The 118,008-nt window shown below is 32.8% G+C and overlaps 11 protein-coding genes, 2 long non-coding RNA genes and 1 pseudogene across 16 annotated transcripts; 11 read left to right on the top strand and 3 right to left on the bottom strand.

Annotated features, from left to right (window-relative positions):
* The first annotated feature begins 10,793 nt into the window (after nt 1-10,793).
* LOC108451859 (uncharacterized) lies at nt 10,794-12,235 on the top strand. Its single transcript, XM_017749551.2, has one exon. The coding sequence runs from the start codon at nt 10,971-10,973 to the stop codon at nt 11,985-11,987; it is 1,017 nt and encodes a 338-aa protein (XP_017605040.1). The 5' UTR covers nt 10,794-10,970; the 3' UTR covers nt 11,988-12,235.
* An 11,001-nt stretch (nt 12,236-23,236) lies between these two features.
* On the top strand, nt 23,237-24,093 carry LOC128292876 (uncharacterized). Its single transcript, XR_008282840.1, has 2 exons — nt 23,237-23,287; nt 23,913-24,093. It is a non-coding gene; the product is annotated as an uncharacterized LOC128292876 (long non-coding RNA).
* A 9,874-nt stretch (nt 24,094-33,967) lies between these two features.
* Nucleotides 33,968-36,538, top strand: LOC128292639 (uncharacterized). The gene is made up of 3 exons (XR_008282607.1): nt 33,968-34,087; nt 34,559-34,645; nt 36,269-36,538. It is a non-coding gene; the product is annotated as an uncharacterized LOC128292639 (long non-coding RNA).
* Nucleotides 36,539-42,788: 6,250 nt separating this feature from the next.
* On the top strand, nt 42,789-45,713 carry LOC108449977 (plant UBX domain-containing protein 4-like). Its single transcript, XM_017747381.2, has 4 exons — nt 42,789-43,178; nt 44,283-44,565; nt 44,860-44,955; nt 45,152-45,713. Exons 1-4 carry the CDS (start codon nt 43,030-43,032, stop codon nt 45,533-45,535), a joined length of 912 nt encoding a protein of 303 aa, XP_017602870.1. The 5' UTR covers nt 42,789-43,029; the 3' UTR covers nt 45,536-45,713.
* A 6,842-nt stretch (nt 45,714-52,555) lies between these two features.
* Nucleotides 52,556-56,864, top strand: LOC108452283 (homeobox protein SBH1-like). Its single transcript, XM_017750059.2, has 4 exons — nt 52,556-53,584; nt 53,946-54,189; nt 55,956-56,203; nt 56,503-56,864. The coding sequence occupies exons 1-4, from the start codon at nt 53,216-53,218 to the stop codon at nt 56,704-56,706; spliced, it is 1,065 nt and encodes a 354-aa protein (XP_017605548.1). The 5' UTR covers nt 52,556-53,215; the 3' UTR covers nt 56,707-56,864.
* A 1,982-nt stretch (nt 56,865-58,846) lies between these two features.
* LOC108450104 (uncharacterized) lies at nt 58,847-62,311 on the top strand. 3 transcript variants are annotated; one of them, XM_017747570.2, is made up of 9 exons: nt 58,847-59,089; nt 59,408-59,606; nt 59,708-59,769; nt 60,167-60,293; nt 60,722-60,870; nt 61,041-61,148; nt 61,244-61,363; nt 61,524-61,697; nt 61,940-62,311. In XM_017747570.2, exons 2-9 carry the CDS (start codon nt 59,501-59,503, stop codon nt 62,039-62,041), a joined length of 948 nt encoding a protein of 315 aa, XP_017603059.1. In that variant the 5' UTR covers nt 58,847-59,089; nt 59,408-59,500; the 3' UTR covers nt 62,042-62,311. The 3 variants fall into 3 exon arrangements, with proteins under 3 accessions (XP_017603059.1, XP_017603060.1, XP_017603058.1); XM_017747571.2 differs by having other exon boundaries at nt 58,849-59,066; nt 59,408-59,585; XM_017747569.2 differs by having other exon boundaries at nt 58,849-59,066.
* Nucleotides 62,312-62,806: 495 nt separating this feature from the next.
* Nucleotides 62,807-65,989, top strand: LOC108450112 (chromatin remodeling protein EBS-like). The gene is made up of 5 exons (XM_017747590.2): nt 62,807-63,263; nt 63,655-63,997; nt 64,100-64,168; nt 64,262-64,397; nt 65,726-65,989. Exons 1-5 carry the CDS (start codon nt 63,164-63,166, stop codon nt 65,750-65,752), a joined length of 675 nt encoding a protein of 224 aa, XP_017603079.1. The 5' UTR covers nt 62,807-63,163; the 3' UTR covers nt 65,753-65,989.
* A 1,728-nt stretch (nt 65,990-67,717) lies between these two features.
* LOC108450160 (O-fucosyltransferase 15-like) lies at nt 67,718-71,813 on the bottom strand. 2 transcript variants are annotated; one of them, XM_017747665.2, is made up of 10 exons: nt 71,082-71,813; nt 70,588-70,677; nt 70,367-70,466; nt 70,209-70,270; nt 70,008-70,096; nt 69,631-69,751; nt 69,387-69,530; nt 68,895-69,226; nt 68,511-68,751; nt 67,718-68,154 (listed from the first exon to the last, which is right to left on the bottom strand). In XM_017747665.2, the coding sequence occupies exons 1-10, from the start codon at nt 71,511-71,513 to the stop codon at nt 67,846-67,848; spliced, it is 1,920 nt and encodes a 639-aa protein (XP_017603154.1). In that variant the 5' UTR covers nt 71,514-71,813; the 3' UTR covers nt 67,718-67,845. The 2 variants fall into 2 exon arrangements, with proteins under 2 accessions (XP_017603154.1, XP_017603156.1); XM_017747667.2 differs by having other exon boundaries at nt 70,367-70,481; nt 71,082-71,113.
* A 5,041-nt stretch (nt 71,814-76,854) lies between these two features.
* Nucleotides 76,855-81,924, top strand: LOC108453844 (calcium permeable stress-gated cation channel 1-like). Its single transcript, XM_017752183.2, has 12 exons — nt 76,855-77,602; nt 77,884-78,213; nt 78,486-78,638; nt 78,726-78,861; nt 78,992-79,093; nt 79,225-79,344; nt 79,450-79,530; nt 79,691-80,031; nt 80,118-80,363; nt 80,464-80,788; nt 80,883-81,116; nt 81,294-81,924. Exons 2-12 carry the CDS (start codon nt 77,900-77,902, stop codon nt 81,552-81,554), a joined length of 2,313 nt encoding a protein of 770 aa, XP_017607672.1. The 5' UTR covers nt 76,855-77,602; nt 77,884-77,899; the 3' UTR covers nt 81,555-81,924.
* Nucleotides 81,925-81,945: 21 nt separating this feature from the next.
* On the bottom strand, nt 81,946-83,140 carry LOC108450988 (peroxidase 29-like; annotated as a pseudogene).
* A 19,335-nt stretch (nt 83,141-102,475) lies between these two features.
* LOC108452738 (cytochrome b561 and DOMON domain-containing protein At3g25290-like) lies at nt 102,476-103,837 on the bottom strand. Its single transcript, XM_053027424.1, has 2 exons — nt 103,086-103,837; nt 102,476-103,011 (listed from the first exon to the last, which is right to left on the bottom strand). The coding sequence occupies exons 1-2, from the start codon at nt 103,362-103,364 to the stop codon at nt 102,718-102,720; spliced, it is 573 nt and encodes a 190-aa protein (XP_052883384.1). The 5' UTR covers nt 103,365-103,837; the 3' UTR covers nt 102,476-102,717.
* Nucleotides 103,838-107,841: 4,004 nt separating this feature from the next.
* Nucleotides 107,842-108,644, top strand: LOC108452581 (stigma-specific STIG1-like protein 1). Its single transcript, XM_017750376.2, has one exon. The coding sequence runs from the start codon at nt 107,914-107,916 to the stop codon at nt 108,355-108,357; it is 444 nt and encodes a 147-aa protein (XP_017605865.2). The 5' UTR covers nt 107,842-107,913; the 3' UTR covers nt 108,358-108,644.
* Nucleotides 108,645-110,827: 2,183 nt separating this feature from the next.
* On the top strand, nt 110,828-111,647 carry LOC108452688 (stigma-specific STIG1-like protein 1). Its single transcript, XM_017750486.2, has one exon. The coding sequence runs from the start codon at nt 110,908-110,910 to the stop codon at nt 111,349-111,351; it is 444 nt and encodes a 147-aa protein (XP_017605975.1). The 5' UTR covers nt 110,828-110,907; the 3' UTR covers nt 111,352-111,647.
* Nucleotides 111,648-112,549: 902 nt separating this feature from the next.
* LOC108450989 (stigma-specific STIG1-like protein 1) lies at nt 112,550-113,321 on the top strand. The gene has a single exon (XM_017748739.2). The coding sequence runs from the start codon at nt 112,761-112,763 to the stop codon at nt 113,157-113,159; it is 399 nt and encodes a 132-aa protein (XP_017604228.1). The 5' UTR covers nt 112,550-112,760; the 3' UTR covers nt 113,160-113,321.
* The last annotated feature ends 4,687 nt before the right edge of the window (nt 113,322-118,008 follow it).

Below are 118,008 nucleotides of genomic sequence, written 5' to 3'. Positions count from 1 at the left end.
CAACTTGGTGCTCAAGCTCAGAGTTATTTTACTACTAATTTCAATTCAATAATAGAAAGTTAAGCAAACCAAAATAATCTGTTTTTTGCTTGTGGTTGTGGGGTCTTCAGGTATCTGACTGACATTATTTGGAAACGAGTATCTTTGCCTTTAGTGCCCTTATTTGCCTCTAATTGTCTTGTTGTGCAGGATCCATCGGATTGGTGGGGAAATCAGCCAAAATCCCACCAATAGTCTCTCATCAACTGGAACTGCCTCATTTGGCAACACTCTTGTACCATCAACTTTAACCTTAATCAATAATCCTCTGTTACTTTTAGCCAGGTTTGCCAAAAATCATACTACAAGACAACAATGCTAATACAAAATATATACTTAGACACATGCATGCATCCTCTAATTGAACCACCTAATAACATATACGCCAGCAGGGTACAATCAAATATGGGTTTTCTTCCTTTGCCAAAAAGAATCAATGAATTTATATACATATTAATCCCCCGACCTAATTCCACTAAAATTAAAGGCTTTTTTGCCCATTACTTACGATTTGGTAATGACGATATTATATATATTCTGTTTTGTTGCACTTTCCAAGTGTCACTATCTTTTAACTTTTGGACTCTATTCCTGCAGTGCGTGCCAATATGGGAATAAATCCAAAAGGAAGCTAATAATTAGGGTTTTTTACTTAAATAATATAAAAAATAAAATTAATAATTAAAATAGTATGTCCATAAGATTATTTATCAAAATGGTATAGTTTTTATTGGTGCTGCATGTCAGATTGGCATCATCGGACTGTAATAGGCGGCACTAGACTGAAATGTAATGGTCTAAACTATTTAGGGACATGTGATGAAATTTTTCTATTTTAGTATGGCTGTTGAAAAGGAAGGGAAAGGTTAGAGTCCCAAACATTAAATAGGATTAATTGCCTTTTAAGCCTTCCTTTTTTATTATTTTCTTTTTATTCTCTTTCACCTCACTATAATATGTTTAAACAAACCCTTAACCCATTTTTGTAGTTAAATAAGCCCTTAACTTATGGTTTTATTCATAAAAGCCTTATATTTTAATATTAAAGTAAATATATATATTTTGAATTTCAAGCTCTTATCTTAATTTTTGTTGATGCAATAAAATTATATACAACTTTAACATCAACATAAAACTAAAAAGTAATAAAAATTTCGAAAGAGTAGTTAAGAATATCATGTATATAAGCACTCTCAAGAAATTTAAAATTTTATTTTTATTTAATAAATTATTCTCATCAAATTCACATCAACATAAGATGTGAATTAGTTTATATTTTTTAAATAGCTTTACTTTGGGTAAAATATATTTAATTTAATATTAAAATAAAGGGTTTATGAGAAAAAACCATAAATCAAGGGCTTATTTTACTACAAAAATAGATTAAGAGTTTGTTTAAACACAATATAGTGTGTTGAAGAGAAATAAAAAGAAAATAATAAATAAAGATGGCTTAAAAGGAAATTGACCTTATTTAAAATTTTGTGCAGCCACTCTGTTAGGCGGCACCCTTTCCCTCTCTTTTCAGCAGCCATATTAAAATAGAAAAATTTCACACAAGTCCCTAAATACTTTAGACTATTACATTTTAGTTCAGTGTCGCCTATTGCAGTCCGGTGACGCCACTCTGACAGGCAGCAACAATAAAAACTATACAATTTTGGTAAATAATCTTATAGACATACTATTTTAGTTATTAATTTTATTTTTTGTATTATTTAGGTGAAAAACCCTAATAATTAGAAATAAAAAGAGTGGTCCTCTATGGCCCTAAATAAGAGCTACCATTGTTTCAGTACAGGTCAAATGGTAAGAGTGGCAAGAGATTTAATGAATTCATATGGGGCACAGACTCCTTTTAAAAATAATATTTGCTTAGGTTTTCGGTTGAGTTTGAAATGCACCTATGTTGTATACTAAATTTCATTACCCCCAAGAGATAAGATTGAAATCAAATCATATGAAACGAAGCATTAAAATAATAGGAATAGTTGGTGAGCATTAAAACCCCATAAACAAGGCATATGACATTAGAGAATGATAAACCAAGGAGACAGCTTGGAAGGAAGGAATAGAAACTGTAGAATGTACCTTTGCCTGTCTGTCATTGTTGGTTGTGAAGCTTTCAAGTAGTAAGACATGACTGTGGGAGTATGTGCAATTTTAGTTGCACTACTCGTGAGAAAAAGAAAAAGAGTGAAGCCCAAGGTATCGTGCTAGGAGCCTAATGTATATAGTATAATAATATAAGCCCCTTGGCTCTTTCCTCCCATGTCCTTGCCAAATACAATGGAGCTTCTTGAGGCTACTAGATAAGTATTTTTATAAATAAAAAATTGTTAAATTTTGTTGATAAATGAATAAAGAATATAATACTATCAATTTTGCTTAAAAAGCGAAAGATTATTAAACTCAAATTATACTCTCGATCTTTTTAATCGATGTAATCGATTGAGCATTAATTTAATTGGTATTAATATTGGTGCCAATAAATATGAGTTATGGGTAGTTTAAAATCAAATTGATAACTATTGTAAGTTAGATTATGTAACATTTTAAAATAATAATTTTGATTACTTTCACAATTTAAAATTGTGTGAAATCTCATCGCGAGAATATATAAAGCTCAATTTTAATATGGTCTAATATGAAATGAACTTATAATCATGGATTCAACTCGATCATTAGATTATAGATTATAAGTTTATAATCCCAACTCATTCTCATTTTTTGCAGAACAAATTTATTAATTCTTTGATTTCAATTAGTAAAAATAGACTTTGAACTAAAAAATAAATTGTAGAAGCTAAACTAAAAAAAAGTTTCCTGAACCATTATAATAATCGGTTTCATTGATATTCTTATATAGTAAGTGTTATCACACATATAATCATATTCAATTCTAAGGAATTATTTGGTCTTAAAAGAAATTTTCTATAAATTTGTACACGAGGTTATTTATTGGTTTTATCTGGTCATTAATAACTTTATTTTTAGATGATAGTAGATAGAAACAATGCTGGTAAAGAATTCTATTAAAAAATGTTAAAAAGCCTTAAAAGATTAGATTCAAAATTAGAAATTTTACAACTTTAAATTCAATGTTTTTATTTGCCCATTTACTCTTCCACAAAAGTAATATTTGATGAGGTGAATTATTTTTTCTAAACTTTTTATTCTAAAACTGCTTCATAATTTAAAAACTTCAATTATTAAAATCGAAATAGGCAAAGCGTAGAGATAGCAGAAGCAGGAGGTTCATTTCATCTCCCCGTCGACACGCGATTGATTTTAAAAAGAAAAAAAAAAAAGGGGTAATTAAGGCGTCAATAAAATATCATTATCGATTCAAAATTCAAACAATGGTCCCCATATCTGATAAAATCTGGAACATTTCTGCCCAATGAAAAAGATAAAAATAAACAAATAAGACACCAAAGAATAATACAGTTTCAGTCAGTCATTAATATTTCTTATGTCATCTACTACGTGAAAGAAAAAGAGAGAGTTCATTTTGGGGTTTACAAGTAGGTATGATGAAAGCACGTGTCTGCTTCTGTGAGCATTTTCATGGCTGCCTTTTGGAACCATGAACGATCCTTATTAATGGCGGTTTTGGCATTTTCAATATATCCCCATATTCCGAATTTTGGATTTTAATCTTCTCCAGGCAGGCTCCAGAGGAATCAACCAAGATTAGCCTAAAAGCCTGGAAAATGACTCTTCGTTTTGTTTTCACTCTTAAGTCATAACACTTTATTTTTTTTTTTTTAACGAAGAATTGGCGATAGATAAAAAGAGATAATCTTGGGGAACATGTCAGTTCCTTTCGATTTTTTTTTTAATGGAACCATCAAAAAACAATAAACAAATAGAGGAACAGTGTTTGCAGATGGACCATCCATCTTCTTCTTCCTTGTCTGTATTATACCTCAATAGATTCCAGAAATCGCAAAAAAGTCAAAACGAATTTAGTTTAAAACGTCTGAGAGATGTTCATATTTTATCGATTTACTTTTGCTAAATTCTGCTTTCAATATTCAAACGTCTGGGATGTGGTGAGAATTTAGTTTCCCCAAATAGTTTAGTTCACAATAGAAAATGAAAACGGGGGGTCTTATTACGACTTATCTGGTGCTAGGCCACGTTCTGGGTTCCTTTTAGCCAGCCATGTCTGAGACTCAAAGCTGCGCCTACCCGGTGAACTGTATACTCTGACTCACTCGAGATTCACACACACACGTCCTTTCAAAATCTTAACACCATTATTAATCATAGCTTACACAGATCTGCAGCCTTGCCTTGGGCAATCCCATCTTGTCTTCTTGTCCTCTTCCTATAAATGCATCCCATAACTCCAATTTTCTTTTTTCTTTTTTGTTACAAAAATTAGTCCAAGCCGCTAACATTAAAAATAAAGGTAAGCCATAGGTGACCAAATTATGTCCACATTACTATTTTTGTCCTTTAATTTAGGTATTAACATTTAAATTTATTTTTATTTTAATAGTTTATTGTTAAATTATTAATGATTTTTTAAATTGATATAATAACACGTTTAATCCTAAATATTTATATATTTTATCAATTTAATTATAATTTTAAATAATTTAATAAATTTAATATTTACATTTACAAATTATATTAATTTGATCATTAAACTCTCTACTAAAAACTTTTAAATTTTAAAATAGAGTCATTTATATTTATTAATTGTTTTATTTATAGTTAAACTTATCCAATTTAATACATAACTTTTTTGAAATTAAATTTCATATTTATCAATAAACTTTTCATGTCAAAGTGCGTTCTTCTTTTTTCATTGTTAAAAATATTATATTTTTCATTTACATAATACATATTCTTAAATTTACTTTTTGGGATATTTTGACAGATATCCCTAAAGGCTACAATCACTTACAAGTTTATTTTTCATCATCTCTTTTTCTGTGCGTGCAAATTTCATTATATTTATCTTGTATGTTTGAATTTGAATTTTGATATATTGTTTTTCAAACAAAAAGTAATTTACTATTTCATATAATTAATAAATATAATTGGTACTATGTTTTAATAAAGTGTTTGTTTGTTGAACCTAGAAATCAAAATTTAAAAGGTTGATAATATTGAACTTTCCTTTTAATTTATTTGTTTATTTGTTTATGACATGAAAGTATTATAAAGCTCTGAAGCTCATGGTAAAACCACCCATAAAGCATACCATAATTTTTTAACTTTGTTTATCTATTTTGGTCTACATATTTTAGAAGTAAAATGTTGAAATATTGTATTTTGTTGAGTGAAAATTGCTTTATTTTTGTACTACCTAGCTCCTTTATTATTGGTCTTTTTTTGTGTTATTTTCTCCATATTATGATATTTTCTTCAACGTATATAAAAATAGTCGTCAAGTTGATTCTTGAAATTGGAAATTAAATCCAGAGTTAAAAAAATATAGTTTTACAAAACTTAATTGTTCAATTAACAATTATATAAAAAATTTATGAACATATAATTTTTCATAAAAAAAAATGAAAGAATTAATTAAATTTCCTTTTGTTACATTGATAATGTTTTTTTTTTTTATAAATTGATTATGAGATTATTATGTATGTTTTATTTATTTTTAATTATTTACGGAAAAGTAAAACATTTCATAGATATGTAATACATCTGTTCTAAAAACTGAAAGCTTTGGTTAAGAAGTTTGAGGATTAATTTGATAGAATTTGTAAATGTGGAGCGTTAAATTTATTAAATTATTTAGAATTAATATCAAATTGATAGAAAATGTAAATATTAATGACTAAGTATGTGATTATACCAATTAGAAAAAGACTTTTTCATGTGATTATACCAATTAGAAAAAGACTTTTTCGTTGTCAATTTAACTGTGGGTATATAAATTAAAATTTTTAAAGTTGAGTTACCAAAATAGAAATATAGACATAATTAAGTGATCATTTATGTAATTTACCTAGAAATAATCTTACAATATGTTGTCGCTCTTAATTGGAAAGAAATTATCATCATTTCAACCAACAATTTATTGATTATAAATGCATTGTTGGTCACAATGGCAATTTAAATTTTATGTTGGTGAGGAAGAGGTCAATATCGAAGAATTCGTCTTTTCTTTTTGGTGGGTGAAATCCATGATAGTCCCATACCAATTTGGTACTGGATGCTATTATCATCTTAAATTGGTACAATTTTAAGTTCCTTGCCTAAAATTTTGCTACTTTTCTTTTTCTTTTTCTTTTTTTTAATTTATAATTTCGTTCTATTTCAAATTTTTTAATTTGATCAATTGAGTTTTAACTCAATTGATATTAATATAAGTGTCAATGCAGGAGAATGTGAGTTTGAGTGCTTTGAAGCGTATTATTTTCTTATTTATAAGTTGGAGAAGCATTTTGTAAAAAAAAAGAAGAAGATATGATTAAAACTTATAATGAGATTGTTCAAAAAACTTTTTCAACTAATACTGATTGATATATAAAATTATAAAATTGATATTTTAAATTAAATTTTTATAATTACAAATAGAATTGAACTATAATTTATTTAAAAATATATTTGAGATATATTTATAATTTATAATTACAAATATATTTTAAATATATTTAATAGAGTAATTGAGATATGTTTGTATACAAATAATTTATTAATAAAATATAAATATACATAATTTAAAAATATTAATAAACCCAAAACTATATATCAATACACATTTATAACAATAAAAACCTTTAGTGCACCAACAAAATACTGGTTACTTACCTCGGGAAATCCAAATAGATGAAGTTGCTCGAATCCTTTGACGAGGTAAACCTAAAATAACTCAGAAGGGATTGTCGAATGTCGATGAAGTAAATATATAAAGAAACTGCCCTTCACTCATCGCTAATTTATGTCATTTGGCAAAAAATGGAAAAAAGGAAATACCATTTTCAAAAATATTGTGTAGGATCAACAATCATTTAAATCCATGAAATAAAAGCACATAAAAACAGCACATGTCACATTCTTGATACGTCAAAATTAAACATTTAAAATCCCATAACCCTTTTTAAATTAATCTCTTTCTTTTTTGTGTACAGCGGTGGACCATTTGATGCTAACAATGGATCATATGTAAATGCGCAAACTAATCAATTTGATGCACATTTCTCATTTGTCATTGCAATGCACCAGGCATTGCACCTTTTTGGTAGGGCGCTGCTCTGCTGTCCTCAAGCTACCCAATTTTACTGGTGCTGACACTTGATACATGGAAACCATGCCAATGAAAATTGCAAATGTCAGGTGAATATTATGAACAACTCTGAAATTATAAATACCTTTAATCAATGAACTGAAAAAAAAGAAAGAAAAACGTTTTATTCTGATTAATTGCATCCATAATCTTATGCCTTGTTATGCTAATGTTCTTGAAAATTGAACTTTCAAAATTCTATATGATAGTTTGATATTGATAATTAAGGATATTTATTGTCTCAAGTGTGGCTTGAATTTAAATTGTGTTAATCACGTTTATTATTAGAGTTTTGTCCTATTATTATAAATCATCAAAAGAAAAAAAATGACTAGTTTCTAATGTTCCAACATTTGTGATTATACATTGCTTATACACTGTTTTTTTTTTAGGCTAAGTAAATCTAAAACAAGATAAAAGTGTCATAAACTTTTATCATTTTGTTTAAAAATATAAATTAATAATTATAAATTAGATCAAAGGGTAATTTGTCATTTTATTAAAAAATTTATTTATTTTTACTATTAAAAATTAGTCTTTTACATTAATATAAAGTACATGTGACATATCACATCTTATTGATCTATCAATTATGTTAATTTTAACAATAAAAAAATTAAAATTATCAATAAAAATCGATTTATTATTTAATTTAACATATAAAATTTATTTAATTATTTTTGAATAAACTCTAAATATTAGAGCGTTGGTTATACTTTTACGGCTAAAACAATGGTAGAAGGCAGTTGCAATCAAAAAAAAAAGGGGCCATTTAGGAGTAGATACGCGTCCCAATTTCAACAAATGAAATAATGGGTAATTTTTCACTAGGCTTGCACATGGCTCATCATTTTGGTGACAGACAAAAACCATCAGCTCAAAAAAAACCTCAACCATTCTCTTATTTTTCTCATTCTTTCACACCTTTTAGATTCCTAGTCTCGACACTATTTCACCATCCCACCATTATCCTTACAACGCAACCACTTACCCCTTCCCCTTGGGGTCCCAGTTTAAGTTGTCATTTTAGTTAAGTCCCCTCAATTATGAATTTGTGATGTTTCAACCCTTCCATTTTTCTTTTTCTTTCTTTAATACCCATTTGACTTATGTTCATCACATGCTTCAGATTCATTGGTTTACTGTTTTTTCTTTTTCCCCTGTGGGATCTGCTAAACATCAACATTCTTTTTATCCAGTAAAGTATTTTGTTCATCATTTTATATTACGTTGTTTGGGCTTTCTCCAACTCCTTTGTTACATTACTTTTTCTTTATTATATACACTTTCATCCAAAAAAAGGGCTGGAAACTTTAGTTCTAAGTTTTGACATTCTTGTAAAAAGGAACAAGAAAAGAAAGGAAAAAAAAGAAGCTTTTTTTTTAATTCAAAAGTGTTGTTGAATTTTAATCCCTGAAAAAAATGAATATTTTAGTAACAGGTTTCTTTTTTTATTGCTTGTTAGCTATCCATGTTAGAGTCATTTTATGTTGATTGCTGAAGGGGCTCTGATTTCTTTTAATAATAATAATAGCAGCGATTAGGTTGGCGGTGACGGGTGCACACACATTAGTTCGGGATTACGCCGTTACGGTATCAAATGAACAGTAGCGGGACAAGAATCCTTTGGTTATGATTTAGTTCGTCTCCTAATTCATAGAATTTTTCATATTTTGAGAGTAATTAACTTTTTATGTTGAGGAAGAAGATCGTTAAATTTAGCTTTACTACTTTTCTTCGTATACACATACATATATATATATATATATCCCCACATCACATGCCGTCATGCAACGGCATCACTTTCACATTGGGACTGCCCTTATTGCACTTAAGGTCAACCCACTTGCATATGTTTCATATATATTCAACTTCTATATCATTTTTCATTTTCATTTTTTTCCTAGGAAATAATCATCAAGCATCTAGCATATCAACTTCCTAGCTTCAAGGATCAAACGGTCATGATATTCTATAATACTAATTTCAAATTTATGGAGCAATATTTATAAAACATTGGATGCCACAATGATGATGACAAAATGTATACCAAAATATGTGTAGCATATGTAAAGGTGATCATAAATTCCATTACCAATGATAAAATGTAATTTACCTTGTTAACGATTATTTGATGAGATGAGGGTTAAATTCTCATATTGGGTATTAAATAATTTTAAAATTGTGATCAATATTTATCTTTTAATAAATTTATAAAATACAAATGATTAATTATTAATTTCGTTCTAATAAATACATTAAAAAAAAATTTGCCTTCGATACTAATATTATTGAGACTTTATTGTTGTTATCAACATAGCGACAATAATAATAAAGAATAATTATTCACTTAGATAAAGTAAAGAAAAGGTGTAAATGGCAGCCATGTTACTTAAATTATTATTATTAATCCATTATTATTAAAGATATGAAAAATGCTGGAGAATCTAATGTACAGTTTTTTTCAGCTTTTAGATTCTAATAGCGAAAATTGCCTTTCATAATTAAAACCCATTAGTAAAATTATATTCAACTAAAACGCAGTGTTTATACTTTAGAAAGCGATGTAATAATTAGTTTTGGGTACAATTATTTGTAATTATATAATTGTAGTATAATTTATTATAATTTATTTATAAAAAATTAATTTTATTAAAAATATTCATAGAAAGTGTTGTGAAAAATATTGAAAACTTTATAAAACCTTTTTATTATAAATTTTATATATTATAAATTTTATATCATTTTTCACTTTATTTACATATTATAAAAGAGTTATAACATAGCATAGTTCTTTTTCCAATATAAGTTTATATATATTTTTTATGATTAAAATTGTAAACTATTTGTACTATAGACTCAAATATTATATGATAAATGCTGATTATGCAAATACAAAAAGTTTTCTTGCATCATATTGTGAGATATGATATCATTTAAGGGAATTGAGGTAAACACAAACACGAGAGATGACTCAGGAACTCTTTAGTTTGAAACATTCAAAAATTCAAAATGTAGTTGAGAGAATATTTATTGTTATAAAAAAGTATTTTTCGTATTAATAATATCACCTTAATGTAGCATAAAAAATAATGGTGGATCATACTAGCATGTTACATATTCTATGGCTTCATTCATAAGTGGATTTGAATGATTCATACTTCAAGAGTACATTGAAGAAAAATATATTAATATCCAATAATTATGAACTCAGTCAATGACTAACATTTAATAAAATGAATTTATATTAAATATCAAGAAACACTAGAACAATTAGACTAATTTTATATAATGTTTATTTTTCCTGTTATTTTTATTATTAATCGTATTATTAACTAATTTTTGGACTAACATGATTTTATTTTAATTTTATAACTTATTCTTTTGTGATGCTAATAAAATTTTTATTATAATTTAATAATAATGTAATTAAAAATAATTACAAATATTTCTAGTACTCAAATAAATGGACCCAAAATTTGTAATTCCTAAGATCCCCTATTTTTCTCTATCATTTGTTTAATACTTTCTCATTCCTTTTTTTTGGTTCCCTCTTTGTAGTCATTCGCTAAAAAACAAAACGCTCATCTTTCCTTTCATCTTAAAAAAACATAATAAATTCTCACCTTTTTTTTTTTCTTCTCAAAGTTTCTTTTTCTTATTCCAAAGAGAAATGGAGAGCCAAAGAACTGTTAGCAAAGAACCCAAAAATCTATCGCCATGTAGCAGTGGAAGAAGAAGCAGTACGAGCAGCCATTCAAGTTCACCCGAATTCGAGTTTTGGATGGTTCGAAACCCGTCTTTTCCTCAACCCGATCTCACCTCCGCCGATGAACTCTTCGTTAACGGCGTTCTCCGTCCTCTCCATCTATTTGCCAGCAGACAACCCGAAGATAACCCACTAACCGAGCAGAATCCACCCGCCGCGTCAGAACCATCTGTACCCGACCCAGAACCCGAAGCCGGTCCTCGTGTAACATCCCAGTCGCTGCCTGTTTTATCAGCTTCGAAGCGGTGGAGGGATATTTTCAAAAAGGAAAAGGGCAAAAACGGAAGCAAAAATCAACAAGACAAGGATAAAGAGAAAGAGAAAGAGAAGAAGAAAGAAAAGAAAAATCAGAGTCAAAGCGGAGGGAGTCCAGCTGAGTTGAATATAAACATATGGCCCTTTTCAAGGAGCAGATCCGCAGGTACGAGCGGGACCAGACCCAGGATGACCGCCGGGACCCGAAAAGTAAGTAGCGCTCCATGTTCCCGCAGCAACTCAGCGGGTGAATCCAAGTCTAGGAAATGGCCGAGCAGTCCCAGCAGGGCAGGGGTTCATTTGGGTCGAAGCAGCCCGGTTTGGCAGGTTCGTCGTGGAGGTTCAGCTGTTAAGAGCTCCGATGTTATGGCCCGGACCGCTGAAAAAGGTAGCAGTAGAAAAGAAGTTACCGAAACTCGTCGCGGTAAAATTGGTAACAGTGGCAACAACAATAGTAACAAAGCCAAGGTCTTGAATTTGAATGTGCCAATGTGTATTGGGTATAAGCATCATTTGAATTGTAGAATCGACAATAACAGTGCCACGGTTGCCGGCATTAGCACCGACCCGAACGGCGGCAGGAATGGTAGAACCAACGGCCCTAACGTCGGAAGCGGTAGTAACTTTTTTAACTTCCGGAATCTTTTCACTAAGAAAGTTTATTAAGCGTGTAAACCTTTTTTAAGTTGGATTTTAATTTTTTTTATAGTAATTTTCTTGTTTATCCTTTTGTTATTAATGTCCATTGAATCCATATGTAAACATAAAATTAGTTCTCTCGAGTCTTAATTTTACATGTCATTTGCTAAATAGTAGTGGTATTATCGGTTAGAGATGTCGAAAATTTTCTACTTAAAAAAGATTATTTTGTATACATCACATATATCTTGGAAATTGTGGGCTCGTTTTTGAAACTGCTCTGACTTCATACTTATTTCCTATACCAAATATTTAATCAATTTATTTATTAATTACTAGCTTTGTCACATCAGCTACGAAAGAGGAAATACTTAAAAAGAAAATTTATTTTTAAATTAATTATATTCTTTTGATGAAAGCGATGGTAGTTTTTAGAAGATAATAATAGATTTTTTTACTTTGTTTTTTTTTTTCTGCCCTTTTTAATTACAACTATAATTACGACCATTCAAATTTTATTTAGAGTAAAATTAGCAGTGTGGAGCAGTGAAAATTTCAGCTTTAGTCTTTTTTTTTTTTATAATATTAAAATATAAAATTTGGCAGTATTACTGGCATCAACTACTAGCTTTGCAGTTTGGTTGATCATATCTACTATTATTTGTGGCTATTTATTATGTGAGGCGTAGAAAGTAGACGAATCTTGTTTCTCCATTAACTCTTAGGGAAAACTCCCCAGGCCCAGCGTTGTCGTTTCACATTATCACACATTCCAGATTCATGGTATTCCTTCTAAATGAAATTCACATCATATCATTGTCCCGCTGAAGTTGAAGTAAAAGGTGTTTTTCAATCATCTATTGTCTTGATTTAATTTGTTAATGAGGAACCAGCCAAGCATCACTACCACCAACATTATCTAAAATTACCATTACAATTTATATTTGTTAAAAACCTAAAATAAAATATGATATAAAACTTAATAAATTAAGATACGTAAAAGTGTATCTGAATCGATTAATTTTTGGATTTTTTAGTTTTGTAATTTTTATCTCCTATGTTAGCACACAAGTAATTCGAAGAAGTGATTCTTTTTTAAATATGAAATATTAGAAAAGTTACGTATGTGTAAATTGGGGACCTTAATATTAATATATAACTTTTGCACATTAATCTTAATTTTAATTAATTTATCATCAATTAAAATTAGTTACTGAAATATTTACATATATTTGATCCGTACTTTATTTAATAATTAAAATTCAATAAACCTTAACCAAAATAAATCTTTTAATTTAATTAATCATTTATTATAATAAAGAATAACATGTAATTTCAATATATATGGAAAGATGGAAGTTTTCTATCTTTTCATTAGAACCTAACATTTCTAAACAATAGGTAAATCTCATCTAATATTTTATTTTTCTAATCCATTAAAACCTAACTCGAGATATTATTTTAAAAAATATTAAACACCTTACATCTCAGTCCAATAAAAGTTGATTGATAAATACTGTATTTTTTGTTTTATTAAAATGAGGAAATTGGGAAAGGGTAACGCTCCAAATACAAATGTCGGGCCATATCGGCTTAATCTGTTTAGAATTTTCAGAAACTGAACATGCCCATTTAGTCTAACAGTGTAGAGCCCCATTTTCATAACAAAAGGCATGGTTATGGATGGAGATGTTGAGTGGGGTTAAGCTCAAATCAGGTCTAAGTATTATATTTATATATTTCATGTTTTTTTAGGCCCGTTTTAATTTGAAACACGAGTCTAATATTTGGGCTAAACACTAGGTATTTTACCAATAAAGGCCCATTTCCAACTTTTTTTACGGAAATGGGCTAATTTTTTAATTATTTACCGGAATAGGCCGAAATGGGAAAATCGCATCCACGTCGTGCAAGTCGTAGAGTGTTGTTAAGAAAGCGCCTCCTGAAGCGCTTTATCCACATCATCAAAAAACGCTTCCCTGAGGACGTGATTTGTGCTGATGTGGACAAAGCGCTTCCTTAGGGACGCACTTTGCCCGTGTTTTTCATCTGTTGGGATTAGGGTTAGGGTGGGTTAGAGTTTTTATGGTTTAGGGTTAGGGTTTTTTAGGATTTATGGTTTTTGTAAGGGTTTAGTTAATTGAATTAAGGTCTAAGATTAATTAATTAAATTAAATATTAATTAAAAATAATTAAATTCGAGTTTAGGGTTAAGTAATTAAATTTGTGTTTAGGGTTTTGGGAAAAAATATATGCAATATAAATTATGTATTAGTGTATTTAAAATAAATTTTTGGTTTTTTTTCTTCAGTAGTATCTGGAAAAAAAATTTTAAGAAGAAGTTTCTGAAGAAATAGTATCCAAAACACTTTAACCAGGATGCACTGTCAGTAAAATTACTGAAAAATGCTCCCACTTGGACTTTTTTTTCTACAGTGGTATCTAAGAAAATAATTTTGAGAAGACGTTTCTGAAAAAATAGTGTAAAAAATGCTTTAAGCAGGATGCAGTGTCAGCAAAAGTACTGAAAAAAGCTCTCACGTGGACGCTCTTTTGATACAGTGGTATCTGAAAAAATAATTGTGAGATTACCTTTCTAAACAAATAGTGTCAAAAACGCTTCATGGTATGCATTTTCAGCAAAATTTCTGAAAAAAGCTCTCACGTGACCGCTCTTTTTCTACAATAGTTCCTATTTGACCTTAGACTATAAATGAGCCAAATTTCATTCTCAGGATGCATAAGTTACAGCAAGAGAAACTGAGGTTAAAATAGAATAAAAACTGAAGATAAGTAAACGTATTAGTGCTGTTATTTACTATGATGGTGAGGTCCCTTACACTGAGAACGGTGTTATTTTTTTATTAGAGAACACAGTGCGATCGGTTTTTAACCAGAACATAGATTTGACAGAACTTCGAAAAAAAATTATGCGTAAAATCTTTGGAATAACGCCAATAAATGTTTTGTCTATTAAGTATCGATTTTGTGCTTCAGTTGATCCCGTGAGATATGACTCGTTCTGTAACATTCCGAAATAGGGCCTAAACGGAACAGTGGTTGCGAAACCACAAATTCAGGGTAGAAAAAAAAAATTTATTATTATTTTGAGGTTCATGGTATGATTACATGATTGTGCGAAAATTTCGTGATAAAATTCTATGCATAAAGTGCTTAAATTGAGGTTAGGGACTAAATCGAATAATTTGCAAAACTTGTATTCTAGAAGTTTTAGTATGAAATTATTTTGGAATATTAATTAGGAGATCTTAAATAGTAATTTGACCAATTTTAAGTTCATGGACAAAATTAGGACATGGAAGGAATTTTGAAAAGTTTAGTAAGGAGGGCATTTTGGTCATTTGGTTATTAACATTAATAAAAGGTAAAAGATGATAAAATTGTATCATCTTCTTCAAGTTACCAGCAGAACCTTACCTCTCTCCATAGCTGGGGTTTCTTCAACTTTCAAGCTTCATAGTAAGTGATTCCAAGCCCGCTTTTAATGATCTTTACGTTTTTGAAGTCCGTAGCTCGATAAAGCTTATGCTAGCAATAATTTAAGTTAGGAATCAAATTGGAAAAATACCCATAGGTGAAATTTGTGTATTTTGATGTTTTATGATGGAATATGAGGTTTTAAATTATGTTAGACAACTTGTGCTACTTGGTTTTAAGTGAAAACGAGTAAAAGGCTTAATCCAGTAAAAATACCTAATAGTCATAAGTACATGTTAGTGTGTGAATTTGATGTTGCCATAGAAGGGAAAAATGATCAGCATGTCATAAAACATAAGAAAATAGGATGAAGTTTAATTTACGAGCCTTGGGGCAAAAGTGCAAATATGTGAAAGTTTAGGGCAAAATGTAATTTTTCCAAAGTTTGAGTAAAGGGTTGTTTTGATAAATGTTGATATTAAATAAGCTAAATTTGCTATTATAGATCAAGAAGAGCGAAATTCGAGAGTAGATCGGGAAAAGAAAAGTAAAGGACTAAATTGTAAAGTTTAGTCACATTTTGTATCGAGGTAAGTTTACAGTAAATAAATGCAATATTCTTTTATTTTACATTATTATTGTCAATTTCAGCATTTATATATTTATGTTATGAAAATATTTAAAGTCGAATTTAAGGTGAAGTGACAGAGGAAAAGTGTTAGAAAGCCCGGTTGAACCCTAGGAATGTTAGGACATTAGGGTTGTGAGATGTAACGAAATGAGCCATGTAAGCCCATATTAGAAATATGGCTTTGGAGACAGGATTGAGCCATGTAAGTCCATATTATATATGGCATTGGAGACAGAATAATTCATGTAAGTCCATGTCAAAGACATGGCATTGGCAGGATAATATTGATAGACAGGAACGACCCTAGTATCCTTAGTATTCCGAGTGGTTCAACGGGTCAGGATACGAATTAAATTACAGTGAATTAACAGCAAGGGAAAAGTAGATTATATTTATGAAAAAGGAAAGGTCAGGTAAGAAAGAAGGTAAGGGAATAAAGAAGAAGATAGAAATTGAGAAGTAAAGAAATTTATGATGTTAGATGATATTATGCATAATTATCCATTATGTTGAATGTTGTGATTTATTTGCTTGTAAGCTTACTAAGCCTAGCGCTTAATCTCTTTATTTTCTTCTTCTTATAGTACTTATCTAGCCACTCGGGATCGAAGGAAACGTCGGAGGCCGATCACACTATCAAAGAAATAACTCGGTATAATTAGATGTTTTGTTTTGTGTATGGCATGTATAGAAACTTAGCTACTTTTGGTATAATATGAGCAATGAATGATGTGTAAATACTTGCTAGTGATTAGCTAATAAAATAGCCGATGATATACATATTTATTAATATGTATGATTGATTGATGATTATCACATGAAAATTATGAAAAATGTGAAAGTAACCTAAAAACAGATTCAAGTAACAGAAATGACGTAACTTTGAAAAATCACTAAAAATTGTAGAAACATAGTTTGAAGATGAATAATATATGAAATTAAAGCTTATTATGTATATTTTCTTATGGAATAAGCAAAACAGGTAAAGGTATTATATTTTATGAGATATCTGAGTTTTAGTGAAACAGGGTCAGAGTGATTTCTGGATCCCCTATTTCAACTTTGGAAATTCACCATAAATTGTAAAAAACTAATTAGAAGGTGTAATTTATATGGTTAGAATCCTTATTGAATCTAGTTTTATAGAAACAAATGGTTTAGTCATATGAATTTTGTACAGGAAGAAACATGGCTCGTAGTAAGAAGAGGTCAGTGTAGTTGAGTTTTGAAATAGGGGAAACTTTAACTAATAAACTGTACTAATTGGCCAAGTCAAAATTCTAGAAAAAATTAGTAGATAGATATATGAGTCTAGTTTCAGGAAAATTTACGGATCTTAATTTCGAGTTTCGAAACTCAAGATATGAATTTTAGGCGACTACAACGCAGAATGGCAGCACATTCCGAAAAGCTTAAATAAATAATTTAAACCTATTTAAGTGATAGATTAAGTTTAGTAATGCCTCGTGCTCGATTCTGGAAACAGTCTCGGGTAAGGAGTGTTACATTTATTGGTATCAGAGCAGGTTTAGTCGATTCTCGGAACAGTTAGTGTGAGAAAAAGTCTAGCTATACATGCCATACTTGTATTTTGATAGTGTGACGACTCCTGACGATTTTTTTTAAATATTTTGTTTTATAGTAATGGATCCCGGGCGAGCCGGTGATGATGATGTAGAAAGTAATGCGCCTGCTTCCACAGAAGGGGCAGCGCCATCTGAGAATAGGCCAGTAATAGTTGATCAGGGAGGAGTGACTCGAGAAGCTCTCTTCCGAGCTTTGAATGATTTGTTTGCCGAGTTCGTTCGTACGAATCCGGCAGTTAGACCTCCACCCCCTCATGATTCTCAGGCTACCCATGTAGCTCAAGCTTCCCCAGTCACAGGTACAGTGGTAAGAGAAAAACCACCAGTTGATAGAATCAGGAAACAAGGGCGAAGAGTTCGAGCAACAAAAGATGATGATGCGAAAGAAGAGAGAATTTTGGTTAGAAAATACTATCGAGTCTTTGACGAATTATCTTGTACACCCGAGGAATGTATGAAATGTGTAGTATCACTTCAGAGACTCACCTACTATTGGTGGAAGACACTTGTATCGGTTGTACCGAAAGAGGGTCACTTGGGATTTCTTTCAGAAGAATTTCGTAAAAGTACATCATCGAGGTTTATTGACCGTAAGAGAAAGGAATTCTGGAATTGAAACAAGGCAATATGACGGTGACTGATTATGAGCGTGAATTTGTCGTGCTCAAGAATATGCTCAAGAATGTGTGTCCACAGAGGCTATCCTGTAAAAGATTTGAGGATGGGTTAAATGATGATATTCGATCGTCGGTGGGTGTCCTAGAAATAAAAGAGTTCGTTATTTTAGTTGAGAGAGCCTGTAAGCGCGAGGAGCTATTAAAAAGGAAAGGCAAAGTTGAGACAGAGACACAAGATACAAAGAAGAGCAGATGAGCGAGATCATTTCGGGCTACATCCAAGAGGCCCAGAGAGTTTTCTACCAGATCTAGCTTTTCGACAGGCAATCTAGTCGAATAGAGGTAGCAGATTTAAGGATCCGAAGGCTCGGACCACCTCGACTACGAGTGTAGGTAATGTCGAGACGAGGTAGATCGTGGTGTCCACGATGTGGTAGACTTCATTATGGTCCTTGTCGGGCAAAGAAAATGTTTGCTATAAATGTGGTGCTCCAGATCATTTTGTACGAGAATGTCCAAGTGGCTAGCCGAGAGGTAACACGAGTGCTAGATCCTAAATGCTCCTACTAGAGGCGATCACCGAGGCAACCGGAGTAGGAGCAAGTAATGAGGTACCTTTAGAGATTCGGCTGTGAGACCGGATGTTAGAGCCCCTGCAATGACTTATGCTATTCGTGCACGCGAAGAGGCATCCTCCCCCGATGTGATTACGGGTACATTTTCTCTACATGATATTAATGTCATTGCTCTGATTGATCCGGGTTCGACTCATTCTTATGTTTGTATGAAATTGATGCCTAGTATAAGTATGCCTATAGAATCTACAGAATTTGTGATTAAAGTATCGAATCCATTAGGCAAGCATGTATTAGTAGATAAAGTATGTAGAAATTGTCCTTTAATGATTAGAGGCTACTGTTTTCCGGCTGATCTCATGCTATTACCATTTGATGAGTTTGATGTGATTCTTGGTATGGATTGGTTGACTACACATGATGTGATAGTGAATTGTGGAAAGAAATTCATTGAGTTGAAGTGTGAAAATGGTGAAATTCTTCGAGTTAATTCAGAAGAGTCAGATAGTTTATTTCCCATAATTTCTGTTATGTCTGCTCAGAAATGTTTGAGAAAAGGGTATGAAGCTTATCTTGCTTTTGTGTTAAACACTAAAGATCCAGAATTGAAAATTGAATCAGTGCCTGTGGTATGTGAGTTTCCCGATGTGTTTCCGGAAGAACTACCAGGTTTGCCTCCTGTTAGGGAAGTTGAGTTTGGTATTGAGTTGATTCCAGGTACCACGCCCATTTCTATTGCTCCTTATAGAATGGCTCCATTGGAATTGAAAGAATTGAAAGCTCAGTTGCAGGAATTAACAGATAAAGGCTTGGTAAGACCCAGTAGTTCACCATGGGTGCAGTGTTATTTGTGAAAAGAAAGACGGATCGATGAGATTATGCATAGATTATCGGCAACTTAACAAGGTAACGATAAAGAACAAGTATCCATTGCCTAGAATTGATGATTTGTTTGATCAATTGAAGGGAGCTACTGTGTTTTCAAGATAGATTTGAGATCCGGATACTATCGATTTGCGAGTTAAAGAGTCGATGTCTCAAGATCGCTTCCGGACTAGGTATGGTCATTATGAGTTCCTTGTGATGCCATTTGGCTTGACTAATGCTCCTGTCATTTTCATGGACTTAATGAACCGAATTTTTAGACCATACTTAGATAAGTTTGTAGTTGTGTTCATTGATGATATTTTGATTTATTCTCATGATGAGACCGAGCATCTTGAGCATTTGAGAACAGCTTTTACAAATTCGAGAGATAATCGGTTGTATGCCAAGTTCAAAGAAAAGTGAGTTCGTTACGAAGTTGGTTTTCTTGGACATATTGTCTCGTGAAGGTATTAAGGTTGATACTGAGTAAGATTTCAGCCATTGTTGATTGGAAGCCTCCTAGAAATGTATCGGGTTAGAAGTTTTCTTGGTCTTCTGGATATTATAGACGATTTGTAGAGGATTTTCCATGATAGCTACCCGCTGACGAGACCGCTACGGAAGGATGTTAAGTTTGAATGGATGAGAAGTGCCAACAAAGTTTTGATAAGTTAAAGGCATTGTTGACTAAGCTCCTATCTTAGTACAAATTGAACCGAGTAAAGAATTTGTGATTTACTGATGATGCATCCTTGAATGGGCTCGGTTGTGTACTCATGCAGAAGGAAAGGTAATTGCTTATGCCTCTAGACAATTGAAGCCACATGAGAAAAATTATCCGACGATGATTTAGAGCTAGTTGCTATTGTATTTGCATTGAAGATTTGGAGACATTATTTGTATGGTGAAAGGTGCCGGATATTTACCGATCATAAAAGCTTGAAATACTTGATGACTCAAAAAGATTTGAATTTGAGGCAAAGAAGATGGTTGGAATTGCTTAAAGATTATGAGTTAGTGATTGATTATCACCCAGGTAAGGCAAATGTAGTTGCTGACGCTTTAAGTGAAACTTTTATTTACATTATGAGCTTTGAATACCAATTTAGCCATGTCGATGATGGTTCTATTTTAGCTGAATTTAGAGCTAAACCGTATTTCTTGAAGAGATTTGTGAAGCTCGAAAGATGATAATGAGTTACAAGCTAAAAGAGTTCAATGTGAGTTAGGCATAGAATCGATTTGGATTGGTTCGATGGTTGTTTGATGTTTAGAGACGTAATTTGTGTACCAAAGAATGATAAGCTTATTCGAAGATTTTACAGAAGCACATAGCGCTCTTTATCTATTCATCCAGGCAGTACAAAAATGTATAATGATTTGAAGAAATTGTATTGGTGGGTAGGAATGAAAAGAGATATTTCAGAGTTTGTTTCTAGATGCTTGATTTGTCAACAGGTAAAGGCCGAACATCAGGTACCCTCAGGATTATTGCAACCTGTGCTAGTTCCGGAATGGAAATGGGACAGAGTTACTATGGATTTTGTGACAGGATTGCCGTTAACACCGAAAAAGAAAGATGCAATATGGGTTGTGATTGATAAGCTAACTAAGTCACTCATTTTATCCCAATCCGTATGGATTATTCACTTGACAAGTTGGCCGAGTTATACATTTCGTAGATAGTTAGACTACATGGAGTGCCATTATCGATCATTTCGAGATGAGATCCAAGATTTACTTCACGGTTCTGGAAGAAGTTACAAGAGGCTTTAGGTACGAAGTTGAGTTTTAGTACGGCTTTTCACCCTCAGACCGATGGTCAGTCAGAGAGAGTTATTCAAGTACTTGAAGATATGCTTAGATGTTGTGTATTAGAATTTCAAGGTAGTTGGGAAAAATACTTACCATTGGTAGCGTTTGCCTACAATAATAGTTATCAATCAAGTTTGAAGATGGCACCTTATGAAGCTTTGTTTGGACGTAAATGCCGTACACCTTTATATTGGACAGAGCTTAAAGAAAGCCAGATTTACGGGGTTGATCTAGTTAAAGAAACGGAAGAAAAAGTGAAAGTTATCAGAAATTGTTTAAAAGCGACTTGACGATGCGTAAGTCGATGCGATTTAAAAAGAAAAGAGATCGAATATCAAGTTGGTGACAAAGTTTTTTGAAAGTATCCCGTGGAAGAAAGTTCTCGATTTGGCAAGAAAGGCAAACTAAGTCCACGTTTTATTGGACCGCTTGAAGTGATTGAGAGAGTCGGACCATTAGCATATCGGTTAGCTTTGCCGATTGAGTTAGAGAAGATTCATAATGTATTTCATGTGTCTATGCTACGTCGTTATCGTTCAGATCCGTCACATGTGATTTCTCGACAGAGGTTGAGATTCACCGGACATGACTTACGGTGAAGAACCGATAAAGATTCTAGCTCGAGAGGTAAAGCAATTAAGGAACAAAAGTATTGTACTTGTGAAAGTACTATGGAATAGACATGGGGTAGACGAGGCTACATGGGAACCCAAGAGGCTATGCGAAAACAGTACCCATATCTCTTCACGGTAAGATTTTGGGACGAAAATCCCTAAAGGGGAGAAATGTAACATTCCGAAATAGGGCCTAAACGGAACAGTGGTTGCGAAACCACAAATTCAGGGTAGAAAAAAAAAATTTATTATTATTTTGAGGTTCATGGTATGATTACATGATTGTGCGAAAATTTCGTGATAAAATTCTATGCATAAAGTGCTTAAATTGAGGTTAGGGACTAAATCGAATAATTTGCAAAACTTGTATTCTAGAAGTTTTTAGTATGAAATTATTTTGGAATATTAATTAGGAGATCTTAAATGGTAATTTGACCAATTTTAAGTTCATGGACAAAATTAGGACATGGAAGGAATTTTTGAAAAGTTTAGTAAGGAGGGGCATTTTGGTCATTTGGTTATTAACATTAATAAAAAGGTAAAAAGATGATAAAATTGTATCATCTTCTTCAAGTTACCAGCAGAACCTTACCTCTCTCCATAGCTGGGGTTTCTTCAACTTTCAAGCTTCATAGTAAGTGATTCCAAGCCCCGTTTTTAATGATCTTTACGTTTTTGAAGTCCCGGTAGCTCGATAAAGCTTATGCTAGCAATAATTTAAGTTAGGAATCAAATTCGGAAAAATACCCATAGGTGAAATTTGTGTATTTTGATGTTTTATGATGGAATATGAGGTTTTAAATTATGTTAGACAACTTGTGCTACTTGGTTTTAAGTGAAAACGAGTAAAAGGCTTAATCGGTAAAAATACCTAATAGTCATAAGTACATGTTAGTGTGTGAATTTGATGTTGCCATAGAAGGAAAAATGATCAGCATGTCATAAAACATAAGAAAATAGGATGAAGTTTAATTTACGAGCCTTGGGGCAAAAGTGCAAATATGTGAAAGTTTAGGGCAAAATGTAATTTTTCCAAAGTTTGAGTAAAGGGTTGTTTTGATAAATGTTGATATTAAATAAGCTAAATTTGCTATTATAGATCAAGAAGAGCGAAATTCGAGAGTAGATCGGGAAAAGAAAAGTAAAGGACTAAATTGTAAAGTTTAGTCACATTTTGTATCGAGGTAAGTTTACAGTAAATAAATGCAATATTCTTTTATTTTACATTATTATTGTCAATTTCAGCATTTATATATTTATGTTATGAAAATATTTAAAGTCGAATTTAAGGTGAAGTGACAGAGGAAAAGTGTTAGAAAGCCGGTTGAACCCTAGGAATGTTAGGACATTAGGGTTGTGAGATGTAACGAAATGAGCCATGTAAGCCCATATTAGAAATATGGCTTTGGAGATAGGATTGAGCCATGTAAGTCCATATTATATATGGCATTGGAGACAGGAATAATTCATGTAAGTCCATGTCAAAGACATGGCATTGGCAGGATAATATTGATAGACAGGAACGACCCTAGTATCCTTAGTATTCCGAGTGGTTCAACGGGTCAGGATACGAATTAAATTACAGTGAATTAACAGCAAGGGAAAAGTAGATTATATTTATGAAAAAGGAAAGGTCAGGTAAGAAAGAAGGTAAGGGAATAAAGAAGAAGATAGAAATTGAGAAGTAAAGAAATTTATGATGTTAGATGATATTATGCATAATTATCCATTATGTTGAATGTTGTGATTTATTTGCTTGTAAGCTTACTAAGCCTAGCGCTTAATCTCTTTATTTTCTTCTTCTTATAGTACTTATCTAGCCACTCGGGGATCGAAGGAAACGTCGGAGGCCGATCACACTATCAAAGAAATAACTCGGTATAATTAGATGTTTTGTTTTGTGTATGGCATGTATAGAAACTTAGCTACTTTTGGTATAATATGAGCAATGAATGATGTGTAAATACTTGCTAGTGATTAGCTAATAAAATAGCCGATGATATACATATTTATTAATATGTATGATTGATTGATGATTATCACATGAAAATTATGAAAAATGTGAAAGTAACCTAAAAACAGATTCAAGTAACAGAAATGACGTAACTTTGAAAAATCACTAAAAATTGTAGAAACATAGTTTGAAGATGAATAATATATGAAATTAAAGCTTATTATGTATATTTTCTTATGGAATAAGCAAAACAGGTAAAGGTATTATATTTTATGAGATATCTGAGTTTTAGTGAAACAGGGTCAGAGTGATTTCTGGATCCCCTGTTTCAACTTTGGAAATTCACCATAAATTGTAAAAAACTAATTAGAAGGTGTAATTTATATGGTTAGAATCCTTATTGAATCTAGTTTTTATAGAAACAAATGGTTTAGTCATATGAATTTTGTACAGGAAGAAACATGGCTCGTAGTAAGAAGAGGTCAGTGTAGTTGAGTTTTGAAATAGGGGAAACTTTAACTAATAAACTGTACTAATTGGCCAAGTCAAAAATTCTAGAAAAAAATTAGTAGATAGATATATGAGTCTAGTTTCAGGAAAATTTACGGATCTTAATTTCGAGTTTCGAAACTCAAGATATGAATTTTTAGGCGACTACAACGCAGAATGGCAGCACATTCCGAAAAGCTTAAATAAATAATTTAAACCTATTTAAGTGATAGATTAAGTTTAGTAATGCCTCGTGCTCGATTCTGGAAACAGTCTCGGGTAAGGAGTGTTACATTTATTGGTATCAGAGCAGGTTTAGTCGATTCTCGGAACAGTTAGTGTGAGAAAAAGTCTAGCTATACATGCCATACTTGTATTTTGATAGTGTGACGACTCCTGACGATTTTTTTTAAATATTTTGTTTTATAGTAATGGATCCCGGGCGAGCCGGTGATGATGATGTAGAAAGTAATGCGCCTGCTTCCACAGAAGGGGCAGCGCCATCTGAGAATAGGCCAGTAATAGTTGATCAGGGAGGAGTGACTCGAAGCTCTCTTCGAGCTTTGAATGATTTGTTTGCCGAGTTCGTTCGTACGAATCCGGCAGTTAGACCTCCACCCCCTCATGATTCTCAGGCTACCCATGTAGCTCAAGCTTCCCCAGTCACAGGTACAGTGGTAAGAGAAAAACCACCAGTTGATAGAATCAGGAAACAAGGCGTAAGAGTTCGAGCAACAAAAGATGATGATGCAGAAAGAGCAGAATTTTGGTTAGAAAATACTATCAGAGTCTTTGACGAATTATCTTGTACACCCGAGGAATGTATGAAATGTGTAGTATCACTTCTTAGAGACTCAGCCTACTATTGGTGGAAGACACTTGTATCAGTTGTACCGAAAGAGAGGGTCACTTGGGATTTCTTTCAGAAGAATTTCGTAAAAAGTACATCGATCGAGGTTTATTGACCGTAAGAGAAAGGAATTCCTGGAATTGAAACAAGGCAATATGACGGTGACTGATTATGAGCGTGAATTTGTCAGGCTCAGTAAATATGCTCAAGAATGTGTGTCCACAGAGGCTATCCTGTGTAAAAGATTTGAGGATGGGTTAAATGATGATATTCGACTGTCAGTGGGTGTCCTAGAAATAAAAGAGTTCGTTATTTTAGTTGAGAGAGCCTGTAAGGCAGAGGAGCTATTAAAAAGGAAAGGCAAAGTTGAGACAGAGACACAAGATACAAAGAAGAGACAGATGAGCAGATCATTTCAGGCTACATCCAAGAGGCCCAGAGAGTTTTCTACCAGATCTAGCTTTTCGACAGGGCAATCTAGTCAGAATAGAGGTAGCAGATTTAAGGATCCGAAGGCTCAGACCACCTCGACTACGAGTGTAGGTAATGTCAGACAGGGTAGATCAGAGTGTCCACGATGTGGTAGACTTCATTATGGTCCTTGTCGGGCAAAGCGAAAATGTTTGCTATAAATGTGGTGCTCAGATCATTTTGTACGAGAATGTCCGAAGTGGCTAGCCGAGAGGTAACACAGAGTGCTAGATCCGGAAATGCTCCTACTAGAGGCGATCACCGAGGCAACCGGAGTAGGAGCAAATAATGAGGTACCTTTAGAGATTAATTTGTGAGACCGGATGTTAGAGCCCCTGCAATGACTTATGCTATTCGGCACGCCAAGAGGCATCCTCCCCGATGTGATTACGGTACATTTCTCTACATGATATTAATGTCATTGCTCGATTGATCCGGTTCGACTCATTCTTATGTTTGTATGAAATTGATGCCTAGTATAAGTATGCCTATAGAATCTACTGAATTTGTGATTAAAGTATCGAATCCATTAGGCAAGCATGTATTAGTAGATAAAGTATGTAGAAATTGTCCTTTAATGATTAGAGGCTCTTGTTTTCCGGTGATCTCATGCTATTACCATTTGATGAGTTTGATGTGATTCTTGGTATGGATTGGTTGACTACACATGATGTGATAGTGAATTGTGGAAAGAAATTCATTGAGTTGAAGTGTGAAAATGGTGAAATTCTTGGGTTAATTCGGAAGAGTCGATAGTTTATTTCCATAATTTCGTTATGTCCGCTCGTAAATGTTTGAGAAAAGGGTATGAAGCTTATCTTGCTTTTGTGTTAAACACTAAAGATCCGAATTGAAAATTGAATCGCTCGTGGTATGTGAGTTTCCGATGTGTTTAGGAAGAACTACTGTGTTTGCCTCTGTTAGGGAAGTTGAGTTTGGTATTGAGTTGATTCCGTGTACCACGCCCATTTCTATTGCTCCTTATAGAATGGCTCCATTGGAATTGAAAGAATTGAAAGCTCGATTCAGAGTGAATTAACAGATAAAGGCTTGGTAAGACCCAGAGTTCACCATGGGTGCACCAGTGTTATTTGTGAAAAGAAAGACGGATCGATGAGATTATGCATAGATTATCGGCAACTTAACAAGGTAACAGAAAGAACAAGTATCCATTGCCTAGAATTGATGATTTGTTTGATCAATTGAAGGAGCTCTGTGTTTTCAAGATAGATTTGAGATCCGGATACTATCGATTATGAGTTAAAGAGTCGATGTCCTCAAGACCGCTTTCCGGACTAGGTATGGTCATTATGAGTTCCTTGTGATGCCATTTGGCTTGACTAATGCTCCTGTCATTTTCATGGACTTAATGAACCGAATTTTAGACCATACTTAGATAAGTTTGTAGTTGTGTTCATTGATGATATTTTGATTTATTCTCATGATGAGATCGAGCATCTTGAGCATTTGAGAACAGCTTTACAAATTCGAGAGATAATCGGTTGTATGCCAAGTTCAAGAAAAGTGAGTTTCGTTACGAGAAGTTGGTTTTCTTGGACATATTGTCTCGTGAAGGTATTAAGGTTGATCTGAGTAAGATTTCAGCCATTGTTGATTGGAAGCCTCCTAGAAATGTATCGAAGTTAGAAGTTTTCTTGGTCTTTTGGATATTATAGACGATTTGTAGAGGATTTTCCATGATAGCTACCCGCTGACGAGACCGCTACGGAAGGATGTTAAGTTTGAATGGACTGAGAAGTGCCAACAAAGTTTTGATAAGTTAAAGGCATTGTTGACTAAGCTCCTATCTTAGTACAAATGAACCGAGTAAAGAATTTGTGATTTCTGATGATGCATCCTTGAATGGGCTCGGTTGTGTACTCATGCAGAAGGAAAGGTAATTGCTTATGCCTCTAGACAATTGAAGCCACATGAGAAAAATTATCCGACGATGATTTAGAGCTAGTCTGCTATTGTATTTGCATTGAAGATTTGGAGACATTATTTGTATGGTGAAAGGTGCCGGATATTTACCGATCATAAAAGCTTGAAATACTTGATGACTCAAAAAGATTTGAATTTGAGGCAAAGAAGATGGTTGGAATTGCTTAAAGATTATGAGTTAGTGATTGATTATCACCCGTAAGGCAAATGTAGTTCTTTCGACGCTTTAAGCGAAACTTTTATTTACATTGCGAGCTTTGAATACCAATTTAGCCATGTCGATGATGGTTCTATTTTAGCTGAATTTAGAGCTAAACCGTATTTCTTGAAGAGATTTGTGAAGCTCGAAAGATGATAATGAGTTACAAGCTAAAAGAGTTCAATGTGAGTTAGGCATAGAATCGATTTCGGATTGGTTCGATGGTTGTTTGATGTTTAGAGACGAATTTGTGTACCAAAGAATGATAAGCTTATTCGAAGATTTTACAGGAAGCACATAGCGCTTCTTTATCTATTCATCCAGCAAAGTACAAAAATGTATAATGATTTGAAGAAATTGTATTGGTGGGTAGGAATGAAAAGAGATATTTCGAGTTTGTTTCTAGATGCTTGATTTGTCAACGGTAAAGGCCGAACATCGGTACCCTCGGGATTATTGCAACTGTGCTAGTTCCGAATGGAAATGGGACAGAGTTACTATGGATTTTGTGATGGATTGCCGTTAACACCTGAAAAAGAAAGATGCAATATGGGTTGTGATTGATAAGCTAACTAAGTCACTCATTTTATCCCAATCCGTATGGATTATTCACTTGACAAGTTGGCCGAGTTATACATTTCGTAGATAGTTAGACTACATGGAGTGCCATTATCGATCATTTAGCATGAGATCCAAGATTTACTTCACGGTTCGGAAGAAGTTACAAGAGGCTTTAGGTACGAAGTTGAGTTTTAGTACTTTTCACCCTCGAATCGATGGTCGGTCGAGAGAGTTATTCAAGTACTTGAAGATATGCTTAGATGTTGTGTATTAGAATTTCAAGGTAGTTGGGAAAAATACTTACCATTGGTAGCGTTTGCCTACAATAATAGTTATCAATCAAGTTTGAAGATGGCACCTTATGAAGCTTTGTTTGGACGTAAATGCCGTACACCTTTATATTGGATAGAGCTTAAAGAAAGCCAGATTTACGGGGTTGATCTAGTTAAAGAAACGGAAGAAAAAGTGAAAGTTATCAGAAATTGTTTAAAAGCAGCTTCAGACAGGCAGAAGTCGTATGCAGATTTAAAAAGAAAAGAGATCGAATATCAAGTTGGTGACAAAGTTTTTTTGAAAGTATCCCCGTGGAAGAAAGTTCTCAGATTTGGCAAGAAAGGCAAACTAAGTCCACGTTTTATTGGACCGTTTGAAGTGATTGAGAGAGTCGGACCATTAGCATATCGGTTAGCTTTGCCGATTGAGTTAGAGAAGATTCATAATGTATTTCATGTGTCTATGCTACGTCGTTATCGTTCAGATCTGTCACATGTGATTTCTCAGACAGAGGTTGAGATTCAGCCAGACATGACTTACGGTGAAGAACCGATAAAGATTCTAGCTCGAGAGGTAAAGCAATTAAGGAACAAAAGTATTGTACTTGTGAAAGTACTATGGAATAGACATGGGGTAGACGAGGCTACATGGGAACCCGAAGAGGCTATGCGAAAACAGTACCCATATCTCTTCACAGGTAAGATTTTCGGGACGAAAATCCCTAAAGGGGGGGAGAAATGTAACATTCCGAAATAGGGCCTAAACGGAACAGTGGTTGCGAAACCACAAATTCAGGGTAGAAAAAAAATTTATTATTATTTTGAGGTTCATGGTATGATTACATGATTGTGCGAAAATTTCGTGATAAAATTCTATGCATAAAGTGCTTAAATTGAGGTTAGGGACTAAATCGAATAATTTGCAAAACTTGTATTCTAGAAGTTTTAGTATGAAATTATTTTGGAATATTAATTAGGAGATCTTAAATGGTAATTTGACCAATTTTAAGTTCATGGACAAAATTAGGACATGGAAGGAATTTTGAAAAGTTTAGTAAGGAGGGCATTTTGGTCATTTGGTTATTAACATTAATAAAAGGTAAAAGATGATAAAATTGTATCATCTTCTTCAAGTTACCAGCAGAACCTTACCTCTCTCCATAGCTGGGGTTTCTTCAACTTTCAAGCTTCATAGTAAGTGATTCCAAGCCCGCTTTTAATGATCTTTACGTTTTTGAAGTCCCTAGAGCTCGATAAAGCTTATGCTAGCAATAATTTAAGTTAGGAATCAAATTCGAAAAATACCCATAGGTGAAATTTGTGTATTTTGATGTTTTATGATGGAATATGAGGTTTTAAATTATGTTAGACAACTTGTGCTACTTGGTTTTAAGTGAAAACGAGTAAAAGGCTTAATCGGTAAAAATACCTAATAGTCATAAGTACATGTTAGTGTGTGAATTTGATGTTGCCATAGAAGGAAAAATGATCAGCATGTCATAAAACATAAGAAAATAGGATGAAGTTTAATTTACGAGCCTTGGGGCAAAAGTGCAAATATGTGAAAGTTTAGGGCAAAATGTAATTTTTCCAAAGTTTGAGTAAAGGGTTGTTTTGATAAATGTTGATATTAAATAAGCTAAATTTGCTATTATAGATCAAGAAGAGCGAAATTGAGAGTAGATCGGGAAAAGAAAAAGTAAAGGACTAAATTGTAAAGTTTAGTCACATTTTGTATCGAGGTAAGTTTACAAGAAATAAATGCAATATTCTTTTATTTTACATTATTATTGTCAATTTCAGCATTTATATATTTATGTTATGAAAATATTTAAAGTCGAATTTAAGGTGAAGTGACAGAGGAAAAGTGTTAGAAAGCCGGTTGAACCCTAGGAATGTTAGGACATTAGGGTTGACAGATGTAATGAAATGAGCCATGTAAGCCCATATTAGAAATATGGCTTTGGAGACAGGATTGAGCCATGTAAGTCCATATTATATATGGCATTGGAGATGTGGATTGAGCCATGTAAGTCCATATTATATATGGCATTGGAGACAGGAATAATTCATGTAAGTCCATGTCAAAGACATGGCATTGGCAGGATAATATTGATAGACAGGAACGACCCTAGTATCCTTAGTATTCCGAGTGGTTCAACGGGTCAGGATACGAGTTAAATTACAGTGAATTAACAGCAAGGGAAAAGTAGATTATATTTATGAAAAAGGAAAGGTCAGGTAAGAAAGAAGGTAAGGGAATAAAGAAGAAGATAGAAATTGAGAAGTAAAGAAATTTATGATGTTAGATGATATTATGCATAATTATCCATTATGTTGAATGTTGTGATTTATTTGCTTGTAAGCTTACTAAGCCTAGCGCTTAATCTCTTTATTTTCTTCTTCTTATAGTACTTATCTAGCCACTCGGGGATCGAAGGAAACGTCGGAGGCCGATCACACTATCAAAGAAATAACTCGGTATAATTAGATGTTTTGTTTTGTGTATGGCATATATAGAAACTTAGCTACTTTTGGTATAATATGAGCAATGAATGATGTGTAAATACTTGCTAGTGATTAGCTAATAAAATAGCCGATGATATACATATTTATTAATATGTATGATTGATTGATGATTATCACATGAAAATTATGAAAAATGTGAAAGTAACCTAAAAACAGATTCAAGTAACAGAAATGACGTAACTTTGAAAAATCACTAAAATTGTAGAAACATAGTTTGAAGATGAATAATATATGAAATTAAAGCTTATTATGTATATTTTCTTATGGAATAAGCAAAACAGGTAAAGGTATTATATTTTATGAGATATCTGAGTTTTAGTGAAACAGGGTCAGAGTGATTTCTGGATCCCCTGTTTCAACTTTGAAATTCACCATAAATTGTAAAAACTAATTAGAAGGTGTAATTTATGTGGTTAGAATCCTTACTGAATCTAGTTTTATAGAAACAAACGGTTTAGTCATATAAATTTTGTACAGGAAGAAACATGGCTCGTAGTAAGAAGAGGTCAGTGTAGTTGAGTTTTGAAATAGGGGAAACTTTAACTAATAAACTGTACTAATTGGCCAAGTCAAAAATTCTAGAAAAAAATTAGTAGATAGATATATGAGTCTAGTTTCAGGAAAAATTTACGGATCTTAATTTCGAGTTTCGAAACTCAAGATATGAATTTTTAGGCGACTATGACGCAGAATGGCAGCACATTCCGAAAAGCTTAAATAAATAATTTAAACCTATTTAAGTGATAGATTAAGTTTAGTAATGCCTCGTGCTCGATTCTGGAAACAGTCTCGGGTAAGGAGTGTTACACGTTCGACATCAAAGGTCCTTGTAGCTTGGAGCCAATGGTGGAGACTCATCTTCCTAGTGGATTACCCTACCTCGAGTTATATGTGCAATTTGCATCGCCAAATAATGCATTTGCGACTTCAACATCTACTGCTATTCAAGAGGAATACATGACCTCTACCCGAGACTCTGCTAGTGGGTGGTAAAACACGGAAGCGTCTGTGTTTTATAACAATATGGAATACACACCCCTGGCCGAGACTCCGTTAGTGCATGAGACATGCACCTCAGTGGGTCGACGTTTGATACTGAAAATATATACTGGGGAACGACATCAACTACTAGTGGGATGCAATCAACATCTGATTGGGGACATTATGAAAAGTCCACAAGAAGGTACTATTTACTCTCAACGACGTCCACCGGCGAGGGAACTTCGTTCGTTCCAAATGATGGTGGGTCGGATGATGAGTCTGATGTGGATCCTCCTCGAAAGCTCGGGCCCGATGGTGAAGAAGTTGCATTATTTTCTGAACCAGAGCCTACTCCAACCATACCTGAAGATGTTGAAGGTGGTTCAGACAAAGAAGAAGAAGATCCACGATTTAGGGCGTACTCGCCTCCAGCTCACATGCATAATGTCGATCTATCTCAAGATGATGCGTTGGAGTTTCCAGATCTACCACACAGAAGGCGTGATCGTACAAGTTCATCATTGGATTCGGGTGAATTGGAAGTTGGTAAGGTGTTTTCCAATAAATATAGTTTTCTTGGTGCATTGAAACAACATAGCATCATGGACGGGGTTAACTACAACATGGTTAAATTCAAAACCGATAAGTGTGAGGCCAAGTGTGCAGTGCAAGACAACACATATTCATGAAAAATTATTGCCTCGTTGAGGAAAAAGACAGGCTTGTGGGAGATTAAAAAATACAAAGGTCCACATACATGTGTTGGCGGTACAGTTTCACTAAACTTCTAGGGTTTCTGAATAATATTGTTATTACGTAATGTTGCATTATTTAACGTACTTTGTTTACAGGTGTTTCAAAAGATCATTCAAAGATGGATTCAGATATGTTAGCTGACTTAATACTACAGACGGTGAAGACAGATCCCAGGACTTTAGTGCCAATCTTAATTGCCAATATTCGTAGCCAATTGAGGTACACACCCTCTTACCGCAAGGCTTGGATAGCTAAGCAAAAGGCATTGGAAAAGATGCATAGTGGATGGGATGTTTCATATAATGAAGAGTGGGAGTGGTGTTAGGTGCTGGAGAGATATGTCCCAGGTTGCATAACAGACCTTGAAACAGCACCTGCGTATTACAACGACTGATTGTTCTACGGATGCCAAGTGTTCAAGCGTCTGTTCTGGAGCTTTAAGCAATGTTGAGACGCATTTCTATACTGCAAGGTGTTGGTACAAATTGACGGTACATTTATTTATGGTATGTAACAGCCCGATTTTGGGCCTAGTCGGAATAGTAGTTTCGGGACCACTATTCCGAGGCCAGAGAAAATTATTTTAGTATTATTTTGTGTTATAATATAATTTTATAAGTGCATATAAATTTTGGTAAGTTAATTTTAGCGATCTCTAGTCCAATTTCGAAAAAGGACTAAATCGCGTAAAAGGTAAAAGTTGAGTTTTAATACCTAAAGGTGTTAAATTGCCTTGTATCTTAAATTGGGGGTCTTTAAAGTGAAATTAGGCCATTTAAAGAGTGATGGCCGGCCATGAGATAAGGAATGAAATGGTCAAACATGTTAGGTAAGTGTTGGGTGACTTATTTGACAAATAAGTAATAAAATAAAAAAAAAGAAAATATCATCTTTTCTTCATCTTCTCTCCACCGAAAAAATGGCAGCAAAGAAAGGGTTTAGAAGCTAGAAACTTTCAGAAAAGAAACTCCATTTATAGTAAGTGATTTTAATGCTTTTTCTTGATGATTTTTACATTTTTGGAACCCCTAAAGCATGAGCTTTCATATGAGGGGTCTATTTTGCAAAAATGATGAAGAGTCTAGGGTTTTTCCATGAGATTAAATGTGTTGTTTGCTGTGTTTTTATGGAAGATTATGAGTCCTAGTTGTCTAATAAACAACTTTTGTGAAAGAAATTGCATGAAAACACCTTAAAAAGGGGCTAGATTGCTAAGTTGTAAAATGAGTTGTAAATGTGTGAAATAGTTGAAATTATGAGTTGCTATAGTTATGAAAATGGTTCATCTAGACTTAAGGAGTAAATAAATGTGATAAAAATTATTTTACGAGCCTAGGGGTAATTTGGTAATTTTGCAAAATATAGGGCAAAATTGTAAAATTGCTCAAGTGTGTCAATGGACTAATTTGATTAGTACATTGTTTTAATAAGTTGAATGTGATATTTTAGATGATGAAAATCGAGATTTGGACCTAGAACGGAAAGAAATCGATTAAGGGATAATTACGTCTTTTTTTTCACCTTTGTGGTATCGAGGTAAGTTCATGTGTAAATAATGTAGCATAATTGTTATTTTTAAGTTATTGATGTTAAATATATGATATGCTGATTTTTATCATGAAATATATGCTTTGTGGTTATTTTCGAATAAAATACAAGTTATGTGTATTATCTGTTAAATATAAAGTGCTACCGAGTATTGGTTTCGGTATTTTACGGAAGATGGCAAAGATATGTGTTCGAGGAAAATCCCGTTTGAACCTTAGGAATAGATTAGGATACAAGTGACATGTCACTAGGATAGTTGAGCATCCGAACTCGTTGAGTTGAGTCCGAGTTCACTTATGGATGCGAATGTTCGAACTCGTTGAGTTGAGTCCGAGTTCGTGAGATGTAACTAGGCATCCGAGCTCGTTGAGTTGAGTCCGAGTTCACTTATTGATGCAAACGCCCGAGCTCGTTGAGTTGAGTCCGAGTTCACTTATGGGCGGGTTACATGGTAGCTTGGCTACATATGTGGCACTTATGTGCAAACTTTTCATGTATCCGAATTATATTCCGATGTGTTCAACGGGTAAAATTCTACTCAAATGGAGGAATACTCGAGATGAAAGGGACGTATTGGTAAATGTTGTGAAATGGATACTTTGAACAGGTATGTACTTAACCCTCGGGTTGAAAACTCGACATAACAACAATATGGTAAGCTGGTAAATGAAAATGTAATATGAATGTCTCGGTGATGATTATACAAACGATGTTGTATTAATTTTGTGAACAATGATCATGAATGAGTAATTTAGCCTTGACAGATTTGAGTTACTGCAATAGTGTAACTTTGAAAATACACTAAAAATATTGGAAAATGAGTTAGAGGCAGAATAAAATATGGGATTAAAGCTTAATGAGTCTATTTTCACATGAAAGAAACAGGGGAAGAAAAAGAATTCCATATTGTGTGATATTTGAATTATTGTGAAACAGGGTCTGAATAAATTCGAGATCCCCTATTCTGAATTTATAAATTCACCAAAAATTGTACAAAAATTATTAAGAGTCATACCTTACATTCATGGATTCCTTATTGAGTCTATTTTTAGGGGAAATAAACGGGATGGTCGTGGGAATTTTGTAAAGGGAGAAATTCAGTTTGTAGTGCACAGGGGTCAGAGTGGTCATACCCTGAAATAGGGGAGACTTTAACTAATAAACTGTACTAATTGGACCAACCAAAAATTCTAGAAAAAAAATTATTAAGTAGACATATAAGTCTAGTTTCTAGAGAAATAGACGAGAACATTATTCGAGTCTTGTACTATGAGATAATTGAACTTTAGTACAGAAGGGTCGAAACTGTCAGACAGTGAATCATGGGTAAATTTGAGGAATAAACTGTACTATTTGGCTTAACCAAAAATTTTGTAAATTTTATGGAAGAAAGTAAAATAAGTCTAGTTTCAGGAAAAATTAACGGAACTTAATTCGAAGTTTTGTAGCTCCAGATATAAATAATTTAGTGACCGTTGCTCAGAAAGACAGCTTGTAGTGAATTTGAAAATATGTTGTAAACATTGATAAAACAAGTTAATGAGTTGCTTATTGTTTTCATATGAACTTACTAAGTGAAAGCTTACCCCCCTTCTTTCCCATGTTTTCTAGAGTTTCCAGGCTAGCTCGGGTTGGAGGCCGTCAGAGATATTATCACACTGTCAAGCTAACGCTATTGGTGTAGTGATTTCAAGTACTTTGAGCCTATGACATGTATAGGAGTTTAAATATTAGAGTATGTGATATGGCTTTAACCATATGTGTTGGCCTATTTTGATTATGGGATTGTAAATCTAATTTAATTATGCATGCATGTGCTATGGTATTATGTGATGAGTTTATAATGATTATAGTATGAATGTGGTAAAGATGTGAGTAAAATCTAGGATATCTATTGCATGTGAAATTGCCATAATCATGACATGTTAGGAATGTTTAAGTACCTAATTTTGCCATGTTGTATGTTATTGTATAAGTATGCGTATATCTATTGTGAGTGTGACAAAATGGCTTGGGAAATAGCCTTGTATTTGTCCAGGTTTTGGACACGGGTTTGGGACACGGGCGTGTGCTCTATACCCACACGGGCGTATGAAGCCTTGATGCAAGAGATTTTCTAAGTTTTTCATGAGTTCTCGGTTGGGTCCCGAACCACTCCGGATGTATGTTTTGGGCCTCGTAAGCCCGTATATGGGACAGATTGTATGTGAAAATAAAAGTTTTTAATTATTTGAGATTTCATGGCCCTGTTTAGTATGGAAGTGTTAGTAAAAATCAGGTAGCACCTCGAACCCCGTCCCGGCGTCGGATGCGGGCGAGGGGTGTTACATGGTAGATATACCTATCGATTATTGCTAGTTGTGGCACAAGATGACAATGGGAGAATCCTTTCAATTACACTTGTAATAACACCGGGAGAGTCAGCTGATGACTGAGAATTCTTTCTTTCTAGGTTAAGGAGACATGTCTTCCCCCAACCTGATATCTGCATTATATCGGATCGGGGCACCAGAATACTAGCCTCAATTGAGCGTCAGGGTAGCCTATGTCATCGCACACACCATCGGTATTGCTTAAGGGACGTTGCGTCAAACTATTACGGGCAATTTCGATCTACAAGTGAACAACGATAAGTGACCAACATGGGTATTTTATCTTTACTAAAATAATTTCTGTTGTAATATTCAATTTATTCTGAATGGAAGAGTGGTATCTAATTTTTGCTATAATCTTATATTCACAGGGTATGAGATCAATAAGGACCGTTTTAATGAGATGTTGGCGGTTTGAGATCACTAAATCCGACAAGTACGTTTGAAAATTTAATAAATTAATAATTATGAGTCAAGTGTGAATTTAGAAGAATTTTGAATTAGTGAATTTTGTGTTTAAAAAAAAAAAGAGAGAGAAAAGAATTTAATAAGTAAATTGGGTCTAAAACGAGGTATCAAGACCTCAAATGCATAATTCGAGCCATAAATATTTTTTAAAAAATATTTATGGAGTGTAAATAAGTTAGTATTAAAGTTTCGTTAGAAAATTTTAACGTTTGGATAGTCAATTAATTAAGAATGACTAAATTGAAAAAGGTACAAAACTTGATAAAATGATTAAATAGCTCAAGTGTTAAATGAGGGAGGACTTAAAAGGCAAATTAGCCAAAAGGGAATGGATGAGGCGGCATAAGTAAGAAAAAAATCTGGAATCAGGTGAGCTAAGGGTAAAATGGTAAATGTTACAAAATTAAACAAATAAATTGAAATTAAAAGAGATTTCTAGGCCATTCTTTTCATAATTTCGGCCAGACAGCCATGGGAGAGAGCTTTTAAGCTGGTTTTGCACAATTTCACTGCATGTGAGTCTATTTCTTGCCCTTTTCTTATATTTTTTGTATTTTTAAGACTTTTGCAATTAGGTCCAATCATCTAATTCATTAGTTTTTGATTTGGTGGATGAAATTGGAAGTTCCCCTGGCTGAGTAAGGGCAGTTTATGATGAATTATTATGAAATTGAAGTTCTAATTTCATATTAAGGTTGTTTTATATTAAGTCATTTTGATAGAAAATGGTATTTAGGACCTAATTGTGAAAAAAATTGTGAATTAGATGTTGGTGTTGAAATTCAGAATATAAAAGGTTGTGAAATAGTTTATAATGATGAAATAAAGTGTTAATTGAGAAAAATTAGTTCAATTTATGGGTGAATTGAGTAGGGACTAAATTGTAAAATTGTAAATTTTGGGGTAAAAGTGCAATTTCGAAATTTGAACAGCATAAATTGTGAAGTGAAATAGAAATCAAATAAATGCTAATGAGTAGAAATAATTTATATTATAGATCAAGAGAAACGAGATTCAAGTCGTGATCGAGGGAAAAATAAAGTTTACGAGGAATAGGCTCGATTGCTAATATTTTATGTCGAGGTAAGTTCATATGATTTTTAATAATGCAATGTGTAATTTAATGTTTGAAATGAAAATTTCAGAACGATATGATATATTATTTCATATAAAATGTCATTAAACTGTGATAATTGTAAAATGATATTTGAATAAAAGTACAAATTAAATGGAACAACGGACTTGAGTACTTTCATTCAGTGGCTAAGACGAATTGACGGAAAAGACCATGGTTGGACCATGGCAGCATGTGAAATGTGATTTCCGTATAAGACCATAGTTGGGCTATGGCTTCGGAGAAATGTGATATGTGCTTCCGTATAAGACCATATCCGGGATATGGCATCGGTGTGATATGTGCTACTGTATAAGACCATATCTGAGATATGGCATCAGTGTGATATGTGATCCGTGTAAGACCATGGCTGGGCTATGGCCTCGGTATGTGATATGTGACTATGTGCAAGACCATAGTTTTACTATGGCATTGTGATAATGAGGTACTCAATTCCGTAATCGTTCCCTAATTTGATTATGAACGAAAATGTAAAATAGCCTGAAAAGATTAAGAATTGGTGAATACTATGAAAATGACACGACTTGGAATAAGTTCTTGATACTTGATGACATTGAGATTATGGATCTATGCTTATGAAGCATAATTATGTGTTCTTACCATGATGGATGAAATGATATTGTATGAATTTAGTGAATAATAGTGGTGAATGAATAAATATGGCCTTGGCAGTTTTGGGTTACTGCAGTAGTGTATCTTTTGAAATTCACCATAAATTGTGGAAATTGAGTTAAGGGCTGAATAAAATATGAGATTAAAGCCTGATGAGTCTAGTTTCATATAGAGGAAACGGTACATGCAATTGGATTTTATGTTATGAGATATTTAAATTGTTGTGAGACAGAGTCTGAATGACTTCGAGATCCCCTGTTCTAATTTTAGAAAATCATTAGAAATTTTACAAAAATAATTATGAGTTTTAACTTATATATTTAAAATCCTTATCGAGTCTATTTTCAAAAGGAATAGACGGGAACATCATCCAAGTCCCGAATTATGAGATAAATAATTTTAAGTGAAGAGAGGTCAGAACTGTTGGACAGTAAAACAGGGGAAACTTTAATGAATAAACTGTACTAAATGGCTAAACCAAAAATTCTTGAAATTTTATGGCAGAAAGGTATATGAACCTAGTTTCAAGGAAAATTAATGGAACTTAATTTGGAGTTTCGTAGCTCCAGAAATAAATTATTTAGTAAATGTATCTCGATAAAACAGCTTAAGCTGAGTATGTATAATTGTACAATTGTGGTGTTTTATCTTAAAAGCATGTTGGTAATTGCTTATTAATTTCATATGGACTTACTAAGCATTTATGCTTACCCCCTTCTTTTCATTCCTTGTAGTTTTGACAAGCCAGCTCGGAAATCGGAACGGTCGGAGGCTCGCTCACACTATCTGTGTATCATCTTGGCATAACGGCTTATATATTTTAAGTATGGCATGTATAGCATTATAATCATTTTGTATATATGGTCTTATGATATGGATATTGAGTGGTATGGAAATGCTTGGTAATGATTAGCCATTGGAATGGCTAATCATGATCATAATTGGTGTTATGTATGCTAAATTGCTAGCTAATCCATGGAAACCATGAAATAGGCAAAATTTACCCTAAAATAGATTCAGACAGCAGCAGTGATGTGAGTTTGAAAAATCATTAAAAATAGTAGAGATACAATTAGGTGATGAATAAAATATGGAATTGAAGAATTATTAGTCTATTTTCATATGGATAGAACAAAACAGGTATATGAGTTATATTTTATGAGAAGTTTAAATTTTTGTGAAATAGAGCCAGAGCGATTTCTGGATCCCCTGTTCTGACTTTGGAAATTCACCATAAATTGTACAAAGATAATTAGAAGTCATGCTTTATATGTACAGATTTCTTATTGAGTTTAGTTTTATTAGAAACAAATGAAATAGTCATTGAAACTCTGTACAGGGAGATATCTGATTCATAATACACAGAGGTCAGAGCAGTCAAACCCTGAAATAGGGGATACTTTAACTAATAAACTGTACTAATTGGCCCAACCAAAAATTCTAGAAAAAAATTAGTAGATAGATATATGAGTCTAGTTTAAGGAAAAATTTACGGAATTTGATTTCGAGTTTCGGAACTCGAGATATGAATTTTTAAGCAACTATGACGCAGTTGGACAGCTTATTCGAATTTGTTTAAGTGCTCAAATAAGTTTAGTAATGCCTCGTGCTCGACTCGCATGACGGTCTCGGGTAAGGGGGCGTTACAATACAATTATATTTTAAATCTATGTAATAATTGTAAAATCTAATTTAAAATTTACCTCGTTATAAGTGAGAATGTATATGGGTGGTCCATTCGAGGACGTAAAAATGGAAAGCGACACCGTGCCCATAATTGCAGTAGTGATAGGCAACCTCCTATTTTGGCTTTGTTCGGTCGTGTCGCCCCGCACATCTCCCGGTACAATGTTGCTAACACGACAGACCCCCAACTAAGTTCACCAGCTGCTCTAAAATTAACGAGTTTCAGCAGCCATCTTAGATGTACGCGGTATCGTGACAAGTCCGGCATTAGATAACCTCCGATCATCTCAAGAATGTATGCCCGAGCATATCGTATTCTTTTTAGTTCAGTCGAATCATTATCCAGCTCCGAAAATGTATCTCATAACCAACCCACCTCGATCCGACCTCCGTTAATATTGTCTGGAATAGCACCCAAAAGCTCGTAACATACGGCGCCCCAAGCAGCAGAATAAGCAGACCCAGTGACCGCGTACCCATCCACCGGCAATTCTAGTTGCAACTCTACGTCTTCCAAAGTGATAGTACACTCTCCGCATGGAAGATGGAAAGTGTGTGTCTCGGGTCTCCACCTCTCTATCAATGCACTGATTAGTTTCAAGTCCAACTTGCACCCCCGGCCTATCGTGGCCACGTGCCAAAAACCCACGTCCCGCAGGTAACCCTCTATCAACAGCGATGGAGGACCAGACATATTACGAATATAGCATTGGAACACCCGATCTACAGACTGTTATAAAAAATTATAAAATTAAAATTGCTTAAATGAAAAAAAATATTAAATTGTATTGAAAAATTAATTAAAATTGCATAAATTTTAAAAAAATATTAAATACTATTGAAATATTAAAATTATCACTTACCATTGTCATTTGATCGACGGAGATGTGTTTATTATCGAGACGAATTAATTCCCTTTCCATTACAAAAATTTAATTTAAAATACAACTAATTCAAAAAAAAAATTTAAATAGAGCTTTTTTACAAAAATTAAAGAGAGCTTTGAGAAAATTTGAGAGAATATGAGGGAATTTTTGGAAGAATTTGAGAGAATTTGGATAGGGGGACTTTTTTGTGTAAAAGATCAAGGGGAGGGGGGTTTTATAGTTTTTTTTTACCGTTGGGAGCCCAACGGTCAAATTTTTGACCGTTTGAAAAACACGGGCAAAGCGCGTATTTGAGGAAGCGCTTTGTCCACATCAACACAAATCGCGTCCTCAGGGAAGCGTTTTCTGCTGATGTGGACAAAGGGCTTCCTTAGGGACGCATTTTGCTAGCAAATACCCTGACTTCGCGCTGACGTGGATGTGATTTTCCTGTTTTCGGCCTGTTCCGGTAAATAATTAAGAAATCGGCCCATTTCTGTAAAAAAAGTTAAAAATGGGCCTTTATTGGTAAAATACCTTAAACACCTCTATATTTATAAATGATTAATCTAAATTTATTTTTAAATCAGTCCATGTTATTTTTAAATTTTCTTTAAAAATATGTTTATGTTTATTTAATTTTATATATTTTTATTTATTATAGTTTAACATTTATTCATCTTAATTTATTTTAATGTTTACATTATAATAATATTATATATTACTATAGATTTAATTTTTATATGTAATAAATTATATAATATATAAAAACAACTAATATAAAACATTAAAAACTTGAAAGATAAGTCTGATTAAATTTAGACTTTCAATGTTAAGCCTAAACTTAACCCATATTTTAATCAAATCTAATATTTTTTACATTTTTCAGCTCTAATAGTTTTAGTCAAAGATTTTTAAATTTCAGACCGGTAATGGATTGCCGGATCATTAACTTAGTTATGGTTCAAATGAGTTAGTTTTGGCTTTGGTTCAAGGGTAGAAAATAGAATCTAGCCGCCGACAAGCATATAATTTTCGGCTCAAGGAAAGCACATGAGAAGATCCGGTTTGAGCCGTAGGGAATCAAATTCCCAAGTGTGAATTCAAAGGTCAAGCCAAGCCAATCTTTAAGCCAAGCGAGCCATAGAAACATAATTTCCTCCTCTCTATTTTATCTGTCGTCTCTCTCGGAACTTGCTTCTCTATCAGATAAAGCGAAATCTGACAAAATCGATGGCCTCACGTGACAAGAAACCTGCGAAGCCGTCGAGCAGCCGCGCCGGTGGAATACGCACGCTCTCGGATCTGAACCGGCCCTCTGGACCCGATTCCGACAGCGATTCCGATGATCCCCAGGAGTACTACACTGGAGGCGAGAAAAGGTCATCTCTTTTCTCGTTTATTTTCTTTCCATTTTTCTTCAATTTATTTGTCGCCTTTTCTTGTTGTTATTATTAGCATGAATCATCCAATTGTTTGATTGATTGTTGAGTAAATTTAATGGTTGAAAGAAGAATTTGATTTATTCATGAGTTGTTAAAGTTTCAAGCTTGGTTGATTTCTATGGATTTTGAGAATGAATTTGGACGAGAACTTTAGAACTTACTTGGGGTTTATACTATCACCTGCTACTTTGGGAAATTTTTTTGGGGGACTTTATGATTTGAGTGGTGTTGGAGACTAGAGTTAGTACTTGCAAGGTATTAACACTGCTTTCACCTAAATTAAGTGCTTGAGAAGCCTATCTTGGTTTGATGATGTGATAAACTAAAACCCCAGTTTCTCACAATAGCAGATCATGTTCACGTCATTTGTTGAATACGAATTATGAGGGCAAGTCCAACGGATTTACATTACCTTTAGATTGGAGATATAATCGTCTAGAATTAGGGATCTTAGTAACTGGAAAAGATCCTCTCTCTTTTTCTTGATGATGCTAGTTTTGAGCTGATGTGCATGGAGGGCAAGTTGAATAAGTTGTCATCTTTATTTGGATTTTGAAATTTTGGCGTATTCAGTGTACTTCTTGTGTTGTTTGAATAAACACATGCTACCTAATTTGATGTATTAATAATAATTTGAATAAAATTTTAACCTCGTTGAGTACTTGTCTGCTTGATTGGAAAAAAAATAAAATTGATTCTTAGATGATACAAATAAGTCTTCCTTCAGAAGTTTATGTTGTTTGCTGCACATTAGGTGATGTGTAATTATTATTTGCATTTTATAGTATTGGAATGTTTATATGCAATAGTGCTGGATTTTAGATGTATCTCCTGTTTAAGTACCGAGTTTCTATGTTTTGACTTGCATATCTTATGTGAGGTCCTGGAACAAGTTATCAACACAATCATCATTCTTTTTATCATTGATGAAGCCATTCCTTTATTTATGTTAATTTTTTCAGATAGAATTCCCAACCTAGCTATTCAATATATTATGATGGCATGCTTAAGGATGATCAACTTTAACTCTGTTAATTGCAGTGGCATGCTTGTTCAAGATCCTTCAAAGAAAAATGATGTAGATGAAATTTTCAATCAAGCTAGGCAACTGGGAGCTGTAGAAGGTCCTCTCGAGCATCCTCGTCCATCAAGTTCAACAAGTTTTACTGGAACCGGTAGATTACTCTCAGGGGAAACTGTTCCTTCTGCACCTCAGCAGCCTGATTCCATTATTCACAACATAGTTTTCTGGACCAACGGTTTCACCGTGGATGATGGCCCTCTGAGGAGGTTGGATGATCCTGAAAATGCAGCATTTTTAGAGGTAATGAAAATTAGGATTCAATACCTCTTTTAAGAAATAGAATTATAGAAAATGAATAAAGTGACAGCTGTTATTGGATGTGGGCGATTTCTGTTCATCTTTTGGAGTGAATACTCAGTTGCATGACTACGGTTACTGAGTTCGGTCTTCTGCATTCTTGTCTTTTCCATTTTGTGTATTGTACAAAGAGGTGTCCCATTCTATATGTTTTCAATTCTTTTATGGGTGGATTAATTTTTATGTTTCAGAATGCCATTTCTTGTTTATTAACAACTTGGTTGAATCTCGAATCAGAGCATCAGAAAGTCTGAGTGTCCTAAAGAGCTTGAGCCTGCTGATAGAAGGTCTTCTGTCCATGTCAATCTGATAAAGAGGGACGAGAAATGCCCTGTGAGTCTCTCTCTCCTTGTTAGCATTATTTTTGCCTGGAAGGTTGAACTAGTCGAATTTAGAAAGTGATGCTGATTGAAAGGGCCTTATTCAAAAGTGCTTCTGTCTTCTTTTAACAAGCATAAAATTTCAACTTGGTTGATTCTTGATTTGAAGTCCTTTTCGAGATATAACTCCTATGTTTGTCTTCTTGCAGGAACCAGAGAAGAAACGCCAAGTAGCATTTCAAGGTGTAGGAAGAACTCTCGGTAGCAGCAGTACTTCGGCAGCTCCTGAACCAACTACCGGTTCCAGTCCTCTCAACACAGCTCCGAACCCTTCACCTGGCTTGGTTGTAAATGAAAGTTTACCATCGACCTCAGTTCAACTTAGGTTGGCTGATGGGACTCGCATGGTAACCCGCTTCAATCTCCACCACACGGTTGATGACATCCGTTCCTTCATCAATGCATCTAGACCTGGGGGTGCAACAAACTATCAGTTGCAGATAATGGGTTTCCCTCCTAAACTTCTTACTGATCCAACCCAAACCATAGAGCAGGCAGGCCTTGCCAATTCTGTGGTAATCCAGAAGTTCTAGGCCCTCGACTGTGTCGAAAGTGTCGTATCTGCTTATCTCTACAAGTGCTTATTGTACCAAGTGAAAAAGATTCCAAATACTTGAAACGATTATGAACCACTACTATATACTGGAAGCAGGTTTTTGATGGTTCTTTCTAGTTAAATGGTATGGAATTGTTTGAATTTTTTTTCTTGAACCAGATAATCATCGTAGAAGTGGTCAGTTTTTCTCCCTACAGAGGATTATTGGTATATCCGTACATATATTATATACACATGCCAAAATTGCTGCCGTAAGCGTTTCATTCTTAAGCTCACCATTTCCTTGCAAGTCTGGTGACAAAGGGAAGGGTTGGCCAGGGATGGAGACTTCCATCTCACCCTTTCACAAGTTATACAGTTCCTTTTTTATCTCCATCGATGGTGGTGTATAGATTGGACGGGAAAAAGCAATATGTCGGCCAGAAGCAAGGGAAAAAGCATTAAGGGATATAAATTAGGATCCCTTAATGCTTTGCGAATCTCTCCACCAAAAAATCTGATACATTTGATCATTAAGTTTTGGTGCCTTTATACCGTAATTGCAAGGTGAAATGATGAGTATAAATTAGGATATATGAGTCCGTCATGAAAACAGAATGAAGAACCACTAATGGAACGATGTGCTAGCCAGCCTAGGTGCTTATAGAAAACAAGCCGACGACATTTAGATTATAGACCTTATAATTTATTTTTGATCTAAATCAAGATGTTCATTACAGGTAGCAGTGACTAATTTTCTTGCTACTAAAAATTCTTTGAAGAGGTAAATGACTAGAAATGAAATGTGTTTGATTTTCATAGATAGAGATTTATGATACAAAAAAATGATGAAGTGAACAATTACCACACCTCATGGTTATAATTTTAGGTATTATTATATTTATATAATACAAAAACATAATATAAAACAAAGGATAGAAACATAATTAGATACAAAAGTAAGCAGATCCCCCAATGAATTTATGGGATGATTGCACAACCGTTGAACGGATAAGTAGTTTCCAGAAATGGGTATGGTCAAGGTCCTTAATCTAGATACACAAAATGACCCTACAACAATAATTTTAAATCATGATGATCATGTTTATGGCCATCAACCAACCGATTACACTTTTTGATAAAAAGCTTCTTTAATCCAGGATTCTTTTCTCTCCTCGTAACTGTATATATTACCTAATTATTTACGACATTTTATTTTTATCGTTCAATTTTAGGATGATTTATTTAAGATTTAAATTTTTATGGCAGTTAATTTTACATATTATATTATATTTTTACTTTCATTTTAATCATAATTTTTAGGTTTTTTTATTTTAGTTACCAAAAAATATTTTTATTAATTAGGGTAAAAGAAATTAAGGATTAAAGTGAACAATAAGTAAAAATCAAAATAATACATAAAAATTTTGTTAAATTATACTTATTTATCCCATTATCAAAAATTCTAAATTTAAGTTTTGAAATATATTTTTTAAATATTAAGATTCAAGTTATAGTAGTAAATCGATTGGCATTATTATTGAATAAAAAATTTCAACAATTTACTTTGATGTTTTGAAATAATTTTAAAAATCATCAATAAAAACTATTGTCTTTAATAGTTGTCCACAAAACCTAATTATTATTATATGATCTTAAATCTTTTATGCTAAGCTAAAATAAAGAAAAATCCTTGCAATGAATTAAATTAATTAAATTTATCTTCTGTTCTAAACAAAAATCACTTCTTTAACCAAAGAAGAACAAGCAATTAATTTAATTAATTGCAAATACTTTTTCCTTTTTCTTTTAGCTCTTAGCATGGAAGATTTGAGATTATATAATCAACAGAAATTTAAGTTTGGTGGACGATTATTAAATATAAATTATTTGAGTTGATTAGTTAAGGATGAGTTAGAAACATAAATTTTAAATTTTAAATTTTAGAAGGAGATTAAATCAATTAATTTTAATATTATTGTAACAAATTGATTAGCATTACCAATGGATAAATTTTTTAAACAATTTATTCAATTTATTTTGATGTTTTGAAATTTAAAATTTCAATATTAAAAAATTAGAATTTTGATAATGGATAAACAAGTAAAATTTGACAAATTTTGTATGTTATTTTAGTTTTTATTGCCTTTTCACTTTAATCCTCTATTTTTTACCCCAATTAATACTTTAAAAAATATTTTGTGAGCGACTAAAATGAAAGTGTAAACACAATGTGGCGTGTATAGTTAACTGCCGTTAAAAATTTAATGCTTGAGTAACTAAAATTAACCTAAAAGTTGAGTAACCAAAATGCAAATATTTCATTTTAAGTGGCTAAAATGAAAGTAACCTAAAAATTGGATGACCAACTAGATAATTTATCCTTAAATTTATAGATTATAAGTAACGTGGTAAAATCGTCAGTGAACTTATAAGTTTGTACTGCACTACTGGACTTTTGGTACTTGACATGTGACATGGTTGGATAATGTATAATTATATATTGATATAGGAAGATGATGATCGCCATTACAATCATACATCTATACAAAAATATGGAAAATAAAATTTAATAAATTAAATTATTATATTTTAACTTAATAAAATAATAAAATAGATAAAATTATCGATTACCATATTTAATATAATGAGTATATTAACGAAATTTAAAATTTATTACTTTTAATAAAAAAATGTGTTTCAGTAAATAAAAGAAATCGAGATTGGTATCAATCAAATAATGAGATAATGTTTGTACTTGAAACAAATTTGATATATTAATTATAATAGTTTTATATTGAAAGTAAGATTTAGTTTTTTTTTTTATATTAATATTGTATGATCCAAGAAGCATAAAAAAAATTATGCTACCTCCAACAATTCACAACAATTAAATTATAACTATACAATAAGAACCTATACAAAACAAAAAAGTACAACAGATTACAGCAACCAAAACTAGAAGCCTAACTTAAACATTTCTCAAACTCTATTTGCAAATATAATGGGTTATTGATAGGGTTTGAATTAGTGGGGCATCTACCACTAAGACGTAGATGCACAACATTTTTAACTTTCTTTAACAAAACTTCAATAGAATTAGAAGCATTCCTAAATAGCCTACTATTCCTTTCACACCAAATAAAGTACATAATTGCGTTTCATGCCTGCTTGAACAGGCAGACAATGAACGACTTGCTTTTCAAACAAGAAATTGTCTAATTAAATTCTTGAAGCCACGTATTAATAGACCTCCTGATGCCACAAACCTTGAAAATAAGTACACTAAAAGAAAATATGATTTCAAGACTCAAAAGTATAAAAAAAAAACAACAAATAACAATGATAAAAAATTATATCATGACAAAACAATTTGTCGCGAGTGGAAAATTTGTTTAAAATAATCATCCAAACAATTATAGAGTGTTTAGGTACAGAACAAAAAAACTTATATCAAGAGACCTTAACAGCTTTAACCCGAAAGACCTCCCAAAGCTTATGAATGGACACTGTTATCCCAATCGAAAAGCTCCTGAAAGAATTTATTGCAACACCCTTGAGCCTAAAAAATTTCCTCCAATTCTAACTACTTGCTGAGTTGGCAGCACCAGACCAATAGGGAGCACCTTTTAGTCCATAATTAATGATTTTAGTTAGGAGGAAATATTAATTGTCAATTACATGCATGATGTAGAAAAGAGGAAGCTCAATTCATGCAGAAATATAGTTAAAGAATAAGTGGAGCAATTATATATAGCTTTAATCACCCACAACTAAAAAGATAAACTAGCTATTAAGCTTTCACAACCATCAATCATGATTGAATAGTTGTTCTTCTTTTTGATGGTTTACAAGTGGATATTTGTAAAATATTGTTTTAAAGAAAAATTCTAAAAAATAATACGAATTCTTATCATACCAATAATATTTAAACCTAAAATTATCCAAATACATAATATAATATTCGAATTTAACCTTATTCATTTTTCATCCCTTCCTTTCATATCAAATTTTTTTTTCTTTTTACATCTCTCACCATCTTATCATGCAACTGTTGATGGAAATGACGTAAAGTTTTTTCAGAGGAAAAAGGAAAACAAAGCGTTTGCACCAGTAGTTCTCACTTGGCGTCTCTCAATCTTTTTTCTGTTGTGACGGATTCTTTTGGTGTACTCGCTCTTTTCGAGCCTTTATAGCTACCCCTGCCAAGGCTCTTTCCCCATTAACCCTAAACCTAGCTCCTGACTTCAAACTTTAAAGTTGCAATAAAAGGGGGAAACCATAAACATTACATTTCTCTTTTCATTTGTATTTATTGGCTTTTAAGCAAATATCAGTATATGCTTTTGTTCCCTTTGTCCTCATAAAAATATGTATGTTTCCGCTTCCTTCGAGTTGAATTAATTACTTAATTTTTTATTAAATTATAATGTTAAATTTTAAAAATTATAATTAAAATTTGATACATTTGTATTTTTATTTTTAAAATTTTTATTTTTCTATTTTTTCAAGGATATTATACTATATTTTGATGGGGGGTGTTGAGAAATTGATTCACGGATTGCTAGCCATAGATGTTTTTGTTGCAACTTATTGGCTCATGCGTGCATGGGAGATGGTTTTTTTCTCAGTAAATTAGCTTTCCCACATCCTCACCCACTATCATTAGCACGAGACTTAGGTTGTGCTCCGTATAAAAGATTTATTATTTTATTAATTAAATGGTTAAGATTTATAGACTCAATGGTACTGTTTGTTCTTTGTGCACTTCAACTTTACGCATCCATTTCAATGTACCTTAGCTTAGCATGGCATAAGATTCTTGAAGCGTAAAAGACAGATTGCAGAATCAGAACATATATGGGCTAAGCATATGTTGTGACATTTTGTCGACCAAGAAATATATTATACAATAAATGTAAAATATCGTCGAGTTGATAATAATGTTTACTGAGTTAATACATAAACATTCTAAACTGCCACACCTTTGTATATTATGAAACGAAAAGATATAGAGAAATTAGCAGCGGTGGATGGTAGTAGTAGCCATCGCAGAAGTTACGAAACCAGCGAAACAATTATGGCGTTAGAATAAGATAGGTTTAGCGTTATGAAAAACGAATCAGGGAGACAATTTGTTGAAGCCTGTATCGGTGCATTACAAGCACTCATAGACTCACAGCGGTGGAAGCTGTAGGAGAGGAGACCAAGAGTGAGAGGGACATAACTTTTAATATTTGTGTGTGGGAGAGAGGATGAGGTTGGGACTGTCCCACACTGGCTTTACCAGCCTGTTTCCGGTTCAATCCATCCTTTTTTTTTTTACCGTGCCAAATAATTGTGGATTAAGTGATAACTGAGACTGAGAAGACTCACAAGGATTTGAAGCAAATTTTAATATCTCTAGGTGTCTCTGTGTTCACCTTCACTCTGCTGCACCACAATTAGTAACAACTATTTACTTCTAACAGTTTATTTTCTGCATCCACCCCCCACCCCCCTTTTTTTCCTTTTACAGTTGCATCTTATCATTTAAATTAACTCTTTTAATATATCAATATTGGGTATATAAAATTCATATTATTTTTTAAAAGAAGAAATTAATTTAAATTTTAGAGCATCTTATTAAAATAAACAACCACAAACCTTAAAACAATTAATCTCTACCAACTATAAAATAAAAATGATATATATATATGTATGGTGAAAAACAAACAAAAGGATTACAACCGATTAAATTAAAACAAAAGGAATCTCTGAAAACAATTGCAATTTTTCCTCCCCGTCAAATGCCATTTTCGCTATTTGGTTGGCTTGTTTGTTTTTTTCTCTAGGGACATGTTTTAACATCCAATTCCCCACATTCTTTAGCAAATGATGTATTTAATTGATTAATGTTGAGTTTGAAGTTTTTGAAGTAGATTCCTAGATAGCCACAATAATCTCCATGTTATCCGTCTGCACTAGTACTCTATCGCAATGTCTGCCTTGCAATAGTGTCAAGTCATTTAGAATATCCCATAATTCAACATAAAAGACTAAACATTTCCTAAATGTCAGTTAAAATCAGGAATCCCCCCCCCCCATTTTAATCCATCAAAACTCTCTTTGCAGCAACATACCCTAAATCCACCTTAACAACACCATCAAATCTTATTTGTATCCAACTACTTGTACAAATGGGCTCCCCCCTCACAATTTGCCTCATGTTGGAGCTTACTTTGCAAATAGAAATGTACTACTTTATCTAATTATATGAATCTTTGATAATTTTTAAAAGTTAAATAAATTTATGTTAAAGTCGAAATAAGTGATGAAATCGATTTAATTCAATTAATTAATCGGTAACGAAATTAAATTGGTAGTAATATTAAAAAGTTTTTGAAAATTTAATTAATTAGTAATAAATTATATATGTTAAATTATGAGTATATCCCTAATACATTATAAATAAGTTTAATATATATTATATAAGCTTATTATAAAACTTTTATAAATATTCATATACAGGACTAAAAATAAATATTATGAAAGCTAAAATTAAGCTTGAAAAATTAACAAAAAGTAAAATAATGTAATAGAAAGAAATCCTAAACATTTCCTACTTTTGTTTCAAAGTCGGGCGGCGCTTTGAGTCTTGACATTTATCTCCTCCACTTCTTTCAAATATTTCCTTTTAACTTCATTTTTCCAAGTTCAACAGCTTTATTCTTTTCCCTTTTCATTTTGAAATATTATCAAAAATTCCTCATACCTTTCATTTTATTTCCATTAGCAACTCCACTGTCAAAAATCTTCTCTAATGTGAGAGAGAAGGAGAAGGAGAACAAAAATAAAGTTAATGTAGAGCGAAGGAAAAAGAAAAATATCGTTGACGAACACGTTTGGTTTTTTGTTACACTAATAATTATATTAAACGACTTGAATTATATATAATAAAATTTTAAACTATATACAAGTGATTAAATCTATCGTTGATCCAAGTTATTTAACATAAATGCTGGTTTCATTTCGTTTTTACTTCCTGGCCAGTAATGGCAGTGCAAGAAAAGAAGGGAGAGTTTTCATCGGGAAGGTAAAGCTTTGGCTGTCAAGCCAGTGGCCAATTGTCTTCTCGAACATATCACACCATTTGAAACGATTTCCCTGCTTTAACGGCCCTATTTACTTCCTCTGTATCCCCCCGCGTGCGCTTGCTCTCAAGTGCCAGTCCGACTCAAAACACTCCTGCCTTCTCTCTCTCTCTCTCTCTCTCTGCTCCTTTCTTCTGATGAAAGACCAAAGAGAACTCGAAAGAAGGAATTAATGCTGCTAGTCACTACAAAGATAAACACCCATTTTTTCTAATGGAAACCTGAGCAGGCTTTGCCAGACCCAACCCACATTTCTTAACGGACTGCCTGGTGCTGCAGCTCCTACTACTACTCTCATTTCTATCACTGTCTAGGATTTCCTGTAAAAAGCCTGGTTCTTGTAGCATAAATCTCGCGGGAGAGTCCTTGAGATACAACCTTTAGGGCGAAAAAGAAGATTGCGTATGAGAGAGAAACCGGGAAAGCAAGAAAAAAAAGGGAAAATAAGAGTGAGAGAATGTTTATGTTGTTATATACCAAAGCTTCCTAGTGAACAACAGCTAGCCAAAAAGAAAGAGAAAAAAAAGATAAGACAGTGAGAGATAATGGAAGGCGTTTCCAATAGCACTTCTTGCATGATGGCTTTTGGACACAACAGCAATGGACTATGCCCTATGACGGTGATGCCTCTCACTGCTTTTCATCCTCATGATCAACATCAATATCATCATCATCATAATTCGGACTTCAACTCCTTATTTCTTCCTTTAGCCCCAACCAACAATCAAGACCAGAACCACAATAGCAGCAGCGGCTCCTCTATGATTATTGACGATCAAAGCAACACCACCAACAACAATACCGGATGTTATTTCATGGAGAGCAACGATGGCAGCTCTTCTTCTGTCAAGGCCAAGATCATGGCTCATCCTCACTACCACCGTCTCGTAGCCGCCTATGTCAATTGCCAAAAGGTAAAAAACTAAGCCAAACAGGTTTGACTTATGAATCTGCTACCCGGTTGGCCACAAGCTTTCCCCTTCTCTCTCCTTTGGCCAGTTTTTGGGATATGAACCTTATACTAAGTTCTTAGAAGTTGTGGGGACCTGGGTATTGAACGCTTGTGTCATTTCATTTGAGCAGTTTTTAGCGGAGACGGAAGATTTTTATACCTTTGTCATTTCTCATCTCTTTTGCCTTCCTTAAAGATAATTTTTTCCTGTCCGATAGAGACATGAGTCTTCAGTTTTGTTTATTTTAAATTTTTTTCCTAGTAGTGAAGGTACCGTTTTTTTTTTTTTCTAACGAAAGCGATCTTAAAAAAAAACCAAGCAGGTAGGAGCACCACCTGAAGTGGTTGCGAGATTAGAACAAGTATGTGCATCTGCGGCCACTATGGGTCCCAGTACCACCGGCTGCATAGGTGAAGATCCAGCACTTGACCAGTTCATGGAAGCTTATTCTGAGATGCTCGCTAAATACGAGCAGGAGCTATCTAAAACATTTAAGGACGCCATGCTTTTCCTCCAAAGTGTCGAGTACCAGTTTAAAGCCCTCACTGTTTCCCCTTCAAATTCCGGTGATAGTACTTTTTCTCTCTCGCAACCTTCAAGGATTATTGCTAATATTAAATATGGAACAATCTCCCATGCACGTCTATATTTCTGGAGACATGTAGCTCTAATAATTAATCAACAAATCTTAACGAAATAATGTATGGTTTATTGGTGCTTGTTCTAAGTTGAGTGTCGCCTTCCTCTTTTGGCACCATTTTCTCTTTTGTTTTCTTCTTCTTTGATGCTTCTTTAAAATTGTGCTACTCCTTTTCACAATGGGTATATGGAACTGTTTTACCAACTAGGGTGTCCACAATAACCAAATAGTAGATATTCCCTGCTGCTTTGATTCTCTTCGTTTGCATCTTGGGTTTCTTGTGAAGTCATCTGGTATGTTAGAAATGGACCCGTTTTTCTTCTACTTTTCGGAGTTCCACCATTGAAGGGAATGACATTTCAATGTTTTGCTAGCTTTTATATGGAAGATTTCTTGTTTTTGCCCTTCAACTATTCTGGAAAATAACGACTATGCTAGTTATGAGGTTTTCAAGGTCACGGTTGAGGAAGGATGTTTCTGCTGTAGCTAAATAGCGACCGGCTAGTTCAGTTGCAAAGGCTTCCGGAAATGACACTTGTAACTATATACATCAAAGATGATTGCAGACCTGTAAGATTGATCAAAATTTGTAAGAATTTTAGGTTTTGAACAAACTAGGGTTCCTTTACAAAGTTTTGAGTACGGGGAGTTATGAATCACAGCCCTAATTTTGACGCCTTGTATTTGTAGAGGGTAATGCACAGTGTTAAAGATTTATAAACATGTAAGGGTGGGTAATTCAACTCATGTAGTGGTTTTTAGCTATTTATGCATGAGGTTGACCGTTTTAGAATTCTTTATATGTGCTTCCTTTTTTGTGGTGCTTCTTAAAGCATTTGATCACCAAATACTTGTTTACTTGCCTTCAGCTGTGGAACTGACGACTGAAAGTCAAAAGGTTATATATTTGAATGTCAAAGCTCTTTGATGCTTTCGACGTATTATAGATGCTGTACTTAGGTAGTCTTCAATTTTTCATTTGTGGATTTCAGTAGGGTTTAATCTAGAATTGCTTGCTAATAAAATACTGATACTACTTTGTTTTATGACAATCCTTTTTATATTTCAGTTTTCTATTTTTATGAGATTGATTTACACTAGGAATAAATATACGAAGCTAGAATACTTTGGAATTACAAAGTTTTATTAATTCTGTATCATTAAAGGGTTGCCTTCTTTTACTCAATGCTAGATATCTTGGCATTGAAATCATCACAATCCTTTTTACTTTAAGTTGGGGAAAATGTGCGTACAAAAATGTTTGAACCCTTGTGTTGATCTATGGAAGTGATCTTGTGTATGTGTAATTTGCCTTAACCGACTGCGTCACAGGTTTTATAATAATAGTTTTGATTATTGGATTCTTGTAATGGTTTGTTTGTAGACAGAAGAAATGAATTTTATGGTGAACATGGTAGTTGATTCGGTTTGAAATCATCACAATCCTTTTTACTTTAAGTTGGGGAAAATGTGCGTACAAAAATGTTTGAACCCTTGTATTGATCTATGGAAGTGATCTTGTGTATGTGTAATTTGCCTTAACCGACTGCGTCACAGGTTTTATAATAATAGTTTTGATTATTGGATTCTTGTAATGGTTTGTTTGTAGACAGAAGAAATGAATTTTATGGTGAACATGGTAGTTGATTCGGTTTGAGAATTAGGAGATTGACTGGTTCATTCTGTGTTCAGCTTGTGGAGATGCTGTTAACTTGAATGGATCATCTGAGGAAGAGGCTGATATGAACAACCACCATTTCATCGATCCCCTTGCGGAAGACCGAGAGCTTAAAGGCCAGCTGTTGCGTAAATACAGCGGATATTTAGGCAGCCTGAAGCAAGAGTTTATGAAGAAGAGGAAGAGAGGGAAGCTTCCTAAGGAAGCCAGACAGAAGTTGCTGGATTGGTGGGCTAAACATTACAAATGGCCGTACCCATCGGTATGTACACAATTTGCCTAAGTTATTTGGATTCAGGGTTCTAAGTGTCGGATGGGTATATATTAGACACCGCTATGATCAATTTTTTTTTTAGTTAGTTTTTCCATTTATTTAAAAGATCATATCTCCGCACTTATGTTTGAACATGCCCCAAACATGGTTGGTTTTAGGGAAATATGGCTCAGTTTTAATTTGCTTAATTTGTGTTTATAAATGGCAAGCTGTGCAGCCTTCAAGGGTTTCATTTTTTTGTCCACTGTATTAACATTGTCCGGTCCATCAACTGAATGTTGCAATAGGAATCGCAGAAGCTAGCGTTGGCAGAGTCAACAGGTCTGGACCAGAAGCAAATTAACAACTGGTTCATTAATCAAAGGAAAAGGCATTGGAAGCCATCTGAGGATATGCAGTTTGTGGTAATGGAGGCTACCTATCCACACTATTTCATGGACAATATTTTGGGGAATCCCTTCCCTATGGATCTCTCCCACGCACTTCTTTAAAGACAATGAGTATGGATGCATCGCTGCTGCCAAGCTTGAAGGCAACTGCTTTTATATGCAACCTGTTATAGTTAATTGTGGAGTATATAATTATGATTACCTACGGATATTATTTATTTAATATATCAAAGATTAACTCCTGTTACAAGTATCCAAAATAGATACTTACTTATCCATATCAATCTGTTACTTCTTTTTATTTGTTTATCAATGTTTTTTTAAATCTAATATTTAAATATATCAAATGATGTAGATTAAATATTTATTAAATATTTTAAATATAAAAGTATTAATTGATTGTAAAAATTTCATCATTTAACAAATCTTAAGTAAACCTTAAATTCTAAACTATTTAATATATATAAAGTTTATCTATTATCTCTTAAATAATTTAAACTATAATCATAATTTTAATATATCAAAATTAATATTATCTTTCTTACAATTATATAATAAATTATTTAATATATAAATTAAAAACACTAATTAATCTAAACCCTAAATCCTTAACTCCTAAACCTTAAACAATAAAACATAAACCCTTAACACTTAACCATTAACCCACAAACCTTAAACCCCAACCCCCTAAAACTTAAACCCTAACCATTAACCCATAAACCATAAACCATAATCCATAAACCTTAAAATAGTAACTCATAAACATTAAACCCTTAATCATATACCATAAACCCTAAACCCTAAACTATAATGATAATTAATTTAATATTTTAAAATTAATACTATCTCTTTTACAATTATATAAGAAAATATTTAACATATAAATTAAAAACAATTAGTCATATAACAAAAATCTTTAAAATTATTTTAAATAATAGTATTTCATTTTTTCATTTTTTGTGGCGTTTTTTAAAAAAACGCCGCTAAAAACCTGTTTTGCTATATAGTTGTGTCACTAAAGCTGCTTGAATTTTGTGGAGAAATTAAAACTTCCCTAAGCTTTATAGTAAATACCTATATTGATTGATTTGTAGTTTTGTAGGGCTCAACCCTTCTCCTTTTGCCTACCAAAAAGGAAAACTTGCCTAAACTTGATGGTAGAAAACTAATATTGGCACCTTAAAATTGAAATGACAAGGATTGAAAAATAAATCAATGTAAAAAGTACGAATGTTAAATGAGATAACGAAGTATAGCGTTAAGGATTTGGATAATGGAGGGTTTGTTCTATAGTTCCAAATTTCATTTTTAAGATCATTTTTAATTATATTTTGGGTTTTGTTGAGTGTTAATTTCTCTCTCTCTCTCATGGAGGATCCTCCTTGTATTTACAAGGCATGCGGCATACTAAGGGTAACTAGGTGCCATGCATGGTGACACTTGACTCCCCTTAGAGGTGACATGCATCCTTTGGTGCTCTCAAGAAAATGTTGGCGAGCAGGACATTGGTTATCAAGACTATACGTTGTAGACTAAGATGGATGGTGGTGAGGACGCGTGTCTTAAATAGCGAACGAACGAGCGAGCTGGACGATGGTGAGAGGTTGGATCTCAGGTCAAACATTCGATCGGGTTAAAGTGTGTCCAAGGTATGGCGTGCTCTATATTTTATACATAACATGTTTAATTTTTCTTGTTTAAATTTTATATGAAAATATGAAAAGCCTTTTATTTATTTATTTATTAATGTTGGTTCATTTTGAAAATAATTTACTATTATTTAAGTCCCTGTTTGAATTGGTATCAGAGTCAAGTGAGCATATGGTAGGATTTGAACTCGCACTAATTATATTGATAAAATCTTAAATTTACAGCTCAACCGAACTCTCCCTAGCCCGACCCATGGTCAAATCTAGTAAAGAAATAAGAAAATAAGAGATCAAAAATATTTTATTAATGAATATGGATGATTTTCAATTATTTTTAAAATCTATATTTATAAACATATAATATAAAACTAATTTATTTTAATTTATATTTAATTATAAAATATTTATAACATGAAATTATTAGTGAATACTATTATCTCAAAAAACCCAGTAATTCTAGAATTGATAATGTAATAAAGATCAAGCTAAGAAAAAGAAACAGAGAGTAATAGATTATTTAATTGGCCCATTCTCTGTATTGTGTTTGTCAAAATAAAAGCCCAGAAATTGGGGCTAAGTTCAAATATGATGCCAAGATCACGTCGTTTGAGCAACCAACTGAAGCCCTAAGCTGAAATTCTTTTGGCCCAAACAGTAAAAATATACTGGGAATCGAGCAAGACGAGGTTTTTCGTTTTCAATACGACCAAACTAAACCCACACTCACCACACATTGCCTCCATTCTCTAAAACCGACGCCCTCAACCGCGGCCATACGCCGTCAACGTTCTCCGGTCTCATTTCAGCTTCCAGGTTCCCGCCACGTTCATCTTTTGGTTTCTTCTTGTTCCTGATCTCATTTGCTTTTTTCGTTCTTGTATATTAATTTAAGAATAGATTATTTGTTAATCGTGAATCAGAAATGATTTGATTAGCAACTATGTCGACTTGCACGCCATGCAGGTTCTATTTTAGCTTAATACGATTTCAGGGTAACTATTTTTTGGGGGCCATTCTTTTTTCGTATTCTGAGTTTCTTGTATGTGGAATTTTATCAAATACCTTGCGCTCACAATGTTAGATGCAAACGTTTGATTTGAACGGGTTTATAAATTTGTATGATTCTTCGCTAAAGCTGTGGACTTTAATCTTAGGTAAACTTCACAAACCAGATGAAGTTTGGGCTGTAGATGAGCAAGTGACTTTGTCTTGATGCTATTGAACTAGTTATTCTTGGTTATTGGATAATGGCTTTGTCGATCTCTAGAAGGGTTGTACGTTCTTTTGGTTCACTGTCTGCCTTGGGCTTCCGCGAATATCCAACTGTCGCAGGTCGATCATTTCAAGCTTCTGGTCAGAACAATATACTAAGTTACTAATATTTCAACATTGTTTGTTTGCTGCTTATATGTGATTGGTATACTTGACCTGGTAACTTCTTTTTTTCTAATTAGATTTGAGTGGTCGAATTGCTGGGGATAACTTGCTTCATGCAGAATGTTTTAGCTTTTCCAAGGTATGCTCTCATTTTGTTTTCTGTCTAAATATCCTTTTTGTAGAATCTATCCAACAGGATGGGTGAATCAATCCAAGGAAAGGGGATTTGGGGGTGGGGGATCTAGTTTACTAGTTAATGGATTTGCTATTATTGTTATCCTTAATTTTTAGTTTAGAAGGTTCTAACAAGAATACTTATAACAGGCTTTTTGTTTCTGCATCTAGTGGAGGTGCCCTTACTACAATACCAATTATAGAATTCTGTATTATTTGTTTCTATCTTTATAACCCCTTCTAACCCCTTGGTGTTTTTGTTCTAGTTATTTTGCATGTTTATGCACCTAGCCTCTTGTTATCTTCTCTATCTTGGCGTCTCTTTGTATTTTATCTACCTATACTACATTTAATTGATGTAGGGTGGTCCATCTTTCCTTGGTTTTCGGAGGTTTTCAACCACAATTTTGACTCCTGATTCAAATGGAGGTGCTTTTCCATCGGATTTACTGTCTTCAAAGACTGTGCTAACACCAGAGCGTACTATAGGTATGGAAACATTAAACCACATTCCTCACGTAGCTACTTGCCTTTAAAAATTTTAATAGTCATAAGATGGAAGCATATTAATGTTTGAATTTTGAAGGCAATATGCATTTGTAGGAATCTCTGGGATGTTCTTTGGCTTTCTAAAAGATATAAAGTTAACAAAGGTGGAGGCCTATTACTGTTACCAAGCCACTTTATTAGTTGTTTCTGTGCTAAAACTTGCCTCCAGAAGTCACCTTGACATATGCCAACTTGTTAACCTAAATCTCCACTTTGGGTTTTGTATTGCCTTCCATTTGGCATCTTGTTTTCGTTAAATTGAATTCAGCTTGTAAGCCTTTAAATAATTGTTGGAATAGGCCAATGTTGTTTTTTTGTTTAAATGAGGAGCAGTGTTCTATTGAATTAAATGTATTATTATGGTGCAGGACTTTATGAAGACCTGGTAGTTCCTGTGACAAATTTTCATAATGAAGACCATGGCTTGATGGTTTTGGCTGGTGATGTTTTTGATGTACCTATTAGAAAGGATATTATCCACCGTGTTGTACGATGGCAGCTTGCAAAACGACAACAGGTGCCATTTCATCCTTCTTTATGGATGCTTGAGGCTCGCTTTTAGGATTATCTTGGTGTTAATCAAATTCTTCAGACCATACCATATTCTGCACATCATTTTGCATTAAAAAGATTTTCTGAATTGTGCCAACAATCTGCTAAGATTAGTGATAATTGAATGGTCAACAGGGAACACATTCAACAAAAACTATTAGTGAGGTTAGTGGGACTGGTAGGAAGCCCTGGCAACAGAAGGGTCTTGGTCGAGCTAGGCATGGATCACTGCGTGGTCCCCAGGTGACCCCTTTGCTGTTCTTTGATTTTTAAGAAGTTTTGGATCTATGGTCCTATTTTACTATGGCCTTTTAATTGATTTTATGGATTGATAACAGTTTCGAGGTGGTGCTACTATGCATGGCCCCAAACCAAGAAGTCATGCTTTTAAATTGAATAAGAAGGTTAGGCGTCTTGGACTGAAGATTGCACTGTCTGCTTGTGCTGCTGAAGGAAAGGTAAGTTAATAGTATTTGGCATATGCATGTTATGTGTAGTTTGTTCACACTATTTTGCATTTTGTAATGTGGTTTTACAGATCACCTTAATAAATGTAGAACAAAAGTTTTCAGTGCTAAGTTTTGAATCCTAATTGATTAGTATTACCTGACTGAACAGCTTCTTGTCTTTGAGGATTTGGAGGTCCCTACACATAAAACAAAAAATATAGTGAACTATGTAAATCAAATGGAGAATACCAAGAAACTTCTGCTGGTGGATGGTGGCCCCATAAATGAAAAGTTGAAGCTAGCTACACAAAATTTACATTATGTCAACGTGCTGCCATCAATTGTAAGTTGTGTCAACTGTAATTATCTCAATGTGGTTGCCTTTGTAATTAATTACATGGTAACTGATTAACTTTGTATTGTCACTGTCTACCATATGATAGATTTGGTTTAGAACTATTTGAATGCTATCGGTATTCACTTATAGGGATTGCATCATGTTATTGATTGCTTTAACCAACTATTCTCGAATTGGTTTGTATGTTATTTTTCTTAATGCTGAGACTGTTGTGTATGTTTTTGCAGGGCTTGAATGTCTATAGCATCTTGCAGCATGACACATTAGTGATGTCCCGTGATGCTGTTAACAGGATTGTCGAACGAATGCACACTCCAATCAGCCGTTGAACTAGAACTGCGTCTATTGGTCACTTAGTTTTCTATTGGAATAGAAGCCTATAATTTTGCTGAAAGCAGCTGAGAGAGAGAAAAGAGAACCCCAAACGATCTGTGTGTTATCTATGATGGCATTTTCAAATGCATGGCTGGGTGTATAATTTCATTTGTATCAACATATTCAGCTTTGATTTTTGTAGTAAAAATTTGGTGAGACAGAAAACAAGAGATTGTTACTTTCTCCACCTATTCCTGTTTGGTAACAATAAATTTTCTTGACCATTTTCTTTTGTAGTAGTTCTGGGCATTAATGAATATTTCCATTTGAGAAAAAAAAAATGTCAGTCAAATAATTTCTGCTTCTTCTTCTTCTTCTTCTTTTTATTTTTATTTTTATTTTTTTTTAAATGTAGGAGTTGTCAAAAAATATAACTTAAAATATGCATTAACTGAATGGAACATAGGAACACTTTATTTGTAGTTCAATGGACAGAATATTTTAGTTTTAAGATAAAGACATTATGATTTCTTTTCTTCAACCGAATTGCTGACAATGAAAGAAGTGTGGGTGTTAAGAAAATTGGAGCCCCGGCCAGATAAGCCCATAAAATAGAAAATAGGTCAAAAAGTGGAGATTGTAACTCTTCTTTGCGACGTAAAAACAAGATTGCAATTAAATTACTGTACTGTTATCCCATCTTAGTAAAATATTTGTAATTCGAGATTAAAAATCTTATATTTATCCTTTTATGATGTTGAAAAAAAAGTTCTTACGTTGGGTTGTTGTGTCCAATCCTAACGGTGAAAAATTAGAGAACTACATTGAAAATCATTTCACACTATTATTTTTCTTACCAGAATGAATTAAAATTTTTTTAAAAAAAATATATAAATGACTGTAATTCCAGCACTTGACTGTATTGTCTCCACTCACTCCATCAACGTACTTTCTTCTTGTATGAGTTGTCTCCTCTCTTCATCTCCCATGAGGGGAACTTAGGGTTTTGTCTATCTTCCTTCTTTCCTCCCCTTATTTCTTCAAAGCTTTCTGTTTCCATTTTTTTGAATAAAAAAAAAATTAAAACTTCCCCCCTAAATCCCTGAGCTTGACCGTAGCTCAAAACCCTAGCTTCCATGGCAAAAACAAGACCAGGAATTTCTGGCACCAAGCCCAAACAAGGGAAGAAGGACCTCGACTCTTACACCATCAGAGGCACCAACAAAGTTGTCAGAGGTATTGTGATTCTCATGTACATATATACGCCTACGAATACGTATACGCCGTAAAAAATTGTCGCTTTGGTAATGTCGAAAATTTTTCATGGGAACCTTTTGGATCTTGGCATTTCGTGTTTAGCAATTTTAAAATTTCAAATCTGTCATGTAGCATTAGTGTCGATGATTAAGAAGTGAATGTTTGGTTGTCGGGTTTTACTTTTTTGCTGGTTTTAATGGATGCATATACATTCACGTTGAAAGATGTCTGTTTGCAGAAGGGATTGTTGGTGCATCTTTCATATCAACGTCAATGTATATGCATATGGGTGTGTTTTACGGGCGTATATAGATGTTACGAGATTGTAGTTTGCGATGGCTTAGAGTGAAAGTCTGATTTCCTTTTGCAGTTGGGGATTGTGTTCTGATGCGTCCTTCCGACACTGGTAAGCCCCCGTATGTGGCACGAGTTGAGAAAATTGAAGCAGATAGCAGGAATAATGTGAAGGTTCGAGTACGGTGGTATTATCGTCCCGAGGAGTCACTTGGAGGAAGGAGGCAGTTCCATGGAGCAAAGGAGCTGTTTTTGTCTGACCACTATGATGTGCAGAGTGCTCACACCATTGAAGGGAAGTGCATCGTTCATTCTTTCAAGAACTACACTAAGCTTGAGGATGTTGGGGCTGAGGATTACTATTGTAGGTTCGAGTATAAAGCTGCTACCGGTGCCTTTACTCCTGACCGAGTTGCTGTGTGAGTATGATGATGCATTGGTTGGTGAAATATGGCTTTTAGCTCACTTGTTAGCAATGTGGTATTGATTATTTGGTGCCCCTGGATTTGTCTGTTTTGAAGGTATTGCAAATGTGAGATGCCTTACAACCCTGATGATCTCATGGTGCAATGTGAGGGCTGCAAGGACTGGTATGGTGTTCTATGTATTTTTGAGTTCCTGGTGCCAATGGGAGGCCCGATAATTTTTAATATATCTATAGGTTCTTATTGCTGTTCCTATAGGTATCATCCTGCTTGTGTGGACATGACAATTGAGGAAGCGAAAATGTTGGATCACTTTGTTTGTTCTGAATGTTCTGAGGATGATCTGAAAAGATCACAGAATGGGTTTCATCCATCACCAGTATCTGATGTAAAGGTAAGACCCTTTTTCTGAACAAATTCTCATGATGCTTGGCCAGTTGTTTTTCTGTTTCTTCTTTGAGCAATTTAGTATTTACTAATCCTCTGATATGCAATTTACTTGATCCGTTTATGGTGTCCTCCAAGGAGGTTTGTTAATGAATTTAAGGGCAATTAAGAGGAATTCTCATCCTCTACAAATAAAAATAATGGTATGTATAGCATATATGGTCTTAAATCACTGGGAAGTGGGAACCCTCTAGTTAATGTTGTTTGTGTGTGTTACTATTGACTATAAATGGATAGAAAGTTAATGTTAGTTAGGAAACATGCTTTACTCTTAGATGCAAGTCCTTCTATTCGTTAAGTGCCTTGAGGTTGTATCTGCCTGGTTTTTCTATTTCCAGTAGTTGATTTGGATCAGGTTTGAGTGGCTACCATATCTCATGACATATTATTGAATCATATTTATCTATAAATAATATATATAAAAGCACGAGTTTGGAAAATTTTTGAATAGATGAGAATACCCTTTGTTTTCAATTATATTACTATAATATTTAATTTAGAATTATTATTAGTAAAAGAGTTGAAATAAAATAGAAGTTGTGATAATTTAAATTACAATTACTCATAAAAATTATGACATAAAAAAAAGTTGTGCTAAATTTAAAATAGAGTTATTATAGAGCTCTAAGTATAAACTATAGGTAAAATTGTGATAATTATAATTATAACTTTGGATTATATTTGAACAACAATGGCATCGGATAGAAATGAAAGATCATTTTAATTTTTAATGAGGTAATCTAATGAAAAATTGTTTTTTTTTTATACGCTATTTTTTTATTGCATGTAAAAACCTTTGGTGAGTTTGTATTTAAATAAAGTCAAATTTCAAAATTATTAAATCGATCAACATGCAACGCATGTAACATTAGAAACTAGTACCTCTATATATCTGATCGTTGACTGGGTTTATCTCTTTATCCTGCAGTCTGCATACTTATTTCCATTTCACCACATCTTTAAGATTAGCATTGACTTTAGCTGATCAAGGCCAGATCGTCGTTAGTTGTTACTAGCAAGTGGCCAAACATTTTACTTAATAAATTAACAGGTGCTTTTTTTATTTTTGATAATTGGGATTGTGGAACATTTGGAACATCATAGAGAGCTATAGGCAATCATCTTGTTCTAGACATGAAGTTTAGAGTGAGTGTTTAAATATAAAAATGTCTGCTTTCAGTGAAAAGTCCATTTATCTGAAACTTTTGCCTACAATGTATTTATATTGTGTTTTAAGGTCCTGCCTCAACTTCTCATTTTTGCGGTATTTCCCAGGTGGATGCCAAACGACGAAAGAGGTAAGTAAGCCATGGGGAAATTTTGTTGCATGAGGGGAGAGACTCCTTATGCAGATTTGGCTTGTTGTCTGTCTGAGATGTATAGTGCTGAAGTTGTGTTTTGTCCGAACTGGTGGCTGTTAGTAACTTATGTGTTGGAGTGGAGACATCTGTGTCTGTGTGTTAGGTCAAGGAGATTAAATCTGTGCAGGAGGATTTATCTGTAGTTCTCTGATGTTGAACCGATATTTGCGGTACAAAATCTTTCCAATCTTGCCTTTCTTTCCATCACACATGTATGCATTGCCATCTCCCACCATAAGCTCACCCCACTCAAATTCATTTTCTGCAATAGTAATGTTGAATGACCCAAGGTTGCGTTGAATTTAGGCTGTGCAGAAACTACATTTGTTTCAATAAATATAGCCAGCCTTCTGAAGAGTTGTGCCCTTTTCTACTGAGCACGACAAACCCCAAAAATTTACCTTTTGTTGTAAAACATGGCAAATGGGATTGACATATCGGCGGCATGGAGAGAGAGCAATATATTTACTCTTACCATGCTAACAAGGAGGAAGATTTTACCTCAAGAGGTTATAAATGCACTTGGCTCTTTACGGATTCTACCATGAAGCAGAGTTTGAAGATTACTATCACAGCACGTTCGGTTGGCATGAATAGCCAAGTGGTTCCTGCCTTACTCGAAGTGCTACACTGATTCATCTATTTGGTTCATGTAATTGCTATTCTTTGGAGTAGTCTATTACTGACAGCAAAGAAAATGGCCAGGATAGCTCTTCAATGCTTCCCCCTCAAAATTGGCTATTCAATACAAGGAATAGCCACTCGAAGCAAATTTCCAAACTACCCATTAAACAAACAGCCATCAAACTCTTCATAAAAAAAATAGCCATTCAAATCTTCATAAATAAAGTCACCAAACTCAACCATGGCAGTGCACCAACCAAAAAGGTCAAAAGTCATAAAATTTAAAAACATCAAAAGAAATGGTATTGTATACCAAGTACCAACCATGACAGTATGAATTAGCATACTAACCAAACTGTACGTTTTACATTTTGATAGTTTTTAAATATTATTTTATATCAAACTAGAATAATATTATATTATATATTTATAATTAAATTTTATCTGGTAACAAAAATATATATTTAAACTTCATCTTTTTATGATTTAATATTTATCTTTTAATGACAGCAAAATATTATTTTAATATATATTATAAAATATTCTCTATTTTATTATATTTGTTTTAAAATTAAATTAAAATGTTGATTTTATTTTAAAATCTTGTTTTATTATATTTATTTTTTGAACGAGATTTATTGTCTTTAATACTAAGTAATTTAGTTTTTTTAAATAATTAAATATTTTAGTAAGATATTAATAATATAAATTTAAAATCTATAAGTAAAATTGTTATTTTAATCTATTCCTTATCTATTCTTTTACCCAACCAAACAATGTATTAGTATTATTTGTCTATTCCATTCAACTAACCAAACTACTTAAAATTATTATCCCTCTATTCCATTTTCACCAAATAATTCTATTTCAGGGAACCATATGGTCTTTGCAAAAAAGCTGCCAGTGGAATGTACTACTGTGGTGCAGTCAGTCGCTTGGCTGCCCAGCTAACCTCAACATAACCTCAAGTGACGATATCTGGTCTAAGAATATCACCGGACCTGTATATAGTAACCTTACGGGACCCTATTTGCAAGCTTAGCAATATCGCCAAACGGGACAACAGTTACCTTGCATCCACACGAGGGAACCCAAGACTTGTCCATAGGAATCGATGCAACCATGTCGGCCAACGAGTTTTATATCCCAAAGTCAAGGTTTCTTTAACCAGGTTAACCAACAAAATTTCGAGATATAATTTACAATTGAATTTGAGCATTACGAGGCCATGTCTACCGAAAAACATAATTACAAGTCATCTTAGTATTCTACTCGAACGAGGTTCCAATAACAAGTCTGCCTTACCATTAAACAACAATGTATAAATAATCAGAGTTTGATTTGAGACTAAAATTAAACAACAAAGAATGATGCATGTTTTAATTAGAACATCTTAAAAAGGGAAATAAGTCAATCTGTACGACACATACACTCTTTACACCGTGGATACCGGTAAACACTTCTAGCCTTAGGCCTACTCTGGACATGTTTAGTTTGTCTAACTGCCTTCCTCACTCTCTGCTCAAACACTTTCCACTCTATGGTATTGTTCTTGACGAAGATATCAGCTAGTCTCCGCTTATTTGGGCGTATTGTAGGCATCCTCCCTCCACCATAGTATATTCGATACCCAGATACCAAAGATGACAACTGGCTACCAGAGTCCGTCATGGCAAATGCATCAGCTGCAGTGCAGGCAATGAAGTCTAGTGCTGCCAGCTACAGATCAAAGGTCATAATATGTAATTGCACTTGCACCAAGTATGATAGTAACCAACATTGATAAGAGCATAGAAAACCATTTGTCCTAATCTTACTAGCCTTAGAGATGCTATATTAAAAGTATTAATCTAATTATTTCCAAATATCTAACTTGGTTATTTCATAGTCTATATCACTGACAGGAGACTGCATGAAAACAACCTCGAAACAAGCAGTAGCAGCTTGTGCATGGTGAAAAGAGCTAATGCCAAAGTAATTTTGAAAATTGTGGTAAAGACCAACAACTCATCAATGCAACAATAGCAAAACCTACACTTTTCATCAAACAAGAAGTGGATATGCCGCATTGTTACCTGAGATGAGAAATTCTTGAATGGTTCAAGTTCGGCGGATGACAGCAAATTCTCTTTGGTAACTAAATTAGGATACAAGCTTCTCAAAGCAGCTAATCTTGATGTCCCTCCATATATTTGTGCCCCTGCGACATATACTTGAGTCTTACGATTGAAACCTAGAGCAGCAAGCATAAGTACAGCTTCTTCTGGTGTTAATGGACATAACCCTTCAGATCGGAGCATGGCAGGGGAAGGTAACCTGAAGCATGTAAAACAGTTGGCTTCAATATAAAGCAATATTTTGCATGCTTCTCCAAATTCACAAGGAATGATATGGCAGAAATTTGACAGACGATGAAGAAATATAGAATGTGTCGGAGACAAAAAGAAAACTATTCATACTTCTCCGTCTTCTTTAGCTCTGTTAATGCAGGAAAATGGATTTGTCGATATGCTTCCAATTCTTGCCCCTCTTGCTCACCTCCGCCAAACTCACATAACGAATGAGCTACCATGTCAATCTCAAATCTCAAATGCAAAGCAAGATATTTGGAAGCTTTAGCACGATCACTCCTTGCAATCATAGCAGCCACTGCATGTGGACCAACAAGATAATGATCCAATAGTCCTGGCTGAGCTGAATGCTTGTGCAATCTTTCAAGGAGTAAAGCAGCAGTTTCTTGTATCTTCGGAACAAATTTAAGTGCATGAAAATTACATCTGCATCGAAGCCTCTAGATGAAGTTTCCCAATTAGGAAAAGCAAAGTAGAAAAGAAAAGGATATAGACATAAATTTTATTACCAACAACTGATTATAACAATTATCCAATGAATAAAGCTTAAAATTCGAAAGGAGCTTGCTATGGCATCAGAAATTAAGGCTAGAAATTTACCTGCAACTGAAATGGTATTGGGTCAAAAGCCAAACGGTTCCCAAAGCCAACGAAATGGACAACTCGTTTCTGAAGTAGGATAGGGAGAATGTCTTTCAGATAAAAACTTGGTTTAGATTCCTTCCTAACATCTACGTCTGTCACCTGGAAAATCAATTGAACAATCACTATTGATAAAAGACACCTTAAGACCAAAGCTGCGGGCAAAAGCCATTCAGAACATGATTTAGAGGCAGAAACTCACAACACTACCAATTGCCTCCAAATCTAGAGACTTTAGCTCCTCAGGAAGTTCTTTCACTATTCGAATATCTGGAGCCAGGTACTTAATAAAATGCTCCTCCTGATAGATATCACCAAATTGACTGCGAAATTTAAAATACAGTGCAGTCATTTTTCTGTCAAGTCCGAATAGAAGTCATCTGATAGATACTAAACAAATTTAATCTGAAAGTTAATTCCTTTCATTCAGTGTTCAAATATCAACAATATACTTTAAAAGAAAAAAAAATGTTTTAATGTGAGGAAACATCCATCTTCCAGGGGAAGAAACATAAAAAAATTAAGATGAAAATTATTAGCAAAAAAAGAAGAAGAAAGGAACAAAAATAAAAGCCTCACCTTACATCTTTCCAGACACTACTGTACATAAATTTGGGAACAACAAGAGCTGCATTAAGTAAGCGAGCAAGTACTACAGCATTGCAGACCTGTAACATTTAGCAATCAAAAATTAAATCTACTAATCTCAGAGAGGAAAGATGAAAGCAAATTCAATAGCTTGGAACACATGCTAGAATTTCTGCTGTTGGAATCACTTACTGCCACACGCTGCTGGTTAATTCCACCATTTGCAGTGACCATAATGTATCCATTCTTCCCCTCTATCAAATTAAAAAAGAAGTAATGTAAGAACTGAGAACTAGTCTAAATTATCCATACCCGAGTGAAGTAAACATATAGAAGTCAAAGAAAGAGACCATTAGGTTCCCAGTCACGTTGATCAGCACAGGGTCTCCAAGCAGAAGCAGGAACCACAGGTTCCTGCCATAAATCTTTCGGTTCACGTTTATTTTGCCCCTATGTGTCATAGCACTTCTTTCAATAAAACATGAAAAACAAGAAAAGAGAAACTGTACAGAAACGGGAAGTTTGTCAAAGAAAGTGAACGAAAAAGACATCATTGCTTATATTGAAATACCTCAGCCAAAGCATGAGCAGCCAAAGCCAACAACCTTCCATAAATACCACTGTAATGCTTTTTCCCTTTTCTAGGCTTTGTCACCTTCACCTGCAAAAGCCACAATCGTAATGCTTTGGCAAATAAATTCATATCACACAGAGAGTAATGTCAATTGTCTCCAGAAATCATATTACTCTCCAATAAACTAATAATCACTATTCAAATATGCACTATTCATCCATGAATTGTAGAAGTCACACTTGTGAATGGTGTGGTGATTAAAGTTGTATTGGATATTAATGGACAAAAAAGTATCGGCAAACCCAAATCATACAAGCTCTCTTTCATTTAGCAACTTAGCAATAGACGATCAATGCACTTCATTGACCTGGAATTCCTTGCATTAATAAGGAAACAATGCAGCTAACCACCTACTAAAAACCCATTATTTCTTCATCATTAGTGTTAATAATTGTGAAATAAAATCTCAAAGCAAATGAGAGTTGAGCTACCTGAGCCGAAACAGAAGAAGCATTCCTGGAAGATCGGTCATCGGATCCGACCCGGTGATCTTGTAACCGCAAGAGCATAATCCAATCGACCAAGAAAAAAAAACCCACCAATGCAGTCACCACTACAAGTCCTTTCACCCTTCTCTTTTGGTACCAAACTTTGCCTCCTTTTCTCTTCGCGTTCTTCGGTTGCTTCTTTCGATCACCCCATAATTTTCCCAACAATTCAGCTCCAACAAATGACGCCCCGCTCTTTTCACCGTTCAAGAACCGGCTGGGGCAGAGTCGGGGTGAATGACTGGGGGACCCTTGACGACTCCTGGGACTCCCTCGGAGGTCGACCCGGTCGGGGATCCGAACGGTGTTGGGTCGGTCTTGTTTAGATTCAACGGCAAGATTGTGTGAATTGTTTGAGTTGCTAGTTGAAGACATCGGATTGATGGGTTTAAGACTCGGATCCCAATGCAGAGAGAGTTAAGGGAGATTGGGTTTATTTTTTGCTTAGGACATCACAGCGAAAAAAACGCCGACTTTTGTAGTGCGATGTTAGAGTGCGATCTTGCCGAAGGTGGGATGGTTCAAATTTAGTGAACTATTCTGAAATTCTGGGCCATCTTGAAAGCTTTTGGGATAAGGATAAATCAGGGGATTGTCGTTTCACTACTTTGCATTAGTGCTGCCGTTGGGTTACTCGGACGGTTTGACCCACAATATCAATTGCCCATTTGCCATCCCCCGCTTTTAAATGAAAACTGGTTCCATGGAGAAAACAGAACCGGGCCTAAGCCGGTAAATATTTTCGAAATATAAAGTATAAGTTGAAACATAAATGGGGTTGGAAATTATTTTTGATATTTTTAATTTAAATTGTTTATATGCATTTATAATTTAATAGCTATGCTTTTTAAATATATAGTTCATTCATTTCTTTGAAAACATTTATTTTTTTATTCAAAAGTATAAGTTTAATCGTTAGTCTGTTCAAGTTCATTTATTAAGTTCAAGTTACAATATCTTTTATCTTTTCATGACCAAGTAAATAAGTATTTTTTAATTTAAAATATTGTATCAATAAATATAATAAAAATTTGATAATATTAAAATTTTAACTTAAAATTTAAAATAAAATTTAAATTCTAAATTTATGAACTGATAGAGATTTATTGTATATTTTAATCCATTTATATTTATGAATAGAAACCAAGTAATGTAAACCCAAAAGGAAATAAAATGGTTAATTAGATGTTTGAAGATAAATTTACGATATACAGTCTCAAAGACATACTTGGACCAAAAATGAATGCACAATTAAAATAAAATAAAATAAAAACAAACAAAGCATAGGTAGTTAATAGAGCACAAATTTGAAGAAAATGTCCATTTAAAAACAAAAAAAAAGAAAAAGGAAATGAGCCATTTTTTAAAAAATTTAAGAAAATATGTTGATTTTAAAGAAAAAAAGGTAAAAGTGCGTTGTGTATGAAAACGTGTCCTACGAGATGTGCTTTTCGATTTTTTTAACATATCAGCTCCTCTGATTAGATAATTAATTGTTAGTGGTTTTATCATTGAGTTCCAAATTCGATTTCTCTCATATTTGTAATTTTTTTATTTTACTTTGTTTTAAGCTTTTTTTTGTTATTTTAATTAATACTTTTATTACATTAGTTCGTTTGGTTAAATGGTTAAATCATATTGATTCCATTCTTGAGTATCAAGTTTGATTTTATAATAAAAGAATATAAATGTACTTAGAAGAGGAATTAAACTTGGAAGTCAATGATGAAGTTATTGTTATCTAATCATCTAACCATGTTAGCTATTGTGATAAAAGTATTAATTAAAAATAACAAAAAAATTTGAAATAACATGAAATAAAAATAAATATGTGAGAGAAATCAAACTTAGGATTTGAGGATAAAACCACTATACAATTAACCATATGAGCAAAGAAGTTGATACGTTAAAAAAGCCAGAAAGCATGCCCTATCTATAAAATGCATTTTCAAAGTGAAAACACATTTTATATATATAGTGCGCTTTCACCTTCTCTCTCTAAAACCGATTTATTTTTCTAAATTTTAAACAAAGTTGCCCATTTCTCTATTTAAAAAAAAATTGAAATTTTCTTCAAATTTGCCCATTAATAGAGGAGTTTATGGTTAGGGCAAGTTCAAGACAAGTTTATGCATGATATTAGTATATTTTATATTTGTTCAAGTTCGATATGACCTAGAATATGAGTTTAAAATTTTCCTTAAATGTACTCATATTTGTAAATGGTAACCCAAATTCATTTTAAGTTGTTTTATATTATATATATATTTTAAATATATTATTTTTAATTTCGTATTTAGTTTCCCTTACTTTTTAGGAGATTTATGGTTGCCTCTCCTAACAATATTGTCTCCAAAGTTTGAACTCGCGTTCTCTTGTCAAGAGTGTAATGTGCCTTATCAATGCACCATCACTTGTTGGTATTTTGTTGAAAATTTAAATATATATATAACTTGACATATTTTTCTAATATTCACATAATATTATATATTTAAATTTATGTTATATTAATTACAAAAAATAAAAAAAAAAATACTACAAAAGTATAAATGGGTGGGGTTAGGCAGGCTTGGACTTTGAACGTTGAAGTCTAAGTCGAACTCACATTTTAAATGAGTTTAAATTTTTTTGTCTAATTTCATTTATCAAATCTCGTAGTTTTTATCCAATAATTTATATTTTGATCATACCTTCAACTTTGGGTGAATAATCCAATCCATAAATATGTCTAATAATTAATCCTAATATTGTATTAAAATGAATAAAAAATTTCATTTAAGAAAAAAAATTTTGAAGGGTAAACTTTTTTTTAAGGGTTAAAGTATAAAAACTTTCAAAATGATAATTTAAGTAATGGACTTTGTTTTTTATTCCATTTATGTTAAGTTTTGAGAATGATCTGACAGTAAACTTAATATATAAGGATTTATTAATTTCTCATCATTTTCCACGTCAAAATGGTGCATTTAGGATGAAGGACTATATTGAAATAGTGCATTTTGGGGATGACCATTAAGTTGCACATTTTGAAGCATTTTTTAAAATAGAGTTAATTAAGCGATGATATTGATTTTAAAAATGATGTGATTAAATTGAAATATGTGAAATGTTCATCAACTCATTACTGTTTAATTCATAGAACTGCATTTAATGTGCGCTAAATTTTTAAAATTATAAAATTTTAGTATTTTAAGCTTATGTTAGTTTTTTTATTGATTTAATAATAAAATTAGTTATTTAATATTTATATATTTTATCAATTTGATCTTAAGTATAAAAATTCTATAAATTTATCCCTTAATGTTTATAAAATTTATCATTTTAGTTCCAATTCTAAAAATCAATAAATTTTGGCCCTCAATATTTACAAAATATGTCAATTTAGTCCTAACTCTAAAAATTTTTAAAAATATATTTAAAATATTATTTTTAGCTCTTTATAACTCATTGACTAGCCTATGTGAGATATTAAAATAAGAAAAAGAGTACCCTCTTTCAAGTCACTTGCAACAATTTCTTTTACTATAATTTTGACTTTACACTAGACAATTGTTTTGGAACCTACTTGGAATAATTGGCTATATTACTACCCGAAAAAATAACGTTTTCAATGCCTTTATTTTATTTTGGATATTAATTTTTGTGTGCTTTATCCCGACTTTTTTAGAGTCTTTTACTGGTGACTTGAAAAATGGTACTCTTTTTTTTTTTTAAATATCTCACATGGGTTAGCTTATGGGTTATAAAGGGTTAAAAAAATGATTTTTTTTTTATTTTTAGAGTTAGGACTAAATTGATAAAATTTGTAAATTTTGAGGGTCAACTTTTTTTAATTAGAACTAAAATGACAAATTTTGTAAATATTGAGGGTTAATTTTGTTACTAGACCAATAAAAAAGCCCACATAAACTCAAAGCGACTCAAATATTTAAATTTAAAAAGTTTAGTGACTAAATAAAAAAAATTAATAGTTGGGCGACCATTTTGATAGTTTATCAATAAAAAAATTCTAACATGTCTGCATCATCATTTGATAGAAAAAATATTAAAAAAATTAGGTTCTTATTCAGGGGTGTAACTAGGGGGGCTGGCATGGGCCCAGCCTCCCAAAATGTAAAATTATATTTTTGGCTCTTTAAATTTTTTAAAAAAATTAAATTAATAAAGGTAAAATTACACTTTGGCCCCCTTAAAATTATAAAAATTTGATTTAATCTTTTACAAATTATAAAGATATAAACTACAAAAAATTAAAATTTCATCCGGCCTCCCTAAAAAATTTTTCTGGCTTCATCCCTATTCTTATTTGAAAAAACAGGAAAAGTTTAGAGCTAAAATGTTACTTACAGTCACTAGGAAGGGGTTCTAGTAACGAAAGATTCCTTCCATAGATAGGCCACATTTCTCATATTCATTTCAGTGCTTTTGGTCTACCGTTTTGGAAAGCAGGGGCAAGTCAGGCATCATGCTTTCCTGGGGAGATTGATGCCAGATGCTATAATGTAGAGTTCATGCGACGTGAACGTGAGACATCAAGCATCGTGACGCATCTACTATTTGTCTTCATTTTTGCCTTCGGAATTTTCTTTCTTTCGAAAGAAAGCTTTGGAATTTAATATTATAGTATTCACAATCACAGGCATTGGAGTCGCCACGAGTTTGAGATTTCATAATTTGACTTAATCCCTTCCCTGCCTAGCTGCCATATTCTTACCCATGCTTGCGTTGTTTATAAGGAGATTTCAAAGTGTGAGTCACAAGATTGAATATCAGGGAGGTGACACTTTTTTATTTATTTATTTTACTTATCTTTTTTCTTGACCAACTCACTGCTTTATTTTCAATATAAATAATAAATTGGGCCTGCACCTACTGTCTTTGAATGCATACGTTACAACTTGAAACAGTAAAATCAAACAAGGCAGCATTGATCATGAAATAATTAGAGAACACGTTGGATTTAATTTAAAAAAAAAAACTCATTTACACAATTTTTGACTTAAAAAGAACCAAATACGTTTTCCGTCTGTGTGTTCGACGATTAATTAATTTATTTAATTGACGCTACTAATTCCTCTACTATCTAATTTTAGCCCACGGATTCAACGCTGCATCCACCGCACACCGGCCTGCCCCATTCTTTTACTTTTTCTCAGCTGAGTTGTAGACCAACCGCTTTCTTTTCTTTTTCTTTATTGGCCATTGCCATTGCCTGCAGCCTCCCTATGTTTTCCCCACAATAAACTAATCCTGCTTCTTGTCTCGTTCGCTACCTTTTTTTTTTTTTTTGCAATCCAATCTCATCGTGTATTTCGAAGTATAAAAAAATTATCCAAATTTTTATAATTTAGGCATTAAATTTTAAATTTAATATCCTCTGAACTCTGTTGAAAACATGAATGCAAAAATAAAATTATCTTCCCATATTTAATAATACTTTTGCTACCCTAATAAAACCAAATCATAGAACGAAAGTGGGGTGATATTGAAATAATATTGTTTGAACGATAATTCAGTGTTTAGAGTTTTATTGATAACGAAAAGGACTTAAATGACAACTTAAAGTATCCTATTTTATCCATTTTTCAATTTCTTTTCCAAAATGAAAAACAATCCTCTGACAGGGACAGCCATGTTACCGCCACGCAGCTAACGCTAAATCCACGCGGCGACCTTCACGAAATGGCAACCTACTCTCTCCACACACTCAATCGCCTATCGCATCGGCATCATCGACTTTCCTTCAATGTAAATCGCGCTCCCTTAATTTCCACGCTCTCACGCCGCGACTTAGACAAAAACTAGCCGTTGCAACACCCACGTGGCAGCTTGCCGACATTGAAAGCTGCTTCAGGTATACTAATCAATTAATTGTTACTATTAATGAATTTTACTTCATTAAAAAAAGGAAACTCATACCCGTTGAATCGAAACGACACAAGAAGAAAGCGGACCCTACCGAAACGTTAACATCAAGGCAACTGCCAACCTGAACTACCATTTCCTATATCTTCACAACAGCGACAAAACCATTGTAAGAAAATATAAATCAAAACCCGCGAAAATTACTACAAACATAAATCCTGCTTGAGACCAAAAAAAAAAAAAAAAAAAACCACCGATCTCATTATATAAATGACTGTTTTTTGTTTGTTTGGGGTTTCTGGTTTTTAGTTGCTAACCTGCTTTGCTTTATCAACAACAAAGAAGGTTTTTTTATTATCCATTTTTGGGTTTTCGGTTCTCGGTTGCGTGCGTTTTACTTTCATGTCCAAGTAGTGGAGAAATGATATTGCTTTTTATCGAGTTTTGAAGTGATCCAAGCACTCTCTAATTCCAACTTCTGATACGCATCATTCAAAAGCTAAAGAGAAAGTATTGTCTTTGGTTTTGGCCTTTTAGATTGCCCGAAAATTGTTCCTTTTTATTTCCGCTCCACTTGAAGAATCACAAACAGAAAACGAGTAAGGATTTGTTTGTATTAGAATGTTTCCTTTGTTTCCCTTTTCCGATGACTTCTGTTGATTGTTTTTTAAGTTATTTCATATTGAGAGGACTTGAAAAAAAAAAATCCTTCTTTATGTTTTTTTATGTAAAGCAATGATTTTTCTGTGAGTTTTATTTTTAAAGGACTCTATTTTCCTGTGAGGTTTCTGTTTATATCCGGAATATATTGCAACCTTAAGAGTTTAATCGTTTAATTACGGTGGATTTCCTGATCTGGGAATTATCTTCGTGTATGCAGAGAAGATTTTATATAGATGGCAACACTAGGTGATATAGGGGTTGCAGCAGGCATTAATCTGCTAAGTGCTTTCGTTTTCTTACTAGCGTTTGCTATATTGAGGCTTCAACCTTTCAACGATAGGGTTTATTTTCCGAAATGGTATCTCAAGGGTTTAAGAAGCAGTCCTTCGAGGTCTGGAACATTTGTTAAGAAATTTGTCAATTTGGACTTCCGTTCCTACTTGAGGTTCTTGAATTGGATGCCAGAGGCTCTCAAAATGCCAGAACTCGAGCTTATCGATCACGCCGGCTTGGATTCAGCTGTTTATTTGCGCATTTACTTGATAGGGTATGCTGCAGGCCATCTTAATTTCTTAAATTATTCATTTTTTCCTTCACTATTATTGCTTTGTTGCTTATGCTCTAAATGGAAATATTAATTTTGCTTATAAGCTGTATCTGTTTGTGGGTCTCCGTATATATGTATATTTATTTATTTTTCTTCTTAAGATGATGTAGTTTTTATGAAATGCGTTAGCTAATGATAGTCATTAATCATTTATCTTTTTTTCATTTCGTCTTTGTCCTTTTCTGATTGCTCTCTTATTGTTCTGTGTGCAGCCTAAAGATTTTTGTGCCTATCACCTTCCTTGCATGGGCGGTCCTAGTGCCGGTTAATTACACTAATAAAACATTGGAGTTGCAGCTGAAGAATGTTACTTCAAGTGATATTGATAAGCTCTCGATTTCAAACGTTCCAGATGGATCGGATAGGTAGGAGATATTCTATCACTGCAAATTTCTTTTGTCTTAGTCTGTGATACAGGTTACAATGGACTAATATTTAATCATATGTTGTAGGTTTTGGACACATATAGTAATGGCTTATGCTTTTACCTTTTGGACATGCTATGTGTTGCTAAAAGAGTATGAGAAAGTTGCGAATATGCGGTTGCAATTTCTTGTATCAGAAAAACGCCGGCCTGATCAGTTTACTGTAAGATGTGTTCTTTGCATTATTATCAAAAAAATTATTTAAATTTACTCTTTTAGTTCTGTATTATAATTCAAAGAGATATGATGCCTTTTACTAAATTGCATTTCGAATGGAATTTGATTTTTTTTAGGTGCTTGTGAGAAACGTACCACCAGATTCAGATGAATCTGTAAGTGAGACTGTGGAGCACTTTTTCCTGGTTAATCACCCTGATACCTATCTTACACATCAGGTGAGTTCCTCTTGCATTTGTTCCAATGATTATATTATCTTCTTGTACTTTGTTACTATTCTACCATGTATTCTCGTTCAAAGACATTTATCATAGAATTCAGTTCATGATATAGTTTTCCTTATATTCAGGTAGTATGCAATGCAAACAAACTTGCGAAGTTGGTGAAGAAGAGGAAAAGTAAGCAGAATTGGCTTGACTATTATCAATTGAAGTATTCCAGAAATAATGCAAAAAGGCCTATTATGAAGGTAACTTACTGCTGTTTGTCATGGTTTTAGAAGCTGGTCTCCTGTTGATGTTCAGCTTTGCTTTATATTTCTGATGTCTTGACAAGCATATTGTCTCTTTACTAGACTGGTTTTCTCGGGCTCTGGGGTAAAAAAGTGGATGCAATTGATCATCACATAACTGAAATCAAGAAGTTATCCGATGAAGTAAGTATTTCCATTTTTAACTTGCAAATTCTCTTTAGGTTGATTTTTTATTTGTTCATTCAGTCAAAAGATTCAAGCCTGTTCACGAATACTGCATCTGAGCCACAGCCATTTGTTTTTCTCCGCTGATTGTCTTTCAACACTTGTTTTCATTATTCAGATAGCTGAAGAGAGGGAGAGGGTCCTAAAAGATCCAAAATCCATAATGCCGGCTGCATTTGTTTCCTTTAAATCTCGATGGGGTGCAGCTGTTTGTGCTCAAACCCAACAATCCAGGAATCCAACCTTGTGGTTAACAGACTGGGCACCTGAGCCACGAGATGTATATTGGCAAAACCTGTCAATTCCTTACGTCTCGATAGCTGTTAGGAGGCTGATCATGGCTGTAGCATTCTTCTTCCTGACTTTCTTCTTCATAATCCCAATTGCATCTGTACAAGCTCTGGCCACAATAGAAGGCCTTGAGAAAGCAGCACCATTCCTGAAGGCCCTTATTGAAATGTGAGTTCCATTTTATTTTCAAAATCTTGAATCATTATTTAGATTGCAATGCTATAATTGATATTGGCCTTTTTTCCCCTCTGCAGACCGTTTATTAAATCGGTTATCCAAGGTTTTCTACCTGGTATTGTTTTGAAGCTCTTTCTCATTTTTCTGCCAACTATTTTGATGATCATGTCCAAGTTTGAAGGGTTCACATCAATATCATCTTTGGAAAGGAGATCAGCAACTAGATACTATCTCTTTAATTTAGTGAATGTATTCCTCGGCAGCGTAATTGCAGGCAGTGCACTGGACCAGCTAAACACGTTTCTTAAGCAATCAGCAAATGAGTATGTATTCCTTCCATTTTCTTCTGTAAATGTCTGTTATGGTTTTGATGTCTAAATTTGCCTTAATTTCGACATAAACGATTCTCCCCCTTCTTTGCAGGATTCCTAAAACAATTGGTGTAGCTGTACCAATGAGAGCAACTTTCTTTATTACTTATATCATGGTTGATGGATGGGCTGGAATAGCAGCAGAGATTTTGATGCTGAAACCGCTTATAATTTACCACTTGAAGAATACTTTCTTGGTGAAAACAGAAAAGGACAGGGAAGAGGCAATGAATCCAGGAAGTTTGAGCTTCAACGTTGGAGAACCTCGTATACAACTCTATTTTCTACTTGGCATGGTTTATGCTACCGTGACACCTGTTCTACTTCCATTCATTGTAGTTTTCTTCGGGCTAGCTTATGTTGTCTTCCGTCATCAGGTAAAGAACTTCGACACATAATATTCAAGTAGAGTAGTAAATGAATCTTTTTGCTTTGTCTGATTCTCTCTATTTTGTTCCTTTGAAAATATAGATCATCAATGTTTACAATCAAGAGTATGAAAGTGCGGCGGCATTCTGGCCTGATGTTCACGGACGCATTATAATTGCTTTGCTTGTCTCACATGTCGCGCTCATTGGATTGTTAAGTACAAAGCATTTGGCTCAGGCAGCACCACTTCTCATTACTCTTGCTGTCCTCACAATCTGGTTTTACAGATTCTGCAAAGCGCGATATGAACCTGCTTTTGTCAGATATCCTTTGCAGGTTTGTTGGTGTTTACATATTTAGTTGATGGTTTCATCCGTGTTTTCAGTGATTCATTCATGATTAAAGCTTTCACACTCTTATTTAATGAATTTAGTTAAATGACTACCACTAGAGTGATGAATGAACTGCATGTTCAATCATCATAATCATTACTTTCTCTGTTGTTTGTTTCAGGAAGCAGTAATGAAAGACACTTTGGAACGCGCACGGGATTCAAACTTCAATTTGAAACCCTATCTTCAAAATGCATATATCCATCCAGTTTTCAAAGAGGAGGATGATGATGAGGAGGAGGAGGTTGTCAAGTTAGAAAATGAGAGTGTGTTAGTACCCACGAAACGCCAATCTCGAAGGAACACACCAGTACCTAGCAAAATGAGCGGTGCATCCTCACAATCCTTACCGGAGGCTGTTCCTGAACATTCGGTGCCCTAAACTAGGTAACAACTGTGAACCGATGTTGTCACCATACTGCTATATTTGACACTGAGCAAAACCATGCAGCGTACTGAGAGGATGCACTGTAAATTAAACGAACAAATACTGTAAATTAAACGAGCGAACTCTATATCTGTTCCATGCTTTTTTTGTTTGCAAGGAAGTTCTTGAGCAGGGGATTTTTCCCATTATATGTTTCATGAAAATCACAAGCTTGTAGTTCAAACAAAATATCATGTTAGATCATGTTGTTTGACTAAGAAGATAAGAATTGGCATAGTACCTTTGATCAAATTGAGGGAGGTCTGATAGGAAACTTGTGACATTTTTATTACAATTTATTTAATTATTTTTTCGTGTAAGAAAACTCCACTGTTCAGTATTTAAATTTTTGGCATTCATTGCTTTACTTAGTCACGGGGCTATGGTTGTTTCACATATTATGAAGTGAATGAAATGTGAAGCTTTCCTAGTTTACTTGGTTGCATTTCCTCCTAACTTGCCCTTCCTCATTGGTAAGAACATTTGATGAAGATAGCTTCACAAACGCAGAAGTAAACACCCGGAAAAATCGTCTGCTATCGGCAGCAAACTGTCTGACTATGGGTGCAGTTCGTTGATCTGTCGAAATCCTTGAATCAATAGTGAAGAGGCCGTTCCCCAATAAAACATCTCTGTAATACTGGTTATCGAAACATAAGGGAGTCTTGTCGTTCGGCACGACAGTCAGGTTCGTTAGTGGGGTTTTGGTAGGGCAAAGTAATCTCAATATGACTCCAAATCCGGGATTAATTTGGTCGTCAGGCTGCCTATCAAATAATCTGTCCACAATGTTTAAGCAGTGTCCACCTCCTAATGTATGAGCCCCTGTAACAAATGAAAAGCTTTTCAAGTTACGATTGTAAGGACATATATAAACCCTGGGGTTGGCTGATTGATTTAAGTAATTACCCATGATTGCAACCGATTCCTCAAGGTTTAAGCTTTTTGATTTGAAGATATCAAGTAATGTATCGACTGTAACATTCGATGGAGGAATCTTCACATCAGCTGCTTGTCGACTAGAAGTGGTGGAATCCTTTCTTCCGAGAGGGATCTGAATATCGGGTCCTCCTGACAGTGCAACTGATACCTTAGCTGCTAAGGCAACAATATCTGCACAGGAGACCTGCCCTGGACACTTTGCTTCTAATTTTTCTTTTATACTGTGAATAGTTTCCAACCTTCTAATACCCAAGTTCATTCCAGAAGCCATCTCAGAGTTGCCTTTAGCAGGTTTTGAGTCCAACAGGATCGATGCATCACATCCCTGTATCACAGAGAGATGTCAGATATAGCATAGAAACAACACGTGTATGCTTACAAAGCATGAAGATAACCTCGAGCATAGCTTGAGACCAAAAGAGAGGAATACCTGGACTTGGCAAATGAAACAAGAGCCTAAGGAAAGCAGCAGGTGCAGTAGGGTCGGTTAAGATAACCCCAAGCACAGCTTTTCTCACTGTGTTCTCCACGTCGGGACATGAACTCTTATAGTAGTCATAATCGAGCTGAGCTTCCCAAACTCCAACCAAGATCCCCATCCCTAATGCTACTTTTACGAACAACATAAAACAAGCATGGTTTCTCATTCTCTCTACTAAGCTTTCTATATCGCCCTCTTACAACTACCTAATGCAATGTAGATAAACACCATAAATATAACAAATCTGAGTTGAGAACGAGTGCTGAGCTTTGCCTCATATGATAAATGACTTCCGCAACAGGTCAAAGCAATTCACTGAAGTTGTGGCCTGAACTGTACTTCATAGCAATAACTTTCCTCAAGCAGTTCCATCTTCTTCCACAGAAAAAGGGTCTTGATATGTAGCATACAGCATCTATGCCCTGTGTGTGGTCCTGTAAAAATGAATGAGCAAAAGAAGAAATTGCACCCCAAACATGTGGTATCGACCAATAGTTTCCCATCAATTGGTATCTCTTAGCTTACTAATATTTGAATTATCTTTTGTCTCAATATATAATGAGAATGTGATCTGTTGTGATAACACCAATGATTAATGTGTCATATATCCACGTCAATTTAATGAGAATAATGCATTGAATTGTTTGAAATTATATATTACCATTTTCTGGAAGAATGTGAAATTTCATGGATCACTAAATTTCTGGGTGGAGATTCTTTTTAATGTACAGTAGTATAAATAGTACAGTTATGGATGTCCTTCCAGTTAAGTTTTGACAATTTCGAAATTGTGGGTCTGAATTCACGCTACAATGCATGAGTGATGTCTCAAATCTCTCCTTTGAATCAAATTTATGATCCAACAAAACTGCATTGCCACTGGCACAAATAGTCCAATTTATGATCCCACAATCAATTATTTTTGCTGCAACACTTCCTCAAACATTTTTTATTATTTTTATTTATAAGCATTTATCAACTAAATTCGGCTCAACATGGAGATAGTTCAACTTAAAAGTGAAAAGTCTTTTTATGTTGTTGCTCCATGCTCAAACCCATCATTTAAATTTTGCCATTAATTTACAATTTTACATCGTAAGTAAAGCAAATAACTAAAATTAAATATTTAGTTTCTATTTTTATTTTTATGATTAAGTATGATTTGTTTTACGGTTTATGAAGCATAAGTGGTATAAGAAATAAGTAGTGGCTTTGAATCCACTAAAATGATAAAAATACCCTTTAATTTTTTTAAAATTTGTAAAGTTGTAAATTAGTATATTGTAAATTTGTACTTTGACATCTTAAAATGATAAAATTATAATTTAGTCATTATAGTGATAAAATTACATTTTATCTTTCATACGAATTTATAATTTAATTTTGATCACCTAGAAAAAATTTGGCCCTGGGCTCCTATACTTCAACCATTAGTTTGGAGTCGAGATATTGAGGCTCCGTGTCGCGATATCTTTGGCAGATTGGTCCAGGTTGATTTTTCATCAAAGTTTTAATCCCTTAAAGTGATTTAAATAAATTAGGGTTTATGGTTTATGGTTTTTAAATAAATTAAGTAAATTAGGGTCCTAGTGTTTTAAATAAATTAAATTAGGGTTTAGGGTTAAATTTAATTAAATTAGTGTAACAGCCTAATTTTCAGTGGTATTGGAACAGTGATTCGAGATCACTAAATCCGACAAATGAGTAGGAAATATTATTAATTTAGTGAGTATAAGTTAAATGTGAAGTTAGGAAAAATTTTGAAATAGTGAAATGTACTAAAATATATATATATATTAAAATAATTAAAATTGAAAACGAGGTATCGAGACCTCGGGAATTTTAAATCGAGCCATAAATATTTTTATAAATATTTATGGAGTGTTAATAAGTTAGTATTAAAGTTTCGTCAAGAAATTTTAAAGTACTGATAGCTAATTGAACAAAAAGGACTAAATTGTATCAAATGTAAAATTGTGGGAAATGATTAAATAGCTTAAATGATAAAAGAAAGAGGGTTTAAAAGGCAAATAGACCCAAGGTCTATTTGGGCTGGACGGCAAGAGCATGAAATCACCAAGAAAATAAGGGGAATTAAGGGCAAAATTGGAAAATTGCAAAATTTACTTAATAAAGCTAGGACTAAAGTGGAATTATCTAGATTTCTCTTTATTTTTCTGCTTTCTCATCAGCAAAAACACCATGGAAGAGTTCCCTTAAGCTGGTTTTTCATATTTTTACTGCAAGTAAGTTCAATTCTTGATTATTTCTTGAAATTTTTGTGTTTTTGTGACTTTTACAACTAGGTCCATTTGTTGAATTCATTAGTTCTTGATTCTATGAAAGAAATTGAAAGTTTCTATGAATATGTGCTGGAAGTATATGATGATTTGACATAGAATTAGAGCTTTAAATTGTTTATACGCTGATTTTATTGAAAGAATTGAATAGAAAGTGAATGTTTGGGACCTAAATTGTAAAAGAGTTTGAAGTTAGAGTTTTATGTGGAAATTCTGAATTTCAATAGTTATGAAATAACTTATAATTTATAGGAAAAGTATTAATTGAGAAAATTAGTTTAATTGAGGGTTAATTAAGTAAGGACCTGAATTGTATGAATCTGAAATTTGGGGCAAAATGAAAATCAACATTTTGCACTAAAACAGTTTTGGACAGCAGCAATAGTCTAACTTTGAAAATCTCCAAAAATTTTAGAAATCTAATTAGAGGATAAATAAAATACGAAATTAAAACTTATTGAGTCTAGTTTCTTATAGAAGAAACGATGTAAGCAATAGAATTGTAAATCATGAGATATAATAAGTTTTGTGAGACAATGTCAGAATGATTTCGGGTTCCCCTATTCTGACTTTGGAAAATCATCAAAAATTGGAGAAAAATAATTAAGGGATTAAATTTATATGTTTAAAATCCTTAAAGAGTCTATTTTCAATAGAAATAAGCGGAACATCATCCGAATCTCAAATACGATGAGATAATTAATTCTTAGTGAAGAAGGGTCCGAACTGTCGACAGCAGAACAGGGAAACTTTAAAGAATAAACTGTACTTATTGGCTAAACCAAAAATTCTGAAAATTTTATGGTAATAAGATAAGTAAGTCTAGTTTCAGGGAAAATTAGCGGATCTTAATTTCGAGTTCTATATCTTAAGATATAAATAATTTAGTGATTATGACGCAAATAGATAGTTTTGAATATACATAAGTAAATAGTAAAATTATTGATAATGTTACTTGTTGCATGTTATATAAATTAAGGATGTGGAATGGAGAGGAAGAGGAGGAAAATATGTATGAATATTCAGCTAGCATGGCTAATTTGTATGTTTTAGGCTCATGGACTAAATTGAATAAAAGTAAAATTTTATGGGCAATTTTGTAAAACAAATGTTAGAAATGACCAATTTGCATGAAATGGATTATTTTATTATTTAAATTACAAAATTGAATGAAATTATTAATTTAGCTCAAGATCAGGGAAAAACATGTTTTAAGGATTAAATTGAAAAGTGTTGACATTATGGAAAATTCTGACATTTTATAAAATTCATAGGTTGTTATCAATTTGTGTGAGAATAACGGCTGGAAATAAGGATTAAATTGCAATAATTTTATTTTATTTTAACCTAAGGATGAAATCGTCATTAATTAAAAGTTTAGGGGTAAAATGATAATTTTGTTTAGAGCATTAGTTGAATGTATTATAACATGAAATAAATGAAAACGACGATCAAATTTCTTTATAAAGATCCGGATGACTTGAATACGAGACTTGAACGTGGAAAAGAAAAGATATCGGATTAATGAAATATCTGATAAATGAATCGGTAACTCCGGTAATGCTCCGTAACTCTATTCCGGTGACGGATTCGGGTTAGGGGCGTTACAATTAAGGTTTAATTTTTTTTTAAATAACATTGTGTTTATTTTTTTTAACAAATTTGACTATTTTGTATATTGAAAAAATAATTTTGAGAAGATGTTTCTAAACAAATAGTGTCAAAAACACTTTAAGCATGATGCATTGTTAGCAAAAATACAAAAAAAAGCTCTCACGTGAACGCTCATTTTCTACAATAGTTCCTAAAAAAATAATTTTAAGAAGACGTTTCTGAACAAATACTGTAAAAAATGCTTCAAGTAGGATGCACAGTCAGTAAAATTAAGGAAAAAAACTACCACGTGAACGCTCTTTTTCTACAGTAATTTATGAAAAAATAATTTTTAGAAGACGTTTCTGAACAAATAATGTAAAAAACGCTTCAAGCAGGATGCACTGTTAGCAAAATTACAGAAAAAAACTCTAACGTGGACGCTCTTTTTCTACAGTAGTTCCTGAAAAAATAATTTTGAGAAGATATTTTTAACAAATAGTGTCAAAAACGCTTCAAACAGGATGCAATGTCAGCAAAATTTGTGAAAAAAGTTCCTACGTGGACGGTCTTTTTCTACAGTAGTTCATGATTGGCCTTAGGCTATAAACGAGGCAAAGTTCATTCTCAGGATGCATAAGTTAAAACAAGTAAAATTAGATAGGCTAACCAGAATAGAAATTAAAGATGAATGAACGTATTAGTGTTATTATTTACTATGATGGTGAGTTCCGTGACACCGAGAACGACGTTGTTTTTTATCAGAAAACACAATACGAATGGTTTTTAACTAGAGTATAGATTTTACCGAATTTCGTAAAAGAATTAGGCGCAAAATCTTTGGAACGATGCCAAGTAGGGTTTCATCTATTAAGTATCGATTTTATACTTTGATTGATCCCGTGACATAAGACTCATTTGATATCAAAGGTGTTTTTAGCTTTGAGGCGATGGTGTTTTTAGCTTTGAGGCGATGGTGCAAACTTATCTTGCTAGTGGATCACCCTATCTTGAGTTATATGTTCAATTTTCATCGCTAAATGAAACATTTGCGACTTCAACATCAACTGCTATTCGAGATGAATACACAACCCATAGTCGAAACTCTATTAATGGGAGGCAGAACACGAAAGTGCCTGTGTCTGATGGCAGTATGGAAAACATAACTCCTGCACGACTCTCGGTTAGTAGATAGGTCATACACATCGGTGGGTCAATGTTCAATACTGGAAATACATATTGGGGAATGACATCAACTTCTAGTGGTTAACAATCCACATCTGATTAGGGACGTTGTGAAACGTTCACAAGAAGGGATGATGTAGTCCCTATGACGTCCACCGGCGAGGGGACCTCGTACGTTACAGATGATGGTGGGTTGCATGATGAGTTCGATGTGGATCCACCTCGAGAGCCTGGCCCCGATAGTGCAGAAGTTGCATTATTTTCTCAACTGGAGCCTGTTTCATCCAAACTTGAAGATGTTGAAGGGGGTTCAGATGAAAAAGAAGAAGATTCACGATTCAGGGTGTACTCATCCCCAACCCATATGCATAATATCTATATATCGACAGATGATGTGTTGGAGTTTCTAGATCTACCACACAGAACGCGTGACCGTATAGGTTTGACATTGGATTCAGGTGATTTGGAAGTTGGTAAGAACGAACCAACAGAAGTTGTGTGGATGGTGTAGGAACCCAGATCATACAATTAGATCATGTCCAAATTGAAATAGTTGATAATTGCTGTTATGAAACAATGTTGCATTATTTTTATTTAGCCTTATTCAAAAGAACTTATATTTTATTCAAAAGAACTTATATTTTATTCAAAATATAAAATTAATTTACTATTAAAATATTAAAAATAACTTCTTTTTTATTAAATGAAACAATATAGAAATAGCTTCTATAAATATATTAAAAAAAATTAATGTATATACCTGACGGAATTAGTGCCACATGGGGTGGACGACAATTACGTGCTGGATTCCTCCTTGGTTGCTCCGACGAGGATTGTGGTTGCTTCTGCGGGGATTGTGATTACTCTGAATGTGAGTATTGGGAGGATAACTCACCTTGGTAGAATAAAGAATGTGGAGATGTTTGCATCACCCACGACGGAGGTGTTTGAATCCCATAAGGCGATGGAGAATGGTAATGAGATGAGCTCGCCGACGGTGCCTCGTGTGATTCCTGCGGTAACGATGGCCTATATATCATCGATTGAGTCGGAGTCATTAAGAAAGTAGATGCACCCGGGTCAAGCATTTCAATCTGGCATAGGACTGGGAAAATTAAACATATGAGGGTTAGGATACGCACCTGGCATAATCTGAAGGGACTGTGATATAAGTGTCGTCGGTTTAGGCATTGGGTCCAGTGATTGTGTGGGCGCTGTTGATGGGCCCCTGTCGTCATCCCTTCTCCTTGGATTTAAAGGGCCTCATCGTTTCTTTTCCACACGGATTTGTCGACGCCTCTGCTCTTCCGACAACAAATATGGCTTGCCATGGATCCTAAACCATGGCATGTAATACGGCCTGCACGCTAAATCTGGGATAATGATCGGTTCGCGATCAAGTCTATGATCATACTGGTTTTCTTAAAATTCTATATATTTCGACCAGAATACCGGCTATTTGTATTCGTTTACCATAAGTTGATTCTGTAACATCCTGAAATAGGGCCTAAACGGAACAGTGGTTGTGAAACCACAAATTCGAGGTGGAAAAATTTATTTTATTATTATTTTGAGGTTCATGGTATGATTGCATGATTGTGTGAAAATTTCGTGATGAAATTCTATGCATAAAGTGCTTAAGTTGAGGTTAGGGACTAAATCAAATAATTTGCAAAACTTGCATTCTAGAAGTTTTTAGTATGAAATTGCTTTGGAATATTAATTAGGAGGGTTTAAATAAAAATTTGACCAATTTTAAGTTCATGGACAAAAATTAGGACATGGAAGGAATTTTTGAAAATTTAGTAAGGAGGGGCAATTTGGTCATTTGGATATTAAATGAATTAAAAAGGGAAAAATAACACAAAAATGGTCATATTCTCAATTAGTTTTTGTCGATTTTTGCTCTCCTCCATAGCTGGGGTTTCTTCAATTTTCAAGCTTCATAGTAAGTGATTCCAAGCCCCGTTTTTAATGATCTTTACGTTTTTGGAGTCCCGGTAACTTGATTAAGCTTATTCTAGCAATAATTCAACCTAGGGTTCATATTTGGAAAAATACCCATAGCTGAAATTTGTGTATTTTGGTGTTTTATAATAGAATATGAGGTTTTAAATTATGTTAAACAACTTATGCTACTCGGTTTTAAGTGAAAACGAGTAAAAGGGCTTAAATTGGAAAAAAATACCAATAGTCATAAGTATATGTTAGAGCGTGATTTTGATATTGCCATAGAAGGGAAAAATGATCAGCATGTCATAAAACATAAGAAAATAGGATGAAGTTTAATTTACGAGCCTTGGGGCAAAAGTGCAAATATGTGAAAGTTTAGGGGTAAAAATATAATTTTGCCAAATTTTGGGTCACGGACTGTTTTAATAAATGTGAATATTAAATAAGTTAAATTTTCTATTATAGATCAAGAAGAACGAAATTCGGAAGTAGATCGGGGAAAAGAAAAAGTAAAGGACTAAATTGTAAAGTTTAGTCACATTTTGTATCAAGGTAAGTTACAGTAAATAAATGCAATATTCTTTTATTTTACATTATTATTGTCAATTTCCAGCATTTATATATTTATGTTATGAAAATATTTAAAGTCAATTTAAGGTGAAGTGTGAGAGAAAAGTGTTAGAAAGCCGGTTGAACCCAAGGAATGTTAGGATATTAGGGTTGACAGATGTAATGAAATGAACCATGTAAGTCCATATTAGAAATATGGCTTTGGAGACAGGATTGAGCCATGTAAGTCCATATTATATATGGCATTGGAGACAGGAATAATTCATGTAAGTCCATGTCAAAGACATGGCATTTGCAGGATATTGAAAGACAGGAACGACCCTAGTATCCTTAGTATTCCAAGTGGTTCAACGGGTCAGGATACGAGTTAAATTACAGTGAATTGACAACAAAGGAAAAGTAGATTATATTTATGAAAAGGAAAGGTCAGGTAAGAAAGAAGGTAAGGGAACAAAGAAGAAGATAGAAATTGAGAAGTAAAGAAATTTATGATGTTGATGATATTATGCATAATTATCCATTATGTTGAATGTTGTGATTTATTTGCTTGTAAGCTTACTAAGACTAGTGCTTAATCTCTTTATTTTCTTCTTCTTATAGTACTTATCTATGTAATACCCCTACCCGTATTCATTGCCGGAATAGGGTACGAGGCATTACCGGAGTTTACGAATTAATTTTTTTTTTTCAATTCAACATATTTTCATGATAGATTCATGCATTTATATAAGATAACGTCATCACATATCTATAACCAGGTTTGTTAACCATACTAATGGCTAACTTTACATTCATTTCACGTTAACATTTACTTTGTTAGCTTATACATGCCATTGATTTCCAAAATAAAGTTTCTTTATATCTGAAATCGAGGTTGATAAGTGTGATGTGTCTCCACCAAATCCGACCTCCGAGCTCTTAACACTACAAAACAGGGAAAAAGGAAGCGGGTAAGCACTTTGTGCTTAGTAAGCTCATGTAACAAGAATTATACTTACCTAATATTTTCAATACAATATAATAAACATCCATATATTCATTCAATGCATTATTACCCTAATATGCACAAACTCAACATTCAAGTTAGTACAATAATTTCCATGTACCAATAATATATATATATACCATGATTGATGTACTCATCAATACCATGATTTTCATTCCTTATTATTTTTCATATTTATCCCGTTGAATTTATCGAATTTGATGGATTTTCAGAGGTACACTTTTAGTGTACAATTCCGGTCCGTCGGTTCATATTCATGTGTGCACATTTCCATTTCGAGAGCACACTCCGTGAACCTCAACCTTGCGGCGGGATTACCGGTCCAAGCTAAATCTCGCAATATAAACTCATAGAGTATTGTCGGGATTACCAGTCCGAGCTAAATCCCGCAACGACAATTACTCTAATGAGCTTGAATCAATTACCGGTCCAAGCTAAATTCAGACCCTAATTGGATTACCCGTCCGGCTAAATCCATTTTACACATATTCTTGGAGGGCTATATCAGATAGGATCACCCGTCCGGCTAGATCCTTTTACCGTTAATTCCTTTTCAGAGATCCATCGAATTTTCCTTTCATTCAAACGGGATTTCTTCCCATTTTATCAAATATATCAATGTTTCATAAATTTCCATATAATGAACATTCAAATCATATTCATATCAAAACATGCATTTCAAGCATTTAAGAATATAATTCAAGTTACACAAACTTACCTTGATACTTGTTTGTAAACAGTAAAAATCTATTAATCCCGAACTTTTCCTTTCCTCGATCTAGCTTCGTATTTGAATCTTCTGGATCTAAATAAATAAATTTAATTATCAATTTAATACATTTCATGTTCATATGCAACATTCTCTATAATTCAACTATTATTTATAGTTCATTCAAGGCTATCTACTTGAGTCATAGTCACTAAATTATTTATAAATTGAGCTACGGAACTCCAAATTAAGATCCGTTAATTTTTCCTGAAACTAGACTCATATATATTTTTACCATAAAATTTTCAGAATTTTTGGTTTATCCAATCAGTACAGTTTATTCTTCAAAGTCACCCCTGTTCTGTTGTCTAACAGTTCTGACCCTTCTTCACTAAAAATAAATTATCTCTTTATACAGAATTCAAATGATGTTATCGTTTGTTTCTATTAAAAATAGACTCATTCAGAATTCTAGACATATAAATTTAAATCCCTAATTATTTTTATTGAATTTTTATAATTTTCAAATTCAGAATAGGGAACCCAAATTCATTCTGACCTTGTCTCACAAAATTTATTATATCTCAAAATTTACAAATCCATTGCTTACAATATTTCTTCTATGAGAAACTAGACTCAATAATCTTTAATTCCATATTTTTTTCATCTTCTAATTCGATTCCTACAATTTTTGGTGATTTTTCAAAGTTAGCCTACTGCTGCTGTCCAAACTGTTTTAGTGCAAGCTGTTTATTACCATTTTTCCCCTAAGCTTTTAATAAATGATAATTTCATCCCTACTCAATTAGCCTCTCAATTGAGCTGATTTTTCTCAATTAACATTTTATTCTATCACCTTAAACTAGTTTACAACCTTTAGGAATCAGAATTTCAGCAATAGACTTTAATTCCAAATATTTTCACAATTAGGTCCCAAAAATCAATTTCCATTGAAATTGCCTAATAAAATCATCTCATAAACAAATTAAAGCTTTAATTTCATTCTATTTCATCATAAACTTATATAACTCAACCATGGTGACTTTAAATTTCATCCATGAAATCAAAAACTAATGAATTTAATAGTAGGATCTAGTTGTAAAAGTCTTAGAAACACAAAAAATTACAAGAAAAAGGCAAGGATTAACTCACTTGGTGCAAAAATTATGAAATACCAGCTTAGAGAACCCTCCTATGGCGTTTTTAGCTGCTGGAATTGAAGAGAAATGAAGAGAAATCTAGATATTTCCTATTTAGTCCTAGTTTTATTTAGTTAATTTTGCAATATTCCAATTTTACCCTTAATTTATCAATTTTTCTGCTGATTTCATACCCTTGCCGTCCAGCCCAAATAACTTTTGAGTCTAATTGCCTTTTATATCCTTTCTCATTAGACTAATAAGCTATTTAATCACTCTAACAACTTTTACACCTATTACAATTCAGTCCTTTTCATTTAATTGACTACCCAAACATTAAAATTTCCTAACGAAATTTTAATACCACATTAATAACATTTCATAAATATTTATAAAATTATTTTTGACTCGGTTTTACGAGATAGAGGTCCCGATACCTTATTTTACCCAATTTCTTCAATAATTTCTTTTTCTAACTAATCACTAAATTGATAAAATTTTCCTATCAATATTTTCATACGATTTTCCTATCATATAAATTTTCAAGCAAAAATATTGAAATAAATTTCTCTTTAAATCGGATTTGTGGTTACGAAACCACTGTTCCGATAACATTGAATTTACGCCATTACAATCTAGCCACTCAGGGATTGAAGGAAACGTCGGAGGCCGATCACACTATCAAAGAAATAACTCGGTATAATTAGACGTTTTGTTTTGGGTATGGCATGTATAGAAACTTAGCTACTTTTGGTATAATATGAACAATGAATGATGTGCAAATACTTGCTAGTGATTAGCTAATAAAATGGCCGATGATATACATGTTTATTAATATGTATGATTGAATGGTGAATATCACATGAAAATTATGAAAAATGTGAAAGTAACCTAAAAACAGATTCAAGTAACAGAAATGATGTAACTTTGAAAAATCACTAAAAATTTGTAGAAACATAGTTTGAAGATGAATAATATATGAAATTAAAGCTTATTATGTCTATTTTCTTATGGAATAAGCAAAATAGGTAAAGGTATTATATTTTATGAGATATCTGAGTTTTAGTGAAATAGGGTCAGAGCGATTTCTGGATCCCCTATTTCAACTTTGGAAATTCACCATAAATTGTAAAAAACTAATTAGAAGGTTTACTTTATATGGTTAGAATCCTTGTTGAGTCTAGTTTTAATAGAAACAAACTGCTTATTCATATGAATTTTGTACAAGAAGAAACATGGTTCGTAGTAAGAAGAGATCAGTGCAGTCGAGTTTTGAAACAGGGGAAACTTTAACTAATAAACTGTACTAATTGGCCAAGTAAAAAATTCTATGAAAAAATCAGTAGATAGATATATGAGTCTAGTTTCAGGGAAAATTTACGGATCTTAATTTTGAGTTTCAAAACTCGAGATATGAATTTTTAGGCGACTACGACGCAGAATGGCAGCACATTCCGAAAAGCTTAAATAAACGATTTAAAACTATTTAAGTGATAGATTAAGTTTAGTAATGCCTTGTGCTCGATTCTGGCAACAGTCTTGGTAAGGAGTGTTACAGATTCTCTACTGATCATCGAGCACCACAAGTTCCTTAGGAATCGATTGTCAGAATCTAAATTCTCGCAACACTCTTTCCTTCTGGTGCATCTAGATAGTAGCATAGTTGACCAATGAGACTTTAACATGCCAAATGTTGGGATTGTGAAAGAATTCTTTCGAAATTACAGCCCGTATTACCAGATACTTGTATAGTGTCCATTGAAACTATATAAACGGGATAAAAATATTAGTTATATACATTATACTAAATACTAAATACTAAATATGAAACAACTATTTTATGTATATATATTATTTAATACTTACTTGCGCTTCCGACCGTTGGTGTAATAGAAGCCGTTTATTTTCAAGAGTGGTAGGTATTCCAACATAACTCGCCAGATGGTTCCACCTAATTAAATAAATTTTCAGCATATAATTTTATTTTAAATCTATGGAATAATTGTAAAATCAAATAAAAATTTTACCTCATTATGATTAGAAATGTGTATGGGTGGTTCACTCGAGGACGTAAAAATGGAAAGCGAAACCAAACCAATGATTATAGTAGTGATAGGCGGTCCAATTTTGGCTTTATTCAGTGGCGTCGCCCCGCACATCTCCCGGTACAATGTTGCCAACACGACAGATCACCAACTAAGTTTGCCAGCTGCTCTAAAATCAACGAGTTTCAGCAGCCACTTCAGATGTACGAGGTTTTGTCACAATTCCGGTATCAGATAACCTCTAATCATCTCAAGGATGTATGCTCAAGCATATCGTATTCTTTCTACTTCAGTTGAATCATTCCTCGGCTCCGGGAATGTGTTTCGTAACTAGCCTATCTTGATCCGACCTTCGTAAATATTATTCAGAATCGCACCCAAAAGATCGTAGCATATGGCTCCCCAATCAGCAGATTGAATAGACCCAGTGAGTGCAGGCCCATCCACCGGCAATCCTAATTGTAACCGGACATCCTCCAATGTGATAGTACACTCTCCGCATGGAAAATGGAATGTGTGCGTCTTTGGTCTCCACCTCTCTATTAACGCGCTTATAAGTTTCAGGTTCAACTTGCACCCTCGGCCTATAATCGCCGCGTGCCAAAAACCCACTTCCTTCAAGTAATTTTGTAACACCCCCTACCCGTATCCATTGCCGGAATAGGGTACGAGGCATTACCGGAGTTTACTGAAATTTTCAGATAATTATGAGTCATTTATTATTCATATTTTAGAAATAATCATAACGTCTCTCTATTGGGCCCTCGAAACCCCAAACATACATTAGAAACCAACCGGAATTAAATCGGGATTATAAAAAAATTTCACAAAATCTTAAATTTTATTTTCATCTAAGTACTTACTATTTCAATGCTCCTTATAATTAAACATGTTACCGTTCAATCAATAGTTTGGCACTTGTCTAAGCGTCAAACAACATCATTGTTAGTATACTTGCACACATTTCATCTAAATTCAACATTGATATACTTATTTTCTCTACATATTGCACTTGAGTTTAATAATAGTCTCAACTTACATAATTTCCTTGTATCAACATATCAAAGATAATCATATATGTACATGTCATGAAACATATCATGCTCTTACCGTTTCTTCATAAGCATATATCATTCATTTCATTATATCAATATTTCATGCTCCATCATTTCCATATATTTTATGTATATTTCTTCCGGTAATAGTTTATATCAAACTTGACATAAATTATATTCCATGTACTTATACTTATTTTGTTTATTTATCTTCATAATTATTCCATACAACTATTTTGTACATATATTTCCATATGACCAGTTCTTGTAAACATTTCACACAACCATTTCATATAACCATTCGTCATCTGATAAGTATTACCTGAATATCAATTGTTCAATAGATGTCATAGCGTCTCCCATCCACGGTCTTATTTATCTTTGACATGATGCCATAGTGTCTTTCAACTATGGTCTTACTCATTCATTTTCTGTCATGTTGCCATGGTATCTTTCAACCATGGTCTTATTCTTTTCATGTCACGTTGCCATGGTATCTTTCAACCATGGTCTTATTCATTTCATATCAGGTTGACATGGTATCTTTCAACCATGGTCTTATTCTTTTCATGTCACGTTGCCATTGTATCTTTCAACCATGGTCTTACACATTTCATATCACGTTGCCATGGTATCTTTCAACCATGGTCTTACACATTTCACATCAGAGAGCACACTCCTGCGAACCTCATCTTTATAGTGAGATTACCAGTCCAGGCTAAATCCCCTGTAATATAAACTCATAGAGTATTGTCGGGATTACCAGTCCAGGCTGAATCCCCTGCAATGACAATTACTCTAATGAGCTTGGATCTGAATAACCAGTCCAGGCTAAATTCAGACTCTAATTCGGATTACCCGTCCGGGCTAAATCCATTTTACACGTATTATTCGAAAGGGCTGTATCAGAATACGATCACCCGTCTGGGCTAGAATCTTTTTACCATCAATTCCTTTTCAGAGATCCATCGAATTTTCCTTTCATTCAACCGGGCTTTATTTTCAATTTATATCGAGTATTAGCAATATTTCATCAATTATCATGAATTGAACATTCAAATCATATTTTCATCACATAACCACATATTTCAAGTATTTAAAATACAATTCAAGTTACACAAACTTACCTCATTGCTTGTTTGTGTTTATAATTTCATTAATCCGATATCTTTTATTTTCCACGATCAAGTCTCATTTTTGAGTCGTCCGGATCTTTATAAATAAATTTGATCATCATTTTCATTCATTTCATATTCTAATGCATTTAATTAATGCTCTAGCAAAAATTACCATTTTGCCCCTAAACTTTTAATTAATGACGATTTCATCCTTACGGTCAGGAAAATAAAATTCTTGCAATTTAATCCTTATTTCTAGATATTATTCTCATACATATTGATAACAATCCATGAATTCTATAAAATATCAGAATTTTCTATAATTTTAACACTTTTCAATTTAATCCCTAAAACATGTTTTCCCCCGATCTTGAACTAAATTAATAATTTCATTCAATTTTGTAATTTAAATATTAAAATAATCCATTTCATGCAATTTGGTCATTTCTGACATTTTTACAAAATTACCCATAAAGTTTTACTTTTATTCAATTTAGTCCCTGAGCCTAAAACATGCAAATTAGCCATGCTAGATGAATATTCATACATATTTTTCCTCCTCCTCCTCTCCATACATCCTTAGTGTATATAACACACTTGTAAGTAACATTATCTATAATTTTTATTATTTACTTTTATGAATATTCAAGCTGTCTATCTGTGTCATAGTCACTAAATTATTTATAACTTGAACTAAGAAACTCCAAATTAATATCCATTAATTTTCCCTGAAACTAGACTCATATATATTCTTACCATAAAATTTTTAGAATTTTTAGTTTAGCCATTAGGTACAGTTTATTCTTTAAATTCACCCCTATTCTGCTGTCTGACAGTTCCGACCCTTCTTCACTAAAAATTAATTATCTCACAGTACAGAACTTGGATAATATTCCCATTGATTTCTCATGAAAATAGACTCATTATGAATTCTAAAAATATAACTTTAAGCCTCTAATTGTTTTTCTTCAATTTTTGGTGATTTTTCAAAGTCAGAATAGGGGAACCCGAATTCATTCTGACCTTGTCTCACAAAATTCATTATATCTCATAATTTACAATTCAATTGCTTACGCTGTTTCTTCTATAAGAAACTAGACTCAATAAGCTTTAATTCCATATTTTATTAATCCTCTAATTAAATTTATACAATTTTTGGTGATTTTTCAAACTTAGACTACTGCTGCTGTCCAAAATAGTCTTAGTGCAAAATGTTGATTTTCTACTTTTAATTTCAATTTAATCCTAACTAAATTCACTTACTTTTCTATCTTAATTCATACTTTATTTCTACTCAATTTTAACTAAACTCATATTTAACCATTAAATTTCCAGCATATTTTCCTAATTTCGAAATTTCATCAATTTAGTCCCTACAACATAAAACTTATGAATTATTTTACAATTCAATCCTTATTTCATTTCTAACTTGAATTCCTATCAATCTAACCCTTAATTCATCTTTTTATTCAACATGAACAATATTTAAAAATCTAATAACTTTCAAAATATTCACTTAATTTCATCAAAACCTTGTCCCAAAGCTTCCAAAACATCAAAATTAAGTAAAAAGGGCTAAATTGACTTACCTATTTAACTTTCAAGCCTTGAAATCCCAATTTTTCCCTTTTTCCTTCTTTCTTTTTTTACTTCCTTCTTTCTTTCCCCTGCTCTCTGTTTCGTTTCATCCTTTCTTTCTTTTCTATAATAAAATATCTATTTAATATCCAATATCTATTTTACATTTGTATACACATATATTATTACATTTGTCTTTCTTTAATTTATTTATTATGTAAATATCTTTTACTTAATAATAATATATAATTTAATAATATACTTATATAATAAGTAAATATACATGTATTTTACAAATGTATGTATATTAGTATCACACATGTCACTATACATACCATACATTTGTCAACTTTTTATTTATTTATCATATAATATTAATTTAATAATAATAAATACATTAATATTTACTTAAATAATAAGCAAATAAATATATGTATTACAAATGTGTGTATTATATTTATTATACTTGTATTTTATTTTTGCCATACACTTGACATTCTTTTTGGTTTATTTACTTATTTAGTCCTTTTAATTTTCTTTATTCTATAATTAAACTTTCACACTTCATTCAATTTAATCCTTTTATCTAATTATCCTTTATTTAAGCTAATTTGCTTCATTAAACTTTAATTAATCACTCTCTTAACTTCGTAAATATTTTTAATAAATATTTACAAATCTATTTTTTAGAAACGGAGACCAAAATGCACTTTTTTGATAACTGTAAAAATTCGGGTCATTACAAATTTTCTATCAACGATGATGGTGGACTAGACATATTACGAATATAACATTGTAACATCCGATCTACAGACTGTTATTAAAAATTATAAAATACAAATTAATTAAAATTACATAAATAAAAAATATTAAATAATATTCAAATTTTAAAATAAACCGTTACCATTTTCATTTGTTCGACGGAGATATGTTTATGATCGAGACGAATTAATCCCTCGGCAATTGCTAACACGATCAAATATTTTTGAAATTATAAAAAAAAATACTAATTTAGAAAAAAATTAAAGTAAATAACTAATAATAAAGAGCTTTGAGAAATTTAATGAGAAATTTGAGAGCTTTAGGGAGAAATTGTAGAGATTTTTTGCTAAATTATGAAGAAATTATGTGTGAAATAATAGGAGGGGGATTTTATATATATTTTTTTACCGTTGGACCCTCCAACGGTCAAAAAAATTAGCCATTGGGGTTGAAAATTTGCCAGCAAAGCACGCCCGTGGGGGAGCATTTTTTGCCACGTTAGCAAAACGCTTCCACGTAAGCGCGTTTTGCTGACGTGGAAAAAAAGCTCCCCAAGGGCGGGCTTTGTTGGCAATTTCTCCCTTAAACGCGGCCACGTAGGCGTATTTTGCAAAAAGTGGCCTTTTCCGGTAAATAATTGTGTAATCTGCCCATTTCCGTAAACATGCTTAGAAATAGACCTTTTTAGATAATTTAGTCTATTTCTTGGGTTTTGGCTGCTGAAAATATGACACAGCAGGAGAACTCATGCTTTGTGCACATTAAAGACATTTGATAATCAACTAGGTACCAATTTTTGGGCGTTACGAGGGTGCTAATCCTTCCTCGTACGTAACCGACTCCTGAACCCGTTCTTTTATTTCTTGGACCAAAACTAATGATTTTAAAACAAAATATTTTAAAGGTGATCCAATCACACCTAAAAGATTGGTGGCGACTCCCGTTTTCGTTTTTAAAATCGATTCTCATTTTCCAAAACTCGATTTGAAAATAGTTTCGACATCTTATTAATCCATTTTCTAGATAGTAACATGAAAATGATCCTTCCCGCTTGCACGCAGTCACCGGACATTTGAATGGATACTTCATATTGCGTTTCTGGTGTCGCGAGAGCGTTGCAGACCTCATATCTGCAATTTGCTAATGTCCGGCTAGTATTGTGAACAAATGGAAAGGAAGTTCTCTGGTGCTGACGTATAATCAAGCATCCCAATTGTCATCAATCCAAAAAATTAAAAGTTGGGGCAACTCAGACTAACATGTTTTGCAAGTTCCAGAAGACCTGACGAAGGACCATAATCTCAAAACTACTACCAAGTAATGATCAGAGAACCAAACCAGTTTGAATGTGCAAGCCTTAATGCAACTCAACCAACAGCTTTACATTTGTTAGTAACACTAACATGATAAGCTAAACTTACATTCCTCTACACAGGTATTCACCAGGCTTTCTTCCAAAGCTGCCACCTACACGATCAAGCAATCTGGCCCGCAAGCAAGGAAAGTGCTCAATGGTGACCAATAAGTAAAAACACAAACATTTAGCCACAATGTGATTGATAGTCACATTGTCAAGTATCAACCGAATGCTATGACATAATGATTATCAAGTATCAACCCAACCTTTAACGAAACCTTATAGGTCTTTGCAAGTTCTAAACTTAATATAAGGTTGTATTAATTCATTTTACAGTAAGCATATCCCAAACTCTGCAAGTTCTTTTAAAGATTCGGTCAGCAAAAAGAGCGAATACATTAATAGTGATTCTAAATATATTTTCAGTGAGTTGAGTTTTTTCTTTTTTAATATGTTTTGATCAATTTCGGGGTGATTTCACAAATAACATAAGTTTAGGGGTTAAAAATAGATGAAAAAATTAAATGAAGAGCTAAAATAATTTTTTATAGAATAAGGAGCCAAAAAATCATTATGCTTAAAATTTTATTTTTATTTTTGAGAAATCCAAATTGACCTAATTTTGAGGAATCAATAAAATACCTCAAGTACATGATTAATTTTAATAGATGATGAAACAAAAATCAAATTTTATATAATTTTTAATTTAATGGTTATTTGAACTCGTAATCTCCACCAATATCATTTAATAAGAAGGTTACGTTTTGAAAAGGGTTTAAAAGAAACAGAATATAAATTAGTTTAATTATCTTTGATTTTTCAACATGTTACAATATAATAGTTGAGAGTTATATGTAATAGAAAATAAATTATTGAAAAAGTTTAATAGTATTAAGGAGTTAAATAATTAAAGTTTTAATTATGTATTAAAAATATTAAAAATAATTTAATAAAATTGAATATTTTGATTTAAAAGATATTTTAAGATTTGTATAAAGTGTTGGTAGTTGGAAGAGAAACATGTAACTAATTAAACTTGAACCTTTGCTCTTTGGACATTAGTTCACCACGGCTGAACCTAAGTAAAAAATTGTCTCTCACTCCTATATATATATATATGTAACAAAAGCATTATTAATTGAAAGCATAAATCAAGATGATGTGATATTCCCTCTGTTTTGATGATCTCATCTAAAGTTTTGCCTCAGATTTTCTGTTTCAGGTTTTTGCACTTTTTTTTTCTTTTCCGGTTCTAGAATCCTGTGAGTTTTTAATCTGACCCCGAATTGAAGTGGAAACCACATACACAACAGGAAAAAGGAGATTTAAATTTGTTGTGAAGCATCTATGTCGTTGTCATCAAATGGCATCTGCTGCTGGTTCTTGGATTTGATCCATCTATATATTTCCAATGCCAGGGCTATCAGAGCTAAAACTATAAGCATCGCCAGATAAACCCACCTCCAATTCTCGGCAGCATGGCTTCGGATATTGCCGATCCCTTCGAATATGTTAGCTATGCTAAGAACAATCACCACATACCCTAATACATTATAGCATATCTCCCACCACTTGCCACATTCATCTTCTTTCTTTGCTTGTAACCACATGGCTAACATCTGAACCACACAAAGAAAATTACCACACAGAAATCTAAAGCTATTTAATGCAAAGAAAGACACTCTGCGCTTACTTGTAGAGTTGCCAATGTAAACACAATGATCCCTAGAATCCGATGTGCCTTCAAAGTGTATTGCCTGGAAGAATTCCCCAACCATATGCCAGTGCCCCATCCAACCGCACCCACTATGTATCCAGAAGTTTGGCACAGCGTGTGAAGTTGGTACCAATCATCGCATTTCAAAGGGAACTTGCTGAAATTTCTTGCCACTATTGCTCCTATGGGCAACAGTAACCCCCATCCAAAGATGTTTAGAATCCCATGCACCTGTTGAAAGCTCTTGCAAATCATTTCATTGCATCTATTGGGTGGCTTATGTATGTTGATTCAGTGAACTTACATACATTCTTTAGGTGATGCTGGTGACGCCAGTTGCTTTGACCCTTCCATGGTCTAAGCCCTCCTGTTACTCCACTTTCAGTGCTCTCAATTGAAGTAGCTTCCATCTGGTGCTCCAAGATTGTGTCAACTTTCCATGGCTGGTTTTTTCCAACCATAGTTGCAAAAGAGATAGATGGCAGAGCAAAGATCAAGCTCAAAATTACAAGACAACAGAAGCTCATGGTCTTTATAGTTTGTGAGGTGGCCTGTAGATAATATATTGAGTAGGGGGAAAAAAAAGAAAACTAAATTCTGAAATAGCAGATTGTTAAATTTGTTATAGATATATATATATGGAACAGCAATCATGAAGACTAAAGGGGTTTCCTTGACAGCAATCATGAAGACTAAAGGGGTTTCCTTGAGCTTGTTTCACATCTATGTTGTACAACATTTTTTGTTTCTTAAAGTAGTGTTGTTTATTGTGTTATCGAGAATATATGCCTTTCTTACCAAATTGGGGAATCTAGTCTGCCTTTAATACATTAAACAACCTGATATTGTTCTGTTCTTTAGCAGATTTTGCTTTTTCTGGTTTGTTTTCTTTTGGAAACAATGTTGGCAAGGGATGAAGAAAACGATGAATCATGTAAAATATGGGGTTTCAAAAAGTTAGATTTTGTTAAAAGCCTAGGAATTAACCAACTTGGAAGAGCCTCAAAACGACTGAATCTGATGTCGATTATAACTAAAAGAAGCCTACAATTAAAGAAGTTTAACATGTACATGTTCCTTTGGTTAAAAGTTGGATAAAGGGAGTGACTAAGTTCATTGATGGACGGCTCAATAATCTCACTTGAAAGATTGCCTTGCCAAATTTGATTGTTCATAAACTGTTACCCGTCCCATATAATTGTTTTATGGATCTTTCTACTTAATTTTAAAACTATTCAAAATTGAGTAAATAAGAACAATTGAAGATAACATTAATTACTTTTGTCAAAACACATGACATATGTTCGATCATGATTGGTTTAATTCTACATTATAATTGATCAAAATATATTTTGTATCTGTCATATAATTGTAATAAAATTTCTGACTCTTAAAAAATAATAAACAATTTTCTAAATATATTTAAAAACTTTCAAAATTCATTATAAAATTAAAAAATAAAAATTTAAAATATTCTAATTTATAAAAATTCTTTAAAATTATTAAATTCATGAAAATTTCAAAAAATAAAAATTTCCAAATTTCTGCAAAGAAATACAAACATTCTATAAAATAAATTATTTTGATTTGTGCAAATTTTTGAAGTTAGAAATCTGAAAATCAAAACATTTTTATTTTATTTAATAATTTTTTTGACATATATTTTATTCTTGATTAAAAATAGTTTGAAATGCTATTTTTATTTTGATGAATTTTTTGTTAAAATTATTTATAATTTATATAAAAGCACGGTTCGACAAATTTTTGAATCAATAAGAATACTCTTTATGTTCCAACATATTATTGAATTTATATTAAAAAATAAAAAAAGTTGAAGTAAAATAGAGGTCGAGATAATTATACATTTAAAATAATTATAACTTATTTGAAGTTGAATTTGTAAGAATTACACATTTAAAAATAATTACACTTTAATTTATAATTATTAGTTAAAAAATATTGTGCTAGTTTTAATATAGAAGTTGTGCTAATTTTATTGATGTAAGATAGAGTTATTACCGAATAAAATTCTAAGCATCTTAATTATCACTCAAGTTTTCAGTTTGGTTACTTAACTATAAAAAATAACGATTTAGTCACTAACATTTTAGGAATTGTTTTTCTGGTCACTCGAATGTTAAATTCTAACGGAGGCATTCTTTTAATTGATTTAATAATAAAGTTAATACTCAACTTTTAATATTTTTTTTCAATTTTACCTAAACTTTTATAAAAATTTTAAAATTTAACAAATATACATAAACACTCATATTCTTAACAATTAAAATTTTCAACAAAATTTCTTTGCAAAATTTTCCAAGCACATTTTCTATAGGAACAATTTTCTATAGAATTAAACACATTTATTTAAATGGAAATCTGGAGTGGTGAAGAGGGACCCAAAATAACACTCAAGAATGGTAAATCTAGACCTTAATGGATTTCTCAAAAAGGAACTCACTCCCTTCCCTTCACTATGGATGATCTTAGGTTCCCACAACAATATGTAGAATAAGGCTTTAAAACAAAACCAAAATGTAGGCGATTTGAATTTGATACCCCATTAACATGCATCTGCCACAAACAAAACTAAAAATGGTATTTGCATTGTTCCTTTGCAGAGCTGAGCTTGAAGGCCAACAATAATACCAACTTCTGGGGTTCGAATGCAAAATTTTGCACCTACACAAGAACACAATTTTAGCCAAAGAGTAACAAAATCCTTGACTCATTTGTGTTTTATAGGTAAATATATTCTACAACAAACCAGAAAACTTCTACCAGCACAATCAATGACTTAGGCCAATTCCTCCTGGATTTGACATTCTGCAAGTGTTAGAAAGATCTCATAAACATCCAGCATTTAATTGATTATGATAAATAGCAAAATGGTTAAAACCAAACAGCACTAGCAAGTTTGATAGCCAAGTTGGCTTCAGCATCAGCCTCGCCATTCAGTTCGTGAACAAGAAAGGTTAAAATCATGCAATGCAATAAAAAGACAAAAGATCTTATTCATGAGAATGCATTTCTGGAGCAACAACAGTGAAATAACATTATTGCAATTTGCAAAGGCTGGTTTGAGGTTGTTTAGATTTGAGACTTGAGAACTATTGGTACTGATGTTTTAACACTTCAAATTATTTACCATGTCTCATTTTTCATTATGCGCTATCCAGGTGTAATACAAATGGCACTGGAAACATCAGCCATCAGTTTTAATGTTAAAATGTTCTCCAAAAATTTTAATTGTTAAGAATATAAATTTTGTATATATTTATTTGTTAAAATTTTAAATGTTTTAATATTTTTTTCTAAAATTTTAGAGTCAAATTGACAGAAAATATAAAAAGTTGAGGACTAACTTTATTATTAGATCAAGTAAAAGAATGTCTCTATTAAATTACGTTCGGGTGAAGAAAAAAAAATCCCAAAACATTAGGGACCAAATTTTATTTTTATAGTTACATGACCAAAACAAAATTTATCCATAATTGAGTGACTATTAACGTAGTTTACTCAACTAATTATTAGTTGAATAATGTTACTTTACATTAATCACAGAATATCAACATATGTTAAAAATACTTTCAATATGTCTATTATAATATTTAAATTGATATGTTAATATATCTTAATTACTATAATTAAAAGTATGATATTTAAAAATTTAATTTAATAATAAACGTAAAAAGTATTTTTAAATGCTTGATTTTATGAAGGATTTTTTTAAAATCTTTTATATAATAAATCAATAAAGATATGATTATAAAGAGATTTTTATGTGAATGCTTAATAAATATATTTGTTACGTAATATTTCTTTTCATCCACATCGTAATTTAAGTGTGTGCTATAAATCTAATTATTATTTAAATTTATGATTGAGTTATTATCACCATCAATTGGGTATTAATTCAACAAAAAAATTAAAAATTTATTTTTTACAAAATATCAAATTTTATTATGAGGTTAATTTTGTTTTTATATTTTATATAAAATCTAAAAGTTACACATACATTATAAAATTTAGCCCTAAAAATCATAATTTTTAAAGTTTAAACTTCACTATTTCAATAAAAATTATTTATTTCTTCATAAATATATGTTGCGTAATTTAATATAATAACGATATTATTTGAGTGGTTGTATAACGGTTTTTGTAAGCCAAGCTTGAAATATCGGAGTTTCTTAACGCATTTGAACACTACTTTATAGTGGTTGGTCTCATGTAAGGGAGCTGTTATCCACTCCATTTGCATCTCTGTATCTGATTCAATACTTGGCATATAATGCCTTTTTTTTTAAATGAACATATTTATAAATAAAAACATAATATGTTTTTTATGAAACTATATATTATTTTTATTATAAAAAACTTTTATTTGTATGTAAATATCCATATTTCAAAAGGAAAAAATCTATCCTTTTCTAGCAGTTATTTATATCTATAAATCTCAACCACAGGAACAAAAAATCAAATTAAAATATTTATCTGAAAACTCTAAATATAAAATTATGAGAAAATGATAATTATATATAGAGATAAAAATACAAGTAGATGAAATTGACCTAATTTTTCGGTCTTGGGGCGCCTAACTAAGTTTACTTAAATATTTCAAAAACACACGTTGAATTGGACCACCCCACTAACAGCGGTCTCGGCCCATAACCAAACCATGCAAAAATCTTCTTTAAAATGAACTCGTTTACTTTTTATCATGTAATGTCAACCTCCAATCTTACCTATAAATCACACCCAATTGTCCATAGCATATCGTATTATTTTCCACCAACTTTCCAACATGAAAGCGCTCAACATCCTCATAATGCTTGCCTTGTTAATGGCCCTGACCATCACCAATCTCTCCGCTACCCCATCTGATGATGAACCGTTATTTGTCCACAATGACGGTGACGAAGATCGTAGCCAAGATGAACCAACTTCCGTCGGGTTCACCAGCAGGTTTCTTGCTCAAAAACCTCGGGGGCCGATGACTTGTGACAGATACCCCAGGGTGTGTCGTGCGGCGGGCAGTGCGGGGCCTGATTGCTGCAAGAAAAGATGTGTGAATGTGAAGACAGACTGGTTCAACTGCGGGATGTGTGGTAAGAAGTGTAGGTACTCGGAGATTTGCTGCAAAGGGAAGTGTGTGAATCCGATGTCCAACAGACTGCACTGTGGGGACTGCAACAACAGCTGCAACAAAGGAAGTAAATGTCAGTATGGGATGTGCAGCTATGCATAGAAACTCTGGCGGGGCCTTTCTTTTTTGTGAGATATTTGATCCAATGATTAGCAGCTAGAATATGTAGACGCCATATATAGTCATTCAAATTACTAAGAACAAATAAAGGCGAGCCACCACAGCTTGGTGTGGGCTTCGCTAACTGTAGTTACCTTTTGAATTTAAAATTAATTATTGTTTCAATGCTTTCATGTAACCATTTGGAAGTAAAGGACATATGTATATTGATACATACAACTTATTTGTTTAATACTATTACATAAATCTTTTAATCAAAGTAACAAAAATATGTTTTTAATTAAAACTATTTTGAATAAAAAAAGATTAATGATAAATTTGGTTACTTATTTTTGCATATTTTATCAAAATGACCCTAATTGTATTTTTTAGCCTTTTTGGCCATCAACCTATATTCTTTTTTCAATCTGCATTTTATAACAGATTTAATGAAAATACCGTTAAAAAGTTAACGGATGATGTGGAATTTTATATGTGGAATATTTTAATAAAATATAATTCATTACTTAGACAACCCAATAAGATAATTACATGTGGAAAATAATAAAATAAATAATACATTAAATTAAAAAATAACTCTTAATTTAAAGAAAATAAGCGTAATTATCTAAAAAAATTAACTCAATAGAAAAACTTCTCAGTAAACAAATCTATGAAAGATTGAAACTTTTAAAAGAAAAATTGAAACCTTGAATTTATTCATTAAATCTGTTAGAAAAGCGGATTGAAAAAATAAAGGTTGATGGCCAAAAAAGGCTCAAAAATATAATTAGGATCATTTTAATAAAGCATGCAAATGTTAGTGACCAAATTTATCATTAAATCTAAAAAATGATAAAATTACTGTAAAAGTAATATTTTCGAGTAAATAATGTAATAGGAAAATTTTAATATAATAAACAAAATATTAATTATTCTCAATTTATAATAAAAATATTTAATTGAAATATTAATTGAAGGATGCATTAAAAAATTAGAGAATTTAATTCATTGATTTTTGTTATTATTTCATTGTGGTTTAAGTAAAAATATTAAAGTCATAAAAAGTGGATTAAAATCATAAAAAATGTCACATTATAAATGAATTTAAAATAAAAGTGGTCTTTATCTTAACAAATATTAAATCTCTCATATATATATATTGAAAGAATTATGTAGGTGTATAGAGAATTTTAGTACTTATTTTGTTATTAACTTATTTTTAAATTACATTTTGTAAATAATCATGTGAGTTATTTGATTTTGTCCTTTTAAAGATAATTTACTTAATTTTTGTCTTTTAAAGATAAAATTTAAAAGAGTGATTTAGATCTTATGTGCAAAAGCGAGGTTGCTAACCTGATGAGTGTTAATAATATCACTTGTTGTATGATGTGTTAAGATAGTAGATTATTTTTTAGATAAAATTCTGCAGACATAAAAAAAAATGAAATTATTGAGTGTTGATTATTATTTTACTTTATTCTTCCTCACTTGAAGTAATTGGCACTGCTTCGGACGCTGCTCAATTTCTACATGCAATTATCAATTTTGGAACTAAGTGCTAATCAAGATGTGTAGAGAGTGTAATTGACTCTTACAACAGTTTTTAATTGAAAAAAGTTCTTAAAATTACGAACAGGTCGTCAATAATAACTAAAATATTAATTAAAATTGATATTTTGTTTCTTCTTCCTCCAAACGTCCTCTGCCCATTGGCCAAGTTACTATCGACTGAAAGTGCTACATATTCTTTTTTTTATCGTCATTAATAAAAGAGTTAATTTGTCTTATGGAAACACATTTTGGGGATTACTTCTTAACACTTAGTATGGGAATCAGGATATAATTTAGGGCCATTTTACTATTAAAGCATTATTCCATATATTGTGAATGAAATAAATAAAGTTTAGACGCAAATATGTTTATTTTAATAATTTTTATTTTATAATAATATATAATAGTATCTTAAATCCGTTTGTAGATATTTTTTATTTCACGGTAAAATATATAAAACAATTACAGCCAAACCTTAAATATTTATAGGAATTTTTCTGTGTTATTTTTTTTTTACTTGTATGGGAATATCAATATTTCAGAACTATAAAAAGAAATTCTTTTAGATATATTCTGGCATTTATATATGAACGTTGAGGAAAAAAAAAGTTGAATGTTGACCACACAGAAACAAAAATAAAAATTAATCTAAAAACTCAACCTATGAAACCATGAAGTGGCTAAGAAAATGATAGTTGTTCATAGAAATACAAGCGGATGAAATTCACCTAATTTTTAGGTATAATTTTTCTTGGGACGCCTAACTTATAGTTTACTTAAATATTTTGAAAACACACGTCGAATTGGACCACCCCACTAACAGCAATCTCGGCCCAGAACCAAACCATGCAAAAAATTGTTTTCTACTTAAAAACGAACTCCGTTTGCCTTATAATATGCAATGTCACCCTCCAATTTTGTCTATAAATTCCTGTACATAATATCACACCCAATTATCCAAAGCATATCGTATTATTTTTCCATCACCTCTCAAACATGAAAGCTCTCCACATCTTCATTTTGTTTGCCTTGTTAATGGCCTTGGCCATCACCAATCTCTCCGCCACACCATCTGGCGATGAACCGTTGTTTGTCGACAATGATGGTGACGGAGATCGTAGCCAAGCCGAACCCACTTCTGTTGGGATTATGAGCCGGTTTCTTGCTCAAAAACCTCGGGCCATGATGACGTGTAACAAATACCCGAGAGTGTGTCATGCGGCAGGCAGCCCTGGGCCTGATTGCTGCAAGAGAAAATGTGTGAATGTGATGTGGGACAGGTTCAACTGCGGGAAGTGTGGTAAGAAGTGTAAGTACTCGGAGATTTGCTGCAAAGGGAAGTGTGTGAATCCAATGTCCAACAGACTGCATTGTGGGGATTGCTACAATAGATGCACGAAAGGAAGTAAATGTCTGTATGGGATGTGCAGCTATGCGTAGAAACTCTGGCAGATTTCCCTCTGTGAGATATTTGATTAAATGACTAGCAGCTACCATATGTTTATGTCGTATATAGTCATTGAAATTACCATTAATAAATAAGGGCGAGCCTTCACAACTTGGCGTTGGGTTTCGCTAGATGTAGTTATTTTTTAATTTAAATTTAATTATTGTTTCAATGATTTCATGTTACTATTTGAAAAGATATCCACAACATTTGTTTTTACATTGTTGTTGACTAATGTATTCATAAATATGAAATTAAAGATATCCAAAACATTTGATTGTTCACGTAAGTAATGAACATTGTTCTTGTTGTTGTGATTGACCGAGTACTATTTAATTCTCCATGTCCGCGATCAATAAAACACGAATGGACTCGATCACGTCTAACCGTATGACCATCATCATCAGTTAATTAGTTGTCGTCAAAGGAAACGAAGGTCTGTGACTGGAATCCATAAATCTTTCCACCTACAAAACACTGATTCGTATACAGCATCTTTAGTTGGAAGAAAAGAGAGGATGTACATGTGTTGAAGAAGAAGATCGTGTAAAGGGCTAATTCCATCACTTTCCTTTCCATCCAATATAAACAAACACATTACTTGTGACTTGTGAGTATATATATACATATATACAGAACAAAAATGAAAGGGGAAATGGATAAAATTAAAATTACGAGAGAATTACTCATTGAACAAATATTAGCCTTTAGTTTCATTTTGGCAAACAAAACTGGAAAGTTGATGAAAACTTATTTTTGTCAGCTTTGTCGGCTTTGTTATTGATGATTAATCATAGAAGTTGTCCATGGAGGCAATGGAATATATGGCGTAAGGAAGGATAGCTTTGATTGTAAGTATTATGGGGTGGAGGGAGGTGAATAGCATGAGGCGTGTGGTTCGTTGGCAGGGGATTTAACTTTAGGATGCCTATATTGGAATCTGATTTCTATTAAGGCAGTTCCTTTTGTTGTATGGGCTAGCAAAAAAAAGAAAGTAAAACTGTATGCAATTGTTTTTGTTAGACAATAATATAGTTAGAACTCAAAGCGTAACATAAAAGCTGAGAATCTAGGTGCGTGGAACTGGAAAGTATAAGTTATTATCAAAATGATAACAAAGAGTCTCATCCGCCAACCTACGGCCAAAATTTCAATTATCTAATTATGCCTTCTTCATTAATTCAAGAGGCCTAACTTCTTCAGTTTTCTGTGCTCGTTGGATTAGACTATCCAGTAATTAACCAAAAGCAGCTTCCCATGGATCCAAATACCAAGCAATGCTGTCAATTTTGATTTCTTCTATATATAGACTACCATGATCCTTACCTTCTTCTCCATATCCAAACCATTCATATCGACATTACCAACTTTTTGATAAGCTTAATTGCATATTCGGAAAGACATGAAGTTACTCAATCTTTTCTTTATGTTGGCTATGGTAATGGCCTTGGCGGCCATTACTCTCTCCGCTAGCACTAGCGAAAATTCTGATCATCGTCTGGCAGGTAGCCAAATGGCAACCTCGTTTGGAGGAGCAGGTGGGTTTCGTCCTTTCTTCACATGCGACAAACGCCCTGAAATTTGCGGCACAAAAGGCCAGTTTTGCTGCAACAGAAGATGCGTAGACCTCAAGACAGACCAATTCAACTGTGGGAGGTGTGGCAAGACATGTAGCTATTCCAAGATTTGCTGTGAAGGGAAGTGCGTGAGCCCGTTATCTAACGAGAAGCACTGTGGAGGGTGCAACAATAACTGTGGTAAAGGCAGCTCGTGTCTATATGGGATGTGCAGTTACGCATAAAATTGGTTGCAGCTCGTTTGGACATGACGAGCTTAAGTGTGCTTCAAAAGCTGAAAGAGATCGAGTTTCCTTTTATTATAGATCTGGAATATTGTGTGTATCAGTAATAAGTAATAAATAAAGGGCGATGCACCAGTGATGTGCCCGCAGATATTTAAAGAAGCTTTATTTTTCTCCATCTCCATATATACATATAACCTAACTAAAAATATGGAGTGTGTCGTGGTAGCAATTGCATACTACGTCCCCAGCATTAACCCTGAGCTGAGAGTAATGAAAGTCAATTCAATAAAGGCTTCCCAGCATCACTTTAATTTGGAAAAACAAGAATTCCAGCATAATTCTTCGTACTATCTCTTTTCATAATTTGATGTGTCATGATTTCTTCTTGATAACCTACTTTACAAATTAATATCTCAAAATGAACAAATAATTATCTTAATCAGTAATTGTTATGATATTTCTCATTACCGATTCGAAATCCGAATATGATCCGAACTACCAACTCACGACCCGTATATTAGGGGCTCGCGAGGAGGGTTCGTAAGCCTAGTTCGCATGTCCCTAGGTATTCGCAGGTAGAGGGTGCGAAGTCAAATGAGTGAACCAACGGGCATGTGTTAAGTCTAGATCAGCATACATGCTAAGTTTAGGATAGCATACGTGTTAGCATGCATGGAACTTACCTAGGACGTCACTTCGATGAACATTATTCGTGTTTTATAAATACACAATTCTCCTTAACACGAAGACACACAAGAAAAACACTCAACAATAGTATTTTCATAAACATGAATCAAATTTCGGTTTGATCGAATAAGAACCGAAAAGCTTTAGGTAGGTTATGTAGAAAGAATTTTGAATGATATAGACATATACTCAGTAACTCTATTTTTAGGTTAAAATATGTGGTAATTTTATTTATTCTTTGTAAATTTAAAATTTAATTTCTTTATTTTTAATTTTAGAAATTTAGGTGCTACTTTTAAATTTAAAATTTAGGTTAAGTTGTTAAACTTGTTAAAATTATTTTGTTAAATTAAAATTTTTACAAGTTTTATCATTTATAATAATAATCTAGTTTAGTTTTTTTTGGCAAACAAACTAGATCGAAAGCTTATGTTTGTTTGTGAGTGGAAAGTTGATGAAATATGTTATCTGGTGTGGTGAAAATATGTTATAAGTGCTTATACTCTTTATAGATTTGTAATTTAGTCTCTATATTTTTATTTTTATTTTTAGAAATTAACTCTCTTTACTTTTCAGGTTTTAAAATTTAAGTCTAATTATTAAAATTGTTAAATTTTTTTGTTAAATTTGTTGATGTCACATTTTGAAATAAAACAAATACTCACTTGGTAGCCATATAACTAAATAAAGGACTAATAAATCTGAATTTAACAAAATAATTTTAATAGTATTAACAACTAAACTTAAATTTTGAAATTTGAAAAAAGAGTAATTGTATTCCTAAAAATAAAAGTATAGTGATAAATTTTAAATTTATGAAAAATATAAAACTTAAAATATATGTTAACCTTGTGATTTATTGATTTGTGTTCTATAAAAAAATAATTTTATTGCATAATTAATTTCTATCATATACTCAAACTCAAAATGTAAAGTAAATATTTTGAGCTCAAAAGGTCCGTGAAATATCAAATTCAAGGTTCGTGAAAGTGTAAATTACCATTAAACTGATAACAAAGAGGTGATTTGCCTACCTACATCCAAAATTTCAACTATGTTTTCTTCATTAATGCATGAGGCCTAATTTCCGTTACTTCAATTTCCTGTACTCATTGGATTAGACTACCCACAAATTAACCAAAAGCAGCTTCCCATGGATCCCAATACCATGCACTGCAGTAAATTCTGACTACCTCTAGCTTCGTTTCTTCTATATAAATACCGCCATGGATGCTTACGTTCTTCACCATATCCAAACCATTCATATCTATATTTCCGCTGTTTTTATAAGCTTAAGTTCATATTCGGAAAAGCATGAAATTCGTCAAACTTTTCTTTATGTTGGCTATGGTAATGGCCTTGGAGGCCATTACTCTCTCCACCAGCATTAGCGAAAATTCTGATTATCGTCGTCTGGCAGATAGCCAAATGCCGACCTCATTTGGAGGAGCAGGTGGGTTTCGTCCTTTCTTCACGTGCGACAAACGCCCTGAAATTTGCAGCACCAAGGGCCAGTTTTGCTGCAACAGAAGATGCGTAGACCTCAAGACAGACCAATACAACTGTGGGAGGTGTGGCAGGACATGTAACTACTCCAAGATTTGCTGTGAAGGGAAGTGCGTGAGCCCGTTATCCAACGAGAAGCACTGTGGAGGATGCAACAATAATTGTGGTAAAGGAAGCTCATGTCTATATGGTATGTGCAGTTATGCATAAAAATTGGCTGCTGCACATTTTAAGCTCGTTTGGATATGACAAGCCAAGTGTGTTGCCGGCAGGAGATGAAATTGATCGAGTTTCGGTTTTATTATAGCTTCGGAATATTTGTGTATCAGTAATAAGTAAAAAATAAAAGGCGAAGCATCATTGATGTACTCGCAGATGTTTAAATTTATTATTTGGTTTTATTTCCTCTAGTATGTAAAATGTAATGTTAAAAATAGTACTGCATTGAGATAGCATACTGCGATCCTAGCATTGCCCCTGAGAAAGTCATGGACATGAATCAAATTAAGGCTTAGTTTATAACATCACTTTAAACTGGAGGAGCAAGAACCCCTCCGTTACTCTTCATTACTTTCTCTTTTTCATCATCGTCATTATCGTAACCATTTTTTGAAAAAAAAAAGGAAAACCGACTTGAATTTTGAAAACTAAAACGAATAGAGGAGTCGCCACCAATCTTTTTGACGAGGTGTGATCGAGTCACCTCGTAAAAGTGGTTATTTTTAATAAATGGTTTGACTTATTTAAACAACGATTTTGGTCCGCGCAAATCAAGAAAACAGGTTCGGGAGTCGGTTACGCACGAGGAAGGATTAGCACCCTCGATACGCCCAAAATTGGTACCTAGTTGATTAATTAGTGTCTTAGTGTCGAAGATTTGAAAACTTGAAAGAATTTAAACTACGATCCCTCTTCGTACTAATGCTAATTTAAAAATGATCGAATAAATTAAAACAGATGTTAAGGACTCTTTCATCTCGAAGTAATAAAATGTCACGTCCAGTAAGTTAGGACACGACATCTCGAACTCTGAGAATGAGCTTGCTTTTATTTAAAATTAATGTATTCTAATTTTTTTAAAAGGATGCTTGGTTATTTAGGGTAAACGAGAAAAGTCGAAACCCAGTAAGTTAGGGCACGTTTTCTCGAATTTCTTAATACCGAATATTGCCTTTATTTACAAAAGCTCTTATCTCGAGGTAACAAGATGTCGTATTCAGTAAGTTAGGACACAACACCTCGCACCTTCGAGAGTAAGCATTTATTTCAAAACTCATATTGATTTAAAAGAATATTCCGTTATTTAGGTTAAATGAGAAAAATCGAAACCCAGTAAGTTAGGGCACAATTGTCTCGAATTATCAAATACGGAATATTACTTTTATGAAAGAATTATTTTAATGTATTAAGTAAAAAAATATAACGTGATTTATAGTAAAACATAAAAGCAAATTATGGTATTAATATATATAATAACATAATAATAGGTGCGACGATGTCAAAAACAATAATATGAGCAATTATAAAAATGAAATAATAGCAAGGCTAGTAATATGTAAATATAAACAAATGCATGAGGAAAATAAAATGATCGAATACATAAGTAAATAAATAAATTAAAATAAATAAAACATGGCAAAATGAAAATGAAAATAAAATGATAACGAAAACGATAATAATAATAATATAAATAATAATAGTATAAAACGTTAACAATACATATGATATTAAACATGATAATAATAGTGATAATGTAAATATGAAATAGTAGGGAACATATATATGTAAAACATATAATACTAGATTAAAATATATACAATATTTATTGAAAACAGTAATAATATATAAAAAAAACTAATAATAACGATATATAAATATATACATATATGTATTAAAATATATACGTAATAATAGAAATAAAAAAAATATATACGTAGTATTAAAATATATACATAATAATAAAAATATAATATTAAAAGATATATATATGTAATATATAAAAAATGTATACATAATATATTATTAATTTAAATAGTATATACATATTAGAAATAATAATAATGTTTAAAAAACAACTATCAATAATATTACACAAATATATATATTCATTAAAGATATATACATATAATAAAACATATGCTAATATTAATAATGATAATAAGGATAATATAAAATATGTACATGAAATAGGATAAAAACATATAACTAATAATACTAACGATATATACATAATATATATATATATAAAAGCATATACGATACACATATATCTTAGAAATGATAATAATGTTAAAAAAATTGTTAATAATATTACATAAATATATACATATATATATATATATATATATTAAAAGATATATACACATGTAATAAAACATATACTAATATTAATAACAAATATAATAAGGATAAAAATAGATATAATAATAATATGTATATAACGTGGTATTAAAATATGTGTATAATATAGTATTTCAATATGTATACATATATTTACTAGGAATAATAATAATATTGAAAAATAACTATAAATATATACATAAAATATATAAATATATAAGTATCAATTGAAACTAAAAAATAATTCTAATAATAGTAAAAATATACTCATAATAATAATAATAACGGTAATGGTAAATGTAATAATAAATAA

The sequence above is a fragment of the Gossypium arboreum genome, chromosome 5 (genome assembly GCF_025698485.1).
Source record: "Gossypium arboreum isolate Shixiya-1 chromosome 5, ASM2569848v2, whole genome shotgun sequence".
Lineage (NCBI taxonomy): Eukaryota > Viridiplantae > Streptophyta > Magnoliopsida > Malvales > Malvaceae > Gossypium > Gossypium arboreum.
The sequence above is the reverse complement of the archived record's forward strand: the minus strand, read 5'-3'. Positions and strand labels throughout refer to the sequence as shown.

Coding starts and splice junctions, on each gene's coding strand:
- LOC108451859 (XM_017749551.2), top strand. CDS start 10,971: ATGGAGAGCCAAAGAACTGTTAGCAAAGAACCCAAAAATCTATCGCCA.
- LOC108449977 (XM_017747381.2), top strand. CDS start 43,030: ATGGCCTCACGTGACAAGAAACCTGCGAAGCCGTCGAGCAGCCGCGCC. Junction 43,179..44,282: donor TACACTGGAGGCGAGAAAAG/GTCATCTCTTTT, acceptor TGTTAATTGCAG/TGGCATGCTTGTTCAAGATC. Junction 44,956..45,151: donor AGAGGGACGAGAAATGCCCT/GTGAGTCTCTCT, acceptor GTCTTCTTGCAG/GAACCAGAGAAGAAACGCCA.
- LOC108452283 (XM_017750059.2), top strand. CDS start 53,216: ATGGAAGGCGTTTCCAATAGCACTTCTTGCATGATGGCTTTTGGACAC. Junction 54,190..55,955: donor TGTTTCCCCTTCAAATTCCG/GTGATAGTACTT, acceptor TTCTGTGTTCAG/CTTGTGGAGATGCTGTTAAC. Junction 56,204..56,502: donor ACAAATGGCCGTACCCATCG/GTATGTACACAA, acceptor ATGTTGCAATAG/GAATCGCAGAAGCTAGCGTT.
- LOC108450104 (XM_017747570.2), top strand. CDS start 59,501: ATGGCTTTGTCGATCTCTAGAAGGGTTGTACGTTCTTTTGGTTCACTG. Junction 61,149..61,243: donor GATCACTGCGTGGTCCCCAG/GTGACCCCTTTG, acceptor GATTGATAACAG/TTTCGAGGTGGTGCTACTAT. Junction 61,698..61,939: donor TCAACGTGCTGCCATCAATT/GTAAGTTGTGTC, acceptor ATGTTTTTGCAG/GGCTTGAATGTCTATAGCAT.
- LOC108450112 (XM_017747590.2), top strand. CDS start 63,164: ATGGCAAAAACAAGACCAGGAATTTCTGGCACCAAGCCCAAACAAGGG. Junction 63,998..64,099: donor ACTCCTGACCGAGTTGCTGT/GTGAGTATGATG, acceptor TCTGTTTTGAAG/GTATTGCAAATGTGAGATGC. Junction 64,398..65,725: donor CACCAGTATCTGATGTAAAG/GTAAGACCCTTT, acceptor GGTATTTCCCAG/GTGGATGCCAAACGACGAAA.
- LOC108450160 (XM_017747665.2), bottom strand. CDS start 71,513: ATGTCTTCAACTAGCAACTCAAACAATTCACACAATCTTGCCGTTGAA. Junction 70,678..71,081: donor CTTCTTCTGTTTCGGCTCAG/GTAGCTCAACTC, acceptor TGGCTTTTGCAG/GTGAAGGTGACAAAGCCTAG. Junction 70,097..70,208: donor TTAACCAGCAGCGTGTGGCA/GTAAGTGATTCC, acceptor TAAATGTTACAG/GTCTGCAATGCTGTAGTACT.
- LOC108453844 (XM_017752183.2), top strand. CDS start 77,900: ATGGCAACACTAGGTGATATAGGGGTTGCAGCAGGCATTAATCTGCTA. Junction 78,214..78,485: donor TTGCGCATTTACTTGATAGG/GTATGCTGCAGG, acceptor TTCTGTGTGCAG/CCTAAAGATTTTTGTGCCTA. Junction 81,117..81,293: donor TTGTCAGATATCCTTTGCAG/GTTTGTTGGTGT, acceptor TGTTTGTTTCAG/GAAGCAGTAATGAAAGACAC.
- LOC108452738 (XM_053027424.1), bottom strand. CDS start 103,364: ATGATTTGCAAGAGCTTTCAACAGGTGCATGGGATTCTAAACATCTTT. Junction 103,012..103,085: donor TTACATTGGCAACTCTACAA/GTAAGCGCAGAG, acceptor TGTGTGGTTCAG/ATGTTAGCCATGTGGTTACA.
- LOC108452581 (XM_017750376.2), top strand. CDS start 107,914: ATGAAAGCGCTCAACATCCTCATAATGCTTGCCTTGTTAATGGCCCTG.
- LOC108452688 (XM_017750486.2), top strand. CDS start 110,908: ATGAAAGCTCTCCACATCTTCATTTTGTTTGCCTTGTTAATGGCCTTG.
- LOC108450989 (XM_017748739.2), top strand. CDS start 112,761: ATGAAGTTACTCAATCTTTTCTTTATGTTGGCTATGGTAATGGCCTTG.